Source organism: Panthera pardus, unplaced genomic scaffold (assembly GCF_024362965.1).
Source record: "Panthera pardus isolate Hobbes unplaced genomic scaffold, ASM2436296v1 HiC_scaffold_17, whole genome shotgun sequence".
Lineage (NCBI taxonomy): Eukaryota > Metazoa > Chordata > Mammalia > Carnivora > Felidae > Panthera > Panthera pardus.
Genome location: NW_026526732.1, coordinates 103,301,408 through 103,445,586, shown reverse-complemented (window position 1 = coordinate 103,445,586; position 144,179 = coordinate 103,301,408). Strand labels below are relative to the sequence as shown.

At 36.5% G+C, this 144,179-nt stretch overlaps 1 long non-coding RNA gene across 1 annotated transcript; it reads right to left on the bottom strand.

The window, feature by feature from the left end:
- Positions 1-34,973: 34,973 nt before the first annotated feature.
- LOC128777697 (uncharacterized) lies at positions 34,974-93,414 on the bottom strand. Its single transcript, XR_008422996.1, has 3 exons — positions 93,337-93,414; positions 60,305-60,478; positions 34,974-35,450 (listed from the first exon to the last, which is right to left on the bottom strand). It is a non-coding gene; the product is annotated as an uncharacterized LOC128777697 (long non-coding RNA).
- Positions 93,415-144,179: the final 50,765 nt, after the last annotated feature.

Below are 144,179 nucleotides of genomic sequence, written 5' to 3'. Positions count from 1 at the left end.
GTGCCATTCATATATGGCTTTGGTGACAACTTCTATCACCCCACCACACGTCCCGTCACATTCCATGCGTTGTTCTGGAACTGGCTTATGCTGCCACCTGATCTTAACACTCCAGATTACCATCGGATTCTTCTTCAAGAGCCCCTGGCTTCCTTAATTTCTGAGTTGTGTGGCCTATGTCTGACTAATCATAACATGTATCTTCAAAAGCTTCCAGTCAATTTGGATTACCATCTGCTACACATTTGAAAGTCATTCCTGTAATAGAGTGGCCATACTGACATGAGTTATACCAAAACCTTCATGTCAGAGTGGAGAAGCTAGTTTTGATAAACTTAATTGAAAAGGATTCTTTTAAAGGGACATTACCCTTGGCTACCTATATGCATCGTTTTAATTGTCTTTTCTCTTTGTTCTTTTTATTAGCTTTCATTTCTTCTTGGAACTCGTAAGTCAACCATGTTTTCTTTGTAAAATTTCTAGATTGGGAGGACTCTATAGTGATGAAATAAATGGTTCTCTACTATCACTGGGAAGTTATTGAGACATGGCAATATAGAGAGCTTGAAAGGGAGGGATTCTGAATGTTTGAAGAAAACAGTGAAGATTTCTGATTTACCTCTCTTTTCCTAAGAAGGGAAACAAAATCCCACTAAAATTTAGTTAGTAGTTAATTGACATTGTACTAGATGGGGTGGTGGACATCCATTTTCCATCCAAATTGTTCTCTTCTTAGAGATCATGCTTCTCATAGCTTGAATGGCTAGCACATCTATGGTATATAATGAATTATCTCAGTTATTCATGCAATCTTCAATCTGTCCCAGCCTCTGTCATCCTTGTCATTACCATCCTCATCAGCATGATACTGACAAAGAGAAAGCACTCAAACATTAGCGCTTGTGATCATTGCCTTAGTCCATTCAGGCTGTTCTGACAAGGTACCACAGACTGGGTAGCTTATAAACAACAGAAATTTATTTCTCAGTTTTGGAGGCAAGATGTCCAAGATGAGAACTTGGCCAGAATGGTCAGGTGAAGAGGACTCTCTTTAGATTCACAAATTTCCCATTGTATCCTAGGGAACTCCCTGGGTCTTTTTTATAAGAACATGAATCCCATTCATGAGGCCTGCATCCTCATGACCTAAGCTATTTCCAAGTTCCCACTTCTAATATCATCACATTGGGCATTAGGATTTCAGTGTATTGATTTTGATGGGCACAGACATTCAGACCATAGCCATTCATTTCATGAAAGGAAGTCAGTTCCAACAAATCATTGCTAACAACAAAAGCTCCCTGATGAACATTAAAACAGAAAACATCTGAATGGAACAGGAAACTTCTCTAGCAATCCATTGTAATAGATTTTGAAGATTTCCTTTTTGGGTCTTTCATTTTCTCCATAATTCCAGTATACTTGTTGAATATCTATTATATGTCAGACTCTGCACAGTTCCAGCCCTTCCCACCTTCTGACAATACACTTTCCTGTGAATGGAGTCACTCAGAGCCTTGGGGAGGTTGAGCTCATCTAATGAAGTAAAAATTAACATAGCTTCACATTCTAATGAAAAGGCTGGCTTCGGGATATTTATACAATGAGTGGGGTAGAGAAGTATATACAGGGATTGACAAGGGCTCTCTTTCTCCATAAAGTCCAGAGCCCCAAGAACAGTTACCTGGAATAACAACTTCCTCCTTAATCTTAACAGATACCTCGATTCTGTAAGACTTCAGAATAGAGCAGGTGTAGGCAATGAAAGCAATACATTTTTACAAACCTCTGCAGTTGATGGGATTTCTGGCTTCCTTTGGCATCATTTGGGAGTAGGAAAAACAGCTCCTCCAAGTCTTACAAGCAGGAGTTGTATTCGAGGGCTAAGCCAACTACTCATAACTTCTAATGTCATGCTAATGCAATATTTGCTTACTTCACTCTTACTTGAAATGAAGTAGAGAAATATTGTTGGCCTATGCTTCATCCCCACAGCCTCCTGTATGCAAATAAAAACATGTCACAAACTTTTTAGTTGGCCTTCTCTATAGGATGGAAAATTAAGGTCCAAATCACTTGAAAATTTAGCTTAATTTAGTTGAAAGTAAAAGGAATAGAAAGGAAAGATTCAGCGATGATGCCCTGCATTTTAAACTGTTTAAATTCTCCTGTTTGGGATGAGGAAGGAGATAAATCAAGACGTAGGATTTTCATAATGCATTTAAATATAGAGGTGGCTACTAGCAAAATATTAGAAGCACAGTTCATGTTTTCACTACCCTTGGTTAAAGGAATTACCTACAAATAGCATTCTAAAAAGCCAAATCAAATCCTTTATGGAATAAGGAAGGTTGCATACTAAAAATAAGTAAGCATCTAAATTCTCAGTCAAGTATACATCAGAAGAGCAAAAGAGAACTAGGACTTCTACAGAAATGTTATGCTTTTCCAAAGTCTGTCTAACCTACACCACAAATTGCTATTTTATTTAAAATAAGCCCTAGTATGCAAGGCTTGGCTTCAAAAGTGTTTTGTTTGGAATTTATTATAATTAATCTCATTTTGTCATTTTATGACACATTTTCCCAAAGGATATCAAGATATTTAACAAAACCTAGGAGAAATGGCAAAATAGCATGATAATTGGTATTAAATGGATCATTTGTTAAAGTGTTCTGCTACACTGGTTCATCTCTCTCCAGGTTCATTCTTTTTTTCCCTACTCCCAAATGATGCCAATTATCTAAAAACCGGAATAATAATTTATTAACCTTCACTTGTCGCCTTATTAACTCAGTCCTTCCATTCTTTTTTCCAAACGCTGCATCACACGGTTATCCTGCATTCAGCAATACTTTTAATTATAAAATAATTACAGCCCATAAAAGCATCTATCAGTGCCCATTACTTTAGGTGGAACCTAAATCCAATTTTGGCTTTTGCAGAGCCTTTACACATAATTTTGTTTTCTGTCCTCTTTTTGTCCTTACAGAAGAATCAGACTTTTTCTCCTCTTTGCTTTGCACTAATGTCAGATTACTTTATAGATTCAAGTGAGTTTTCTAGGAGGTCTGGGAGAAGCTTCAGGGTCTACTTTGCATAGGACAGTTCTGGCCTCATTTCTGCCATTTTCCTCACAATTAGGCTTTGCCTACATGAAACAGTATTCTGTGTTTACAGAACATCTTCCTTTCAGAGGTTGTTATAAAAAAGGTGTTTTTTCATTATCCTTACAGACCTATTATAGGCCTATGCTTCAGGTGGACATATTAAAATGATGACTATTAAGGCACATTTTGAAAATAAGTGGTTTGCTAGTTAATGCATTATATAGAAACTGAAAAGTGGAAGAGAGATAAAACACATTGACCAAAGAAGATGTGAACATGACAATTATTCTGCCTTTTCTGCAGCTAGTCTATGGAAACATAACCTCATTAATCACCTTGGAATAAAAGCCTTCCTAGCCTGTACAAAGTGGGCTCTTTCAGTGTTTCGGCACTTACAGGCTATACAGATAACAAATCTGAGTGTCTTCGTGATCCAATGAAGACCAGCTCACAAGTTCGTTTATGCAGTGCCATGCTCTCCAAAAGTACCTACTAGTCCTAATTTTAGGTATTCAATCCCATGGTTTCCCTAGGTTCACTTACAGTTCACAAATATGTCTTTGATTTGCATTTGGAAAACAATTTATTCACACTATAAATGACTCCAAGCTTTCAGTCTTAAAAGGAAAGTTTTCTAGATAGAAAAACTTCATATCTCATTATCTTGGGAAATCATGGGCAAGGTGGAAAAGTGCTCATCACCTTCACTTTGGCCACTGCGACTTTTTGGATACTCATGGGCACACTCTGAAAGGTGCTGGATTCAGTTAAATTCTCACAGTGGCCTTGGCTGCCAGCCTAAGCTAGTTAAGACTTTAGGATGTATGGTAAACATATTAGCATTGTCTATGTGTGGGTAGTATCCTCCCGTGGTAAGTATGAGAATGATTCTTATTGGGAGGAATTCTGATTACGCAGATGAGGAAATAAACCTTATGACAGTACATGATGGGGTTGAGATTTTAATCCAGATTTATGGAGCTTTAAAATTAGGCCTATTATGCCAATACTTTACTGCCTCCTTATTAGTTTCCTAGGGCTGCCATAACAAAGTACTAAAAAAAGTATAGCTTGTAGATTATTATCTTACAGTTCTTGAAGCTAAAAGGCTGAAGTCAAGGTCTTGGTGGGATCATGGTTCCTCTGAAATGCAGAGGGAAGAATCTTTCCTTGCCTCCTCTAGCTTCTGGTTTTTGCCAACAATGCTTAGACCTCCTTCAGTTTTGGTTTTCAGAGACATTGCTTGGTTTTCAGAGGCATTGCTCCCCTTCTTTGCTTCCATTGTTATGTGTCTGCTTTCCCTGTGTCTTATCTTGTAAGGACACCAGTCATATTGGTTTAAGGATCCACTTTACTCCAAGATGACCTTGTCTTAACTATTGTAACGGCAATGACACTAAGTCCAAATAGGTCACATTCTGAGGTACTAGGGATTAGGATTTGAATATATCTTTTTTGAAGGATACAATTCAACTGGTAACTCCTCCCAGGTGCTAATGTGAGGTCTTCAAAACTTATTTCCGGGCACCTGGATGGCTCAGTCCAGTTAAGCATCTGACTCTTCATTTCAGCTCATGTCAGGATCTTACCATTCATGGGATCCAGCCCACATGGGGCCCTGTGCTGATAGCACAGAACCTGCTTAGGATTCTTGTGCTCTCCCCTGCCACCTGCCCCACTTGCACTCTCTCTTTCTCTCTAAAAATAAATTAATAAAACATGAAAAAAATTAACAACAACAACAACAACAAAAATAACCTCAAATCTATTAAAAGGCCTTCTGAGCTCCAGGGAAGTTTGAGTTGGGGAGAAAGATTGAAAGAATTATTTCTCTCCACATCACCTAGCTCATAATTGTATCTAGAGAATCCATGGTATTTCATAAATAGTAAAAACATGCCTATCTAAAGCTAAACAAAATGTTTCCTTACTTGATTTTTAAACACTGTATCATATTATTCCTAGGTTGTTTCAAAAGTGTTTTCATGGTCTCTAAGTAGTCAGCAACAAGGGTTTATGTTTCTTTGAGTCCTCTATGCCACTTAACCTAAAACAAAGAAGAAGCTCTGATCACACTTATGGATTTGAATTGTTTTTCATTATATTGAATTGTCAAAGAGGAACAAGGTAGAATAGCAGGGCATTATCTGGGGATGCTCCCTCCACTTCTGCAGATATATCCCTTTGCTGTAGGTTCTTGATACAACACTTCTTGCAGAGTCTGGCTGAGTCTGTGCTCAAAAGGAAATGATCCTGCACTTTCCAACTGAGCCAGAGAAGGATGCTGGGTGTATAGTCCCTTGAGATTAAGTCAGTCCACTTGGCCCAGCCTGGAGGAATCTTTAGTCATGATTTACTAAGAATAGAAGCTCTTTTATTTTATTTTATTTTTTTTTTGACGTTTATTTATTTTTGGGACAGAGAGAGACACAGCATGAACGGGGGAGGGGCAGAGAGAAAGGGAGACACAGAATCGGAAGCAGGCTCCAGGCTCTGAGCCATCAGCCCAGAGCCCGACGCAGGACTCGAACTCACAGACCGTGAGATCCTGACCTGAGCTGAAGTCGGACGCTCAACTGACTGAGCCACCCAGGCGCCCCTAAGAATAGAAGTTCTGATACTATTGTGTTAGGTTTCTCAAGAGAAGCAGAACCAATAGGAGATTTTATATATGTTTATATATATAAAGAGATTTGCTGTAAGGAATTGACTCATGTGATTATGGAGGCTGAGAAGTACCACAATGTACCATCTGCAAGCTAGACACCAAGGAGAGCTCGTGGTAGAGTTCCAGTCCACATTCAAAGGCCTGAGAACCAGGAAAGCTGATATTGTGAGTTCTAGTCCAAGTGCAGATGACCTATGTCCCAGCTCAAACACAATCAGGCAGAAAAAGAGCAGATTCTCCTTTCCTCCGTTTTGTCCTATTCAGGCCCTTAACAGGTTAGATGAGGCCCACTCATATTGGTGAGGGCAATCTGCTTTACTCAGTCTACTGATTTGAATGTTAATCTCATCCAGAGATACTCTCACAGACACACCAAGACATAATGTTTAAGCGGGTATCTGGACACCTCGCCGTCTAGTGACACTGACATGTAAAATTAACTATCATAGATGCTGTTGTTGAGTTTTTGAGAGAAAACTCACTGTTTTCATATTTACCAGTTATTTAGGAGGCATATTTACCAGTTACATATTTATCACTGTTACATATTTACCAGTTATTTAGGAGCCATATTTCCTCCTCTCTTTTGGTACCCCGTCCCTGATTTCCCAGGCCAGATGGAAAAGGTGATCAATGTAGGTGGAAGTGAAGGCAGAGAACCCTGTGTTGTCAGCCCAGGAAGGAATTCCGCTGGTAAAGAAGCACATTTTCCTCTAAATCATTGATACTTCCACCCCACCGATATCTTTTTTTTTTCCTCTCATTGAGCCCTAAATCCCCAAACATGACCTAGAATGTTTTTCAGAAGTAATTGAGAATTACAGACAATATATCATAATTTAGAAAAGCAGAGAGCTAGGAATTCAACAGACTCATTCCAGATCTGTTTCTCATTACTTGACAACTCTGGGGGCATGACTTGACCTCTTTGAGCTACCAACCCTTACATGCAATATCAGGAGATTGATAAATTCTTAAAGAGTTATTCTGAGGAATAGTTGAGATAATAAAGTGATACAGTGAAAATTTGTTTAGTATCACACCCCTAGGGTACAGAACTGTAATTTGAAATCAGTGTCTATTTAATTACTGAGCCAATGGTCAGCGATCTAGAGCTGCTAGGTCAAATCCAGCCAACTACTTGCCTTTATACATAAAATTTTATTGGAATAGTGCCATGCCCATATTTTAGAGTGTATCACTAACCGCTTTTGAAATAACAAGGTTGAATAGTTTTGATCTAGACAAAAACTTAAAATATTTACTATTTGTTTTATCGCCTCACAAGCTTGCCAATTCCTGGTCTAAGGCATCACATTATATATTGGGGATATATATGCTGATATTTGGATTAAAAAGATATGGAAAAATAATATAATAATATTGTATCAGTGTAGGTTCATCAGCTGTAACAAACACACCACTCTGGTGTGGGATATTGATAGCGGGGGAGGCTTTGGTGTGGACAGAGGGTTCATAAGAACACTCTGTACTTTCTGATCAATTTTTTTATGAACCTAAAACTTCTCTACAAATAAAGTTTATTCATTAAAAATATGCATAGAAAGCTCTGTTAACAAAAAAGTATTAAAACGAAAAAGCAACTTAAGAAGTCTACTAATTTCAGCCAATCAGGTAGTACCTGGGCCATTCTCTGTCTATAGAGTTACTAGAAATCATACTTGGCAGGTAAATAGTGCTTCTAAACACATTCTATTTTTCTAGGATATTGCTATTCTAATAATAAATTATTTTAATATGTCCCTACTGGTGTAAGTGTATACCATATTTCTGTGTTATGACATGCTATCTAATAATAATACAACTAATAATAGTTATGTCATTATTAACAAGTTGTCACTCTTAGTTTGACAAGGATTGCTCTGTCAGGGACAGATGGACACTGTATTCAGCTAACCAACTGCTCTTTTCTGCACCGTGTCTAAGCAATGTAGCATCCTGTGGATGACTGGGTACTTCTAGCACAGCCACATATGATTTAACTGCCTTCTATTAATCTGAGCATTGTGTCTCATCAAAAATATCTTTAAAAATCAGCCACCTGTGGATTTTAAAAAGCATGTCCTTTTAGAAGCCAGTATATTTCATACATAAATATTTCCCAACAAATTTATTAGAATTAAGAAATTCAATCTATTCCTTGTATCCAGATTTGACAAAATCACGTTTTAAAAAAAATAAACTAAAAACAGAAACAACTTCTTGCTGAGTTACTGCAAACGATATTGTTTAACCTGTCAGATTTATTTCCTTTAAGTCAAAGTTTAAAATAATAAAATAACATTTTTAAAATTTCAAGTTAAGAAATTAGTTAATGCACATCTACAAATGTGCAACTGATATTCGTGTTAAAAAATCTGTAAGATTTAATTGATTTTCCACATTTTATACTGAGAAATAGTAGCTGGTACATCCTGAATAATTCACGAGTTTGATTCCCAAGGTATACATGCACACATACAAACTCACATACCCACCCACACCTCCCCATACCCCCATATGTATATAATAGCCTAATTATTCTGGTAGCAAAGGTCAAAAGGACAAGGTGGTCATAAGTTAGTAACGGGTTGGAGAATTTGGATGGAATGTGGACCTAAATTACTGTGTTATATTACCCTGTTGAAATCTTATTGCTAAAATTTTGCACTGCTAGGCAGTAAACTAGAAAAAAAAGAAATTGAGAAAGTGTTAATTTTTAAGCAAGTTTGACAAAGATTGAGTTTCATATGACAAATATTGTCAGCAAGACAGGATTCTGTCAGTGGAAGAAGTTTAAACATTAACAATTTCTGTCAGGCTGTTGACACAATCATGGCAGACATTTCCCAAGATGCCGAGATGACTGCTGGCATTTGTCAACAATCCTGTCATAGTGACAGCAATAAGACCATGTCTGGAAATGTGACAGTTTTGGCTTTGTGCTCCCCTGAGCAATAGCCCAGGTGTTCAGAGAAAGTGTGGGAAAACCCATATTTCTGCATTGTCATTCGAACACAGAAAACACAGGAGGAAAATGAGCTGTCACTCCAATTCCCATGATGCCTTGCTGCTTAGCATAACTCTACAGTGCGGCCCTGGGTCCACTGGTCCATACTCTGACAGATAATTAAGAAAGCAGCAGCTTTTTCTAGACGGCTCTTCCTCATGATTTGCATTTTAGCCAGAGGCGACCAGTTATAAAAAAAACATGATGGAAAGATGGTAAGAAGCCAATTAGATGGATGGATGGCTGACTGACAGCTCTCTGGTATTACGACTCCAGATTTCAGACTACATAGCCTGGCAGTTTTCTACAAGAACCAACTTTTTTGCAGGTTGGTAAAGCTGTTAAATGTGGAACTATATATAACGCTATATAAATTTTGCAAAGTTGTACATTTTCCTTAAATAAGCATGTATTCTTTTCAATCAGGGTTTGCATTAAACAAGTTTTCACAATTTAATCACAACTTGTGTCACTAAATTTAGCAATATTAAAATTCTAGACAACTTGTAGGCACATTAGCTGTGCCAGTAGAGAAGTGATTAAAAAGCTGAGAGCCACGTTGAGCCAGCAGAGATAAAGTGAACTAATAATTAGAATGTCTGTGCAAATATGCCTTTGGAACTTTGAAATGTACATTGTTTGGTTTTAAGCAACTAAAAGCATAAACCCTAAACTTCCTCTCCATCTTTAGCTTCTACACACCTATATTTGCCTATTATCCTTGTTCAAAGTCTAATATATGCTTGTGTGTCTGCTACTTTAGCTATTTGGAGATAAAAAAAATAAAATAAACTGTTAGGCTCAAGCTTCCAGTTTGGCCGGGATATTCTATAGCTTGTAACCAATGGGAATTAACTCTTCATATTACCCAGTTTGGAACCTTAATGAATGTTTCTTGTGCGTTGCACGCTGTGATGTGTATGTTGTATATATACAGACACAGACACACACATTCATACACACAGTTATGCTTTTTTAGAAGCAAACCATTTGCCATTAGAGTGACATGTCTCCATCTGTAGTTTAAAATAAGAGAATTTTCTTTCAAATCATAATGATACCTCAGATTCATTCGGCATTTTGAAATAGTAAGGGAAGGCAATTATTTCACTATAAACTGAATTTTAGTAAGGAGCATTAACCCAAAGCAAAATTGCAAAGTGTATTTTCTTACTGTGGGGAATAGATGTATAAACTGAAAGTGGATAGGAAACCAATCGTGGGTCCAAATTCCTTTAGTCACTTGAAACCAAATAGGGTGCAAAGTTTCATGTTTATCACTCCTCCTCCATTTGATGTCAAAAATCCATACAGGAAACATGATTAAGGATGTCTTATCATGTGTATTAATCTTTCCTTATTTTTTTCTTTTTTGCCTGGGCTGGCATTATCTCTGCTTTTGTTTTATGTAGTCTTGTTACAATAAGATAAGCTTCTGATACTTATAAGCATTCTAAAAAGTATTCTACTTACACATACTTAGAAAGTTTAAATAGAAGTTCAGGGCAGGAGTGACAGTGCCATCACGTACATCCCAAATCAGAGAGGAATAAATGCATGTTGGTTTTTATTTAGAAGCTTAAAGATTTTACCTGTAGACACCAAGTACCAAGAGAAACAGAAATCTTCTTGAAGAGATTTTATAATTTTTTTAAAGAAACATTTCCCCTCAACAGTGGAAGCCCTTATCGAATCAAAATTCACGTTCATGATTCAACATTTGTGCTCCTTCTAATTTGCTATTGTAAAGAGGGAAATGCTAAAATATAAAGTGCCCCAATAAAATAGGTATTCAAATAAGAAAAACTTTGAAACATTTGCTTATTTGGTTGGACACTCATGCTCAGAGTTTGGCTGGGGATTTTCTCCCATGTCCTCAGCTTACCTCAGCCATTCATACTTTCTACTGATATTTATTTCACTTTTTGATTCTCTTACTTATGACACAATATTAATGCACCATATTTTCTCAAGCTCTAGGAGAAGTTCTGTCTCTTTTGAAAAATAATTAGAATTGAAAATTGAGTAACAATGTATTATAGACAGATTTCAAAATAACAAGTCCCCTCACTGTGGAAAACTTCTTTTGTTTCTAAACTCTGTATTGAGAGAATTTCTGTTTAAGGAGAAATCTGAAGAGAAATATTTATTAAAGTGAAGTGAGTACTGAAAATCCTAGGAGACCTATTGTATCACTGTAGGAGAAAGAGATATATTTGTAAATAAAAGATAAAGTGTGTTGTCATCAAAACAAAAAGATGCCTCCATAAGACTTGTAGGGTTGTGCCTCGAAAATGTAGGAAAACTCCGTGGAGCTCATTGTTAACATTGTGCTTATATGAAACTCCTTTGCAATTTGAGTGGCTGGAATTTGAACATAAATAGCAAAGAGAAGAATATAGACAAGTTTCTTAAAAAATGTTTTTCTTCAGTGTATCTGTATTTGTAATTGAATATTTGATTATAGATAAACTTTGGCAGATTTAAAACAAAACATTTTGATAGCACATAACTATTGTAGGTCTGCCTCTCAGGTAGAGGTATGCAAATAATGATTTGAGACACAGTTTGAAAATAATCAATTTTCTCTTCAGTGCATTTTATACTAAGTAAAAAGCAAAGGAAAGAAAAACTTAGGTAAAAATAACTGAAGATGTGAATGTTAAAGTTATTTTCCTGGGGTTTTTTTCCAGATGGTTTATAGAAATACACCTTCAATGATTTCTGTGGAATACATCTTTCTAATCTTATAGAAAACTGGATTTTTTGCTCCATGTTTATAAGCAATTTTTACAAGTAAAATAACAATTGACCTTGAACATCTTTTAAACTATGTTATCAAGAAATAATGTTGTGTAGGGTTAAACACTAAATGTTAAAAACCATGTCATTAAGGAATAATGTTATTTATGTGGAATTGCTTTTCAGCACCTCATACACTTTTCTAATTCCGTAAACATCCAAATGACCTTGCAAACCACCAGTCACAACACAGTGGTTAAATATTTGGCCTCCTTTACTTACTGGGTTTGGAGTACTTTCCAGAAGCCAACATGTTACTTAAGATCTGCCCATCTTACCTGATTTGGAATGTAGTATGGCAGTTTATTCATATATGTGAATATATGAATATTCATATTCATATATGTGAATATACTGTATACTAATTGCATATATAGTATATATTATTACTGAGCGAGAAAGGAGAGAAAAGTAAGCACTGAAGGGGCAGAGATCCTGTGGGAAGAAGAAATCAGCAATGATTCTTTGTTATGCCATGCTCATAAACTGTTCAGAATTCCATTAAAATGAATGGTTTGAATTTAAAAAATGGTGTGAATTTAAAAATCCACAATATTAAGACATATACAGAAAAAAACATAGCTTTCCAAAAGACTAAATTGGTATGTAGATCCCAACAGTAAAAAACAAACAAACAAACAAAGTAAAAAAACAAATCTTCCCCTTTCTCCCTGCATTCTGATGGTCTTTCTCTTAAATCTCTTTTCAAGCATATCACTGTCTATGCACTGTAACAGCTAACTGTAAGCATTTTAAAGGCAGGAACTGTATCTCACTTATCTTTTTATTCCTGCACCAAAAATACCAGCTCACAGTAGAGGCTCAATAATAGTGACTGAATTTCATGCTTTGCAGCCTTAGTTCTCATACCTATCCAGTTAACTGCTCAATTGGTTACTTGCGTGTGCTCAAGTTGTGACTGGGCCAGGTAGTTTTATTGTATTTCTTGTGCAAACCTAAGCCAAGTTAAAGTATGTGCCTTGATTATAACAAGACTGGATGAGAAATGATGGGCAGAGCAATGCTTGTCCTAGGCATCATATCACATCATAAGCATTGTAATATTATGATAACTACATCATAATACATCATCTAGCTAAGTCTGACCATTGACTGGTCTTCTATCCCACAGAGAACCGTATATACTGTTTTCCACAGCAAAACTACTCTGTGTCTGTACATAAAGACAGTAAAATATTGGAAATTTCTTATCGTTCAACTGAATTTTATCTATCCAATTGTTCAAAACATCCTTGAAAGGTAAATATTTGTTTACTATATTTTTTAGTTTATTTATGTATTCATTGAGGGAGGGAGAGAGTAGGGAAGGGGAAGAGAGAGAGGTAGAGAAGGAATCCCATGCAGGCTCTGCACTGTCACTGCAGAACCCATTGTGGGGCTCGAGCTCACAGTCTGTGAGATCAAGACCTGAGGAGAAATCAAGAGTCGGTTGCTTAACTGACTGAGCCACCCAGGTGCCCTGAAAGTAAATATTTTATTTCTCATTTGCATATGTGACTTTGAAGAAGTTAAGTAACTTTCCTTTGGTGTAGTATCTAGTACATGGCAAAATAAAATTTGAACTGAGACCTTTCTGATTTCAAAGCTTGTACTCTTTCTACTGTGCCTGACTTCCTAATATTAAAAATCATAATTCAATTATTAGCATAACAATAGTTTCTAAATTTAATGTGAGCCTTTCTAGAGAAAACCTATGATTAAAGAAGGAGTAGTGTTGTATACCTTTGTGTATGGACATCGGCATTATTTAACTGTGTTAACCATCATGTCATCAATACACAATAAATAATATATCTTACTATTTACAAGAAAAATAATCTGTATAGGTACAAGCTAATAGATAGGGGGAAAATGGACACCAATCCTGTTCATAAACCGAATTAAGGGAGAGAAATAAGAGAATACAATACAGTCTTTCCCTCTTAGGATCTCAAAATCTATTGAAAAAAGACAGAAACAACCTTAATACAATACTTGATACAGTATAATATTCTAAGAAATAAAGTTCATTCATTTCCCTGAGAAATTAAGAAGAGGCTTCATCTGCGTTAGGCCTTGTCAAGTGACTACACATTTACACTGACTGAGATAGGAAAGAGATCACTTAAGGTAAGAGGAACAGCATGAGCCTGGATAGGTAAGAATGATGGTGGCAAATTATCACATGTACCTAGAGCATAGAGTGAAGGCTGCAAGTGCAAGATCGGGTGGGAGGCTTGTAGAAGGATGAGTATGTTGGGAAATAATCTTGGAAAATCAGGCTAGGACACAAGAAAGGAGACACTTTCCGGTGAGGCTAGTAAGTATCCACTTTCTTCTGTAGGTAATGGGAAGTCATATGAGCCTCACTATGACGTGATTGGATTTGCGAAGTAGGATAACTCTTAAGAGCAACATGTAGCAAGGCTAGAAAGTTAAAAAAAAAAAAAAAAAAAAGGCAGAAGATAGACCAGTATGGGGACTGGTTCAATTACAGTGATGGTGACTAACCTAAACTGTGACCAAGGATTTATACAGATGAAGGTTTAATTACAGCCAGCTCTGCTTGGTTAGGATCAAAACACCTTTTTTTTTTTTTTAACAATGATAATGTTTTTACTTTTATTAGATTTAGGTTCTAAATTTGCTAGTAATTGACCAGTTTGACTGTTAAGCATAGTACTCCATCACCAAGGAAGCGTCGGAGCAGGAATGCAAAATGTTTCAGTATTTTGTTTTCCTTGGGAAAAAAAATTATTATATTAATATTAATTTTTCTATTTTTATTTTTTCAACAGAAGGTCATACATATGCTATTTCAGAGTTCACAGCTAGCCCCTCACTACCCAAGTTGTGGGTGTTATTGCCAGACTGCAGAGATGCACAAGAATTGACTTGAGAAGGAAGGAGATTATTCATGCGCCCTCACACACTGTTATCTCTGGGAACTCTTAATCAATGCAGGGTGAAAGCCAGTCAGCACAACTGAGGGTAGGGCACCCAGGCTGTTTAGTGGAAGATGAGGAATTAAAATGTGATTATTACTCAAATTGGAATAAAAAATAAAGAGTACATTCCAGGAAAGAAGAGGAAGAGGATAATAGAACTAAATAAAGATTTACCTACTGAATCACTTGCTTTATTGTGCCTTGTCCTTGAAATGCCAAAGACATTACAATAAGCTTTGATGGGAGGGAATGGTTTGGGGGATTTATACTCCATCTGTGTTTTGCTTTTGCAGATATGCTGAAATAGAAATTCTTAAATGCTGGGAATGTCTACTAAGTATACCTGGGAATATAGATTAAATCCTCTTATGGAAAATTGCACTAAAATTTAAAAATCTGTGTATGAGCCAAAAAATAAATTCTAAATGGCAATAAATGGTACAGCGATCATGAAGAAAAATGATGGATCAAAATTCTAGTTATGCATACTAGAACTTAGATTGCAATTTTGGAACTCACTGGGGACTTGATAATGTGTTACGCAAACATCTAGAAAATTCTTTAATATTTAAAACCATAATATCTATTTAATAATGATCTATTTGATGGCTAATTTAAAGAAGCTTCAGTTGTAAATATATGCTTGCTCTGACTTCTTGATGATATTGCAGCTCATGTCAAAAAAACAATGATTTCCATTCACATACAATCTAGTTATCTAAATCATTTTACTTTATTTCTCTTAGATTGTACCTATGAATTCATATTTCTTCATGTCCCTCAATTTTTTGTGTGTATGTTCCTATTTGTGTTTTATTCCATATTTTTTATCATATAGTTTAACTCTTTCTAGTTTGTTTCTAGTTTTCCTTTTTTCCCTCTCAAAATCTAGTTAGTTTCTGGATAGTTTTTTCGCTACTAAGATTTCAACTGTCATCCACGCATGGCCTCAATGTTCAATAACTTAACTATCAGCAATTACTGGAAAGGATAATAACATACCATGAAAATTCAAATTAACCTTGGGGAATTCTTTCTAAAATAACTTGACATTCGCTCCCCAGATACATGCATCCTCACACATTGCTTTGGCTTCTTTTCACTACCAGAGTTCTGGGTCAGAGCAGATAAATGCCGCTGTATTTCTGGACAGATCCTCTAAACTGCCTTATTCAGAGCAGCATGGTAGCCATTGTTTGGGCTCAACACCCATTGACTCTTAACCACTCTTCCATAAGAGATTAAAGTTTCCCAGAGATTGTAGGGAAAGTTAGACCATTAAATAAATACTTCAACTTCAGGAATAGTGAAAGCTGGGAGGTACTGTTAGTATCACAAAGTCTTCTTTCTGTTCTGTTCAAGCTCCCTCATTTTTTTTTGTCCCTCCCTTTTTCTCATCTGCCTTCAAATTGGAGTCTGAAAGATAGGAACATTAAGGAATACTTACATTGATAGAAGTCTATCAAAAAGTTTTCTATTTTTCTTCTTTACTACTAAGAACCAAATTGTAATTTTGAACCTTTAAAAAATAAAATTATTAAATATGCTTAACTTTTCTAAGTGAGTAAACAACCTATTAAAAGCATGGACTACAAGAAACATAGAATAGTTTATTCACTTTCCACAATGCTTTAATTTGAAAGTATGAGCATTCGCCCCAAATATGTGATGTCGCAGAGTGACAATTTGCCTCATCATTGTTGGTGTTGTTTGAAATTACTTTCAGGTGACTCTGCAGTGTTAACTTCTATAACAACATGGGAGACTGAATTTATTTTCAGAAAGTGTCACTTTTGTTCAGAATGTCTAAAATACCTTTATATCTCCTTCTCTCTTTTTTTTTTTGCTACAAATCACTTCATTTCCACATAATGAGTATATCACACTATGCAGTATTTATCAAACTTGAATAAAACCTTACCCACTTTTAAAATAACTAATTCTCAGAGCTTTCCAATTTTAATACAAACCATTTTATCCATTAAATACTATAAGCCTAAAACTGGAATTAATTCATTGTGGTAGGACTCTAAAAGTCAAAGAAATTTATATGTTAAAAGCAAATGAATTTAAAAATAAAAGACATGTCTGAAGAAGTCATTGCCTGTAAATAAATTATTGTCTGCTCAGCTATTGTGAAAGATCATACCCCAAACTCTGTAGGATGATGTAATTCTGTCACCACTTTTTCTATTTTAATTACTTAACAAAAATGGTTCTTATTTTGTACATCATTGCACCCTCAACTTGTCATAAATGTATTGCTTGTTTATTAAGCTCATTCTATCCTGTCCTTTTCTCATTAGCTAGAGGTCATTGAAAAAGTATTCTTTTCCCTTTTATGATAATAAACACAAATGTACATATAGACACTGAAATTACTTGGCAGTAGCAAATTATGAAGGTGCAATTGACCGCCCAAAATATGCTTACACAAAAGTTTTTGAGATGATCATTCAGAAAACACCACAAAATATGGAAATTTAAATAAATTACCTGTACTTCCTAGGACCTATCCATTGGACCTCAGAGATATGTTGACTCTTATTTGAGACCTACTGAAGTAGATTGAGTAGGCTGGTGGTAGAATGATATTTATATAACATAATCCTTTTTAATATTCATACTTTTCTTCAAAATGCTTATGAGGCAAGACAATAAATTGGTAAATAGTAAAATACAAAACCAGAAACTCAACCAAAATTTTAACTTAGGAATCAAAGTACTTAATGCTCAAACCCATGATTTTCCCTAGATCTTTGTAATTCTGCTAACGTGTGGACTCTCTTTCAAAATTGGCTTTAATGAAAAGTCAAGGAGCTCTAAATAATGAAGCAAGACATTTTATAAACTATATTATTGTACTTTATGACAAAAAATTGCACCCAATAACAAAAGAGGCATGTATTGATAAATACAAACTTTCAGAATGCCCAGAAGAAATATGAGTTCATATGAAAAATGTGAGTGCATCTTCTAAATAAGCACCAGAGTACAACCATCTCCAGCCTAAAGGGAGTTTTCTTTGAGAGCATGTTGTGATGCAGTTGCTAAAAGAGCTAACATGAGCTCATGATGCTTTGCTGGTATAGCATAGCTCCATTCTGACCATGCAGGTCTTCTTGCTGTTCTTGTTTCAAGGTCTTTGTACTAGCCTTTCTTTTGGCCTGGAATACTTTTTCTCCAAATATGCTCCTAGCTCACCTCCTGCAGTGTTTTGTTTTTTTTTTTTTTCCTTTACGTATCCACTCCCAGAGATGCCTTCTCTGAATTCACGATGTAAAATAACACTGCCTCTATTTCTCGTTCTCTTCACTCACTCTTAGAGTTTGAAGCTCCAACGAGAAAAACGTCCACGGAGAGTCTATTGTGAAAAACAACTTTTTAAATACGTAAAATCGAAATAACAGCAGTACTGGATGTTGATAAGATAGGATCATTGGGATGCGTGGGTGGCTCAGTTGTTTAAGCTGCTGACTCTTGATTTCAGCTCAGGACATGATATCATGACTGTGGGATCAAGCCCAAGCTGAAGGTGGATCCTGCCTAGGATTCTCTCTCTCTCTCTCTCTCTCTCTCTCTCTCTTTGCTCCTCCCCCGCTCCTCCCCCACTGGCACGTGCTCTCCTCTCAGTCTCTCTCTCTCTCTCCCTCTCAAACTAAATAAATAAACATTAAAAATTAAAAAAAAAAAAAGATAGGGGCATCTTTAAGGTACTTTAAGAACTCAGAGCGAGAGCCATTTATGAAGGTTTGGGACAGATTTTGTGAGAGAGATGATGTTTGGTCTCATGAAGAATGACTCAGACTTAGTCAAAGGACTAAAGTAAGTTTATAGAGTTTATAGTCAGAGTAAATATCATAAGTGAAGAAACAAATTTATGACACAGCCTGAGGAAACTATATAGAGTGGTAAAGCCCAAACTTAGAAGGTAGGAAAAGTTGGGAAATGACACTTGTAGATAGGTTTTAATGTATATGTGTGGATATGTTTTCTGTCTATGATGATTGTCTACATCTACAGTCCTTACAAAAGGGGCATCCTTCAGGAGTCATTTTTATATAGCCATATCACCTTCATTTCCCCAGAAGTAGCTAGAAACAGGTGACTAAATCAGGGAACAGATGACACTATCAAACCATTCCACTGAATTTTCATTGACCAATCAGATTCTCATTCTCAGCAATTCAAACGGGAAGACCTGAAAAAGATGAAAAGTGATTTAATGGAAGGATTTGAGTAGAGGTGATGTTAAGAAAATGCCACATTCAAGCTGAAATCATGGAGGGCATAAATTAAGAATTAAATATGGGAATAAGAAGTAGTCATAAGAAGACAAGAAGAAATATGACACAATACAGAGAGAGTAAAAGGGATCGAGATATATCAGTTCCCAAATTCCAATTTCTCACTTCCAGTCTCTTTAGTTCTAGCTAAACTTTGCTTGCTCTTTGATCATAGATATTAGTTATATTACAAATTATCCTTTGCAAATTATATATAAATGGGATTGCTTTTGGTAGTTTTTATGGGACCTATGGACAATAGGTGCAAATCAGTTCCACAATCCAGAGCTAAGGGAAAAACACTGGACTTTTAGAGAAGGATTCAAAACCTTTTTTTTTTTTCCCCCAGTCCTTAGCACCTCACACACCTTGGGTGTGTTAAAGTTGAAGAGAACATATTTTGAGACAATTATCAGTGTAATGAAATTTCTCTCTCTAAATGGAGTGAGGATAGGATGTGCCTCCTCCTTAGCTCAAGTCTAGTGAAATGAGCTTTTAAGGACCTTACCAGAAAAGCTGGATCTGTGTCCTACTGGAGTCTGATAAACACAGCCAATTGGTGTCAGAGTTACATCTAAAAATGCTAAAGATGAAAGGCAGCAAGTGGAGCTGCCTTCTGGTTGGTCAATAAAGAAGGCTCAAATGGCAGATAGCTGGTTTCCTACTCAAGGCTGCTAGCGCCCAGTGTGTAAACTGTGCTGAGGTATAATACTTAGGTTTAGGTGTAGAGTCATTTGAAGAGAGATCCATCCCAAGAATCTGCCTGATGTGGTGTTGGAATCCCAAGAGAAAGAGGCTGAGTGGTGTCAATGTCCAGGGCTTAAAGGAGGAATTATAAGCAGGTAGCTGAGGGAATCCTTACCAGTTGTCAAAAAGTTCTTAAGGATGCAAAAGGATACAAAAGATAGATACTGAAATCAATTCTAAACACCCACAATAGTCCAAAAGAAGCAATGAGAAATGAAATCTTAATCAGCTAAGACTTTTCCTGTCCCTATCTCTTCTCTCTACCAGGCTTTAAGCCTGGAGGCATCAGAAGGCCTAACTAGGGTCAACAGCTACCCGGCAGGGACCGAGAAGCACAAGCACACCGAGTAAAGGAGAGAAGGCAGAAAACCCATCCACCCCCAAAGTGGCCTCCAGGCCCAAGATGGATGAAAGGAGAAGTTCAAAGTTTTGGCTTTTAGTCAGGACTAAACTTTTTAGTTACTGAAATGAAACTATTCTTAGGAAGAGTAGTTAACCGAGCATCTCTTTTTCTACAAGGGAACAAATAAGCTATGGGCTCTGCACAAAATTTTATCTGGAATGTCTTTGGTCAGGTTCCCTAGAAGCAGATTCTAAAGTGGCATTCTTGTCTAAGTGATATTTTGGAATGAGTTCTCTCAGGATTGAAGTCAGCAGGGTAGGAGAGAAAGAGAAAGGTAAGCAAGAGAGTGAACTCAGCTGGAGATTAATTTCGGTATTAATTTTGTCCTACAGAGAAGATGTGAAGTACAAACTGCCTCATGGGGTCAGCCTCACCTTCACTCATTGGTGGTGACCTGCCAGGGGAAGGTGACAGGTTAGGAAATCTGGGTAAGGCACTGATAGAACATATTATACACTGATAGAGAAGGGGAAGACTTCAACTCACAGAATGGATTTGAATAGGGGAAAAGGTAAGGCTGTATTCCAATTGCATCCAATGAGTTCCATTTATTCAATAACCATTTCAGTTATAGAAACTCATCCTAGTTAATTGAACTAATAGACCTAATGTTTTAGTTTTCTATTCTTTAAAACCAAAGAACATTGCCTAGAATATAATTGGGGAGTTACATAATGATCTTCCTATCTTTACCAGCTAATAGTGGGGAAAAACAACATTATATGGATATTGGTAAATTGTAACAAGTAAATAGACGAGTATAGCATTTCATTGATTAAAATCACTTGCTATTGTCAATCTCAATGCTATTGTAGTCACAGTAATGAACTTGATATCTCTGCACATAGGGCTCACACAGAACTAAATATCTGTAGGCAGATAGGTAGAGCACAAATGTGGTAAATTTAAATAAGACCTGAAAAAAAATTGTAATTAAAGGAAGGATTAATCTCAGTTTTGTTTATTTGCCTTTGTGTATTTCAGAGTGTAATAAAAAATCTGTAAACAATGAGAGAAGCAAAGTATTTCCGAGTATGATGCCATATATATTGGCATTAAAGACTAGGGCATATTTAATTTTCTCCCCCAATTGCAAGTCTCTATGAACCGTGAATTATAGCATTTGGTGATAGAATTTCTTGAGTAAGGCTGCTTGTAAAATTCTCTCAAAAGAAGGCCATACACTGCAAAACAGGTGGTATTTGCTGTTCTCCTTTATTTCAAAGTGTTTTATCCACTCCAGGACACAAATTAGGCACTGGCCTCCCCTGATAAAAACTATCATGGTATCTGTCTTATTCATTCCACAGCTGTTTTATTCATTCTACCATGAGGGGTTAGGCTAATCACAACTCTTAAGACACAATAATGCTTTATAAGAACTGAGAGTAATAAGAAGCCTTGTATCTTTTCCTGGTTGCTAGCATGATTGCAGGTGCTTCGTTGGGGAAAACAACAAAAACAAAAAACCTCCAAGGACAAAGCTATGGCACCAATGGCAAGCCAAGAAGTAACACAGATGGCAGGAAGTGGTTTGAACTCAGGAGGCCAGAGTGATACTTTGGGGCAGGAAGGATCTTGCTACAATTTCTTTTCACACTTTTAGACAAACAGGAGTGAGGGTACCAGAGCTTAGTCAGACAGTTTGGGTATGAGATAAAAGTCATTCTGATAAGAATATTTGGGTTACAGCCTGGATCACAGAGAGTCCTCAGAGTGGCAAAAGAGGATCACACATGAATCCTAATTGGATGACCTGACTGAACAAGGAGAAATCCAGAGTTCTAAGAGCTCAGAAAAATAAGAAGGAAAAAGACCAAGAAGGCATTGAAATATGAAGATAAAATCAATACAGAATTGCCTAGGAAATCAATAAGAGGGATAAAGGACGTGCAGGGGATGTGAAATATGTGTTCTGTCTCCTGTACAAGTAAGAAATCTGGCAGCATGTTTTGAACATGCTGCAATGCTGTAATTAAAGCTCAAGGGAGAACGGCAAAAAGGAATCTTAATAATCAAGTGAAAAGATGCCACGGCAATAAGTGACTCCTTGTCAGGAAAACAGTTTCATAGGCAAATCTTAAGTTAAATATGAACTCATGAAAACAGCCAGAAGAGAGATCGATAATTTTGTCTGTGTATTTGTGGTAGTTGATATTGGGGCTTGTTTTTAACACCATAACCTAATAAAAGTGTCATCTTTCGAGACCAAAGTAATTCACTCTTACAATTACCACAAGCCCAATGATCACAGCATTGTCTGTGAGTATACTTCAAAGTAAGAGATTATTTCCTCTCAGATTCCCAGGGTATCAGCAAAGGGACAGAATCCCCAAGAGTAAGTCTGTCACAGTTAGTTGCATCTATAGAAATCCAAGGATAGGTGTTTGTACTTATTCTCTCACATACTACATATAAATAAAGCAATTTTTTTAAAAGCCATATATATATATATATATATATATATTCTCAAAATAGTATTATTAACAATCAAGTTTGATCATGTAGGCAAAATATTGGGAGTTCTCTGCTTAAAAAATTGCTATAGTCTTTTTATTGTTCTTTCTTCATTTAAGCAGAGTTGAAGTAGTTTACAAGTCCAGGGGAAAACATACATATCATAATCTATGTGAAAGTCACAATTCTTCAAATTGTCTCCAAGGGTTTCATTCACAGAGACTACGGTATAAACAATGGCTCCATCTCAGGATTTGTTTAATATACAACACTAATTATAACCAACATGGTCGGCATAAGACTATTAAAATGGGAGCGCCTGGATGGCTCAGGCAGTTGAGCATCCACTTTTGATTTTGGCTCAGGTCATGATCTCATAGTTATGGGTTTGAGCGCTGACAGCACAGAACCTGCTTGGGATTCTCAATCTCTCTCTCTCTCTCTCTCTCTCTCTCTCTCTGCCTCTCCCCTGACATTCTCCCTCTCTCAAAATAAATAAACAAATAAAATTAAAAAGCTATGGAAAATGAAATATTTCCTCATTATTAAAATATATCCATCAGAACTTGTGGATTCAAATGATGTTTGTCTCCTTCAAAGGTCTTATTTAGGCAATTTATAATAAAAAATGCTACTGATGTGCCAGTTACTTTTCAATATTTTAAGTATGATAACAAGCAAAAAGCATTTACAAAAAAAATTTAAGTATTATAGATTCCAGGAAATGGTAGCAGGTAGCAAAAACAATTGTTTTAACTCCACTGATCACCACATAAAAACAGAGAACTAGTTAGCAAAATCAAAAGCACAAGACAATATTTATAAGGAAACCAAAGGTAGCAAGGATAAAATATAAGAAACCCCAAAATATAAGAACATAGAGAGAAACCACCAACGGCTACAAGATCTATATCAATACCTGTGCTGAAAGAAGCAGAGGGAAGGAATAGGTTTCTGATAATATTAAGTAAACAGACTCTCAAAATGGACAATAGATATTTGCTAAATAGTATGGTGGACCACTATAAGAATAGCATCTGGGGCACCTGGGTGGCTCAGTCGGTGAAGCAACCAACTCTTGGTTACAGTGCAGGTCATGATCTCACAGGTTCCCAAGGCCAAGCCCTGCGTCAGGCTCTGCACTGACAACAGGGAGCCTGTTTGATATTTTTTCTCTCCCTCTCTCTCTCTGTCCCTCCCCGACTTATGCTCACTATCAAAATAAATAAACTTAAAAAAAATAATATTATCTGAAACTGGTAGAGGTTTTGCCTTCTCCAATAGTGGGTGAATGCTTGGAGCCTACGGAAAGAAGATCGAAAGGTGGCTGGAGTGGAATGGCCCCTATGAGTTCTAAAACTGAAACATCCATGTCAGAGTCCTGCATGGAAGAGCAACTACTGAGCGTCATAGAAACTGGCTGGATTAATAAAGCTTAAGGAATGAGAAGATCTGGATAAGAGGTGGAGGGAGGGGTGGGGAGGAAGAAACAGTGTCAGAAAACCTCAAAAAGCCTTTGGCCATATATATATATATTTTTTTAATTACATTAAAACAACAGAAAAGAGAGCTCTGTAAGGTTAGAAAAGTTTTCCTGAAGCCCAGCTTCTTCTAATTAAAAAAAAAAAAAAGAAAAGAAAAGAAAAAGAAAAAAAAGAGTGAGCAACAAAAAAGTATTTGATTAAATTGCTTACTTAACTATTTCAAGATATAAAAAATACTGATAAAAAGCAGGATAGCTTTTCTATAAACAATAAGAGTGCATAAAAATTACATACCCATACATACATAAAATGACAAAATAAATCAGAGTTAGAAACATTCAATAATGAGGTGACCAAACTTAGGAAAAACTATAAATTTAAAAAATCATTTAAAAATACTAAGAAGAATCACAAGAATGACTAAATATAACCAATAAGGACTTAAGAAAATATAAGATAAAAAGAGAAAATTTTCCTAAATCATAAAGAAATGAACAAAGAAAACATTTTTGAAAAAAAGGGGAGGGATCCATATTGAACATAGACAAATAACATCCAACATATGAGTAATGAGAATGTCTTAAGAAGAACACCAAAGCAAATAACAAAGCCAGTATTAGGACATACAATCTAAGAAATGTTTCAGAAGAGAAAGAAAGAAAGAAAGAAAGAAAGAAAGAAAGAAAGAAAGAAAAGAAAAGAAGGAAGGAGAACACTACATTCCCCAAAATATCATGCCAGGATGATCAAAACCAAGACCCATTCTGATAAAATTATTGAATTTTAAAGAAAGCAAAAAATTCTTTGGCTACTCGATAAAATGTAAAACAACTAATAAAGAAAGAAAACCTAGATTATCAAAGTTTTGGACACCCGTGCTTTATGTCAGAAGAAAACAGAGTAATACATTTTAGCTACTAAAGGAAAGAAAATGCACAAAGAAATTTATATCTAACAAATCTGACTTTGAAGCATAAAAGTCACAAACTATTAATATGTAAGGACTCAGACAATTATATCCATGTTCCTAAGGCTGTATTAGAGAACAAGCTTTAGAAAACCAACAGAAATAGATACTGATATAAGGACTAGGGGTGAACATCCAATACGTATCTTACAAAACTGAGACTCAATGAGGATTTAAAAATGAAGGAAAATATTATGTAGTAGCCATATTCTCTGATAATAAAGACATGGTGTAAGTATAAACATGGGAAAAATGAGGAGGGCATATACAATAACACACACATGACTATTCTCAGTAGTTGTATTAGATGATAATATTACTATTGTTATTAATATGTTGCAGCATATATAATGTGAAATAAAGGAAATAGATAATTATGTGATATTCTTATCCTATGTCCTTGAAAACCAGGATTTTTTTTTTTTAACTTTGTTTGTTTGTTTATTTTGAGAAAGGGAGAGAGCACATGTACATGTGCAAGTGGGGGAGGGACAAAAAGAGAAGGAGAGAGAATCCCAAACAGGTTGCACAACATCAGCATAGAGCTCTACATGAGGCTTGATCTTATGGACCATGGGATCATGACCCAAGTCAAAATCAAGAGTTGGGCAATTAACTGACTGAGCCACCCAGATGCTCCCAAAAACCAGGATTTTTTGGTACAAAATAAAATAAATTTTGAATTTGAATTGAAAGTATCAATATGAACATATGATATATTTTATCTTTAAACATGTCCAGTTTCTTTCTATTGAAAAGGTCTAGAAATAATAGTCAACCCAACTGCAGAGAGCTTTGAGCATCAAGGTACCATTTCCCGCTAAAAGAAACATGGGCTCATGGTTATATAGCTGATTCCAGATTTGATGTGAGAAATATATGAGTAGCACCTAGAAAAAACTATCATACTAGATAGCAAAGAATCTTCAAAGAGTGTAAGGTCACATCAAAAGAACTCAACATCCAATTTGAAGAGGCTTCTACTGGCCAAATATGGGAAAATTTGAACTTCAATGAGAACAATCACTGCAATGGATTGCAATCTATACAATATGTTTAAGTCCATAAATTCATAATGATACTATTTTTAAAAATGGTCACTTGCAAAAAAATTTAAAAAAAAATGGGGCGCCTGGGTGGCTCAGTCGGTTAAGCGTCCGACTTCGGCTTAGGTCATGATCTCACGGTCCGTGGGTTCGAGCCCCACGTCGGGCTCTGTGCTGACAGCTCAGAGCCTGGAGCCTGTTTCAGATTCTGTGTCTCCCTCTCTCTGTGACCCTCCCCCGTTCATGCTCTGTCTCTCTCTGTCTCAAAAATAAATAAAAGTTAAAAAAAATTTTTTTTAAAAATGGTCACTTGCAGGAGTTCATACGGAAACAAATTCATTTTCCGGAGAATTGGTAAATCCAGTTAAGGAATCAAGTATTTATCCTCTCTTTTCAATAGGAATTATACCATTGGGTAATCAATTAATAAATCAAGGGTAGTATTTCTTTATTAATGAGGTTAAACTAATACATGAAAACAACAGGAAAAGAAATGGCAGAATCAAAATAACAACATTTCACAACCTCAGTGATTAATAGATGTAGGTCATGAACATCAATATTTGCAAACATCACAAAGAGAGAAAATCAGGTAATGTATCCTTTCTGATAAAAGAACACACTACATGAATGGTCTTGCCAAAGGGATTGAGCCTGAATCTGATCAAAACTCTGGAATCCAATCTGCAGAAAATACAGAGGACAGAAGGATATACTGTTTGCACCTCAAGTATAGGCAATTGGCAAAATGCAGATTATGGGAAACTCTACAGATCAAATATCCTAGGTTCTACAACAGATAAATTATAAACAAAATGAAGGGAAGGAGGGATAATCAGTAGCTTCAAGAATACTAAAAAATATATCAAATTTCAAAAATGGGCAAAAATAAATCATAGTGTCCAGAGAAAGTATCAAAATATGCATATTTTGAATAATAAATATATAAGGAGGCAAAGAAAGTGAAATTTTAAAAGTTAAGAAGTAGCTTATTAAAAAAAATTTTTTTTAACATCTTAATTTATTTTTGAGAGACAGAGACAGAGTGTGAGCAGGGAAGGGGCAGAGAGAGACAGAATCTGAAGCAGGCTCCAGGCTCTGAGCTGTCAGCACAGAGCCCAACACAGGGCTCGAACCCACCAACTATGAGATCATGACCTAAGCTATAGTTGGATGCCTAGTCTAACCAACTGAGCCACCCGGGTGCCCCAAGAAGTAGTTTAATTTAGGGAGAAAGTCATAGATTGTAATTATGATTGGGGGCAGAGAGGGTCTTATGGGTGGCTGGAAAATTATTATTGCTCAATCCAAATGCTGGTTATAAGAGCGTTCATCTTTAAATAGATGATATATATATATATTATATATATATGTTATTTTTATACTATATTTTTATAATATGTAATATTTACAGATTAGCTGTATATTTGATAATAAAAAGACTTTTAAAAAGTGTTATGTATTAAAGGGGTTTAAATAAAGGTTTGTTAAACATTTTGAGGCTAAAAAGTAGGGTGTAATAAAGTAACAACTCTAATTTTTTGTGTAGTTCACTATATAATTGGAAACAATTTCAAAGGAGTTTTGAAAATATTTTAATGGTACCATTGTTCAGGTATCACTGTTAGAGTAAAAATATATTATGCCTCGGTAATTACTTTTATAGGAAAATATCTTATTTAAATAAATAATTTCCAGTATTTTTTTTTACAAAAACGTGCGTCTGCTAGAAATTTACCTAAGGGATACAGGAGTGCTGATGTATAGGGGCACTTGTACCCCAATGTTTATAGCAGCACTTTCAACAATAGCCAAATTATGGAAAGAGCCCAAATGTCCATGAACTGATGAATGGATAAAGAAGTTATGGTTTATATATACAGTGGAATACTACTTGACAATGAGAAAGAATGAAGTATGGCCTTTTGTAGCAACGTGGATGGAACTGGAGAGTGTTATGCTAAGTGAAATAAGTCATACAAAGGCAGATACCATATGTTTTCACTCTTAATGTGGATCTTGAGAAAGTTAACAGAAGACCATGGGGGAGGGGAAAGGGAAAAAAAAAAGTTACAGACAGGTAAGGAGGCAAATGATAAGAGACTCTTAAAAACTGAGAATAAACTGAGGGTTGATGGGGGGGGAAGGGGGGAAAGTGGGTGATGGGCATTGAGGAGGGCACCTGTTGGCATGAGCACTGGGAGTTGTATGGAAACCAATTTGACAATCAATTTCATATTAAATAAATAAATAAAAATAAATGTAAAAAACAACATTGTGCTTAAATTCTAAATATATTCATTTATCAATGTGAGAATATGGTACTGTAGGAAGATTATGAAATACCACTTACCTATCTCTTTAGGACAGATGTACACAGAAATTATCTCAAAACAATGTCTTTTCTTCTTCCTTCATCTCCCTTCTTTTCTTTCACTCATCTCTTCTTCCTTTCTACTCCTGCAAAATATCAGGAAGCTAATTAAGTTTAAGCTTTAGGGGATCCACTTGTATAAGCCCCTCCGAAGTCTCTAAGAGGGTCCCTAGAAATGTACCTACAAGTGTTTGTAAAGTTTGCAAAACTAAGACATTTTGACCACATGGAGTCTATATTTGTCTCTTTCCTGTTGGTCATATGTCCTCTCATATCCGATGGCACTGTGTAGAGCCATTTTTGCAATTCAGCCACACTGAAACTAAGCTGAGAATATAGTAGGTTGTTAGAGGGGATATTTACTGGCTTGTATTCTCTTCAATTTCTAGGTAAGTTATTGCTTACTGTTCTGGTGGAGGAATGGTTCCAAGAATAGTCTGCTCTCCTGATTCATCATGCTGATACGAAGGGGTAAGGCCCAGGTCAGATCACTATATGAAGATGTCTTATAGCAATGAGTACTGGAAGTATACAGGTACTGAAGTAGGTGCACATTCTAGAGACATTGGTTCTCACTGGAGCCTGGTCAAAACAACAGGAATATTCTCAGAAATGTAAAACATGCAATTAATTATAAACACATACATTTTTTGATGAAAATCATACAAATTGAATTTGTCAGTATTTTTGTATTTGTTGTAATAGTCAGCTTCCCCCCCACACCCCGCCCCATGCAAAAATATATTTTTATTAAAGCATGGGGACAGGACCTATGGGTAGAGCTGCACTGTGAATGGAAGGAGCGATTGATATGAATAATTTGTTGCCTTTTTTTCTTATTCTACATAGTTTTGATATTTAATATTGTATTTCTAATTTTATATTCTTCCTCCTAAAACAGGCTCCAAAATTGTTATTGAAGATTCAGCTCCTAAAAAACCTGCTTCTGCCCTTCTCACTAGACATCAGTGGGGAAATGGAAGGGACATTAATTTCTTGTTCTTACTTCTTCCTCTCTTGTTAATGGACTGAAGTTAAAAGGATAAAAAGGAGCCTTAAGTTTGGAATGAAGTCTGTTAATGGATTTCTTACATCTCAACAAGAGTGTACAGTAAGAGTATGTTCATGCTCAGGACAATCTGGGCTAATTTTTGCAATGAAAACTTGATTCCTTGATTAAAAAGAATGCCATCTTTGAGTCAAAAGAGGTCACTGCCCAGAGGACAGGAGTTTCTGTTCTACAAGAAAAAGAGGCAATGTTGCATCATAAAAACATAATCTGAATTTGACAGAGGGACTCTATTAAGTATCTAGTGAAATCACTATTTTTAGAGGTTTTTCATAACCAATGGTATTCAATTCTCTGAAAAACTCTGGGAGGTAAATACCATTGTGAAGACTTTTTAGATGAAAAAAGCAGCTCAGGATGTTAGCTTAAATTAGTAGCATAAGCCCATTTTTGAACCAGGACATCCTGACTACAAAGTTCACGTGTTATTCCACTCTTTGGTAGTTAATTACCCAGCTATTTAAACTGTCTGACCTCAGTTTCTTTATCTGGACAAATAGGACACTTGACTAGAAGATTTTGCAATCTTCAAAGTCTTCAATTCTATGAAACCAAGTCAAGTAACCTTTATAATCTCCCTTGTTAGCTCATTCTCATTTCATATAAATAGGAAATTCATCCTGATTTCCTTCCACCTCATCTAAATTTAGTTATAATTAAAATCTATCTCCTTTTCATCTGTCCTTTGCAAAGGTATAAAACAGCCGGTTTATCACAATCTTGCGTAATAACTTTCTGTTACGATGAGAGAAGCAAAAGCGGGCAGGGAGGCATGAAGGAAACCCTTGAAGGGGATGTCTAGTAAGAAAGCTGGACATAGGCTTCAGCTCATCTGAAATACTTCTATGTGAGTCTTGACCTCAGCAAGCAATAGACGAAGAAAAAAACTGCTTTCTTTTTGTATACGGAGGCTTCTGCTCATCTGAAATACTTAAATGTGAGTTTCAACCTCAGCAAGCAATAGAAGAAGAAAATAATGCTTATGCTTTATTCTTCTCATCTCTCAGGTGGTAATAAGGAGGAACGTCTAATGACATCTGGAAAGATTTAAATAATATATAAGCAATAACGTCATGACTGGTACATTTAAAAGGTATGCGGAAAGTGACTGTGAAAATGCCTGGCTCTCTGTGGAAAATCAGAAAATGTTTTCACTAATCTGGAAACAAGTATCTGGACCAGAGAGCCAGTGGGGGTTTGGGGGAGGAAGGATTTCCCCTCCCCTCCCCATCGCTATCTGGAGTTCTGATTCTATGATGTCTTGGTGGGCAGTGCGGGCTTTCAGGCTGCAGCTTTACCTCTGCTGTTGTCATTATCACATCTATTTCCGACCGTGTCTTCTGCCTTGTGGTGGGCTTTGCAGTTGCTCTCGCTGGAGTTCCTTTGTTAGATATTTGCCCTCTTGACACATCCAAATGAAGAAGTTGCAGCAGGAAAAGTAGACTGGTGACAGACCCTGGGATTCCGTTCCCTGTAGTAGGTCCTGAAATCTTATCTACATGTCATCTAGCTAATCAGAGGTCCATGGTGAGATCTGTCAGAGATTTCTGTTTTAAAAAAGAAATTCAGACACAGTTGACAGGAGAATTGGAATGTTTTTCCCCAGGTCCTGTGGCGGCTACCAGCACTGTCTATTATTATGCGAGAGCCAGCCTGAGGCTGTGGGGAAGGGAAACTCAGAGTGGCCTCCTAAGGACACCAGCACAGGGGAGAGGCCCCTCCCTGCCCTCAACAACAGAAAACAAACAAAGAGGAGCCCACCACCAATAGCAGAAAGCAGAGACTAGGTAAAAATAGAGCTGCAGAACATCAGTCAAACTGGTTTATAAGAAAATACAATGAAACTCAGGAATTACACAGTGAGAAAGATAGTGTCAAATGGGGTAACTACATCTTTCAAAGGGGTTGGAGAATCACATGGGTAACCAAACTTGTAAAATCTTCAGGTAGAAAATGCCCTTTCTAATTTATGGAATTCACAAAACTATGGAAATTTAAATTGACATCTATAATTCTTGGCTTTGAAAAAGCAATTCATTTCCCTAGAAGCTCTTGGCTCTTTTCCTCTTAATAAAGTACAAAGTGCACTGGCCTTGAAGTCAAATATTACCAGAAATGGGAATACGGACATTTATTAAGCTCTTCGTCAAACCATGCTATTATTCTAAGTAAATCATCTCCGGAAGTTGCACAAGAGGATATAAAGCTCAGTGGTTCAGAGCACAGATTCCAGAACTGAAATATCTGAGTTCAAATCCTAGCTCTGCCACCTATAAATTTTCATCAAGTTACTTAGTTTCTGTCTGTATCTGTTTCCTCACCTATAAAAGAAAAATGATGACGGTCTGCCTAGGTGACTCAGTCGGTTAAGTGACAGACTTCGGCTCAGGTCATGATCTCATAGTTTGTGGATTCAAGCCCAGTGTTGGGCTCTATGCTGACAACTCAAAGCCTGGAGCCTGCTTCCTTTTCACGTGTCTCCCTCTTTCTCTGCCCCTCCCTTGCTCGTGCTTTGTCTCTCTCTTAAAAATAAATAAACCTTTAAAAAAATTTTTTTAAGTGGAATGATGACAATAAGCAACAAACATCATAGGATTATTGAGGGGATTAGAAGCATCAATAAAAAGTGCCTGACACCTAAGAAACATTCCATAAATGTTATTATTGTTATAATTTCATCAGTTGGGATAGGCTATATTAAACTATGTAACCATCTTCCCCAATATTTTAAGCATTGTAATAAAACAGGTTATTTCTCACTCATGCTATAGTTCTACTGGCAGAGAAACTCTACTCATCAGAGTTGTTCATGGACCCTGGCTACCATCTTGAATAGAGCAGCCACCATCTTGAAAATTGGTGGTTGATGCACCAGAAGGAAGAGAGCTTTGAAGGGTCTTAAGTTAACATTTATATACCTCATCCCAGAAAAAAACCAAATCACCCTTGTTCACAACTCACTGGCCAGAAACAAGACACTCGGTCCCATTAAACCACAAGAGTAGCAAAAAATGCAAACTTTTTATGCACCTAGAAGGTGAAAGAACTATAACTGGTAAATAATATACTTATCATTATTTCATTGTAACATTAGTAACTGTAGTAGTTGTATTAACTTTTCAAGATATGAACGATCCATTTATTAGAGTGATATATTCCTATATGAGAGAAAGATGGGAACTAATAATGGTTTTATTATGTCTACTTCATCCGCATCAATATAATACTTAGTTGCAGACTAAATAACAGCACTTGAATATGTGATAGATATCAGATAATATGCTCGTTACTTTTACATGTCTTTATACATAATTCTAACAACTCTAAAAGGCAAGTACTTTTAGCTCAATTTCACAGATGAAGAAACAATACTTAGAGAAATTACATAATTTATCCAGTAACATAGCGAATAAGTATGGAGCCAAATTTGGATTCAAAGAACCTGCTAGGTTCTTTGTACATCATCTTTATATCATGCCACATATGGATTCTAGCACAAATGAGCCATATATTGGTCTCTCATGCTCATGTAGGAAGTACACTATGAACTAGCTGAGAAAAATTAAGTTTCACTTAGAAATTTTATAAAATCTTAACTCTGTTTTGATTTACTAATGGTAGAAGGGCTACTTGCCATTATAAGAGACTAAGTAGTCTTCTTTGGGATGTGTTCAATTTTAAGTTCAGGAAAATACGTTTCATTTCATTATCCTTGTTTTCATTCCCAAGGCAAAACTAGAACTTCAGTCCTCAGTCATAAAAGGAGAGTAAGGCTTATTAAAAATGTTAGTGTAGTTCTGCTAGTTCTACTGAATCCCAGAATCCTCATCTGCCCCTCCAGATGGACCCTCTACTTTAGAAAAGCACATTGACTGGAAGGAATAATGGGATGGACTGGCAGGGCAGTGAATGCAGCAATGACAATCGGCACACCATTTGGGAACACTTCCTTTAACAAAATTGGTCTAATGTGAAAGAGTTGGGAAGAATGCGTCATTTTAGATTGGGCTAAAACGGAATAAGAAGAGACCATGATAATTCTCCAAACATGTGTTTCCCTTGGATTATCCGGTTCTCAGCTCACGTCAGGAAGCAACACTTGAGGCAGAATTATTAGGCTTTACGGAAATAGCAAACACACAACGTGAACTTTGTATTCCTGCGTAGAAACTATTTTCAACTAGAAAGATACCCTTTTATCTCCTAAATTATGTGTGTAGCCCTTGAAATATAGCATGACAACACAGGATGTCAGCGAACCAGTGTTTTCTTTAAATAATGGCGTCTCTCCTGGAAATAAGTCATGGAGCTTTCCGAGGGAAAAAATTGCATATTTTTGGCCTGTAATACCTTTTTTCATTTGATCAATTTTATAAAGATTTATTGGAAGAAAAAAGGTAAAACTCTAAAATAACAAAAAAATGCAAATCTCTGACTTTTCATTTCTTTCTAGATTGGATTAATTCCAGCCAACCTCACAATACACTCCTCCAGGTCATACACAGATGTTTACAGTAATCTGAATGCACCCAATGGATCACTCACACTCATATCACACAAGTAAATAATCATATGGTGCTTAATACATGCTAGGCACTGCTCTAAATCCTTTACACATAGTATTTTATTCTCACAATAACCATTTACAGTAGGTATCATTATTATCCCTATTTTATGGTTGAAAAAAAAATGGGTCCAGAATGGTATAGAACTTACCCAAAGTCACACAGCTAACAAATAAAAAATTCAAACTGAGGGAGTCTAGTTCCAGAATCCATCCTCCTTACCTTAAATTATGCTTTTAAATTTGATGTTATCTTTATTTGGAAGACTTTTTTACCCTCAAATGCCTGGCTAAATCCTTCATCATTTAAAACTTAGCTCTGACCTTCACTACCTAGGGAAGTTGTTCTTAATTCTTTCTTACCCTCAGCTTTCCATTCTTCACAAGACTAGGCAAGACTAGGTGTCAATCCTCTGTGCCCCAGGCAGCCTGAGATTGACCTTGGTTGTTGGCCTTCTCCACTAGACTTTGAAATGCTGTACACTGGTAGTACTTAACTCATTTCCATATCCATGTGTATATGTATGTATGTCATCTATGAATAGCTCACAGCAGGTGTTAAGTAAATATTTGTTGCATTAGTACAATAAATAGAAGGAGAATGTGTATGTGCAGAGATGAGAGTTACATTTTATTCACTAGTTGGTGAGTGATCTTTGAAATTTGGTTAAAATCATTTTCAGTATTTTTGAATGGGTGTAGCTCCGAACTTTACCACATACAAAAACCAAATGAAGAATTCTGTTGACATGCAGGTGTTTCTCAGAGAAAAAAGAGACTATTTTTAAGCTATTTTACAATGTTTTCAACCTTAATCCACAAAGTGTCAAATTTCTATGTCTTTTTCTCTAAAAGGACAACTATTCCTGAGATCTAAAGAATATTTTCTTTAGTTTTTACAGAGAGAAAGAAAATCAAAAAAACAAAAGCAGATGTTTGTGACTATATTATATTTAAGGAAAGGCTCTAGGAGACAAGTTTTTCAAATACTGAGCGATTCAAATCTAAACAACCTTAAAAGAATTCTGGTTCCAAGCATGAACTAAGAAATATCCTTTATGTGGGCTCTGATGACAGAAGTCAAGGCAATGATTTTAGACAACATGACATTAAGTCAATAGCTTGTTTTGAAAACCATGTTGATGTGAATGACTTCTTTATAGCAAGTGGGGGATCCAGAGTGAGTTGCTATAAAAGAGGTTGCTCTATGCGTGGCTGCCCCTTCAGAGTCCTTTTCAGAAGTTTCTTCCCCTTAGCCCCCTACTGAAAGTGAGAAACTCACAGCATTGTCCAGCAGTCCCAAGCTAGAGGATTCTTCCTGTTTTCATTATGCATGTACCTCTACAAAGAGCAGAGGCTTCAGAGCTAAAGCTGTTAAAACCTGAGTTGGAATCCCAGCTGGGTGGTCTCCAGGAAGTCACTTCTTCCTGACTTCTTTCTCTTCTGCTCCTCTTCTTCTTCCTCTTCCATCTCTTCCTCATTCTTCAACAATCTGTTAAGCCTTAATTAATTTTTCTGTAAAGTGAGAATCATAACAGGCATCTCCTAAGGTTGTTAAAAGGATAAGAAACAATAAAAGTCTATAAAGTGCCTGGCATGGTACAAAATGCACACAGAAGCAAATAGTCCCTGTTGCAATTATTATCCACCACGCATTATCTGGGGTAATAAAGGCAAGGTAGTCAATATAGTAAGAATTGTTAGTTTTGTTCTATGATGGATGAATGTGGTCTGGACTATTATTCCTGTAGGAGCCAGTGAGATGGATCTGAAAGAAAACCCACTTGTAAAGCATCAGGTAACAGTGGGGCAAGCTTCACGTGATAAAAAACAAACAAACAAACAAACAAACAAACAAAAACAGGGAAACCCAAACCTACACACAATTGCATTAAGAGAACATCCTTTTCTACTGCAGGTTAGTCTCAAGAGTTTTATATCCACTGCAATGGAGTACTTTTTCCTCTTTACTGGATTTAAAATATTTACACCTTACCTAGGCATGATAAAACTTTGTCAAATGATAAGCAGTGTGTAGAAGAGCTGGATGACAAGGAAGGAAGGAGGTCATCTGATTTTCATTTTAATCATTTAAATTCCATCATCCAATTTCTGGTCAGAACGAAATAGGTCTATCTACCCCTTTCCTTTTTTCTCCATCCCTTTTCCAGATTTCTCTTTACCATGATTGAGCTTGAAAAATCACCGTAGCAACTCTGAACGTGAGGAAAGTTTTTGAATGGATTAGGTAACCTGATAAATACTATCATTTCATAGCATAGACAGAAGTCATTAGCCTATCATGCTTGATCCTATGCCTCCTATCCCTTTTTTCCCTGTGATGGGTAACTATCCTTTCTTAGGCCTCAGCTCACTACCTGTGCTTTGGGTCCCATGCCCTTGAACCTCTTCAAGATTCAATACAATTTCCCCAATCAACTGTACCCTTCTCTTGACATAAAACATGATTCAATAACTTCCATATTAAGGAGGAAAGGAAGAAAGAGAGGGAGGGAAGCTGGCAGGGATGGAGGGAAGGAAGGTTTAGGAACAATTTTAGGAAGAGTATTCTTGTAAAGCTGGATAAAAATAACACTTCTGAAAGACCTAAAAAGTGTACATTGCAGATATCTGATGGAAGAATGTTTCAGGTAGTGAGAATAGCAGCATTAGCCAAGGCACTGAGATACAAGTACGGCTGAAATTTCACATTGCTCACTGGAGATAGAACAGAATAAGAGAGGGAGAGTAAATGATAAGAGGTAGGGAGAGCTTTGAAGGCTAATGTGAACTTTTGCTTTTACTGAGTTAAACAGGGAGCCAGTAGAGGATACTGATAGAAGAATGGCTTGATTTCACTCACCATTTAAGGGATCATTCTAGCGACAGTGCTGGGAATGGGCTAAAGGGAGTAAAGACAACAACAGAAAGACAAAATAGTAACTTAGCGACTTAGGTAAGAAATGGATAGTATAGTAACATAGGTAAGAAATGTTGGTGGCTTGACTGAGGTAAACATGATAGTGAGTGATTAAATCCTAATAAGTGAATGAATGCATATATGTTGGAGGTAGAGATGGCAGGATTTAATGATGGATTAAAATATGAGATTTAATGGAAAGAAAAGAGAAAAAATAGGCTTCAATGTGTTTGGCTTGAACAACTTGAAAAAAAAATTCCATTTGCTGAAGGGAAAACTGGGAGAGAATTTGTTGGCGATGAAGAGAAGATCAGTAATTCATTCCTAACTTGTTAGTTTGAGATGCATATTAGGCCATGAGGAAGAACTATCTAGAGACAGTTACACCCATGAAACTGTTCTTCAGGAATGAGTTCTAGGGTGAAGATATAAACTGAGTCATAAACATATTGATAGTATTTAAAGTCATGAAACTGGATGAAATAACCAACAGATTAGTACAGATAGAGAACAGAAGGCCAGAGAGTAAGCCAAATGCAATTGAATACTTAAAAGGTGGTACGATAAAGAACTAAGATGAGAAGCAGTGTTCCATGAGTTTGAAGAAAAATTAGGAGAAGAAAGTGCCCACTGAAAAGAGTATTTCAGGGATGAGGAATGATTATTTTTGTCAAGTGCTGTTGCTGCATCTGGTAAGATAAGTCTTAAAATTGGTCATTGAATTTCACTACATGGAGGTCATTGGTGACCTTGATAAGACCAATGTCAGCAGAGTTTGGGGGGGAACAAAGTCTGGCTGGAGGGAATTGAAGAGAGAAATCGAAGATAAATTTTTTGCAGATGTTTCCCTGTAAAGGGTAAGAGGAGAAATAAACAGGTGGTAGAGAATATGAGATCAAAAGAGTCATGTGTCTTTTTAAGAAAGGAAAAATTACTGCTGGAAATAATAAAGTAAAGAGAAATTCACGATGCAAGAAAAGGAGAAAAGAGGATTTTATCTGTATCACTGGGTAGACAAGAATGAGTTAGGGTAAGCCACACCTCTAAACATTTGAGGGATCAGTTCTGAATACCATACTTCTTTGGAGACCTGAACAAACTTAAAAGATAGCAGGGGGACCTAGATCTTTCCTCCCTCCATTAGGAGTGCATAAAAGCAGTTTAGGAGGAGTAGATAAAGAGAGACCACCAAGAGATGGAAGAAAGAGTTCTGAATTAAAATACACAAATGGTCTTGAGATAAACTAAAATAACCGCTTCATGTTTATGTTTTTAGGATTTTTTAAGTTTAAAATATTTCTCAGTGCTCTCCTTTTTCTTTAAAGCCCACACCCTTTTTGGTAGTGCAATAACAATCCAGGGAGGAATTAAAGAATTTTAAATGTGTTTGTTCTTCTAAAGTCACATGTAGCTCTCTACATTATTTTGTTTAGTCTTCTCAGCACCTTTTTGAGGCAGCTATTTTGAGTCTTGTTTTTTGCCACACAGTGGTTCAATAACCTCCTCAACTATATAATGTAGTAAGTATTAAAACCTTGGTCTGCAGCAGTCTTTGTCCTGTGTTTTGACTGTATGCTACACCAAGAACCCTAAGTTGAAAATAATGGAATGTGGGCCCCACCTAAATAAGGGAAACAACTATTGATGAAACAAAATCCTTTAAGAGTGCAATAGGGGCACCTGGGTGGCTCAGTCGGTTGAGTGTCCAACTTCGGCTCAGGTCATGATCTCACAGTTTGTGAATTCAAGCCCCGTGTCGGGCTCTGTGTTGACAGCTCAGAGCCTGAATCTTGCTTTGGATTCTGTGTCTCCCTCTCTCTCTCTGCTCCTCCCTTACTCACAGTCTGTCTGTATCTCCCTCTCTCAAAAATAAATAAACATTTTAAAAATTAAAAAAAAAGAGTGTGATAGTTCAAGAGCAGTACTGTTTAGACAACCTAAGAGTTGCCATATTGAAAGTATGTGCTTGCTAGCCAAAAACAAAACACAAAACACAAAACAACAACAACAACAACAACTTGGCCTTAATTCAGCATTCTGGGCACAACCCTAGCCATGTTCCTGACCCTATTCCAATTTCAGACCTTCAATATCTACTGATCTTTCTGCACTCTTCCCACTCCAGACTCTATACAGGCTTGGTCTCTGGTTACTAAATCACAGCTCCCTGCCTGCTATGTTGAGGACTCTTTGGCTAATCAAAGAGCTCTGGTTCCTTTATGCTTGCATAAGTTTAAGCTTATCCTACTGAATACTAATAGATATATTGCTAGGGGACCTACTACGTGTTGGGCATAATAATAAGTTATTTTAATTTATACTGAAACCTTTACAGTCATCTAGCCAGATAAGCATCACCACCCTCAAATTATAGATGAGAAATTGAGTAATTTGCCCAAAATGTAGAACAGTAAGGAATCACAATTAGTTTTGACATTAATTTTTTTTATTTATTTGTTTTGAGAGAGACAGAGACAGTGCACGTGGGGGAGGGGTAAAGAGAGGGAGAGAGAGAGAATCCCAAGCAGGCTGTGCACTACCAGCACAGAGCCCGATGTGGGGCTCGAACCCATGAAGCATGAGATCATGACCTGAACCAAAACCAAGAATCGGATGCTTAACCAACTGAGCCATCAAGGTGCGCCTGACATTAAAGTTTTAACCACACTAACCTGACTTTCTGCATAATTAGTTTATATACAACCTACTTATAAGCTTTACTCTTAATGATTTAAAACTAATGCATGCCTAGCTGACTTAAGTTAGTTGCAGCCCGACTGGGGAGGCTCCCTGTGAATCTGAGTCATGTCCCGATGTTGCACCTGCCAGTTCTGTCTTTTGTGGGATTTACGCTATGGAAAAGGAATATAATAGTCCTCCAAGAACTTCAGGGCAATGACTTAACTGTTTGGATGGAGCAAAGGAAGAGGGGATTAAGTCCTTCAAATGAGAAGAATGTGGGTTTATGGAGCAGCTTCATAGCTTAAAGGTAAAGTACTCTGGCTGCAGAAGCAGCATATTTGCCTAAATCCACCTTCAACACCTATAACTCACTGTGCCTCAGTTTCCTCATCTACACGAAAAGGATGATATTAATGTGTGGCACCTAAAAATGTATAAGGATTAAATAAGTTAATATTATATAAAGTATTTAAAACTCTACTTGGTGCATACATAGGGCTGTATTATTATTATTTATTGCTATTAAATATTTTCACGCTTTTAGCTTCCAGTTTGTGCTGCACACTACTACCCATCTCCCCAAAATTTTGATGATCTCAGAACTAATAATGGTCTTTTTTTTTCTGGCACTGTGGCAAGAGATGGCTTCCTGGTCAGGATAATCCTCAGTTGAATCAAATGCCACACGTTCCATTTCTCTGGAGAGACAATTGCATAGTAGCACCGCCACTTGGAAGAAAAAGAAATTGATCTTCTAATATTGTCCCATTTCCAATAAAAATCTTTCTTCAGCTGTTTCTGCATTTGTAGCAGTTACACACGTACTGTGCTGTTGCTTAGTCAGATTTTTACATTCAGGCTTAATTGCTTAACTATTCCAGGATCCCTGCTCATCAGTCTTTTAATCATGGTATTATATCTCTCCTGACTGCTTCCCAATTTGTCTCCGCTGTTTTGAAAATGAGATGTCTATGCGCAAACGGGATTCTGAAAGTGGAATTTCTCCATCATTACAGGGGGAAGCTACCATCTTCCTGCTCCATAGCCTGATGGCTCTATATCTGCATTTCCAAATAACACTGGCCTTTTCAGACTCAATACCACATGTCTAACTGATTGCAATGTCATTTCATAAACTGTCCACCGTCCTGTTACAAAGTTCTTTGACAATATCACTTTCTGCATTCGATTTTTCTTCTCAACTGTCTACATGGCAAATGTGCAAGTTTGCTTTTTCTCCACGTGGAATTTCATTTTGTCATTTTCTGCTCCTACTTGAAATGACATGTGATAGAGAAAGTAATAAGTTGTTCTTAATACTTTAGTAGGTTACCTCCCTGCATCAGGGTAAGCTTTCCAGAGGTCAGAAGAAATAGTTTTTGAGAATATTTTTTTCTTTTTTTTTTCCTATGTGTGGAAAAAAAATTGGTGCCATGTTTTATAAAGTGACCTGGCTTTTTAAAATGCGTGCAGCAAATCTGGTCCAATTATACAAGTTGGGGGCTTGTGCCATTTACTCACCAGTTTGTTTTACCAGGTACACAGTTTGATAAGTATCCACAGGGTGACTGGTGGATTTTGTACGAGAGAAAGAACTTGCCTTGGATAACTATGGACATCTTGTTACATCCCATTCCCAAATCTGTCAACCATTTAATGACAGCCAGAACACAAAACAATATTTTACTTGTTCATAAGCAACAAGATCCATGAGCGAAAATAACTATTTTTCTAAGTGTCTACGTGGCAAGGAGGCAAGCTAGAGCATATAGCTCATGCTCTTGGGAAATCATCATAAAATGGTGTACTGTGTTCATTTTCCTAATCAGCCTAATAAGTAAGATGCTCTGTGCATGGTTGTTATACTGCAGCATTCTTCTGAAAAACAAAAACAAAACTTAGTAAAAGTCAAACCCTGATTGATTTGCCTCTCTTAATATAATCCAAATGTTTCAAGAGAACACTTTCGATGTGAATCAGATTTAATTCCCATGATCTGAAAACCAATATCCTGTCAACTGGAGATTTTTTTTTAATGATTTTGGTTCATCACAGGTTAAAATCATTTTTTTTTTGGCCAAGTTGCAGCAACTATTCTACTATTTCTTTCATTGAACAGAACAAAAACATTATCAGGCTGGAAATTGACTATGGGACACAGTTTCACTTGCCATAAAATGTGATTTTTTTGTCAAATAAACAATGTGGTTGTCCTTCTGCCTTGGCCAGACTGGTAGTATGGAGCAGGCTTAGCCTTTTCTAGGAGCCCTACATGCCTTTGTTAGTCCTTCCTATGTCCCTGATCTCTTAACTGTGGAGTGTGGCGGGGCACAGTCCTTGGCCCTTTTCTCTATCCTCACTTACTAACCTTGGTGATTTCTTGTTGTCTAGTGACTTTAGATATTATTTATATATTCTTAAATTTATAAAAACACCTTTAATCTCTCCCTGCACTCTGACTTCTATGTACAGGGTGGTACTTGACATCTCCATTGAGACTGATAACAGGCATTTTTTTTTTAAGTTCATTTATTTATTTTTGAGAGAGAGAAAATGTGAGTGAGGGAGGGACAGAGAGAGGGAGAGAGAGAGAATCCCAAGCAGGCTCCATACTATCAGTGTGGAGCCTATTGTGGGGCATGAACCCACGAACTGTGAGATCATGACCTGAGCCGAAGTTGGACACTTAACCAACTGAGCCACGCAGGCACCTCACTGATAATAAGCATCTTAAATGTAATATGCCCACAGTGAGCTCCGGATCCCCTTCCTTAAACTCATTCTATGCAGTCTTCCACATCTCAGTTAATGGCAGTGGGAACTCCATCCTTCCAGTTGCTTATACCAAATGCTTAGAATCATTTCTCTCACATCTTACATAAACCAGTCCATTAGTATATGCTACTGGCTGTGTATCCCACTGGCTGTCTGTTCTCAATGTATCTAGAAGCCTACCACCTATCACCACCTTCTCTCCTGTGACCATGCTCCAAGACACCATCATCTCTCTCCAGGAATATTGTAAGAACCTTCTCACTGGTCTCCCTGCATCTTCCCTTGCCCTGCTTCAGTCTGTTTTCAAATCAGCATCCAGAATACCACTTTTATCAGATTTCTCCTCTGCTTCAGACTCTTCAATGTCCCATGTGATTTTGACATCAAGGGAGCTCTCTTCTTAGGTGTCTGCTCTCCGGGTGTTTTCCGGGTATTTCCTCAAATATACCTGTTAAGTGAGGCCTACACCAACTACTCCTGAAAATTGCAAACCCTTGTACACTCCCTACCCACTTCCAGGATTAATTTTTCTCCATAACATTTGCCAGTATATAAAATACCATCGACCTTAATTATTTGCTTTGTTTATCATCTCTCTTACTCCAAAGAGTTGAGTCAGTTGAGCATCTGACTTTGGCTCAGGTCATGATCTCACAGTTTGTGGGTTTGAGTCCCAGGTCGGGCTCTGTGCTGACAGCTCAGAGCCTGGAGCCTGCTTCAGATTCTGTGTCTCCCTCTCTCTCTGCCCCTCCCCCGTTTGCATTCTCTCTCTTTCTCTCAAAAAAATAAAAATAAAAAACATTGAAAATAAAATCTCATGTGTATAAGAATTATAATTAATGGGACCTTTATGTACATAAGAAAATATGAGGAGAAATGATTTTTTTTACCCCTTTCTGGGGTAACTTAAGTTATGGACTACAAATTGCAGGAAGTGTTTCTCTCTGCCTTTTGCAAGCATTAAAATAACTTCCTTAGCTAATGATGTACGATACACTTCTGATTATGCATTGCATCGTAAACATTAGTGTATCTAAAACATTATTTATAATCCAGCAGTTCTGTGTATATCAGTGTCAAATAGTAAAGGAAGAATAGAAGCTTCTGGTATTCCCACTGCCTCTACTGCTCCTGGCACAGAATAATCACTCGATAAATATTGGTTGAAAAAATAAAAGAATGAATAAATACAGAAATTCAAATACTTAGCAGTTTAAACAAAAATCTCCAAACATCAGGGTTAATCCAAATGTTGCTGAGCTGAAGTGCATGTTCATCTATTCACTCACAGACAGACCTGGACAACATGGCGCCCTCTACAATCAGTGTTTCACTTACGAGTGCTTGATTGTCCTAGTCGTCCATGCCCAATGATTGCTGTTTGGCCAGAGTGAGGATTTCAGCTTATGGAATCAATTACACAATTTCATACCTGCCTTCAAATTAGTATTGACTTTTTTTTTTGAAATCCCTCTTTTATGGAGGCATAATTGACATGTAACATTATATTTGTTATTTCAAATGTACACCACCATGATTTGATACTGTTATATATTATGAAATGTTTCCCACCATAAGTCTAGGCTCCGTGCTTAGGTATAATTTTTTCCTTGTGGTGAGAATTTTTAATATCTACTCTCCTGGCAACTTTCAAATAGACAATGCAGTATTGTTGACTACAGTCACCATGCTGTATATTACACCCCCAAGACTTATTTATTTTAGAACCAGAAGTTTGTACCTTTTGACCCACTTCACCCATTTCCCCAATCCTTCAACCACCTGCCTCTGGCAACTACCATTCTGTCCTCTGAATCTATGAGTTTGGTTTTATTTTCTGAAGTCTTCAGTCTTGAAGAATTTCTTGTGTTTTGACCCAAAGGGTTTAGTCGCCCTTTGCCCAATTTACCAATGTCATCTTTTCCTCTAATGATTCATTTCACTCTTTCTATTGCCCATCATCTCCCTCAATAAAAGGAATCAAATCACTTGCCTAGAACCACGTGAGCGTAAGACTGACAGCCTGAGGCTTTTGCATGAGCCTAGCCCCATGATAACTCCTTGACAACCAGTACAAACCACACCTTGTAGGGTCAGCTTCTGGTCTTTCTCACATACTTTCTCCTCCACCTAGAATGCGATTTCTCAATCTAGTTTCTACACAGCTAGTAATGTCCATATTTACAAGCATGTCTCTAATTGTTCATCTATTTGACACACTGCAGATGTTTTATGATGTTAGTCATTTATTTTTTCATATGATTTGGGGTTCTTTTATTTAGGGGCTCTATCCTATATCAGTTGTGCCTTATAGTATTAATCATGGTCCACTATGAAACAGTCATTCAAATGTTGATTAACTGATCAATTCTTGGCAATCTTGTGTCTTTCTTGATGTCAGTTCTTTACAACATTGACCAGTCAGTGATTTCATTCCTGGCACTTATGCAGGGCACTGTGCTTATAGGCTCAATTACTGTAATCTGCACTTCTATTTCTAGACCATTCAAGATGGCTTTTGGCTACAAGTATTAGAAAATGCAGAGAATAGTCGTTTACATATTTTTTTGCTCCATTTAAGAAAAAGTCTGAAAATGGTGGAAGTTGGAGTTAACTCACTAACTCAGCGATAACAAGGCCAGCATTAAAAAAAAAATCTTGATCTTTCTGTAACAGATATAAAATGGCTACTAAAGCTATGGGCATCAAGTGCACGTTCAAGGGAAGAAGAAAGACAAAAAGGGAAGGGTGAAGCCAGTAATTCGGTCCTTTTTAAAAAGAAGCCAAAGCTTCCCTTTTTTATTATTTATTTTCGACAGAGACAGAGCATGAGTGGGGGAGGGGCAGAGAGAGAGAGGGAGACACACAATCAGAAGCAGGCTTCAGGCTCTGAGCTGTCAGCACAGAACCCGACCTCAAAGACCATGAGATCATGACCTGAGCCAAAGTCAGAAGCCCAACCGACTGAGCCACCCAAGCACCCCTTAAAGGCAAAGCTTTCTAAAAGGCATTCCTGACACCTGGTATGTTTCTCCACACTTTTCATTGGCCCCTGGAAGGGTGTGATCGTTAACGAGGTTGTTAATATATTGGGTTAATTAATTAACAGAATCTGCCACAAACTCCCTCGTGAATATGCTCTACGTACCAGTTTCTCTGGTCCTAAACCAAGCAGAAAACTGACATCAAATTATGTAAAAAAGAAACAAGGTTGTGAAGTGTTTGGGGTCAAGATGATGATATCCAATTCATTGCCCAGAAAACTTGGAAGATGAAATCTCTGCTAAATAAGGTTACATTTAGTTAATCAAGGAATGGGATGCAAGCAAACATTGTTGAACATGGACTATGTGCAAAGAAAAGGAAAAAGAGCCTAGAATTTGTCACGACCTTCTTTTCCTCCCATCTCAGGGAAATTCATCCTCAAGGAAGTAGGGAACTAACAAAGAAGGGCAGACAGATAATGCCCTGCTCTTGCTCATGGGAAGGTATAGAGCTGGCTCTATAAATAATGAGGAAGGGAGAACTTAGTATTAACAGATCATTAGGAGTGTTCAGAAACCAAAATCCTAAATCATTTGAATGTGAGTTTCAGATCCTTTCCAAAGTGAAGTAGCCAAACCTATGTAACAACTGTATTAATGAACTTTAAATGTATGCATAAGTACCTAATTGGGACCACTTAAATATGTTTTTATAACAGTCTATTTTAAAATTATTTTAGAAATATCAAAAAAAACAAGCATAGGATAGATTTACAGGTTTATTTAATCAAATAATAGAATTTATTTCAATCCTGTTACTCTAGACTTTTGACAATTTGAATGATGGTTAGCCTGATGTTTATATTTGTACTACTCTGACTTTTTAGTAAGAATAAGAACTTTGGTGAGTTTAACCCACTAAAGGAAAAAAATAATTCTAGTTATCTTAAATGCCTGAACCAGCACCCAGAAAAGTTACTATAAATAATTACCTGCCATTATTGGGTATTTATTAACATCTCTTCTGTGAAAATGCATCTTGATAACCATACAAAAAAGCATTTTAAAAATAAAATACAAAATTACTAAGAGATATCATGTTTCACTAAGAGATATCATCCCTTACATTGCTATTAATAATGATATAATTTTACTACAGATAAATTGACTTAAATTTTACTTTTAATAAATATTCATAATAGAGATGCAGTTTTGAGGTTCTATTTGGAATAAATAAACCTGTTGTTCTTTGTTATGGTAAGTAGAAAACTACTATTTTTTCCATACTGCAATGATTAGAAGAATTAGAATGATGTATTTTTCATATTTAAACAAAAAATTAATTTATTCGACTTTACTCACATTTAAATTGTCAAATTTTTATCTTGTGTATGAACAGAGAGTTAGGATTCAGGGCCAACATTTAAATTCAATTTTTAGTTTATTTTAGGGCCTTAGATCAAACATTAGGTGGCACTATTGTCACAATGAAAAACTGCTACATTCACTCCCTTTTCTTCACTATCTAGAAGAATCTTCTTTTAAAATTCTCATTTTAGACCCCGCTATGGATTATTTTCACTTTTCCAGTGTGATTAAATGTATCTGCAATAAACATAAAAAAGATTAAAATTCATTGTCAACATCTGCTATTCACTAAGATGTGTGAACCATGAACACTTTTTAATGAAGTGTTCTCTGAATTCTAGAATTTAAAAGATATTTCCATACAGAAGAAATAGCTATTATGAATAAATACTATATTTTCTTTGTTTAAACATCTCTATTGCTTTAATGTAGAAATACCAAAATAGTATTTAAAATTCCTTTTCAGAAAATATTGCCTAAAGTTTTCCTGGATACCTAAATATCACAGATCAATTTGTTTTGTTTTGTTTTTAGTAATAGAAGAGAAAATTCTAGAACCTAATTTTAAATATGCAGTGAAAATAAAAAGGAATAAACAACCGGATAGCAAAAACATCAGTTCATATGTTGTCTGTGTGTACACAAGAACATGGGGATAGATGGAAAAGGAGAAAAGCTATCAGTGGAAGGAAAGTTACTTAATTCTAAAAGGAGATTCCAAATTTTCAAGTAAAGTTACAAGAAAGAGAATGGGAGATAGAACACACTTCTTCTAGGCCAGCAGGACACTGCAGTAGGCTTACCAAATACCAAAGTGAGGATGAGCTTCTCTCTGCTTATTCTGAGTTCAGTTTTGTGAGTGGGGAAACCCAGCTGTTATTTGGAGACAATAGTTTTCAACTGTCTGTTGAAGGCTGCAGTTTAGTTCAGTGAATGAGAACACAGGTCCTGAGCAAATGTTCCTGCATCTGAACCCTGGTACATGGGCCCGTTATTGAACCTCTAACACTGGATTTTTCTCTTCTAAAAATGAGGGTAATGATATTGAGTTGATGTGAAAATCAAATTAGAAAATTTAGGGCACCTGGGTGGGTAGCCGGTTGAGTTCAACTCTTGATTTTGGCTCAGGTCGTGATCTCATGGTTTGTGAGTTTGAGCCCCTGTCAGGCTTTGAGGTGACACTGTTGAGCCAGCTTGGGATTCTCTCTCTCCCTTTCTCTCTCTGCCTCTCCCTCCCTTCCTCCCTCTCTCCCTCTCTTCCTCAAAAATAAATAAATATACTGTAAAAAAAAAAAAAAAAGAAAAAGAAAAATCAGGGGCGCCTGGGTGGCTCAGTCAGTTGAGCATCTGACTTCAGCTCAGGTCATGATCTCGCAGTTGATGAGTTTGAGCCCCAGATCGGGCTCTGTGCTGACAGCTCAGAGCCTGGAGCCTGCTTCTGATTCTGTGTCTCCTTCTCTCTCTGCCTCTCCCCTGCTCATGCTTTGTCTCTCTCTGTCTCAAAAAATAAAGATAAACATTAAAAAAAATTAAAAAAGAAGAAAATTCATGTAATACATAAACCCTGACACATTGTTAAATCTTAGTTGGAGGAGAGGCACTGATGGGGGTCTTGCATTTTTGTTGTTATTAACAGTCCTGGTGCTACAAAAGTGGTCCAACTTCCCTGCTGACTGAAGCTGTCTGATCCACACTGGGAGGGTAAGAGTTTACCTCATGCCAGGGGAGAGGCCCTGTGGATCCTCATTGTGAGGCAAAGTCAGGGATTCAAGAGCTTTAAGTCTATAGTCTGATGGCCGCCTCCACCAACCACAGGGCTGTGGAAAAATTACCTAATCTCTCTAAACATCAATCACTCCACTAGCAAAGTAGAAACGAAATTAGTAAGCCTGAACTCATAGGAGAATTAAGAGGACATCCATTTACACATATCGCTGTAATCAATGGAATAGAAAGAGCTCTGTAAACATTAGTTATTGCAACGACTATTATTACCACCACCGCTACAAATGGTCCACTCAGGATTTCTCAGTGTGTAAAAGCTTTTCCACCTTTCATTTTCTCCCACTTGGAAAATCATTTAAAAATCTCCAATGTACTTCTGCGTGGACTTCTCCACTGATCCTGGGAGAAAACAATTCATCAATATGAAAGGAATTTAGAAAATTCATTACCATCTCAGAAAAAAACATAAAAGAGCAGAGTTGTAAACATAGGTATATTGTGAATTGCAAATCCAAGTCACAATATGTCACTCTAATTGGCTGACTGCTCTATACAAAGAGCAAAGGCTACATTTTGACCACATTAAAATCCTCTCCCCTGTAAAACATATGCGCCAAATTAAAGAGAATATGACATGTATTTATTAACCTAATGCACCCATCGTATCTTATTAAACAATCTTGATTATAAATCTCCTTTCTGACTCATTATGCTATAAACTGCATGATGGTAATGTTTTCATTTTATTCCCAGCATTGATTTTGACATCTTCATGTGTAAGGTGCCAAGTAATCTTTGTTAAGGATGAACAAATAATTGAGATTGAAAACAAAACCAAAACAAAACCAATAAAAACCAAATCTCTGTCAATCAAATCATAGTGGAACAACGTTTTAAAATTTCTTTCCAGCATTTGCAACAGGAATCGCTTCTCTTCAAGTCTTGTCTGGCATCGCTATAATTTGTGGCCTTCAATGGCTGATATCCTGAGACTGTGTGAAGGGGCCAAGGAGAAGCCAGACAGATTGGTATCTATTGGGGCTGCTTACACTGTTCCTCTAAAGTCCCAAAGCTTCTTAATCTATCAATCTTCAGGACTTGCTAAATAATCCTAAACTGCCCCCCCAGAGAATTAGGAGAAGCATTAAGGAGACTTCAACCTTGCATTTTATATTGTAACCCTGACTGTTAACGTCTGTTCTTCTGATTTGTGTACTTACACTGAATGTTTCATCCTGTAGTTCAGCCTAGCAGGGATTTATTTTCATACACTTTCAATGTAAATAAAAGAGAGTCATTATAAAAGTTTTAATACTTTTCCCCAGATAAGCAGATTTACACTACCATGTGCCATGTGAATTTTAGGAACAATAATAGTTGCCTTTGAGTGAGGCCTCCTATGCTTCCGGCACTACGCTGCCTCCTAGAACTTATGCCATGCTTAATATATTCTGAAAGCCAGTTCTTACTACAAAGCAGGGAACTGAGCTTTAGAGGGGTTAAATAACTTCCCCGTGGTCACACAGCTAAGTAATCTGCAAGCTGCAATTTAAGTCCGAATACTTCTCTCTTTGAAACCTACACTTTGCTCTCATTTCACTCCTTTCCAGAAGTGTTTGCTGAAAGTAACAATTTCTCCAAAAGAGATCAGTTAACTAAGGTTAAGCAGGTTATAGATATGTGGCATCCTGGCTTTGGAGAAGGCCTGGCTAATAGAGTAAACAAAGGACAGTTTCTGGAAGACAATAAGATATTCCACTGACCTGCTTAAGTGAGACAGTAACTTGTATTTACAAAGGTCGTACATGAGGAGTCACTCTAGTAGGTGGCATTGGTTCACAGTTGGTGAACGTTATGAATACATGTGGTATTGGTTCACTTAACATCTATTCATTAAACACTCACATGTGTCAGGCACTGCGTGACGGACTTGCAGGCAGCAAGCCAAGTGAGACAGATTCTGGTGAGATGGGGCTTGCAGATGGGTGAGAAACTATGGACCTAAAGACTTGTGAAAACCAGGCTTGCAGGTGCTTTGCTCACAGTGAGAAGGAACATGTGGGTCTTGGTACTTCACATCGACAAGGATGGAAAATAACTAAACCTAGTGGAATAAAGTCTTGAACAATGCGATGAGACTCAAATAATGGCACCAGAGGAAAAAATTAATCAAAGTGAATGAAGTAGGTTATATTATTTTGACACCAACTCTCACAGCATGGGTCCTAGCAGGCTGAATGTTTTCCCCTCATTTATCCTCTGTTCTGCTCCTTCTTATATCAGCTTCATCGGTCAGGAAAGTAAGTGGTTGTTGTATCAATATATTTCGTATATTAAGGCCATCTGCCAGCTCAATTACTCCAATACATTCTCACAGTATGGGATTTCTCGGAGGAGTAATTCTATTGTAATGCTGCAGAAATTATATAAATGTCCTATGTCACCGAGAGGAAAGAAACATTCAGGATGACATTCGCTTGTAACGTAAAGAGAGCCAAGTATTTCATTGTTGTGCACTGTTGCTACGACTTTTGAAACTTATTTTGATTTTGACATCTTAGAGCTAAATATTGAGGTTTGTTTAATTTAATTTAATTTTGATGAGATAATAAATACACATTGTTAAAATTAAAAAGGCACAATGATGCATGGAGCATTTAAAGGCAGTGCTACTTCGTGAGATAAACAGTGGTGGAATTCAGAAATAAATCTTCTGTTTGTGTCTCCATGGTTAATGTCATGCATGACCTTTACCTCCATAAACCTTAGTTTCCTCATCTCCAACAGGACAAAGATTAATCGGGAGTCTTGTGGTCAAGGTGCTAGTACCAAAAGAAGATTTATTTTGAATTACGGACCCACCTGATACTCTTCTTTGACATACCAGAAAAGTTTTCATTTCAAACATAGATTGTTAAAAACTACAAATGCAATTGAGAATAATTCTGTGACTTGATAGATAAAAAATTAAACTGTAAGAAGTTATAATTTTATAGCATAAAAGAGGATAGCATAAAAGAGGATATAGTAGAAATTCTCATGGAAAAGAATAAATGATGTAGAAAATGATCACTCCACATGAAGGAAAGAAAATGTGTTCAAAATGGATCAGGAGAATTTAATTAAAACATACAGAATTATTATTGCACATATGAAACCCTGGTAACTGTTACTGTTGGAGGCTATGAAAATCTTTTATATCAAAGATGATAAGTGTTCTTGAAACAAACAAATACTGGGTCTACTCAGAAAGCATATTTCTATTTTGTTCATGTTCAAGAAAATAAAATCTCCATGTTTAAATGTAGTCAATTGGTCTTATCTTTTTCTGTTATTAATTTGAGGTTTTAGCACAAGAATAAAAATGAGTTTAACAGGAATCTGGGTGTAGCAATTCTGTAGTGCTCATTCCACATTTTTGGCTGAGAATTTAGCATCTATCCTGGCTTTTAGGAATAAGTTTCAGTACAGTCCTGCAGGGAAGCGGGGATAAAAACAGATGACCTCTGATGCTCTCTCCCATAGCTGAGAATCTATTAGTTTTACATTCATTAAGCTGTTGGTATGTTCAAAGCACTTGGTCTGATTATTCCTTTTTCCTCCTGGGATGATGTTCTCTCTGGGAAGAGGTGAAAAAAATTAAATCCAAGTCAAGACCCTATTATTTTCCTCCTGAATTCTCTCCCTGCTCCAGTTTGCACCAGGCAGCAGAGAACATCTTGCACAAAATCCACTGAGCAAATTCTCTTTATTCCATGAACAAGAAAGTTGCTAAGAAGAAAGGACACACTTTTGCTTTCTTATCTTATTGAAGTACCCAACGTGAATTTATTCAGTTAATATTTATTTTTCGAGGGCCAACTCTGTGACTTCATAGGTTGAGTGATCATATTGCTTTGCATTGGGAAAAGGTCCAAATATGATTGGTGTGATCTGACTCCATGATTGTAGAAAACAACACATTCTTCCAAGCCATAGAATCTGTCTTCCCTGGCCATGCTTTAAATGCAGTTCCCTGTTTTATTAGACAATATAATGCATGACAAATTTTCTGAGAGGATTTCAGGAAAGTCTCCTTGGAAGTACTTAAATGAGTAAATACATGATTTTTTTTGTAAACTGTGATAAAATCTATAAAAAAGTAAATAAATAAAATATAAAATAACAAATTGCTATTATTTTTTAAATAGGTAAAAATCTAAAATTCTAAAATGTTTGCCATGTTTGAGTATGGTTTTAAGGGTAGAGGATCAACTCTGTGCACAAGTACCTGGGAGTGGGGAAAGAATATTCCAGGATGCCTAGAGAAGACTACTTCTGTGCAGAGCCAGTTTGAATGAACTTAAGATTCCAAGAGTCCTAGATTTCTTCACCAAACACTGTGCCTTTGAAATCACCATCATTAGGGTTACTAAGGTGTTAGTCCAAGAAAAGCTTCCCAACTTTCCTTAAGTGATAGCACATAGAGAGTATAATATTGTTTTGTGAGCAGGGCTTTATGAACAGGGCAGCTCAAGGACGGGACAACTTCTCCAGGAACTCTGGCCATTCCAGGCCCCTCCAAAGATGCAGACAAGCATTCATCAAACTTCCAACTCACTAGGAATACATTAGTGTCAGCCAGCAAAGTAAATAGAAAATATAGAAAACAAATTCTTTCTTTCCATCATCATAGTTCTGTTGCCATGTTAGGCTCTAAGATTAAAGAAGGGTGAGCTGGAAAACACAAAACTTCCAGTAATAGATGAAAATCACCTTCAATAGTGCTGGTACAGGCATCCCTCGTGGATATGGTAGCTAAAAAGCTCTGTGTATGTGAATGTGTGTTTGGTGTGCATGGGTGTATACATCTGTGTAGATTTCAGGTGTGTGCTTGAGTGCCTGCACGTACACACACACACACACGTACTGGAGCTATGAAATAGTGGAGAAGAATCCCAGTAAATGAAACCTTTGGTTCTTTGTGTCTCTGGCCAGTCCTGTTTTCTGTATCTATCTCTAGCACCACTACACTGAAGTTTCTCCAGAATCATACAAAGACATGAGAGCCATCCCTGAAGCTGAATCTGAGCAGGGTTTTGAAGGAGAGTATTAAAGTATAAACCATTTTATGAAAAGTTAAATGATATGGCAGACATATTCTAGAGGTAGAAACTTCTAGAGGTGAGCATGAAGGAAGGCAGCACTGACAGTAACTTACCCATGGCAGAAGTCAGTTTCAGTATTCATCAGTGAGGGCACTAGAGTTATTGAAGGTCCTGAATTACTACCTGAGATCCACCCAAGTATTAATCACTTCTTTGAAAATCCTAAAGTAACAACAGGCCCATGCAGGACTCTGAAGAAAATATACAGCATCTTCACATTTCAAGATGCCTTTTACAACAGAAGTTTTCAAGATCTTGGTGGAAGACAGATTTTTTTTTTCCCTAGGCAGGCTGTGCTGCAAATTTTCTCAGCCTATTGGAATTTACTGCTCTTTTCACCTAAAATCACTGTAAATGTTGTGACATGTCTAAAAATGTGTCTGCCTCTCCCCTGTTTTATCTAGCCCCAAACTATTTATAATTTGACCATGCACTTTCAAAGAGTGCATTACTGTCTTCTATGCTAGGGTCCGTTCTTTATTTTTTATATGTGAAATAGCTTTTTTTTTTGTTTTAACATGAGTGCAGTGCCATAGAAGGAGGTTCACTAATCTGTAGGTTAAATTCTTTTGGACATGGGCTGAGCACAGAAAAAAAAACAGAACTAGCTAACTAAATAAACTTCATTGGATCAAACAAATTTGGTTTCAAAAAAAGTATGGGCAAAGTAGATTTGTAATTGAAATTGTTATGCCAAATTAAAATACAATTGTGTTGAAACTGGCTCAATTTTGAGAGTGGAAAGGGAGAGTATTAATAATTATTCAAGGACAATAATTTAAATTGAGATTTGCCCAAAATGTAAAATATCGTCACCCTACTGATAGTCTTTATCTTTCTCTGCCCTTAGCTGTACAATCTGCGTGAATCACTTAACGCTGATGGGAATTAACCAGTGACAAAGAATATGAGCTCTGATTCCAGACTTAAAACTTAGTTGTACTACTGACTAGCTGTGTGAACAGAGGTTCCCAGGCAGAGTTGGGTGCACAGTCAATAACACAGAGTAGAGCAAAGGGAACTGGTACTAATAAGGAAGCACTTTTCTACATGGGTCTCATTATCATTACACACTGAATAAAAAGTTATGGAAAATGTCGCTAGAGTTGTATTCCAGCAGACAACAGGCAACTGACTTTTCTCCTAAAATTTCCTCACTCTCAGAAATTAAAAAAAGGGCTGATTGATGAACTGGCAAATTTCATGTCATTCTTCCCAACTTTGTACCTACCCACCCGTGTCAGCTGTATCCTAATTTCATCCAGTCCAGCTCAGGGAGAAAACCAACTATGATATACACATGTAACTCAAAGACATGTCTATATAATTTCCTTTTAATATAATGATAAGAATATAATATTTATAAATTTGTAAAACTTAGCATAGTGTTGAAAACCAGACAGATTTCTATCACTTTGTCCTAAGATTAATCTCATTTCTAAAGAGCAATAGTAATGTTTTTTATTTCTTTCTGATGGAATCATTTCATTGTTTTAAGTTGTGTGTTGGAAGAAAAACAAAGTTTGAAAGTTCTCCCCCCTCAAAATGGAGTTACATAACAGAGACATTAGGAGAAAGGAAATATGAATGACTTTCATTTTTAGGTCAAATTTTCCAATTAGGAAGTTACCATCCATTTCCAAGTTCTCCCTACTTTCATTAATGTGACAAGAAGTCTTAGGCCTTATCTGTGCATATCAGAAAAATAAGTTCTTGGATTCTATGCAGGCTAGGCTTAAAGTAGCCATTCAATCAAAAGGAAATGTGGCCTTTAGGTTTTAGTGCCTTGTAATGTTCTGTAAGAAGCCATAATCCACTTCACTAGATGAAAGAAGACAAATGGAGGCATTGTGTGTGTGTGTATGTGTGTGTGTGTGTACATAAACGTGTGTGTACAAATGTGTGTGTATCCCAAAGCAGCTTCCTTATACTTCTAGGTCATTGGTAGGAGAACCAAGTAACTGATACAGGCTACTTATGCAAAAATTTATCAGTCATGCAAAAAGCCACTGGGTCAAGAGCCCATGTTGGAAAATTACACAGAAAAATGAGAAAATAAAAATACCAAAGGTAATTAAATAAGAAAAAATCATGTTCTAATGCTTCTCTTTCCCCAAACAGTCACATAAAGTCTTAGCTTAAAAGGCTGATTGCTAAAAAAAAAAAAAAAAAAAAAAAAAAAAAGAAAGAAAAAAAAGCCTGATTGCTTTATTTAAAGTCCAGATTCCAGACACGAAATTCAACAGCTGATGTATAATACTTTTAAGCTTTGGAAGGAAAACTCAACTGGGCTTTACAGAGGGTTGGTAAAATGAATCATTCTCCAATATTGGTGAGTTCATGCCTTAACAAATTATCTAAAGAGTTATTCAACAAGCCATTTTTAAAGATAGCAAGAGAAATATAGATAGATAGATAGAACACTAAAAAAATAAATCCTTGACTATGTGTACATGTAAAATATAAGGGGCACCTAGCTGGCTCAGTCAGAAGAGCATGTGATTGCTTAAGTAAATAAATAAATAAACTTATGTAAATACTTAAAAATAAAAAATAAAAAGCAGTGTACAATATAAGGAACAATAACTGAAAATCATTTCTGTTAACTTGAATGATGACATGAGAGTCATGCCTGAAGCTGAATCTGAGCAGAGTTTTGAAGCAGAGGAGTAAAGCATAGACCATTGTATGAAAGGCTAAATAAATGGAAGCCATATTAAGTTTCTAGAGGTAGAAACTTATAGAGAAAAGCATGAAGGAAGGCGGTACTGACAGTAACTCACCCATGGCAGAAGTCTGTTTCAGTATTCGTCAGTGAGGGCACTAGGGTCATGGGAGGCACCATTATAAACCTACACTACTATCTGGGATCCACCAGACATGCATCCTGTTTGTTTTTCAAGTGTTCCTGATAAGCAAGTGGTAAAATAAATTTATAAGTTGTGGAATCCTCTCAGCTTGTCAAGCCAGGCCCACAAAATGTGGCTAGTGTTACACAAAAATTTTTGTACAGTCAACAATACGTTCATTCAAATATGAAAAGAAAAATCAAGCTTAAGTCACAAATCAGTTAAACGGGCTATCTCTGTGACCAAACACCTGGTGTGAATCCCAGTTGTGCTATTTTCTAAGTATATTACCCTGGGAAAGTTATCTAACTGTGTGGAGGCTTAGATTTCCTCTACATAAGTTATTTTCAACTTGTTCTAAGATTAAATGATACTTACGCATAGAATCATTGACATAGAAAAGCATTTTGAGATCATCTAGTCCAACTCTTTATTTTAGGTCTAAGGTCCAGAGAACTAACTGTTGCTATCAAGACCATCATCGCCCAATTGGCAGAGCTGATTACTTACACTCCAGCCTTCTGCCTTCTGATACCTTAGCAAGTAGAACTCTTGGTTTAATTTCTGAAAGATTTATGTTAATACCTACCCAATACTTGGTTTTCCTATATGCTTTCCTGCAAAACATTTCCACGATATGGACTGTCAGGCAACCTAAGTGGAGGAGCTCAAATATCAACACAACTTTAGTGAAAGTTAGTTGTATCTTTTGGTTATTTTGATCTGATAAAATCTCTCAGAAATAATATCAGTGGTTTCTGTTTTCCTAAACTGTAACTAGTGCTTCTGTGTAGTGGAGACTTTAGTAAGTACAATTACATGGTGTCTTCACATAAAAATCAATATAAGTAAATTCAAATAAATTTAAAGTTATTATAATGCAATATTCCATGAGTTATGTTTCTAAATTTTAAGATATTGAGCTTCAAAAGCCAATGATAGGACAAATCACATTGAAACAAAAGACATGTGACTGCAGAGTTCACTTATCTTGATGAGCACTGAGAAATGTATAGAATTATTGGGGGAAAGAAAGGCATGGCTGTTTTAAATTATCCACTCTCTCAAGTGATGTTTTTCAAATTAGCTACTATCGAAGCTGTTGTGAGAAAAAGATAATATAAACAAACTCATACAAAATTATAAATTATTGTCAGCTTAATCTATTATTCTTTCCAAAGATGACTGAATTTTTCCAGGCAAAAGCAAGCCTTTAGCAGAGCAAAAAGAACTAAAATGAGTGAGTTCTAAAAAGGAAGGCGTCAAAACCAGCAGATAGATCTTTCAACTCATGCTACAGAGTGACTGCCTCTTAATCCATAACCTCAACCAATTAAAATCCAGTTGTAGGGTGTATCAGAATCACCTGGAGATCCTATTAAAATACAGGTTGCTGTGTCCCACCCCAAGTTTCTGATTCAACTTTCTTAGGGGATGCTAACGCTGCTGGTCAGTCAATGGATCACACCTTGAGAAGCTTTGGCTTAGACTGGCCACCAATTCAAATGATAATATGATGGATTAGATAATACTAGTATTGATTTCTTAGGCAACTATGTATCACAGACACAATATGGGAATATAGGATCAGGAAGTTTCAGGATCAGCTGCGTAAGACTATGTGTAGGAAGCCTTCACTATGAGGAAGACTCATAGTCTTCCTATGAGTAGGAAGGTGGCTGGAGGCCATGGAAACTATAACATTTCCCAAAAAGAATGGAATGTAGGAGCAAAGCATCATGTCAGACAGTAGATCTGAAATGAAAGTGTACCTAAGGAGTGGAAAGAAAACAGTTGTTCCAGCGCTGGGTAAAGCATCCAAAACTGAGCAAACAGAGGTACCAATGAGACATGATCCTATAACCTGAGCTATTAAACTACAGAATGTGAAGTGGCGACATGTCCACTGGGTGAGGACATAAAACCCTATTGCAACAGAAGCCACTTCTTCTCAAGCCCCATATCTAAAATCACTATCTCTTTTCTTACTTTCTTGACCTAATAACCCCCTACCTCACCAACAAGCTCCAAGTTTGCTCTTTCCATATGAATTATATTCCTTTTTTTAATCATCTCAATACCTTAATTATTAACGTGTCCAAACCTCAGCACATTAATCTCTAGATAAAGCATAAGAGAGTGCAAGATCTTGACAAGAGCATGCCCCTTCCTCTGCCTGAAAGGGAAGTCAAGCAATGATTCTTGTTACAAGCCCCAAGGTGGCAAGCAGTGATACTGAGGATATCCGCTCAGGAGACTGAATCATCTGTGAGAACTGATCACCTCTTACTCTCTCTCTCTCTCTCTCTCTCTCTCACACACACACACACACACACGCATACTCACACCTTCTCCCTTTATCCAGAGCTCCAGAGAAAGCCATTATGAACTTTCTGGGAGAGCAAGAATAGAATGCAGAATAAAGGACTAGTAATGGATCTGGGAGATGGAATTAAGAAACTTTTCCAGAGAGACCCAAGATTAACTAGCCTATGTGCTGGGAGGGTCTTCTTAAGTGCTTTGTGCTTATTAGAATATTAGATGTTTCCCATACTTTATCTTTACTTTCACAATATTCTTTAAAGTTAATCTCTTTCAGGTGTGTCTAGGCGGCTCAGTTGGTTAAACACCTGACTCTTGATTTTGGCTGAGGTCATGATCTCACAGTTTCATGGGTTCAAGCCCCATGTCAGGCTCTGCGCATTGACCACATGGAACCTGCTTGGGATTCTCCCTCTCTCTCTCTGTATTCTCTCTGTCTCTCTCAAAATAAATAAATAAACTTAAAAAATCTTTTTTAAAGATAATCTCTTTTATCACTATTTTATAGACAAAGAAACTAAGACTCGGAGAGAACTTGCTCTAGATCAGTAAATAATGGCAAATGTGGAATTAAACAGTATCTAATCTTGTTTCCTTAAAGAATTATCATGAATATTTAAAGTTGAAATCAATTATATGATTGAAATTTATAATAATTATTATAATTATTATTTTTCTGAAAGTAGAAGAATTAGAATGCCCCATAAACTCTATTTTCTAATGCCTTTCTGAAAAGTAATAAGTACTTCACAAGCATTACTTTAAATATTTTTATAAATCCTCACAAAAACCTTATGAAAGGCTGTGTTTTGCAATTTTAAGGATGAGAAAACTGAGTTATTAAGCACTTAGGAAAATCACCCATCCTAGTAGCAGGTAAAGTAGTCAAATCTAGGTCTATAGGACCCCAAACAGCAAGGTTTAACTGTTCCACATTTCAAATTCTCATATCTACTGAAAAATTATTTTATCTACTGATATCCCTAGAGATAAGATTCTGGCAAAAATAATTTTCTCCATGAGGACTTTATGCCAGGACTTGCTCTGTAGTGAGTATTCCTAAGATATCATTGTGATATGCTGACATGATAAAGGGTTCAGTGTCTCATTTCCACCAAAGAATTAATATGAAGATTCTTTTCATGGCTGATAAAACCCTTCATAGTTTTTCATGTGCTAGTCAACCCATACCCCATTTTGAAGGAATCTGCCCACCCATAAGCCCTTCCCCTTGCTACAGTTGACTGGATGAGAGATGTGTATTTGACCCAAAGACACCCAGTCTGTAGGCTTTCCAGGGTCCCTTACCTTGACTTCTGACAACCTGGACCAATCACATCCTTTTTTTTTTCCTTCTTAAATTTAAGAACAGAGAGACCATGTAAAACAGCAATGGGACAGACACAGAATACCTTATGAAGTAGTGGCATGGCTTGTGGCAAAGGCCAAAGCCCTAGAGACAAACTCAAAGGTAAAACTCTCCACAGGAAACACTGCATGATGAAATATTGTACATTTTGTGTTCTCCAGTGCATACTTTTGAAGCACTCAGTGATATTTTCCCCATATTTATTAAGAAAATGAGTTTTAGGGATACCTGGGTGGCTCAGTTGGTTGGGTGTGTGACTCTTGATTTCAGCGCAGGTCATGATCCTGGGGCTGTGGGATAAAGCCCCACATTGGGCTCTGCACTGAGTGTGGAGCTGGCTTGGGATTCTCTCTCTTTCTTCTTCTGCCCCTCTCCTGCATTTGCATGTGCCCATTGCTTTCTCTGAAAGAAAGAAAGAAAGAAAGGGAAAAGAAAAGAAAAGAAGAAAACATAAAATGAGTTTTAGAGATCTTATAGAAGTTTTTAAACAGCTTTGGCATGTTTTCTTGGTTAGCAGCATTTAAGAATCTCTGTTAAATTAAAAAATAAATAAATGGTAACAAATACATATCACTGATAATATATACAGTTGTGATGGAAAATTCCTAAAAGTAAGTAAAGGAAAGATTTTGTTCCCAATATCCTATAATTAATATGAGTAATTTAATAATATATAATAGATTTTAAGTTATATATGTAATACATGCATTTGCCAGTCTCTGATTCTTTACATGGATTCAAGGTCAAAACTCCTTATGCTGACTTTCTCTCCAATGTGGTACAGAGGTAAGCCAAAGGATTCTTGAGTTAGTCCTGGGTTCAAATTATCTGCTGATACTTACCAACCAGGTATATGACTGCACATGAGAAACACTCACTCTAGGCAATATTTTGCTCTTTTGAAAAAGATAAGCCATATTGATTCATACTCAACCTTGTTGTCATTGTGTGAGTTAAAGCAGTACTATGAATTGTAGAATGTTCTTCTTTTAGAAGCCTTGTGTTTTATCATATAAAATATTGCTCCAATATATATCACTAAGGCTTAAGAGTCATTTGTATTATATACAGAGTGTGGCTTTAATAGTTTGTGAAAAAGTAGGTCTGATGTATACTTAGGACATCAGCTGTCATACCTGATTTATAAAGCCAATGTATACTTAGAGTGGACATTATCTAATGAACTTAGAGTATTCCTAGTGATACAGCAAGGGCTTTCAGAAATCACTTTTTACAAATTCAGTACATCTCCAGAAATCTGGTCAAAACCTACCAAATTTAAATTTTCTACTTGTCATGCTGATTTGGGTCTCATAAAATCTGTTGTTTTTTGGCTTTCCTAAGATCCCTGATCTGACTTCCAGACCTGTACACTTTCATACTTTTCTCATGAGTTCCTCATTCTTATAAAAAGAACATGAGGTAAATGATATTTACACTCTACTTGAAAACTTCAAGCATGAGTGTCCAGTCTCATGTTCCCCAAATGCAGCCAGGGGAAGCTGCTTTCACAACACTCTCAATGCTTCATTACCGAGCCAGATGTGGGTGACAGCAGCGTGCTCGTTGACAGTTCAAATGGCACATTTCTGAGGAGGGTTTAATTCAGGACTACAAGTGGACCGAGCTATGCAGACCTCTTCAGCACCCTTATTACGGGTTTCAATTTTGTTGCTGGTATTTTCCCCCTTTTTTAATAGGTGAGGCAGCTGACAACTGAATTAGTACACTCTCCTTAGTATGCCAGTGGCTCATGACAATAGCCTAAGGGGGAAGATATAGATAACTGAGAAGTTTTCTCACTGTTGTGATATATTTTTTCATATGGTTAATAAGGCAATTGAAATGACATTCTGTCACAGTAGTAGAATACCATGAGTGTGTGATTTCCCTTGTGCTGCCACTAGGAGGAGATGCATTTTGTTTAATACTCTTTTAAAAAAGAAATGGAAGAAGACAAGGAATATGCTTCAAGATGTGACAGTCTGCAAACTTGAATGTCCGCAACGTAATTAGACAGCAGGAGCACCTACTACTGATGGGATGGGGTTCTGTGCCAGGCTGGGCTTGCTCTGGTGATGAAAAGGTAAAGTCGAATCAATAAACAAAACTTTAAAATTTAAAATAGTTCTTTACTGAACAGCATTAGAAGGTAGAAAAGCTAAACAAATGTGACCTCTTCTCATTAAACAAAATCTTCTCCCCTCAATAAATGAGATTTTATAGATAGGAACATTCTAAGATCTTCCTTTGCCCTAAACCCTCTTACTAATAGAGGTCCACATCAGATATTAAAATGTACTTACTTTCCACAATGGATAAACACATGTGTATGTATGTATAATGGTATGAGTTGAGTTGTAGTTGACTAGTTGGTATAATACTACATTTGGAAACCACTTAATATAATTAATTATAATTTTGCAATTTCTATTTATATTTGGGAAACAGAGCTATATTCCTATGTCTTTGATACTTTCATTAGCCCTTGAAAAACTCACAGGCCCTTTTACATCTCCTAGATAAAACATCTTGAGAGAGATACTTTTTTTAAACCTTTTTTTAAAGTTTATTTATTTATTTTGAGACAGAGACAGCATGAGTGGGGGAGGGGCACAGAGAAAGAGAGAATCCCAAGCAGGCTCCATGCTGTCAGTGCAGAGCCCGATGTGATGCTCATTCTCTTGAACCATGAGATCATGGCCTGAGCCGAAATCAAGAGTCATACGCTCACCAAATGAGCCACCCAGGTGCCCAGAGAGATGTACTTTTCAGGATGGGTCTGTCCAAATGACAGATGAAAATTCTCAACTGTGGTGAACAAAATGGTTTCATGACAGTGTCTCATGAAACAATTTTAATATTTAGGCTGTGAGGACTATATTACCAAATATTGGTATCAACTATATACTATTTGGTAACAAGTTTTTATATAGGAAAGATTAATATATTATTAAATTAGCTATCAGTTAAAATCGCTGTTGGAATAGGGATGGACTAGTTACATAAGCAATAATCTAAAAAGAACCAAACTTATAAGAGTCAACTAAGAAAAGGATGGCTTGAGCAGGTTTGTTATCCACATGTGTGTTCAACTTTAGCTCTTCAATCTACTCGCCTCCACCAAGTATTCTGCCTAACGAGCCACTTGCAGACCTATGACAATAGACATGCATCACCTGCTGCTAACATAGCTCATGTACTTCACTTTTGAAATTTAATATTCTATAAAACAGATATGATTCTTCTCCAAAAAGTTGGATTTATTTTTTCATCCTGGTAAGGACCTCAGACTTCAGGAACCAGAGATCTAGTTCAAAAGCACATGCAACTTTTGTAAAAATTTCACAATTTTCAGCTTGTAATTAAATGTAGACTTCTGCCATCCTCACTCCAAAGGAGAAAACTAGGCACCATGAAATAGTGTGGTTTAACTGGAGTAACAGAACCGATTAAATGGTAGAGTTACAACTAACACACATTGACATTCAGACTCTACTTTCCATTGGCTCATGTCCCCAGTAGGTAGAGAAAGAAGGAATGCCCCCTATATTTAAACAATATGACCCCTTTTTTTCTACTTCCCATTCTTTAATTGGATTGATTTGTCCTCCAGATAAAATGGAATAAACTTCCTAACTCCTTAAAGAGAAAAGGTTAGAGATTCTTTCTGATTTCTGTGAGTTGTATATCAGTGTGATCTAAAGTAGCTGGCCCTGGGTTAAACTATTAATAGACCAGTTTTGTGGGCTGTGTAGATGATTAAGTTCAAATAATTCTTGGAGTACCTAGGTTGCTCAGTTAGTTAAGCATCCAGCTCTTGATTTCTACTCAGGTCATGATCTAACAGTTGGTAGGATTGAGTCCCAGGTGAGGCTCTGCACTGACAGAATGAAGCCTGCTTGGGATTCTCTCTCTCTCCCTCTCTCTCTGCCCACCCCCCACCCCAGGCAGACAGGCATTCTCTGTCTCTCTCTCTCTCTCTCTCTCTCTGTCAAAATAAATAAATAAACTTTAAAAATAAAAACAAGTCGTTCCTTATGGAAGTCAACATTTTGTGGAAACCTCATATAACAATTACTATAGGAAATAGTTAAGAAACTATGAAATTTTAAAGTAATGAATAGTTCACTGATTATATAACCTCAAATATCTATTACTGTTCAATAGAAATCTTTGTCATGTACCCTAGCTCCTTGGAATCCTGATGATTAACACATAGACTTGCTAGAATAAGAGATCAAGAAACTTATAACAGCTGGGACCTAAGAAAGGGTGTCTAGGCAAGGCAGCAATGCCTTGGGGGAAAAAAAAAGTCCTAAATATTCAATTCAAGGAGCCCAGCAAGAACAGATGCTAAAGGGAAGTCTCAGCAATCTTCAATAGTTCCGTCCTTATCATTGGTCAGGAGGAAAAGCTTGCACTGGTGCTTCAAGGTCCCATATGTGACTATCAAACACTTTTTTTTTCACAGTCTAGCCAACTGGGAAATAGTTCCCGAGGGCTTCAGCTGATGGTGACTCAAGTCACACATTACCTCAGTGACATAGTACAGGAAAGAGGGTATATGGCAGGAGTTACACACATGATTATGGAGGGCCTTTCTCACACCTCTCAAATGGCTTCTGCTGCACTTTTGCATAAGCCAATTTGAAGAGGAGTTTGTATGTACAGGAGTGTCCCTGCTTACATTACAGGGCAGATCTGGAAAACACAAAGATATACTTAGGCATGGAATCATCTGCCTCAGATGACTCAGGCAGAGCTGGTTGCTGGTTACATGATACCTATCATGGTAAAATAGGTTTTAGAACAACTCATATCTCCTTAGTACAATAAATTCAGATTGATGATTTACAAAATACAAAAAACAAAATATGTCCTTCAAATAATATTGGACTATATTGTCCCAGTAAAAAATAGTATTCACTCTGTCGAGGTGCGCCAGCTTATGGGCAGCTTAGGAGGAAACTGGCTATAATCTTCACATTTGGTCAATTGAACTAGAATAATTCTTGCTGTCATTCTTAGGACAAGAATCTCTTACCCACATTTCAAGGCCAGAAAAACATGAATAAAGGAGAACTACCATTAGCTTTCCAAGGCACGAAGTTTTACAACACTGGAGGACAGGCCAAGGGCCAGGACTGCTTTCTCATATTAGGATGTCTGGAGTTCTATAAGGGGAGAGGATTGGAGGCATCAGATACTGGAAATTTTAAGATAGGCTAACAGAGGTAGAATGTAGAGAATGAACAAAAAGAGAAAAGTGGAAATCAGGTAGCATCCACTTACAAAAGAACTGTTTCAACCTCCACCAGAGTTCAGTGTGCATTTTTGAGAGGGTGAGAAATCCCTCATAGAGTGGAAATGAAGGAATCTTAGTTATTGTTATTATTATTATTTTTTTAGTACTTGATAAGGTTCACCTGTTTTTCTCAAACTCTATCTGAACCCCCAATCATCTACCCTACCCTGGCCCTTACCTGTACTGAGCCAATACTAGGTATTGGAATAGCTATTATGAATGCACATTTGATTATAGTATATCCACCACTGTCCATCGTAAACACTCTACTGTTACTCGTGAGCAATGTCTTTAATCTACCTATTCTATACCTATACCTACGCGTGAAATAAGCCTGGGTACTAAAGTAGTGGACCCAAATCTAAAAGGAGGAGACATGGAAAGAGAAGGAGTTCTCAGGAAATTAAGCGAGAGGAAGTTTGTCCTGGATAAGAGAATTTAGCAAGGGACTTGCCTCCCTTCCTCTCCAGACACACATCTCTATGAGACTTGTCCATTTTCCATTTTCTTGAGAAACTCTGAACTAAATGTCACAGAACTTTCTAATGGTCTTAAGATCCTACAGACCTGATTTCTGGAAATTGCCAATCCATTTTCTCCTTCTGAGAAGGATGCCTCGGGAAGTTATTTTCAACTCTTAAATTTTTCTTGGAACAAAAAGAATTAGCTTGCTGTTAAGAACAAAATCATTAAGTGTTCCACTCTCCCCTGTGCAGTACATAACCTAAGGATAGAACAAATTCTTGCCCTCAAGGATCTTACAATCTCTCAAAACACTGTGCATTAGCATTTTAATAGTACGATAATTCTGTGATGCTGTTGGAAATGCTTTACTTAAATGGGCACAACAGCTACATTTTATTCTAATGAAGATTCATTGGCAATATGGATTAGCATTTGACAGTGGAAAGTGGCTATTAACCTTGATATATGTGAATTCACCCACATATAGTGGCCAAGTCTCCACACGGAGTACATTTTCTAAGGTATAATAACATGGGGGTGGAGGGAGGGAGTGAGGAGAGACCATCTCCATGCTCTATTTATTATAGTTGGTCTGTTTGAAACTACAGCACAGTGGAAGGGTGGTTCCAGACCTCAGGCATAGGTGGAAGATTAAACTTGTCTGACCAGTGACTATGCTTCTTAAAACTCTTGCCTTTCAATATGAGAAAAAAGAAAATGGTTCTGCCCCTTACTATCTGGTAATTTTCTTTTTCATCATCCAGATATATGGCAATAAAAGCATCAACCTTATGTTGTTCTTCAATAATGATGATAATGCTAGTACTATTAATAATGGCTATGATTTATAGGGCTGTTAAAAATGCAGTTGAACTCTATTTGAGAGTCTGTTTAATTTTCATAACAACCCTAAAGTAAGTATTAATATTTCCCAAGTTTTTACAACATATAGCTATGGGTCCAGGATTCTTTCTTAGCTTTGAGTGAAACTCAACATTTCTGCTCTTTTCACATCATTGTGAAGTTAACATCAGTCCTAAATGCCTATCTCTCAGATAGGCAGTCTCTCATCTGCACAAACAGAGCCACACCTATACGCATACATATATAAGAACTTTACAAACAAAAATGCCAGTAAATCACAGAAAGCTCTCACTGCTTCAACCTCCCTAAAAACATTTGTATTACACAAAAGCATTTGAAAATCAAGATTACCAAGACTGTACATATATATCAAATGCCAAGGAATACAAGATTCCCCTTTCGGAGATGCTGACTCTGAGACATTGTGCCTCCCTGATTTATCCCAAATTTAGAAACAATGACAGCACTGGAGCAAAGCTCTTCCATTCTGGATTGCTGTATCTCCAGCCAAACCTTCCAACCCTCTCGACACTGTCTTCAAGTTTCAATGATGGAGTTCTTTTTGTTTGTTGTTTCTCTGCTTGTCTTTTTTTATTTTTACTTACTTTGATGTCTGTAATCCTACTGATCCACGCAGGTGACCAAACTTTCATCCGTAATCTGTAGCATTCAAATTAAAGGAATGGTTTATAGATTCTAGGATTTTCTGAGCACCTCACATAAATCCTTCCTAGGCCCCTCATGAACGGATAAAGCCAGGAGCAGAGGATGAAGTAAATTGATCCCAATCAATGTACCACAAAGCATCAAACTGCATTCACTGCCAGTCAACAAACAAACAAAGATCTATTCCTCCCCATTTTTAAAATGTATCTTGTTTTTTTATTATGTTTTACTTTTTTTTCCTAGTGCCACTTGATCACAAGTTAGTGTTTCCTAGCAGGGATAGATTCATGAGAGTAATTTGTCCTTCATTAGTTGGAAAACAGCTTTACATTTCCACAGAATTAAGTTTCTTGCTCCCTTCAACCGAACACTTCTGAAATGCTTACGCTCTGTTACATTAAGAACAAATATAATCTTTTTATATAGCAAAATTCTATATCCCTTTAAAGAAAACAGATAGAATGAAAATAAGTGTACTTTTTCCCAGTCACATTAAACAGAAAGGTTAAGCTCCTACTGACAGGAAAGATGTATTTGCAAGTGATTAGTTATATTTCTATCATAGTGCTTGTCTGTGTTCTTCCTTTGATGTTTAAACAAAGCTCTTGAACACGCTGGGTTGTATGCTCTGATGTTGATTTATAGGTAGAACTGAATTCCAAATACTAAGCCAGTAGGTAGGCTTTAATAAAAGGCACAGACTTTCCCCCTGCTGGTTAGTGTGTGACTAAGCGATATTGTTCCAGGGCCCCAATCTGTCAAGACAGGTGTAGAGTCGGGGAGTCCTTCAGGCATAAAAACCTGAGCTATCCACAGAGGGCCACATTCTGCTCCACAGGATTGCTGAGTTTTAAACCCTCAGAAGAAAAATAAACTGTGTGGTTTAGAAAAAAAACCCAAAACAAAACAAAAACTCTTTTCTGTTTAACAGCGATGTTGAACACCTTCATTTCGAAGTAAGCTATACTTAACAGGAAGAAGCTGAAGGTAATCAGGCTGTCAGATGGCAGATGAAATTCAGGCCAATCACTGCCAGTCCTAAAGCAAGGACATCAGAAAGAATGGTAGAGCATCTTCCACAGGCTTATCCATGCCTAACTGGCTGACATCTCTCAGTGTGCTGGAGGATGGGGATCCAGGCTGCATCACGGGTAGCTCAATGAAGCTATCTGCTTGAGCCACAAAAGGAGGAAGAATTAATTTAATAGAGATATTTGGTTAAATTAACAAAGGCATCCCCATCTGCCCAGGCCCAGGGAGGTATGAATTACTGTAGTCATAAAACGAGGGCCTGTTTAACACCTCACTCTGCCAACTTCATGATCTCAACACACATGAAATGCACAGGGCCACACCATCATCTGAAGAATGAAAGAGCAACTCACTACTCAGTATTGCTGGAAATGCTTCATTTCACCTGGATATTTTGCAATACAGTTTTCAAATAATGGATTGCAATTTCTTCTTTACATCCAGTCTATTTTGGGGACCCTCTGGATGCAAAATATAATGCACGTAGGCTTTTTGAGAGAATAGATCTTAAAAACAAGCAATCTAAAAGCACTAGCATGTACTGCTTTTATAAAAGGAATAAGTATATATGTTGTATAAAATATGTGAAAAATAGACAATTTATTAAAAAAATGATACCACAAGCTAAAGTTAACCACCTTTGCATTTCCTTTCAAATCTTTTCATATAATTGGCATAGGAATACATCAACTACATACATATGTATATATATAGTTGATATATATATTTATACATACACGTATGTGTATAAATACATATCTACAACATAGGGTATAAAACCTTTTCTATAATTTTTTTCTACTTATCTTTTACCATATATACATTTCATGTAAAAAATAATTTACAGCTTAATTTTAGTGGTGAAAGTCTCTAATAATTGGAAGTTTAGATTTTTCTACAAACTTTATTATTATAAATATATCACAAAATTTAAATATAGTACATTTAAAAACTTGCTTTGTGAATTAATGAATGCATAAAAATGGGCATCCTTTAGTACACATTCAGTTTTCTCAGCGCTCAATTGTGCCTTTATTTTTTTATTTATTTTTTTTTTTATGTAGGCTCCATGCCCAGTGTGGAGCCCAATGCAGGGTTTGAACTCATAATCCTGAGATCAAGACCTGAGCTGAATCAAGAGTTGGACACTTACCTGACTGAGATACCCAGACACCCCTCAGTTTTCCCTTTAAACATAATTAATATTTTTTTTTTTCTTAAATGCTGTTCCACTCACAATTAGGAATTATGAATTTGGACTTAGAAAGAAAAACTTTCTTTGTTCCTAATTTGCTCTAAGAAGTTATACCAAATTGCATATTAACTCATAATTTCCTTATATATTAACCATAAGAATGGGAAGAACTTGTATATACCTTTGTCTCCACTTAAAGAGGAGAGAAAATACTATAAAGGGCTTAAGAATTATAGGACATACAAATAAAGTCTTCTTAAAAATTTATGTTAAATTAAGATACCTCTAATCAACATACTTTTCATAATTTTTAGCTCAGTGTATATCTACACTTAGTTATTAATCCCACAATGATGAAATAAAAGCATTTGGTGTTTATGCCTACTATTCCATGCGTCAATATTTATGACCATTGGGTTAAGATTCCATTTGTCACCTGCTCACATGTGTTTTGATTCTTTATTAACTGAACTACTTAGTCATCTTTTAGAAAAATTTGTATCCTCTAATTCACGGGTCAGCAAACAATGGCTCACGGGCCAAACATGATTAGTTTCCTTCTTTTGTATGATCTTCAAGCCTAAAATATATTTTACTTTTTTAAAGTATTATAAAAAGATAAAGAAGAATATGCAACACTGACCATGCATGGTTGACAAATCCTAAAATATTTACTCTCTGGCCCTTCAAAGAGAAAGAATGCTGACCCCCACTCTAATTTCACCTCCAATCAAGTCTAACACTAGGTTTTTCCAAAGAGATTTTTAGAAATATCAATTTGCTGGTATTAATTGTGATGATGAGGTTGCTGTTGGTAGTAAAGGAAGATGGGTATGGTATTCTGTACTCAGCTAAGTTTAGGAAACCCTGAATTAAATGAAATTAATCCATTTTTCTTTTTATGGAATGACTTAGTTTTTAAATATGCTAATACGCATTCTGAATCTCCAAAAGTGAGAAGACTCTGTGACAAAATGCATTGTTTCTCAATCTTACTAGTGGGGATTTTTTATTTAATAGAGATAGTGCAAGGTAAAAATTTGCTTGGGCACATTCTGTGAAATAAGGAGGGAAAGAGATCAAAAGTAAAAGGAGTGCATGATAAATTTATTTTTAGCATAGTAATAAATTCTTATTATATTCATCCTATTCTTTTCTCAGGATAATTACACTAATACATTTTCAGGGTAATTGCCATATCTACACAGGAAAAATAAAAACATCCAATTCAAACTCATTCAGATTTTCCAGGGTCATTTTCTAACCTCAACTTTCTAATATTGATGATCAGAATTTAAGATGGGAAGCAGAAATATTTTTATGTTGAATTAGTGCTTGCTTGTTGAAAATAAGTGCTTGTTCTTGTCATTAGAAGACAGTTTCAACATACTGTTAGATGTAACATTTGATCTGTCTAGTTCAATTTTTCATTAGCAGCTCTGGAAGGGGAAGGACTAATTTAACAACACAGAAAATTTAATTACAAAAAAAGAAGGTAGCTGATGAAGTATTTACCTTTTCTAGTTCTCAGCTGTCTGCTATGTGGCTGCATCGTGGATGAATGTTTTCTATTTATCAACTTTGTCTACATGTTATTGACTTTCAAAGCCCACACATACTATTGGACAGTTTTGCCGTAATTACCATGTTATGTTTGTCCATCTAGGCATAAATACTGATGTGTTCATGTTCACATTTGGTTCTACCCCTGACACACACACCATCAGAACATTTTAGACAACCTGTAAAAATTTACAGTCAAAGCACACGCAAGACAACATGAAAACATTGTTCAATAATTTCCCGTACAGATTTTTAAAAACAGACTCTGTGCCTATTAACTCTTCATTTGTTAGTATCTGACATTACTCACGTCAGGGAGTAGGACTGAAGGATCTCTAGAATTTATTCTAGAACTATGATTATAGTATGCTTTTGGCTCCTGTTGTATATTATCAAACACTTTACATGGAACCTAGATTTCCATATATTCCTTTCCTTTCACAAACCTTCACATGCTCTGAAATCTCCTCCAATCCAAGTCTTCAAAAGAAAAACAAAAGAAGAAGCCAATTCCTATTTTATAGGGTAAGGAGATGGCATTTAACATCTCTTCTATTGCCCAACTATTTTAACCAGCCTTTTCACCTCACTATTTTGATGTGGTCTCTATGATCTTTGATCATAAGGCACAAAAATTATTTTGCACAACTCCCAATATAGCTTCAAAGATGAAAAAGAAAGGTGGAAAAGAAAACTGAGTAACCAAAATTATCATTGAGTATATCTAGCAATTTAACAAATACATCATTGAAAAATGAAACTGTATTATTCAAACATCCTTTGTAACACCCCACTCAATGCTACACAACCACACTGAGTCAAGGCTCTTGTGATCTTGTAATTTATAATAAGAAATATATATGGGGCGCCTGGGTGGCTCAGTCAGTTAAGCGTCCGACTTCAGGTCATGATCTCACGGTCCGTGAGTTTGAGCTCCGCGTCGGGCTCTGTGCTGACGGCTCAGAGCCTGGAGCCTGTTTCAGATTCTCTGTCTCCCTCTCTCTGACCCTCCCCCGTTCATGCTCTCTCTCTGTCTCAAAAATAAATAAAGATTAAAAAAATTAAAAAAAAAAGAAATATATATTTGGTCTTTGTTCCCATTTCTGGCACAGAGCTCCTGAAATTCTTGGAATTTCCGGAGTGATGAGAGAAACAAAGGTATCTTTTGTTAGGCCAATGAGGTAATACTTGTAAAGGCACCTAAGGATGGGAGCCAAGCCAGTATGTTATTGGAGGGTTGGGGATTTCAATCCCACTCCATCTCTGGGGAGGGAGTTGAGGGTAAAGATTGAATTCAATTGCCACTGGCCAGTAACTTAATCAATCATGCCTGTGTAATAAAGCCTTCACAGGGTTTGGAGAGTTTCTGGGTTGAAGAACACGTAGAGGTGCTGGGAGAGTGGCAGACTTGGGGAGGAGGATGGAAGCTCCACTCCCTTCCCCATATCTTGCCCTGTGTATCTTTTCCATTTGGCTGTTCCCTACTTATATTCTTTTATAATAAACCAGTAATCCAGTAAGTAAACAGACTTCGTGAGTTCTGCGAGCCTCTGTAGCAACTTTATCAAAGCCAAAGAGGGGGGTCTTTGGAAACTCTGATTTAGAACTAGTCAGTCAGAAGCACAGACCCAGCCTGCAACTGGCTTCTGGAATGGAGGGTGGTCTTGAGGAACCAAGCCTTTACCCATGGACTCTGATGCTATGTTAGGGTAGACAGTGTTAGAATTGGGTTGAATTGTAGGGCATCTAACTGGTGTCCTGAACATTGATTGGTGGTATGGAGAGACAGCTCTCTCTCATGGTGAAATGGAGTACTCAGAACCCAAATGATACTGTAAAAAAAGATTAATAGATAAAACTATATAAACCCTGGACTTAATGTGCTCCTTAAATCATAACATTGTATTTTTGAAGTTCCACAAAGACCTAAACCATCTCTGGTTCTAATATTTTCAGTTTTAAAAGGGCTCACCAATTAAAAAGTGACTTGGTCATTGGTAATAATTTAGATCCTTCATCTCATTAACTAGCATAGCTTCAACTACAAGAGGCTACACTTATGTCCCTATTGATGAACGTTTCTTCTAGATTTATCTATCCAACTTAGTCACCTCAAATTCACATCCTAGCTCCTAGTTACCAGCTGTGTGATCTCTTACAAAGTATCTTATCCTTTGAAATCTCAGTTGAAATTCTCCATATCTGTAAAGTAGGAGAGCCAATATTTCTTATTTCATAGATTACTTGGAAGACTGTGCCTGACATTCCTTTACTGCTTAATCTATGCTTTTTGGTGCTTTAGTTATCATCCACCATTTTCCCTTAGAACCCGCTCCTTCCCTTAAGATCCTTCTTCTGGTAAATACCCACATGATGTGTCCAATTACTCTATTCAGAAATTTAAGATTTGATTCTTTTGCTTCTTCATCTACCATTTCAATCTGTCAGCAAGCCTGATCCATCCCACATCTTACATGTAACTAGATTGCTTCCTCTCCTCTCCACTTCTATTACTACTGCAGACCCTTGTGATTTTCCCCAGGATTTCTCAACGGTACTCAAATTATTTTCCCAACTTCTGTCTCAGCTTTCTCCAGGACAACCTGTTTTTTTTCAGTCAGATGTTTAAAGTTTTAACTGATCACCAGCTCCAAGCTTTTCACAGCTCCTTGTTGACTACAAAATAAAAACACAAACTCCAGCCTATCAAACAAGGCTTTGACAATCCAGCTATCTAGCTACAAATCTTCTTTGCCACCATATTACAGTAATGCCAATTCTGTATAATTTCTGTAACATACTATACTGTTCATTCATTAAGCATTGTAACTATTCCTTTTGTTAAAGAATACATTCAGTCCTCTCCACTTTTTATATTTCATGTCCCAGCTTAATTTTCTCCTTTTTACCAAACTATCAATGACATCTTCAGTCTTGTGCTCTTTCTTATCACTCATAGAAAGTTAATTAATCTGCCCCTTTTGCAAAACTAAATTTCATTAATACACTTAGTATAGTGGCTATCACACCATTTAAAAATGATATATTTTATGTCTATTTTTTCTGAATTCCTTGAAAACAGATATGTCCACAGAGTCTAGTTCACTACCTAATACACAGAAAGGAAACACAGTGCTATGTAGATGTGTTTAGTTTAAAAAGTTCTTAATAGTTCCACCTGTATGTATAGAGGATTTTTGTTCTTCTAGTTTTTTTCTAATAAAAATGCATTCTGGTATTAGACTTCTGATAAAATCATCTTTGTATGATACTCACTTACAATTTTAACTTCTTCTATTTAAATTTGGGTTATTCTTATACCTTTATTTTCTAATCCTGAACCAGATTCATTCCTTCCTCATGCTGTTTTATGACATCAGTCAAAACAGAGAGTATATGCTGTACTAGATAAGATCCATGAGCTCCATTTTTACAAGTGTATCAGCCAGGGTTCCACCAGCAAACAGAACCAGTATTATATATCTGTATATGTACAGAGATTTTTTTTTTTTTGCAAGAAATTGGCCTACATTATTGTGGGACAAGTTAGGCAAGTCCAAAATTCATAGGGCATGCTGTCAAGAAGGGGGAGCTGGAGCCTCTTGTTTATGGGCAGACACTGTAGTCCACAGGCAGAATTTCTTTTCCTTAGGGAAATCTCAGTTCTGTTCTTAAAGCCTTTTAACTGATTCGGTCAGGCCCACTCAAATTATCAAGGATAATCTCTATATAAAGTCAACTCATTATAAAAGTTAATCACATTTACAATACCGTTACTGCAACACTGTTTGAATAACTGGATGCTATAGCTTATTCAAGCTCACACATAAAACTGACCATCGCAATGGGGAATCCCTTTTTCAGAATGACATACATCAGAATTTCATTCCAAGACTTTTTAATAAAAGGAGAAATCCAAGTATAACTTGGATACTACCTAATAACTCCTAAAAACTCCTTAAAATCAATAACACTTATAGTTTAAAATCATAGAATAACACTATTCATTTCTATCTACCTTATAATTCCAAAGTTGATAACCAAATTTGCATTTTCATCAGATGTTCTTTTTTTTTTAGTGTTCTTAGAAACATCATTGATTTTATTTATCATCAGGTCCTCTGTATAAGTTAGTGCACGACTACTTTCTTCTTCTGGATTAATAAAGTATGAAGCAAGTTTCTTGGGCCATTAACACCACAAAGTCAACATTGGTAGAAAGAAGGGGGATAAGCAGAAGATTTTGTAATTCTTAATTAAAGATACTACTAATTAAATGATGACTCCCTGCTTGGTCTCAACAAGTCACAACAATGAAGGCACTGAATGCAAAAGAGACTGTCTGCCCCAAATAATAAAATATATTTAGAGAAAAGGAAGGTGTTACTTTTTCTCTCTTACTTTTTGCTTGGATTATATACTTATGTCATTTATACCAAATAATTCTGCTTAATATTATTGACACGTGTGTTGCAAACCCTTTTCTAAAAAATAGAGAGAAAATTTTTTTTTACGATTCTATAATTTTATTTGTGTTTCTACTTTTCATATTTGTGTTTCTACCATGTAGATGGTTCCACTCCAGTAATATTATTATTCAAAATTCTTTAGCTTAATGGGTGACATTGACTTTTTAATTTGTATTAGCTTACTATATAATTTTTACAAACTTCACTTAAATAATAAAACATACCTATTGCTCTATTAGTAAACCAAAGGCTTCTTATTCATTCCTAAATCCCAAATCAATCTTTTTTCTTATAATTTTAAAATTCAAAATTCAGAACTAGTATTTTCTGATTTCACTCTACTACCAGGGCAGTATTTTCCCTTGTCAATTCTGAAATATGAAATGAGAAATCTGCTTTTATTAATCTAGTTAGAGGAATAAACTTCAGACTTCTAAAACGCAGCACAGAAATTGAGTCAGGCAGGAAAAAAAAAAATAATGAGAAAGTTAGGATGCCTTAGTGAGCAGGCAGAGTCATTTTATGTAGAGGTTTCCCTCAAGCAACTAAATCGAGGCCAAACAAGCCTATTTCTCTGAAACTTGCTTTACCCGCCATTCCGTCGCAAAATACATTGTAATAATATCATAAAACAGCTTGAGACGAAGAAGGATTCTGATTGACTGTTCAACATTCCAAAAGGGTAGATTAATATCTGTGAATCTCACAGCTGAAGCATTTTAATGCAAACTTGCAGTTTGTGGGAATTGAATCTGTCCGCCAAAATCATTTATTTATATATAGAAAATGGGGGGGAAATAGACATTTCATAATAGCAATGAGTCCAGGGGATGCTGTTATCATGAGCTAATCACATCCCATGGGCATGATAGCAGTCAGCTGTGTCCCCTGTCTTGTATTGCGCCAGAGGAATGATTATCTCATGATAATAACCCTTATCGTGGCTTAGTGGGTAATAAAAAAAATAACTTTCTTCCCAAGTTCTGGGTATTTATTTATCAGCTCACTTTTTCCCCGTTGAGTTCTGGTCATATGTTACTTCCTGCTTAGGAAACAAAAAGAAATTCGGTGTTCTGATATTTTCTGTTGGTGAAGTGCAAAAAAAAAAAAAAAAAAAAAAAAGAATAAATAAATAAATAAATAAATAAGAAAAAGAAAAAAAAAAATGTGACTGTATTGATCTGACTGTGAAAGAACAGCATTGCAGACAAGCTCTCATCTCCTGAGACCAGTGTGCGAAAGATCCATACTTGCATTGACATTTTATAGGATGTCTAGACTGGCTAATCCACTTTGGAGAAACAAATGTATTTTGTAGCATGGGAACAATAAGAGAAACAGATGCTTACACAACACCACACTTGTTTTTGTGCTGTAGAGCAACTATCCAATATCTACATTCAATTGGGACCCACACACCATGCAACTCAAAATATGATTGTTCCATTTAGACAAAAACCTCCTACCAATGACCCTCACACTGCCAAACTTCCAGGTATGCGACAGAGATTCAAGGTGGTGTCAGTCACAACAGCAGGGACACCGGAACTCTCCATCAGTATTTGCAGATGAGGGTATAAACGGAAATGGGGATGGGAATGCAAAGGCAAAGTCATGGAGACACAGAAGAACAAAAAGGAACTGGAGTCAAAGACAATAGGGAAGATGTGAAGTGGGAGAGAGATTTCACAACGCATTTCTACTTGTTTATTTGTTGCCTACATGATATTCTTCCAATTCCCTAATCTGCCATATTTGCTAATAAAAATATGTACCTCGTTTTTCATTTCAAAAAAATGTATCCTTAACACAGTGTTTTCTATGAAAAGCACACTATATATAAGATGTACCTTTTTTCAGATACTAAGACCAATATATATAGCATAGGCAATGTTTAACATTAAAAAAAATTAAAGATAAACCCAGTGAAATAATATGAGCCCTGTTAAACACAGCATGAAAAAAATCAGATAAATAATAAATTTTGTGGAAAAATGTAAAATGCTATGTTAAAATTATTTGCTACACTTTAAAAACTTCTCAATTATTACTTCAGTAAAATATCAGCATATTATTACTCATGTTTTGCATGTATGACTGAAAATATGTTTACATAATACAAAAAACAAACCAGTGGCTTTCAATGCAAGATGGCATGATGGTGGTTTGTGCAGTCACATTTATTGTCTCTGTATACCTTCCAAACATCCCATAAAACTGATGAGGAGGAAAAGAACACTGAATTGAAAGAAACAAATAATTATGTTTATTTGGTTGGTCTAAAATGTGTTGGGTTAGTGAATTTAGAAGACACAGTGGGTGAAATTGGCGAGATCAGAGAGTGTTTACCTTGGGACCAAAAAAGAACTTTAAGCTGGAGTCCTTGGAAATGTAGGAAATCTGCATGAATTTCAGTTGTACTAACTGTATCAATATCTTCCTGGTCACCCAGTATGCAGACATTCCTCACATTGATGATTTTATAATGAGGTAAGCAATGTGTAAAAGCATAATGCTAATCAGGCATGAAAGACACACAATGTAACTAGCTCCATCCTACAGCGTATCAGAGGAAGATTTTTCAGCGGCCTGAAAATAGAAGAGGGATAAAATCAGAGGGGATAGAACTTATTTTTTAAAGAGATTCAGGAAGATAGTAGTGTGGCAGCATAGTCTTTCATTCTCACCAAATACACACAGAAACCTGACATAGCAGATATAAAAGGCCAAAACACAAAAGGACAATATTTAAAATAAAATTAAAATGGTGACGTTAAACTACCATCAGCCACATAATATAGCATCTCTGTACGTGAAGAAGGAAGTAATGGGGCAACAATTCACGACCTGAAGATAAGAGAACCACAAAATAGTCCGCAGGTATTGATTGAAAGGTCGCTTAGCCAACTAGAGAACAGCCGGAACTAAGTAGGATTTGCTCTCTCCTACAGAGGGTGAGTGCAAACTGTCCTTTGTGAGAACAAAAGGGACTGGAAAGGTCTAACCCTCTGAGCTCTTCAAGCTCACTAACCAGGGTTCTTCTAGAACAGAGTCTTACAGTGAGGAGGAACTTTTGGAAGTGGAATCAAAATGAATGAGAGAGAAGGAAGGGGATGGCCAAGATCAAAGTGGTGGAAGGGAACAGAGCCAGAAAATAAACAATGGAGATGGAGTCCTGTGAAGTTGGAAAAGTTTTCCTCCCCAGGCCTCATTTTAAAAACTAATATTTAAAAAATGTTTAAAATTAATGTTATCTAAAAATAAACAACAGAAACTGATTAAGATCAAATTCCATGCATATTTATTTTTAAATAAAAGAAGAAATAGAAGCAGAACAGTCCCATAGGAAACAAAATCACACCAGAAATACTTGCTTACAAGAGGACAAATGCTATTTCAAAACAACCTAAAAGAGACGAAGCAAATAATAATAATTATTAAAAAATGGCATGAATTGGATTAGAAAATTTTAAAAATGAGAGCATGGAACTAATGTAAGAATAAGAGACAAAGAGAGTTATCTCAGTAATTAAGAATAAACCATAAAGAACACATGAGCTAATAAATGCAACAGCTAATAAATGTAACACATAAAGGGAAATAGAAGGTGAAAAAAATTAAATTCAAAATTAATGAAAAAAAAGATACATGATAAACAGAATTTAAGAGAAAGTGACAGGGACACCTGGCTTCGTTGGTGAAGCATGCAGCTTTGGCTCAGATCATGATCAACTGAGATTCAGGTAGATTTCCTACATTTCCAAGAACTCCAGCTTAAAACATGAGTAATAATATGCTGATATATATAGTATAGGCAATATTTAACATCTAAAAAAAAATTAAAGATAAATCCAATGAAATAATATGAGCCCTGTTAAACATAGCATGAAAAAAATCAGATAAATAATAAATTTTGTGGAAAAATGTCGAATGCCATGTTAAAATTATTTCCTACACTTTAAAAACTTCTGAATTATTATTTCAGTAAAATATCATTTCAGCAAAATATCTTTGAGAACCAAGAGTTTAGAGTGGAAGAAAGAAAATGCAGTAGGGGAAAAAAAGGAGGGGGGATGCAGTAGGGAAGAAGTTGGAAAAAAAAACGGATTGGAAGTATCAACATGAACTAAAAAGAGCTTCTTGGAGAAAAGGTTGATTTCTGGGGTGAGAAACAAATGTATATATTAAGCTTGGAACATTTTATTCTACCAGATGGTAAGGACACTTTGGGTGACTCTTAGAGAACTCAGGGATCAACTTAAAAAGGCTCCCACCAAATATGGGGAATTTTGAGCTTATTGGCAATATGATAAAAATTACAATGGATTAGGATCCATTATATCCATGGTCATATTAATATTTTAAAAATCAGTCACTTCTGGAGGATAATAAGGAACCAGTTTGTTCTCTTGATGTCTAGAAAATGAGAAATAATCAAGTGTCAATTTTCCCTTTCCTATCTTAACTATAACATAGGATAATCACATAGTAGCTGAGGATAAGTCTTTGTAAAATATTCCCACTAATGAAGGAAAAATAAATAACAGAATTAGAATATCATCATTTCTAATCCTTAATGAATAGATAGAGGCATTAGGTATCAATGGTTGCTAACATCATAAAAAGATGGAAAACCAGACCCCATGTCACTCCTACATTTTTTGCCAAATACCATCAATAGTTGTGCCAAAAACCATGAAGCTGAGTATGATCCAGTTTCTAGAACCCATAGCCAATTTATTTAAAATGCAAAAGCAAGCAAACAAGTTAAACTGTACAATGGGTGCATAATCAGCAAAATCCAGATTGTGGGAAAACACTAAAGGACAAATAGCAAATTAAATAAAGGGCTGGATAGGAAACCTAGAATGAAAAGAGAATTAAAAGACATCAAATTTAAAAAGAAATAAGCAAGATTATAGTGAATGGGGAGGCATATTTGGATGATAGGCTTCTTTTAAAATTTCACAGTAAATACTATGGGGCATAGGAACTGGTCTTCTGGGGTAGATTATAAGGTTCTATTACTTTATCTGATGATTTTATAGGGTGTTTACCTTAGAATAATTCATCAGATCATGTTTTTATCTGATGTATCTTCCTTAATCTGTGGTTTATTTTCCAATGAAAAATGTATTAAATAATTAAATACAAGACTGTATTCATCAATGTCAATAAAATGGAAATATTTCTTGAAAGACACATGTAACAAAAACCAACACAAGGAGAAAACGCATAGCTATTAAAGAATATATGCGATATATGCAACCATCCTTAGTATTAGCAAATCTAATCCAGCAATATAGACAAAAAGTTGTACACATAACCGTGACTCTTCATCACAGGAGTGCAAGGTCATATTAAAATTACAAAAAAATAATTAATATGTTAACTAAAATATCAAAACCCTATAATGATCTCAATAGATACAGAATAATAATTTGACAAGATTTAACATCAACTGTTGAAACTCTCAGCATACTAGTATTGTGAAGGGACCTCCTTAATCTGTTAAACAATATTTACAAAAGACTTAAAGATTGGCCAAAGGGTGAAAATCAATAGGATATCCCACACCAAGATTGGAAAACAAGGGCAAAGATATCCCTTCTTGCCACTCATATTAAATATTTTATTGGAGTCCCTAGACAGCACAATAAGAAATGAAAATAAATAAAAGGCATATATATCGGAAAGTAGGATAAAAATGTCATTTTTTTTGCAGTTTGTATAAAATTCTAAGGACTCTCCAAAAATCTACTTGGTTTAATGAGTGCATTTAGCAACAAGCACATGATGCAAGGCCAATATATAAAAATCAATTATACTTGTATTATATTAGAAATACATAATTGTAAAATTAAATAAAAATACTTCCAATAATGTCAAAAGCTTAAAATACTTAGGAATGAATTTACAAAAACAAAGTCCGCAAAACTTCTAGACTAACAATTAGAAAAGATTGTTGAAAGAAAAAATTAAGACGTAAATATATAGAAAATACATGTTCATAGTCTAGAAATGTTATTAAGAATGCAATTCTTCAAATTGATCTAGAGTTTCAATACAATCCCTATCAAAACACCAGTAGTATACTGTCATAGAAATTGTTAAAGGGATTATAAAATTACTTATAAAAATACAAAGGACTTAGAATATCCAAAACCATTTTGAAAAACAAGAACAAAATTGCAGAATTTTCACTGTCAAATTTCAATCCTTACTTGAAGCCTTACTTGATTGCCGTCTTGATAGACATATATATATCAATAGTGCAGAAAAGACAGTAGAGTCCAGAAATAAACTCATACATAAAAGTCAATTGTTTACAATACACATGCCAATGTATATAATGAAGAGAAAATCTTTTCTAACAAATGAAGCTAGAAAATCAGACTGGGAAAAAATAATAATCTTGATTTTATCTCACACCATACACAAAAACTAATTCAAAATCAATCCTAGAGCTACAGGTTAAAGCTAAAAATACAAGACTTTTAGAATAAAATTCAGGGAGAAATATTCATAAAATTGTATTGAGTGGAGTTATCTTACATACGACACATCGTACAAAGCACAAACCATAAGGTAAAAAATAACATATTTCACTTCATTAGAATTAAAATCTTCTGTACTTCAAAGACGCCATTAAGAAAATGAACAAACCAGAGAATGGGAGAAATATTGTCAATATGTGCATCAGTCAAAATACTGGTATTCAGAATAAAGAATTCCTATATTCAAAAATAAGATGAATAACCCAATTTATTTTAAATGGTCGAAATATTTGAACAAACAGGTATTTCACAGAAATGATGTAGAAATGACAAATAAGTATGTGAATTGATGGTCAACATCACTAGTAATCAGGCATAAGCAAATTAAACCACAGTGAAATATCATGACACAGCCAAGGCGGCGGGGGGGGGGGGGGGGGGGGGCGATGGGAAAAATGGGTGATGGGCATTGAGGAGGGTAATTATTGGGATGAGCACTGTAAGTGCATTTTAAGTGATGAATCATGGGAATCTACTCCCAAAGCTAAGAGCACTCTGTGCACTCTGTATGTTAGCCAACTTGACAATATATTATATTAAATTTTTTTTAAAAAAATAAAGAGATAGGGCACCTGGGTGGCTCGGTCAGTTAAACATCAGACTTCAGCTCAGATTATGATCTCATGGTCCGTGAGCTCGAGCCCTGTGTCAGGCTCTGTGCTGACAGCTCAGAGCCCGGAGCCTGCTTCAGATTCTGTGTGTGTGTGTCTCTCTCTGCCCCTCCCCTGCACATGTTTTGTCTCTCTCTCTCAAAAAAATAAACATAACAAAAATTTTTTAAAAAACTAAAGAGAATGGACATTATCAAGTATTTATGAAGATGTGTAGCAACAGGATGTCTCATCAAAATAGGGAATGGTATAACAGCTTTTGAAAGTTTCTTACAAAGGTAAACATACAGTGACCATATAATCTAACAATTTCACTTATATATGTTCACCCTGAAATAAAAATATGTCTTGGCACAAAGACTTGCTCACAAACGTGTATAACGTCTTTATTCATAATAGCCCTAGACTGGACATATGTAAAATATTCATCAGTAAGGAAATGGATTAACAAATTATGATACATCCTTATAATGGAATCCTGCTCAGCAATAAAAAGCAATGAACTGCTGATGTACTCAACCACTTGGATGAATTTCAAAAACATTACGCTGAGGAAAAGAAGTCAGACAAAAAAATCTATGTACTGTATAATTCCATTTATATTGAACTTTTAAATAGGAAAAAATGAATCACTGGTGACAGAAAGCAGAACTCTGATGACCTGGGACCAGAAGTCAGGGACTAACTGCAAGTAGGTGTGAGGGAACTTTTGATAGTGATGGAAATATCTTATTCATTGTACAATCAAATATTGATTGTGGTGGTACTTACATAGGTGTATACATTGGTCAAAACTAAAAAGTATGCATTTTAAATGGGTACATTTCATTATGTATACGTCTATCTCAATAATTCTTAATTTAAAAAAATCAAGAGGCCAATCAACTAACAAGAACAACAACTACTACAATGTACCTGCACACCTGGTAACGCCTTTGGTATACAGTTATAGCTCTCAATATGGTCGTCATAATATAATAAGTGAGAATATGCCACCTCACCTCTTTTACCTGAAAGTCATTACTGGAAACTAAAGGATAGGGATAAGATCAAACTTATAGCTATTTAGGATTGTGATAGCGTTTAAGATTGTTTTGAGCTCTAAGGTATGTGGAAATATTCTGACTTTATTTCTTGCTTTGGTCTTTCTTGCCATGCCAAGAAAATTCTACCCAACTTAATAGGGGTCTTGAATAGAGGAAATAATGGGTGAACAATTAAATGAACAATTAAGAGTTATCAGATATTCAAGAAAAATTGTCACATTTTGAAGAAAAACAAGTAATTAAAAAAAAAGAAAAACTGATTCTGAACAAAAATAATCCCAATTGTAATGTTAAAATAATCTCAATTATCATCCTAAAACATGATTAGAAATATATTTCATTAATAAATGTACAACACTGTGCCATGTTAAATTCACAATCAGCTCACAAAGAAAAGCCAGTAGATATTTTAAAAAACAAATTTAAAAAATTTCTAATTGAAGGTTGAAATACAGTTAAAGGAATCACCCATATTTCATTCATTTATACATTCATCTATTTATTCAATATTTACTGGGTACATACTTTGTGCTGGTGTGGATAATGCAGAGAACTACACAAACCATAACAATGTCCACACAGACCTTAAACTTCAATTTGCAAACAGAGAAACAGATGATTCATGTATAATATGATGTCAAGAAGTAATAAGTTCTGTGAAGGAAACCAAAGCACATAGGTAAAGGGCAGAGAACAACTGGAAAGTTTAGTCAAAGAAGGTCTTTCTGTGAACTAATATATATATATATATATATATATATATATATATATATATAAAGCAGAATGAAGGAAAGTAATAAGGCATGCGAAGTCTGGGGAAAATGGTTTTCAATCCGTAATCACATCCAAAATCCCAAGAAGAGAGTAAGTGTGATGTACGGCTAACCCAACAAGAAAGTCTAGAACACAGCGAACTAAGGAGAAAATGATAGGAGAGGATGACAGAGAGGAAGGAAAGGGCCCTTTAAACTACTGGAAGGGCTTTGTACTTTCTTACCAGTGTGATGGGAAACCAATGGAGCATCCTGAACATAGAAGACCCACGGCTTGGTTTATATTTAAAGATAAGGTTCCCCGGTGGCTCAGTTGGTTGGGTGTCAGACCCTTGGTTCAGGTCATGATCTCACAGTTCATGAGATCAAGTCCCAAGTCAGGCTCTGTGCTGACAGCGAGGAGCCTGCCTGGGATTCTGTCTCTCTCATTCTCTCCGCCTCTCCCCAACTTGTGCTCACTCCCTCTCTCTCTCTCTCTCTCTCAAGATAAATGAGTAAACATTAAAAAAAAAAAAGGATGCCTGTGTATATAGAGTTGACAGTAGATATGCAATAGCTGAAGCATTAAAACCAATTAGGTGGCTATTACAGTAATCTTGATGAAAATGATGGTAACTAGTACTAGGGGGTTAGTAAGGAGATCAGTATGATGTAATTGGATAAATGATAAAGGCATTTTAAATATAGAGATTACTTGGATCAGATGTGGGATGTCAAGAAAAGGGAGACAATAACAATGAGTAATCCTTATTTTGCAAATTAAGTAATGAAGTAAAATTGATACCAATGATGTTAAGAGAAATTTTTGCTGGTGGAAATCATAGTTTTGTTTTGGATATGTAAAATAACTATTAGACGTTCAGGAGCCCAGTAAGAAGTTTATTTATAAGTGTAGAACTTACACAAATATATAAACAGAGAGAGAAATACATAGAGACAGAGACTCAATCCAAAAAGCCTACTACTTAACTCATAGAAATAGCGAAAGAAAATGAACCAAATTATGGTGAAAGCCATTAATGCCAATCAAGAGATATTTCAGACTTTCCACTTTCTATGGACATATTAGAATTTCACTTTCTGTCTTCCCTTTAGTGAGGTGGAGGATGTAACCAGCTCAGGCCAGTGTGTCATTGACAGAAAAGAAAGGAGTTAGAACCACACACTTAATTTCTCATGAAGACACCCAATGACCTCCTTTTTTTTCCTATGGGTTTAGCAACTGGCCAAGCTTATGATGGTGAGAACTCCAGCAGTCTTGTCCTGAGTGACAACAGCAAACACAGCCATGACAGACATGTAGCATCAGTAAGAATAAATCAGCAAGAACATGTTGTTTTAGAACACTGATTAGTGTTGCATGTTATGACAGAATGAGTTAATCTGTCCCAACTGATACAACTATTTCTCAAGGGAGAAGTAAGGAAAAAAGACATTTGTGGACCCAGACAGCCTCAGCTATTTTGCCTCCTTATGCATCTGTTCTTAAGACATTACTTGAGGGGCACCTGGGTGGCTCAGTCAGTTAAGCATATGACTCTTGATTCTGTTCAGGTCATGATCTAATAATGGTCGTGGGATAGAGCTCCACATGGGATTCATGCTGAGCATGGAGCCTGCTTAAAATTCTCTCTCTCTCCAACTCATGCAAGCTCTCTCTGTCTCTCAAAACAAACAAACAAACAACAGACATTACTGGAAAACATATTCCAGGAAAATAAGAGGGTAAAAGAAGAAAGAAGATGAGATGGAGTCTGGGAACATGTGACTCCACCCCCTCAAAATAAAGAAAGAAAGTCTCAGGATGGGCAGGAGAACAGAAGCCAAAAGAAACAAAAACTCTGACAAAAAAAGGATATTATAATAACAACTATTATTATATTTAAATGTATATATGAAGAGCTTGAAAATATAACAAAAAATGTGCTAAAAAATGAGGGGAGGGCTATATACACACTCTCTACTCATCAACACCCCCTCCCCACAAAAACTGAGCAAGTCAGAATTCAAGGATAACTCAAGGTGCTACACACTTTAAGAAGTCAGGCAATTTCAGAGACAAGGATTCACAAAATCTATCAGTAGGTAGAATGTGCAGGAAGTTGGAAGATACGGGTAGTAAGATAAAAATACAAATTTTAGAAAAGCTAAAATGTAGTCATCAAAATTTTTCATGTCCCGTTATAAATTATTTATAATTATTTACTCATTTTCTCACCACATCAAATCTATGAAACACGTTTTATTCCAATTCAACTTAAACAATGAGAAAACAGTTTTCTTGAGGAAGGTGTTCAAAGTCACACAGCTAGCAGCAAGTGTCAATGTTATTATGAGAACCCTAAAAGTCTAGTTAAATTTCAAATATTGTTCACCATGGAGTTAGAAAGACAACTAGACACTCCAGTAAAGGGGCAATTCCATGGCACAAAAACAGACACATAGACCAATGGAATAGAATAGAAATGCCAGAACTAGACCCACAAACGTATGGCCAACTAATCTTTGACAAAGCAGGAAAGAATATCCAATGGAAAAAAGACAGTCTCTTTAACAAATGGTGCTGGGAGAACCGGACAGCAACATGCAGAAGATTGAAACTAGACCACTTTCTCACACCATTCACAAAAATAAACTCAAAATGGATAAAGGACCTGAATGTGAGACAGAAACCATCAAAACCCTAGAGGAGAAAGCAGGAAAAGACCTCTCTGACCTCAGCCATAGCAATTTCTTACTTGACACATCCCCAAAGGCAAGGGAATTAAAAGCAAAAGTGAACTACTGGGACCTTATGAAGATAAAAAGCTTCTGCACAACAAAGGAAACAACCAACAAAACTAAAAGGCAACCAACGGAATGGGAAAAGTTATTTGCAAATGACACATCGGACAAAGGGCTAGTATCCAAAATCTATAAAGAGCTCATCAAACTCCACACCCGAAAAACAAATAACCCAGTGAAGAAATGGGCAGAAAACATGAATAGACACTTCTCTAAAGAAGACATCCGGATGGCCAACAGGCACATGAAAAGATGCTAAATGTCGCTCCTCATCAGGGAAATACAAATCAAAACCACACTCAGCTATCACCTCATGCCAGTCAGAGTGGCCAAAATGAACAAATCAGGAGACTATAGATGCTGGAGAGGATGTGGAGAAATGGGAACCCTCTTGCACTGTTGGTGGGAATGCAAATTGGTGCAGCCGCTCTGGAAAACAGTGTAGAGGTTCCTCAAAAAATTAAAAATAGACCTACCCTATGATCCAGCAATAGCACTGCTAAGAATTTACCCAAGGGATACAGGAGTACTGATGCATAGGGGCATTTGTACCCTAATGTTTATAGCAGCACTCTCAACAATAGCCAAATTATGGAAAGAGCCTCAATGTCCATCAACTGATGAATGGATAAAGAAATTGTGGTTTATATACACAATGGAATACTACGTGGCAATGAGAAAAAATGAAATATGGCCTTTTGTAGCAACGTGGATGGAACTGGAGAGTATGATGCTAAGTGAAATAAGCCATACAGAGAAAGACAGATACCATATGGTTTCACTCTTATGTGGATCCTGAGAAACGTAACAGAAACCCATGGGGGAGGGGAAGGAAAAAAAAAAGAGGTTAGAGTGGAAGAGAGCCAAAGCATAAGAGACTCTTAAAAAGTGAGAACAAACTGAGGGTTGATGGGGGGTGGGAGGGAGGGGAGGGTGGGTGATGGGTATTGAGGAGGGCACCTTTTGGGAGGAGCACTGGGTGTTGTATGGAAACCAATTTGACAATAAACTTTATATATTGGGAAAAAAAAGAAAAAAAAGAATAAGAATATAAATAAACATTAAGAAAGATAATATGATTGACCAAAATTAAATGGTGGAAATGGTGGAAGACAGAGAAAGAAAGAGAAGGAAAAGCTACCACGTGATATTCTATTTGTTCATAAAAGGCCCCATATATTCCTAAGGAAAATGGAGGCAGAGATATTCACATAAAGGTAAACATTAGAACCAAAATAACAAGTTTTTCTAATAATGAAAGACAAAAATTTAAAAATGTGGATGACATAGTGAATGTCTAATTGCTAAATGTTTATAGGCTTAACTCACCTACCTAAAAATACAATTTCAGATACACTGACAGCAAAATTAAACTTTATATCATATGCAAAAGTACCACCTGAAAACATGTTTTCTGACACAAAAATCAAAGAATGGAAACAAGAATAACAGGAAAAACAAAAAAGAAAACAGGGATAGCAACTTGATATCTGACCGAGTATAATTCAGCCTAAAAAGTATTAAATGAGGAAAAGAGCTCTATGTTACAGTTATATCATCACACTAAAGATAAAAGCGTTATGAATCTCTACATGGTATATCACATACCAACAACTTTCATAAAGTTCTACAGAAGATGTATTAAAAACGCACTAAAAAAGATTTTAATACGGTAAAACTATCTTAGTCCAAGATAGGTTGAGAAAAAAGTATTATGTGAGGATCTATAGTTCATATTTATTTGTATATAATTTGTTATATACCCTAATAATAAAGAATATAATTTCTCATCAAAAAAAAAGGGGGCAATTCCAACAACAACAACAACAAACACTAAAGCAATTTTAAGCAATTTGGAGGGTATTGTAAAAAAGGGAAAAAAATCTATTTTGTACAAAAGGAAAATGTTATAGTTAGAAATGTAGATAAGAAATAAGTACTCAATGGATATTACTGTGCTCTATGGTAAACACTTCACATACTTCTTGTAATATAACTTCTGGTTATTTGAGTTCAATTACAAAATTAAACCATAGATAAGCACCAAAATCTAAGTTGTCATTATGGAACAGAATTTAAATGGTAGCAGCCTACAGCCCTGAAGTTATGTGAACTGTTGTATGATACGGGTTGTATGGCAAATCAATAGGCAACGTGTACTATTCAAAGAATGTTACTAGGAAAATTGGTTGTGTACATGGAATAACAATAAGTCCAAATAAAACTGGATTCCCCAGAGATAAAGATCACAGGAATTAAACACTTAAGTATAAACAATCAAAACTTCAAAATATTTAGAACAAATGGAAAAGAACGTTATGACCCCATGTTAGAAAATTATTTCTTAGCCAAGGCACCAAAGCACAAACCATGAAGAAAAAAGGGCTAAATTTGATTACGTTATAATCAGAAACATTCACACACTAAACGATACTCTAAACAAAATTTTAAAAAGCCAGACAAAACAAAACCATCACAGAAACAAAGAGATTTTTCAAAGAGTCAGTATACAGAGTATATAAACAATTCCAACAAATCAATAAACATGCAGAATCCTGGACAAAGAATACAAACAAGAAAAAAGCATAAATTGCAATGAAAAAGGAAAAGAGTATTTTGGTTGCATTTGGCTTACATATTACATATAATAATGGCTGTCTGTATATGTATATTATAATAATGTCTGTGTTATCTATATAGGCCTGTATGCATCTATATATGTTTATATGTAAGTATGTATATGTAAATGCATATGTACCTATATACATTTTATTTTAGAATGCTAAACAAAATTCCATTTCATCTTTCCTAAAGAAGTAAACAGCGAAAATGATTAAAATTCGGGGAAAGCATAACTTATGTTTTTATCTACAGGTCAGATACTTCAGACATGCTAAGTTTCACAACAGATATATTCTCCTCCTGGAGACAAATTCTTCAAAAGTGAAGTGTGGTGGGCTCACCACTTCTGCTTTAACTTCTAATAATCATCTGAAAATAAAAACTGAAATTTAAATTAAAAAAATTGAAAAAAGTCTCTTTTTCGAAGTGCATAGGACACTATTTTGTTTGAGGTGTACATACACAATATGCCAAAGTTACATATTCAATATAACAACATGTAAATTGGGTGGGCTGGAGCAATTTCTCACTCTTCAAACATTTGTAGGTCAATTTTGAAGAAAAGTATCTCAGTTTTCCTGATCTACACTATTATAGAAAATAATTATGGAGCCAGACCAACACTAAACCATCCTACACACTGATTGGAGGATTAACACAACAATCTGCACAACCTGAACCACAGAATTCAGCAGGTATGCGGCACAGAGAGGTGAATTTGGGTAGCGAGATGGTGCTGAGGATAGGGAACTGCTTTTGCAGGCAGAGAGAGGATGGGGACTGGGGAGGGGGTAGAATATGGGGAAATCACCCCTCCCCAAAAGCAGCTGGAGAGAAAGTGGAAAATAGGAAACAGCCACAGGGACTAAACTAAAAAGGGAGAAAGGAGAAAAAGAAAGGAGAGGATTTAAATTCCATTAAGACTGTAAACAAGGGGAGCACAAAGACTGCAACTTCGCAGCTGGATACCTGGTGGTGCTCTGGTGGGAAGGGTGAATCCCCAGGAGTAGAGTGGGGTCTGGAAGGTTCTCAGACCACATGGGGAAGAGTGGTTCCACTGCTGGAAGGACATTTGGTAGAGACTGTTGAAGCCACCTGGTCCCAGCAGACCCTGGAAGGCGGCCACATTCGCTGGTGCTGGAACAAGGTCATTAAGGGTGAAGGCTGGTAACAGATGTGTGTTGTGATTTTCCATAATCCCTGAAACGCTGCTGCTACACTGTCTCACAAACTTTTTCTGGGGCAGGCTGGCAACTGGCCACAGTCTCGGGGTTCTGGCAGCAGCAGGGTCCAGCAAGCGTTCCTGGGTGCAGCTGGCATTTGGCCATTGCTCATTTGTCCATAGCTTGGTGAGACCCTCCCATAGAGGTGTGGAACAGGTCAAAGCCGCAGTCCTTCAGAGGTAAGGGACCGGGGAAAATGGCCGCATCTGAGATAAAACTTGGGAGAGAAGTACTGCTTGGGGCCTGATCATGAAGAGTGAAAAAGCGGGGACTGGACGAAAGCTGAAGACAGAGGATGGGTGCGTGATTGCTGATCCGGAAGAACAGACTGGGTAGCTGGGTGGCACCATTTTCACCGCTCCTGCACATGCACGTTCACACCTATGAGCACCACAACAATCCACCCCAGTAGGATAGCAGCGCCATCTAGTGGAAAGTGGAGCTGTTACACTGAGGCCAGCCCAACTGGGCTAACTCCACTCTGATAGAACAAGTCTCACCGCCGGCTTAGTTTATGGCCTATAAAGCGCTACACAGACTGACTTCTAGGGGAAAACGAAACAATTTCAGTCCTACTTCAATCTCTTAGCAGGTTCATCTATTTAATTTTCTTTCTTTTTTTTCTTTTTCACTTTTACAATTATTTTCTTTTTCTTGAATACAGAAAGAGAAAAAATTCTTTTTTATTTTCAATTTTTATTAAAAATATTTTTCTTTTATTTTTTATTACTATATTTTTTACTTTTGTGTAAATTTTCAAATTCTATTTTACTTCCATCATTTTATTTTAGTCTACTTCAGTGGATTCACCTTTTAAAATTTTCAAACAATTTCCTTTTTATTTTTCTTTCTTTCTTTTTCTGTTTTTCTCTTTTTCGTTCCTTTCCTTTTTCTTGAATGCAGAAAAAGAGAAAACTTCATTTTTACTTTCAATTTCTATCAAAAATGTTTTCATTTAATTTTTTACTGTATTTTTTGCTTTTATGTAAATTTTTTCAAATTCTATTTTACTTCCATCATTTTAGTTTGGTCTACTACAATATATTCACTTTTTCAAATTTTCAAATGATTTCCTTTTTTTCTTTCTTTTTATCTTTTTTCTCTTTTTTGTTTTTCTTTTTTTTGAATGCAGAAAAAGAAAAAAATCATATTTATTTTTAATTTTTATTAAAATATTTTTAATTTTTTTCTACTGTATTCTTTACTTTTTGTATATTTTTTCAAATTATATTTTAAACCCATCATCTCATTTTAGTCTACTCAGTGTATTCATTTTTTTCAAAATCTCAAACTATTTCTTTTTTCTTTCCCCCCCATTTTTTTCTCTAATCTGTCAAACCACTTTCAACACCCAGACCAGAGCACACCTAAGATCTAGCATCATCTATCCGATTTGTGTGTGTGTGTGTGTGTGTTTATTTTTTAATTTTAATATTTTTTCAAGTTCCTTAATTTCAATTATTCTACCTCATTAATTCCTTTACTCCATTCAAAATGGCGAAACAAAGGATAAAACCCCAAAAGAAAGAGCACGAAGAAACGACAGCCAGGGATTTAACCAACACAGATACAAGCAAGATGTCTGAAACAGAATTTAGAATCACGATAATAATAATACTAGCTGGAGTCGAAAATAGATTAGAATCCCTTTCTGCAGGGATAAAAGAAGTAAAAAATAGCCAGAATGAAATTAAAAATGCTATAGCTGAGCTGCAATCATGGATGGATGCAGCAGCGGCAAGGATGGATGAGGCAGACAGAGAATCAGCAATATAGAGGACAAACTTACAGAGAATAATGAAGCAGAAAAAAAGAGAGAGATTAAGGCAAAAGAGCACTATTTAAGAATTAGAGAAATCAGTGACTCATTAAAAATGAACATCAGAATCATAGGGGTCCCAGAAGAGGAAGAGAGAGAAATAGGGGTAGAAGGGTTATGTGAGCAAATCATACCAGAAAACTTTCCTAACCTGGGGAAAGACACAGACATCAAAATCCAGGAAGCACAGAGGACCCCGATTAGATTCAACAAAAGCCGGCCATCAACAAGGCATATTGTAGTCAAATTCACAAAATACTCACACAAGGAGAGAATCATGAAAGCAGCAAGGGAAAAAAGTCCTTAACCTACAAAGGAAGCCAGATCAGGTTTGCAGCAGAACTATCCACAGAAACTTGGCAGGCCAGAAAGGAGTGGCAGAATATATTCAGTGTGCTGAATCAGAAAAATATGCAGCCAAGAATTCTTTATCCAGCAAGGCTGTCCTTCAAAATAGAAGGAGAAATAAAAAGTTTCCCAGACAAACAAAAATTAAAGGAGTTTGTGACCACTAAACCAGCCCTGCAAGAAATTTTAAGGGGGAATCTCTGAGGGGAGAAAAGATGAAAAAAAAAAAAATATATATATATATAATTACATAACATATATACATATACATGTGTGTGTGTGTATAAATACCAAAAGCAAAATCTAAAGATGAGAAAGGACCAGAGAACACCACCAAAAACTCCAACTCTACAAGCATGATAATGGCAATAAATTCATATCTTTCAGTACTCACTCTAAATGTCAATGGACTCAGTGCTCCAATCAAAAGACATAGGGTAACAGAATGGATAAGAAAACAAGATTCAACTATATGCTGTTTACAAGAGACTCACTTTAGACCTAAAGGCATCTTCAGATTGAAAATAAGGGGATGGAGAACCATCTATCATGCTAATGGTTAACTTATATCAGACAATCTAGACTTTAAAATAAAGACTGTATCAAGAGATGCAGAAAGAAATAATATTATAATCAAGGGGTCTCCAAGAAGACCTAACAATTGTAAACATTTATGTGCCAAATGTGGCAGCACCCAAATATATAAATTGATTAATCACAAACATAAAGAAATTCATCGATAGTAATACCACAATAGTAGATTTCAACCCCACTCACAGCAATGGACAGATCATCTAATCAAAAAACCAACAAGGAAACAATGGCTTTGAATGACACACTGGACCAGATGGACTTAACAGATATATTCAGAACATTTCATCCTAAAGCAGCAGAGTATACATTCTTCTCCAGTGCACATGGAACGTTCTCCAGAATGGACCATATTCTGGGACACAAATTAGCCCTTAACAAGTAGAAAAATACCGAGATCTTACCATGCACATTTTCAGACCACAACACTATGAAACTCTAGATGAACCACAATAAAAAAATTTGGAAAGGTAACAAATACTTGGAGACTGAAAAACACCCTACTAAAGAATGAATGGGTTAACCAAGCAGTTAAAGAGGAAATTAAAAAGTATATGGAAGTCAATGAAAATGATAACACCACAACCCAAAACCTCTAGGACGCAGAAAAGGTGGTCATAAGAGGAAACTATATAGCAATCCAGGCCTTCCTAAAGAAGGAAGAAAGATCTCAGGTACACGACCTAACCTTATGCCTTAAGGAGCTGGAAAAAGAACAGCAAATAAAACCCCAAACCAGCAAAAGACCAGAAATAATAAAGATTAGATCATAAATCTATGCTATCAAAACCAAAAAAAAAAAAAAAGAAAAATTAAAACAGATCAATGAAACCATAAGCTGGTTCTTTGAAAAAATTAACAAAATTGATAAACCAGTAGCCAGTTTGATGAAAAAGAAAAAGGAAGAGACCCAAATAAATAAAATCAAGAATGAAAGAGAAGAGATCACAACCAACACAGCAGAAATAAAAACAATAATAAGAGAATATTATGAGCAATTATAGGCCAATAAAAAGGGCAATCTGGAAGAAATGGACAAATTCCTAGAAACATATAGACTACCAAAAGTGAAACAGGAAGAAATAGAAAATTTGAACAGACCCATAACCAGTAAGGAAATTGAATTAGTAATCCAAAATTTGCCAAAAAACAAGAGTCCAGGGCCAGATGGCTTTCCAGGGGGAATTCTACCAAACATTTAAGGAAGAGTTAACACCTATTCTCTTGAAACTGTTCCAAAACTAGAAATGGAAGGAAAACTTCCAAACTCTTTCTATGAAGCCGGTATTACCTTGATTCCAAAACCAGACATAGACCCCACTAAAAAGGAGAACTATAGACCAATTTCCCTGATGAACATGGATGCAAAAATCCTCAACAAGATATTAGCCAACCGGATCCAACAATACATTAAAAAAATTATTCACCATGACCAAGCAGGATTTATACCTGGGATGCAGGTATACCTGGGATGGTTCAGTATCTGCAATGTGAATCACAATCAATGTGATTCATCACATCAATAAAAGAAAGGACAAGAACCATATGATCCTCTCAATAGTTGCAGAGAAAGCATTTGACAAAATACAGCATCCTTTCTTCATAAAAACCCTCAAGAAAGTAGGGATAGAAGGAGCATACCTCGAGATCACAAAAACCATATATGAAAGACCAAACACTAATATCATCCTCAATGGGGAAAAACTGAGAGTTTCCCCCTAAGGTCAGGAACAAGACAGGGATGTCCACTCTAGCCTCTGTTATTCAACATAGTATTGGAAGTCTTAGCCTCGACAATCAAACACAAAGAAATGAAAGGTATCCAAATTGGCCAGGAAGAGGTCAAACTTTCACTCTTCACAGATGACATGATACTCTATATGGAAAACCCAAAAGATTCCACCGAAAAACTGCTACAACTGATACGTGAATTCAGCAAGTTGAAGGATACAAAATCAATTCACAGAAATCGGTTGCATTCCTATAAAGCAACAATGAAGCAACAGAAAGAGAAATCAAGGAATCAACCCCATTTACAATTGCACCAAAAACCATAAAATACCTAGGAATAAATCTAATCAAAGAGGTGAAAAATCTATACACTGAAAACTATAGAAAGCTTATGAAAGAAATTGAAGAAGACACAAAAAAAATGGAATAAGAAGATTCCATGCTCCTGGATAGGAAGAACAAATGTTGTTAAAATGTCAATACTACCCAAAGCAATCCACATATTCAATGCAATCCCTATCAAAGTAACACCAGCATTCTTCACAGAGCTAGAACAAATAATCCTAAAATTTTTATGGAACCAGAAAAGACCCTGAATAGCCAAAGCAATCTTGAAAAAGAAAACCAAAGCAGGAGGCATCACAATCCCAGACTTTAAGCTATACTATGAAGCTGTAATCATCAAGACAGTATGGTACTGGCACAATAACAGACACTCAGATCGATGGAACAGAATAGAGAACCCAGAAATGGACCCACAAATGTATGGCCAACTCATCTTTGACAAAGCAGGAAAGAATATCCACTTTAATAAATACAGTCTCTTCAGCAAGTGGTGCTGGGAAAACTGGACAGCGACATGCAGAAGAATGAACCTGGACCACTCTCTTACACCATACACAAAAATAAAATCAAAATGGATGAAAGACCTAAATGTAAGACAGGAAGCCATCAAAATCCTTGAGGAGAAAGCAAGCAAAAACCTCTCTGATCTTGGCCGCAGCAACTTCTTACTCAACACATCTCTGGAGGCAAGGGAAACAAAAGCAGAAATGAACTACTGGCACCTCATCAAAAGAAAAAGCTTCTGCACAGCGAAGGAAACAATCAGCAAAACTAAAAGGCAACTGACAGAATGGGAGAAGATATTTGCAAACGACATATCAGATAAAGGGTTAGTATCCAAAATCTATAAAGAACTTCTCAAACTCAACACCCAGAACCAAATAATCCAGTGAAGAAATGGGCAAAAGACATCAATAGACACTTCTCCAAAGTAGACATCCAGATGGCGAACCGACACATGAAAAAATGTTCATCACTCATCATCAGGCAAATACAAATCAAAACCACAATGAGATACCACCTCACACCTGTCAGAATGGCTAACATTAACAACTCAGGCAATAACAGATGTTGGTGAGAATGCAGAGAAAGAGGACCTATTTGCACTGTTGGTGGGCATGGAAACTGGTGCAATCACTCTGGAAAACAGTATGGAGGTTCCTCAAAAAACTAAGAATAGAACTACCCTATGACCCAGCAATTGCACTACTAGGCATTTATCCACAAGATACAGGTATGCTGTTTTGAAGGGACACATGCACCCCCATGTTTATAGCAGCACTGTCAACAATAGCAAAAGTATGGAAAGAGCCCAAATGTCCAGCGATGGATGTACACACACACACACACACACACACAATGGAGTATTACTCGGCAATGCAAGAATGGAATCTTGTCATTTGCAACTACGTGGATGGAACTGGAGAGTATTATGCTAAGTGAAATTAGTCAGTCAAAGAAAGACAAAAATCATATGACTTCACTCATATGAGGACCTTAAAAGACAAAAAAAAAGATGAACATAAGGGAAGGGAAACAAAAATAATATAAAAACAGGCAAGGGGACAAAACAGAAGAGACTCATAAATATGGAGAACAAATTGAGGGTTACTGCAGGGGTTGTGGGAGGGGGATGGGCTAAATGCGTAAGGGGCACTAAGGAATCCACTCCTGAAATCATTTTTGCACTATATGCTAAGTTATTTGGGTGTAAATTTTAAAAAATAAAAAAATTTTAAAAAATTATCAGTGGTAGGAGGCACCTGGGTGACTCACCTGTTAAACGACTAACTCTTGATTTTGGCTCAGGTCATGATCTCGTGGTTCATGAGATCAAGCCCCGATAACATCACAGAGCCTGTTTGGGATTGTCTCTCTCCCTCTCTCCCCCTCCCCTACTCTCTTTCTCTCTCTTTCCAAATAAATAAATAAACTAACAAACTAACTAACTAACTAGAACAAATAAAATGACTATCAGTGGCGACAGGTTGTACTAGGGCAGTCAAAGTAGAGGAGCAAAGACATTTCAGCCAAGCTCTGTAAAAGTTCCATTGACTCCCAAAATTATGAAAAAGAGAAAAATCCTTCCTTCCAAAATATACCAGAAAGCATCTTCTACATAGGAATACTAAATGGATTCCCATTCTAATTGTTTTTATGCGTAGCAACCAATCACTAGACTTATCAGGTTTCAGAAGTAATCCAAGTGACATGATCTAAAAAGGAGAACATTTATTTTGGTAACATTTTGCAATATTGTCCTTGGCCCCATAATTTTGTTGTTTTTTAATTGTTTAATTCTTTTTTAAAATAAACCCATGTGTTATTCATCTTTCCTATTTTGCATTCATCTTACAAAGACTCCAGGGAATAGAATGTTTTAGGAAAGAATTTTTGGCCAAAGCTTCATCATATAATATGTCCATTTAAAAGACCTCACATCTTTCTAGGGCCACAGGGCCATTTTGTAAAGCATCTCCAAAATGAACATTAAATGGCAGGAGATGATTACCCTTTCAAGATTCTGGAAGTTGTTGTTGTTGTTGCTGTTTTTCAAAACTGACTCAAATGGAAAAAGAAGAGAAGATGTAGAGAGAAAAGCAGGAGGTAGGGGAATAGAAAACAGCTGCTATTATACTATTTCCCAGGCACCATGCTAAATAACACAAAAATATATCTATATACAATCCTCACACATATCCAGTGGCATAATTACAATTACACTGTATTTTACTATTCAGTAAACTGAGACAGAAAGTATAAATTGGTTGACAAAAATCAAATGTATAAACCTTAGAGGGAAGACCAAGACTTGGACACAGAAGTGCCTGAAAATCCTGGGCACTTTTGTAAGGCTACAGACATGTGGAAAATGATGTTCACTTGGATACACACATTTGTAGGGAATATAAGGTTTCCACAGAGAAAAAAAATCAGCTCTAAGCCATGCTTAATTCTTAGTTTACTGATTATAATTTCAACATCACCCATTAACAAAGATGTATTTAAATACAAGATAACACAAATGATGTTATTATAAGGATTACTTTAAATCATCTTTAACTCAAGTGGGATAATTCCCAAACTTTCGTATTTATGTCAATTTTTAGTCAAAAACTTGCTATACATTCATGTAGGAAAAAGAACTTGTGTGGCTTTGTATTTTCTGTGGTTCCTTATCTGCATGAAAGGACTAGAAGTATAAATTTTATCCCAACTTACCAGTTTTCTGTGCTTGGATCTTCGGTTACACCCCAGGCAGTCACGTACAGATTCTGGTGGTGAACCAGCGCCTATGGTGGCTATGGGCACAAGGTCAGAAGTCACACTACCAGCCCTGCTATTTACTAGGTTTGTGATTACAGGCAAAGAGCTTACCTTCTCTGTATTTCTCTTTCCTCATCTCCAAACTTGGAATAATAAAAGCACCTATATATCACAGATTGCTTCCCTGGGAAACAGACTGAGAGAAGGATTTTTACCATGGAGGACATGTATATAAGGAATGAGTCTGGAATCCACACCTGTGAAAGGGTGCAGAGGGAGCACAACAGGCAGAGAAAGAAATGTGAAATATAAGTACAGATTTTGACATCCCCACGGAGAGCTCTGGACCTAGATTGGTCATTCAGTAGAGTCCAGACTTGGGCTCAAAATGACCAGGGCTTTTCATGAGGGTATGAATCAGTCATTAGATGTGAGCTTTCTTGGAAAGTGCATGACCCTGTACAAGGCAGCTATCTATAGCTGAGGCAATCACTGTAGGAGCTGACTGCTAAAGACTCTGCCTAGTGCTCTCCTCTAAGCCTGGGTAACAAGTCCTCCCTTGAAAGGAGATCTGGGCTGCATATAACAGCACCTACCACACTACCTCACAGCATTGCTGTGGTTTAGATGAGAGAGTTACAGGGGGAGGGGGAGAGAAAGGGATCAAAATTCTTGGCTTAGAGTCAAGACTATGTAAACTGTTGGTTATTATTATTATTATTGAGCAAATAAGCAACCTTATGCAAAATATAGTGTTCATATGGAAGAAAAAGAGGATCCTAGGGAAAATTGGGGTGAATAGCAGTTACAGTGAATGTTTATTATCATGAAATCCTTGGAAAACATTATACTTATTTGGGGGAATTAACACTCTCCCATTCCATCCACATAGTTCCAGAGGGTCTGTGAACCACTACGCCTCATACCTTCCTCCAGCCCCAGTAGACAGTAGGCATATGACTTCAGGGCCAGTAATGAAATTGCCTTCTAACCAGTCTGGTCTGGAATGGGGATGTGATATAAGCTGAGCCATTCAAGTCCTAGTTTCAGAATATTCAATGTGGGAAGAAAAGGAAAATTCATTTCTCTCTAGCAATCAAAAAGCTTACAGATTTATGGACTCCATAATCTCACTGTAGTTAAACTCATACCCTGGGTCTTTGGAAGACATAACCATAATCACTCACCTGGCTGAGAACTGGTTAAAGTGAACATATAATCCAGGATGATGAAGACCAACATTCAAAGACTGAGAAGCTCTGGATGATTTGAACTGAACCTGCTGTGGTTGATTTTTCTTTGTGAAAGCTAGGATCAGAGCCTTCCACAAAGGATATTGCTCATAGGACCAGAAACCACACTGACAAGTTACCTGGAACATGAGCCTTCTCACATCTAAGATACAAATCCTTAAAACTCCCTAATATCTCCGTACCCTTCCCATCCCTCTGAGGGATCCTGCTTCTTTGCAGTTGCACTTGTAATGTGAGGTATTAACACTAGAGGTCTCTCCCTACTCATGAGCCCTTCTCTCTGCACATAGGGCTTTTCCTCCTACTCCTGCCTGCTGGGCTCACGTTCACCCTTGCCTGCAGCACCTGCACCAAATGTTAATTGTGCTAAGATTGGAAATACAAAATCTTGAAACTCCAAATTCTAGATCTGCTTCCTAGAACCATGCCACAGTGCATGAAAGGCATGCAAAAAGTACACTTCTCAAGAAGAAGCAGAAGCAGCAGAAGCAAGCAAGCAAGCAAGCAAGAAAGAAAGAAAGAAAGAAAGAAGAAAAAAGAAAAAAGAAAGAAAGAAAAATCTCTATTAATATAGTGCTACCCTCCCTTACCCACAACTGAAAATGAGCCAGTGAGACTGGCTAGATCCAGTGAGTCACCAAGGTCCTTTTACCTGCAGTCTACAAATCTAGAGTAACAACACCATGCTGAGTGACCACTTCAGAGCCTTATGCCTTAGATTTAGATGTCAACAGCACCGCCTTGTGGTGTGCTGAGAACAACCCATACGGTGGTGCACTAAGGCTTGGGCTCACCCAAATCACCACCACTTTGTAGGTATCATATTCTGACAGAGTGGAAGTCAAACCCAAGGAAAATAAAGATAAGGAGAGATTTTACCCATGGCCTAGACCAGAACATTTGGCCTCATCCCTCTACTTCAAGTGGTCTTCATTTGCCACTATAAGGAGGGAGGTGCCCCAAACCAAAAGAAATGCCAGGGTGTGTTGAGAGAAGGAAGGATAATTCCTGAGTTACACAAGCCAAATAACTCCCATACAGTTAACATCAACTCCTTGCCCTTTAAATTCCCTTGGACTTGATCCATCTTATTAGGTATTCCTCCTTCTTAGAGGGAGGGGTACTGGGAGGTCTTGAGCAGGATTGGGATGGAAAGCAGCCTGGACTTTCACATGGAAACCAACAGTCTTGTGTATCTGCACCTTTGTTTTACGCTTGCTTATGACTTGCTCAAAGATGGAATACGGAGTGGGTGCTGGGCATTGAAGAGGGCATCTTTTAGGATGAGCACTGGGTGTTGTATGGAAACCAATTTGACAATAAATTTCATATATTAAAATAAATAAATAAATAAATAAATAAATAAATAAATAAATAAATATAAAAATTTTTTAAAAAGATGGAATACGAAGCTCAATAAATCAGAAAAATTTAAATTTAACTTAAGCTTAGCCTGCCTTTTCAAAACTTCTGCCACTATTACCACTTTTCCTCCCTAATGAATTAAGATTTGTTGAGCATGGTGCCCCAACGTGGAAGGCTAGTTTTGTGAAGATAAAGTAGAAATAGGTTTTTTTTAAGTTTATTTATTTATTTTGAGAGAGAGAGAGCATGAGTGGGGTAGGGACAGAAAGAGAGAGAGAGGAAGAGAGAATATTCCAAGCAGGTTCTACACTGACATGGTGCAGAGCCCAACGTGGGGCTTGAACTCATGAACTGTGAGATATGACCTGAGCCAAAATCTAGAGTCAGATGCTTAACTGACTGAGCTACCCAGGCACTCTTAAAGTACAAATATGTTTAACTTAACAAAGGACCTCCCAGAAATGTGGTAAGTAAAACGTTCACCAAAATAAGCAAAAAAAGCACTGTGCATTATTGACCTTACTGAAGATTCATTTCAAAGTAGCTGTTATTTAAATGCCAAGACTCCACATGCTTCAAATGTGATTCAATTTATAACTTAAGTTCACACAACTTTTCAGCACCACATAGACTACACTTAGTGAAATAAACCCACACTTAACTAAAAAGCAGAACTATAAATGTTGTAAACTTAATGCTTTCATGCTCATTATTTAGGAGAACATTACTTTTATTCACTAAATAGGTCCCATTACATGACTTAAAATTTTTCTACTCAGGTTAGTTTTTAGCACTCATCAACAAAATATGCTCATTCTTATTGGAAATGGTCTGTGGCTGTAATATGAGAAATATTTGCTAGATGTGACAACGAACTTTCCGACAGAAAGGCCTCTAAACCCTGGAACGGTTAATAGGATACCACAGTCTCTGTCTTGAAAGCTATAAAGAGTTGAATTCACTCCCATCAACAAATCTGCTACAAATACAGATCTTTGAGGGTTTACCACATAAACCCCAAAAACATTTTCTAGATGATTATTCTGAAACCTGTTTTGCATGCACTGTATGTGTGAGTAGGAGGAAGATAGATGTGCACATACATGTTCTTCCCTCTCACTGCAAAATCAGTGGCATGCTTTGCCACACTTTTTCAAGTGCAATCCTTCTGCTATTCACCAATGTTTCGCGCATGGTTCTACTCATAAAACAGTATTGCTTGCAAGGGATGTGCCATCACCCCTCTGGCCTAGAAGCCAGCCAGGCAACACACCTCTTGGATGCCCCATCCTCATTGTAATTCTGCCTGAGCTCTGCCTGCTCCCTCGCCTCTCCAAAGGTCAGCCTGAGGTCTGCACTCCACCGCTAATGGGTGCACGCAACCTGCTCCTGTTCCTGCTGTGGCAGAGAAACTCAGTCCCTTTACATCTCTCTCTCCCTTGCTCTCTCCCTTCCTCCCTCCTTTCCCCTCTCCTGTGCTTGCTCTCTTTCTCTGCCTTGCAAATGACTCTGAGGAGCTAGGCTGGTGGATGATTTATATTAAGGAAAAAAAAAAAAGCACTCAATTTTTTTTTTTTTTTTTTTGAACTGGGCTCCCTGAGAGCACTCAGGGCTGCCTCGTACTGTTCAACGCCTACCTGCTCAACTGCAGGGAAACAAGCTTCTGAAGGCTTTAATGGGATTTCGCCTGAGGCTGTTTTATTAAGATGTCGGCTTTTTCTGCTGCCTCTGCAGCTGACACCATTCACTGTCAGCTGTCCCCTCCCCTTCCCACCCCCACTGCCACCCCCCCCAACAATGCACCAAATTATTCGCTTCATTTAGTGCTCATGGCTCAGTGTGGGCAAATTGGGAGACGGAGCCTTACTGGGCCAGATGAACCAAGCAGAGAGGTGAAAAGCCACTGTGCTACTTAACTGGGGGTTTAAGGGGAGCGGGAAGGCAAAAAAAAAAAAAAAGACTAAATCAATGCCACTGGGGCACACTTCCATTCTATTAGGAAGAATCATATTCAGTACCAACATACCTATTTTAGAAGTGCATTCATGTTACTCATTTATATGGAGCCTTCGTTTGGGAAAGTCTGTATACAAATTACCTACAATTACCTACAATAGATAATGTGCATTGTATACATATTAGAAGGCAGTTTGGAAATTATGCCATTCATTTAACACACTGATTACAACAGAAAAATCAGAATAAACACTAATTCATTAATGAATATGCTGAATATATATGTGTATATAGATACATATATGTACGTATATACATATGTATATATGTATATGTATGTATATGTATATACATATGTATATACGTACATATATATATTGTTCAACCTTCTGGAGAGGACTTCACTACAAAATGGAAATTAACATTGGTAGTGGTAGTGGTGATAAAGATAGTGGGTTTGTGCATCTATGTGTGTGTTTAAGTATGCATGTGGGGAAAGTGTGTGTATGTGTGACTTATATTTGCAAGATGGAGAGAGTGTTTATAACCAAACAGTCTATTAATTACCTGCTACGTTTACAGCAGAAGTAAATTAAACACAGCTCAGTAGTAGTAGTGGTCAGGCTGTGGTATCAATGGTGACATCTAATTCATAGTAAGAAAAATTATGTTTCTATAGAACAGATCTATTAAGTGCTCAGGATGTTTTATGAGTAATTTATAATGAGGGATAACACAGGGAAAACTGCCATGACCCCATTTTATGGATGGAAAACCCAGTGGCATATTAGGAAGAGGCAACTGAGTCAAGACAAGACAGTAGTTCGGTATCAGATGCTGAGAAAACCATTGCATTCCATTTCCTTCGACTGACTTCCCCAATAACTTGGTGTAACAGGAATGCTTTCAGTTAGAAGTGATTCACTCACTCAACAAATATTTACTGAGTCCTGATTTTGCACCTTACGTGTACTATCCCGTGTTTGGCTTAAAGTGAAAAAAGGAAAGCAAAAATTACCATTATGTCTGCTCTCATGGAACTTCCAATTTGGTGGAGGAGACAGACATTGGTGAAGCAATCAAAAATCTGTTGGAAGGAAGAGATACAATTTAATGATAACCTTTTTCAGGAGGATTTGAGGCAGTTTGGAGAATCAGATTAGGCTTCACTGAGGAGGTGGTGGTGAATCTGATTTCAGAAGGATTAATAGGAGTCAACTAGGTGAAGCCATGTGTGTATGTGTGTGGCGGGGGTGGGCGGGGGATATACATGTACAGAGGCCCTCTGGCAGGAGTGAGATGATGCTTTTAAGGACATAATATGTGACAAAAGCACAAATATCAAGTAGGCTGGTAATTCAAAGTGTTCCTGGAGAGGTCAGGTTCAGAGTTCAAAGAGCTCAGGGGGCCTTTACACTGAAAGCATTGAAAAGTCTTATGCCATTGAAGGGTTTCTAAACTGTAGTGATTTTGTGTCTAAGTGGTGGGGGGCGGGGAGGTATAGTATAACCTGATTCTCATTAGTAAGAGGTCCCTCTCTCAGCATGGAGAAAAAACTGAAAGGGTGGGAGAGTGGTAGCACAAAGATATCTAAGGGAGTTTTGCAAAGGGCCAGAGAGACATAATGGCAGGTCGAACTTGGGTGATGACAGACAAGTTGAAGAGAGATGGAAAGATATGTGGCAGGTAAACCAGCAAACGCTAGTAACATGAGGGAGAGGGACAGAGATGTCAAGGATATTTTCCAGATTTCTGGTTTGCAAAATGAATGAATGGCATCCCCATTTACTAAGACAGAGGAACACTGGAGGGAGGACAGTTGTAGAGGAAGTAGTCCTTGAGTTTGGTTCTGGACATACTATATGAGCTACTGTTGAAATTTTAAGTTGCAAAGTACCATGTATGAAGGTGTCAATTAGCTGTTGTTATAGTTCACTGCTCAGAGGAGGGGTATAGCCTGGAGAAATGTGTGGCTTATCTGTGCATTGGTGAGAGTTGATACCAAGGGGAATTGGTAGCACTGATTACAAGGAATAGAAGAAAAACTAGGAATACCAGTATTTATTGGGTGGCTAAATGATATTAAACCTCAAAGAAGGGGAAACAGCCTGAGAAAGAAAGAAAGCTTTGAGAATGAGTGATGTCAAGAAATAAAATTTTTCAAAAACAAAGTGCTCAGCTGTTTCAGATAGATGTCAGGTGCAAGAAAGCCTAACATCCAACCACTAAATTGTGCAACATGGAGACCATTGTTGAGGGAACACTTCTAGATGCACAGGAACTGAAAGTCCAGCCTAAGAACAGTGACCACTCTCTCAGTATGCTCAGGATCATCCCAATTCATACCTATTGTCCCAATACAGGTACTAATATAACCTCGGTTACTTTCAAAACTTAGATGATACAATTTATGCGTACAAATTTTGTGTCTGAGTCCGTTCACATGTTTTTTTTACATTTTTCTATCTTTGAATTTCCCTTCTCTTAACCATAAGCAATCTCTATCAATTCTGCCTTACAGATCTAAAGCATGACCACTCTTCCATTTCTCCTGCCAATGCCCACGTCCAAATCACACCCATCTCCTGCCTGGATTTCAATAAACAGCCTTTCCTGGCTCCCTTCCAATCTATTCTTTATGTAACAGCCACAGTTACTAATTTCATCATAAATCAGATCATTTCACTGTGAAAGAAAATGAAAGAAATGAATGATAACCTTCAAAAGCTTTCCAGTGACCTTAACATAAAAATTGAACTCCTTAATACTGCCTATAATGTTTGCCATGATACTGTATTGCATTGATTGTATATCATGCTATATTGTATATCAATCTTGATTGTATATCAAGCTTCATATTATTTCATCTATCTAGTCTTCCTAAACAATAGCACATATAAGATATTCTAAGTGATGCACGCTTTCCCGATGTGTGTGTTGTTTCCTTGCCTAAAAATACTTAGTCCCCTCCTTACTTGGTGAGCTCCTTTTCATCTTTAAGGTGTAAGTCTGAAAGCCAAGATGGGTCCTATACATCCACAGTCTAAATTAATTCTCCCTGTTATTCTCTTATACAATGTTCTGTTCTTTTCTTTCACAGCAGCTTTCATAATGACAATGATAAGTTTATTTTTGTGTTCACATATTTTATATCTATCTTGCCAGTACATTCCAATCTCAGTGAAGAGAGGAATAATGCCTGTGTTTTCAATACTGTGCATCCTGATCACACTACTTATCCCACCTTTGGGTTCACAAAGTATGCGTCAGCAAATATTAATGGTGTCAAATGTGTGCTAAGCACTGTATTATTGTCCAAGTAAGGGTTTTCTGGGCTAATGACAATTCTAGAGTTAAAACTTCTCAAGTAAACACAGTTTTTCTATAAGTCATTCTTTGATTACCTAATAATGAGTTAAAGCTTATGGATCTCAGATAGAAAGGTAACTGATACATCCCATTTATGATGCTATAATTTGAACTTGGATGTCAAGGTTGTTTGTAAGGGAAGTGTGTGATTGTGTTTTAGGCACACATTTTTAAAAGATTGATGAGTGGTTTTTGCATACACACCCTTAATTTTCTTGGATACTGCTACTCCTGAATACCTTGCCCCCAAAATAACTCCTTGATTGTTCTCTACTTTCTCAGTCACTCCTAGTAAAGATCAGGAGCATAAATGACCATCTCTCTAGAATAATCTGAAGCAACTAGACACAGCCATGATACTGCTATAACAACTCTAATATCTACTGATGGAAGGCCCATCTTCCTCTGGCATGAGAAAGTATGGCTATCAGGAATATGTTTATATAATCCTTCATCAATATTGGGGGGAAGCACCAATATTGATTTCCTGATTTCCAACTGTTACCTCACCTCTAGATTAGGATCTTGTCTTTCTCTTTTTACTAGGTCAGGGAGGTTGGAAGGCTAAAATAAACTTACTTGGGCTTTATCCATTCTTTTACTTTGTGCCCCTTGAAAGCTATACTCCTCTAGAAGGAAAGAACCTGCTCTAACTTTACCTGTGCAGTTAGAATATTCATTTGTAATCTGTCAAATATAAGTATTATAGACCAGGTACTGAAAATTCAAAAACAACAGATGAAAAAGGCCAAAGTTCAAAAGAAGAAAATAAGTAGAATATTCATGAACCACTTATAGGTAAATGATTCTCTAGATACTCACGAAAGCATACAATTAATGTGTATGCTTGTGTGCGTGTGTGTACACAAACACATAAAGCCTGGAGTCTCACAGGCTGATGTCCAAAACTAACCTATATGAATTGGAAATCCTCATCAATGGCCCATTTTTCTTTGTCCTATATTTTCCATCTCTGTGAATAATAGCTCTAACCACCCAGTTAGAAATATGGGTCAGAAATGTGGGTCAAATCCTTGATTTCTCCATCTGTCCCCTTCTTTCTATTTGTTAGTCCAGTTTCTTCAAGAAACAGATATCAAACAGGATTAAGTATGCAAAATATGAAGGGAAATACCCATGAGAAAATGTGAAAGGGATTGGGAGAATGGAAGACTTATGAGATCTACATGCAGCTATAAATGCAAATGAAGGAGACAAAGAGGGAAGGTGGGAAGGAGGGAAGGAAGGAGAGAAAGAGGGAGAGAGGAAGGCATGGAAAGAAGGAGGGATGAATTAATTAGTTTGGGTGGAAGTTTCGTAGACTGTAGTACAGTTCTGAGTAAACTTTGGCAAGACAAGCAGGGAATCTTTGAGCCAAAGTCGCCCTATCAGAGGAGTCCTATATTTCTCAGGAATTAGCTGACTTATTACACTTAATGCACTTAGTTTGGAGCTGGGGCTCCAAATCCACGGGGCATGTGGTCTCAGTGAAACGCAGAGATGGACTTTAGTGTGTAGCAGCTAGGGCTCTTGTCAATTACACTCTCAGCAGTTGGCCATCTGGTAATCCTATCTCAGGGCTGCCACACAATCCTCACTGGAGTTACTTTAGTAATTTCTTCTCTCAACTAGACTACTGCTATAGTCTCATCTCTAATCTCCAGCCTCTAGTGTTGCCCACCCCCTAAATACACACATTTCTTTTCATAATAATTTATTCTCACTACAGCCAAAGTTTTGCTTTTGTCATTCTTTCTTTTACTGCAAATTTGAGCATATAATTACTCTGTTTACAAACCTCAATGGCTCCCCAGTACCCTCAAGACAAAATCTAAATGTCATATTTGTCTACAAAACATTTCATGACTTGACATTCCTCTTGTAGTCTTATTTTCCAAAGGAATACTTTTTATTTGGCACAGCTACTTCTGAATGACTCGCCATTACCAACACAAGTTATTCTCTCTTGTCTTTAAGCTTTGCAGATACTATTCAAGCTACTTGTAATGGCCTCCTCTATTTATTTAAAACTTTCTTATTTGAGGTTTTGGCTGATATGTCATCTCCTCTAAGAAGTCTTCCCTACATCCCAAGGCAGGGTATCCTTATATGTGTTCTCATTGAACCCAGAGGTTCACCAAGCATGTTTTGCCCTGCATTGTGATTTCCTTTTTGACTGTCACACTCTCTCATCAGTAGCAAACACTGGAATATTTCCTCACCAATCTCAGTTTATGCACTAAATATCTGTTGGACGCATGAATAAATCAATCACATTTAACTGACATTATAATACAGAAAAAGGAGTAATTAAACTTTTGATAATGAAGATCAATATTAAAAGTTTGTGTTCAAATGAGCAGCAGAGAACTAGGACAGACTATTGTTACTCAGTGTTACAATGAAAAAAAAAAAAGAAAAGAAAAGAAAAGAAAGTGTGACAGAGTTCCTAGTCTGAACTAGGAAAAATATGATAGAATATCTATGGCTGGATTTTCATACAAACTAAAACATCCTTCTCATGAAATTTCTCACTATTAGCCTTTTATCTCCTGAATTTGGTGAAAAATGTGTCAACTTACATGTGGTATGAAAATGAAACTCTTCTAGACCTTAAGGCATACATTTGGCTGCAAATGTCATATCGCATTTAAAGACTCCATATTTTTCAGGTTGAAAGAGGGGGTACCTAGGTGACAAGGTGACCTAATATTATGTCTCAGATAAAGGAAGACAAATTTTAAATATGATTACTCTTGGAAATTCAGAGATACCATAATTCCAAGTAGAATCTGTAGACTTTAATTTCTAAGCATGATGGCCATCACAGCAGCTATATTGAGAGCTACTATTATTTTTCTCCTCTCTCAAGTCTTTTTTCTACACTACTTAAAGTAACATTGTGGAAAATTCCATAACTATATCAACACTAAATTTGGCTATATCCAGAATACAATTTAGAGACTAGGCAGCTTTGTGACTCCTGGCCACCATATTTCTTCATGACTTCCTGATAATAATAGCAATAAATATTATTATGATAACAAGACAGCTAACTTTTGGGGTCATTCTAGATTTAAACTACACTCTCAGTTATCTGACATTTAGGCAATATTTTTTTTATTTGACATTTGTTACTTGTACAGTATGATGATGAATACTGTCATAAGAAAGGTCATAAGATTATAAAAGATGATACAGTGTGTATCCTGTTCTTAAAGACAAATTAAGCAAGTTTTAGTTATGACACTTGCCACCTTCACAAAGGATAGAAACTAACTATAAAGGAAAAATAGACATTTTGGAATCAGATGGACTTGGTTGAAACTCAGTTTCATGAATTAAAAGCTTTATGCCCCTGATCATTTATTTAAGCTCTCTGACCCTTAGTTTTCAACAGCCATAACCTGGGTCATCCAGACAGCATAGATCAGGGCAAAGCTGACTTGCTGAGGCTTTCCTAGGTGGTGCAATCTAAGGGGCAAAGAGTGAGCAGAAAAGAAGTAGGAGTCAGGGAAAATGAAAGCAAGTACAAGATGGTACATTATCAATTTGCCCACATCTTCAGGGGAAAAAAAAAGTAACAGGCAGTTGCTTGGTCATTTGGGATGTCTTCCAGACAGGCTTTGTGGAAATATTGCATCTTGGAATGATCCATCAGAAAAAAGAAAGGACAGAGATTTATCTTGTTGTTTTCTATCCCCTAAATCATTGAATTTCACCCAATTGGGCATTAATTTCTCCACTTACAGGTTGGCTTTCCTCCAGGTGGCCCCAAAGCACACTGATTCCTATGATCCCAGAAGTGATAGGAAGGAACCATATTCTCTGTGAGTCCAGTGTGAATGGACGTGGACTCTGTGCAGCAAATGGTATATGTTGTTCTGGTACACAGGTATAGAAAATGACAGGAAATAATACTGACTGTCATAATGATGGTTATGACAGTGATAGCTATGGGCATTTTATCCATTCTTTCTTTCTTTCATCCTGACAAGAATTTATTATTCTAAATGTCAGGACTATTCTTGCTTGGGGGCTAAAATGATAAAGATTCAGATCCTGCTCCCCAAGAGCTTATAGACATGTGTGGGTGTTTGTGTGTGTATTTGTTTGTGTGCATGCATTCAGGTCATTAAGATACACAAAAAAATTACTGAGTAAACATTAACATGAGTGGTTTTATTTGTAAGGATAGAGTTGTCTCTTTTGGAAGTCAAAAACTGCCTATGATTCTTACTGTATCTTAGTTTCCAGTATTTCCCATTTCTTTGGAAAATGGAAGTGTGCCTGAATTTACCTCTTCTAGAGAAGAACCAACAGAAATAACTATAGAAAATACTATGTTTTCCATGTCTTTAGTGGGACTATTTCCTTTAGGATTTTGGTTTCCTTCTCAGTGATGAGTTAGCACTAAGCTCAGGGTCAAGGTGATTCAGAGCCTACACATTTTTTTTGTTTTGTTTTAAAGGTCCTGAAATTCATAATGCATATGAGATGAAGTTTCTGGAGGCTGTGAAAATGCCCAGTCTATAATCCTAAGGGTCTAGTGTTAATCAGGGAAATACAATATCAAGGAAAACTGTCTTACCTTTTCCTTTTTCTAGTCCGTCTTTATGTTTGACTATCATCCTTTGGCATGTGAATGTCATTGGACTTGACAGAGAGTTCAACAAAGATAGTTTCTATCATTAGAGTTAGATTACCCTTTAGAGAACCCAATATTCAAATATTCCCAAGAATAGTTTGGGAACCTTAGTTAAAACCAATCAACCATTGAGGGAAAAAAATTAAAAATTGCCTATGAGTCAACTTTTATCTGAAAAAGAGTAAGCAGAGGGGCAGTCAGCCCATTCTAGGCCAATTTACACCATACTTATGGAAAAATTCTGTAGTTATAATAAAGCAGTGATTGTGCCCCACTGTGTGTGTGTTCTACTTACTTACTTACTTTCTTACTACTTTCTCTTATCTCCCTAACAGCTTGCCAGAGAAAAAGCATCAAGTGTTGAAATAAGGACAAACCTATAAGAAAATAACTTCTTGATATTTTTAGAAAAGTCTGTGCATTACATTTAAAACTCATTACTGGACTGAGACTTGAGAACAGACAGAATTTTCTAACTTTTTTTCACAAGCACTTTGGCTAATTTACAGATAGGAAGTAATGGAGACTGATAGAATTGTCTATTTTGTGTTCTAATTTTGAGGATTTTTCTTTCATTATTACTAGAGCCTGTTCTATCATGTAGTAAACAGATATTACCCCCAAACATTGTCAAGATCATTTCAGATGCGGAATTGGGTTGCAGCTAGATGAGAAAGAGTGGCATGATGGGCAGAGTTTCTCTGAAGCAGAGAGAAAGTGCAATAAATCCATGTGTTGAGAAACAGGATTAAAAAGGAAAGAATATGATTAAATTTAGGCACATTAACTTCAGCATATTTCTTTCTTTGTGGAATGCGGCTGTAAGTTAACAAGTTAGAATCCTCTGACTGCCTGTCATTCCTTGGTCAAGAGTTGATTGTTCATGGAGACATCGTCATCTGTTGGCCACTAAGGTATCAAGGAATGCCTGTAACAATTCTGCCTTAGGCTTTGAGAGAAAAACTACTTCTAATAGTAACTCATTAAAATGTTCTTCAGTTAACTGAAAGAGTTAAGGTCCTTCTTCAGCCCCTGACATTCAGAGAGAGAGTGTGGGGCCTAGGAATAATTGGGCCCTCTGAAAATTAGCCTTTCAATTCTATAGTGAATATATTTTAAATTACTTCAAGAGAAGGAGAACAAATTAGTCCACATAGAGGTTCATGTGAGATTTAAAATAGCTGTGGTTGCATACGGCTCTTACTACATAACTTTATGACTTTGGATAAGCTAATGAAGTTAAACAATATTATCATTAGCTTTAACAGCTGAAACTTGCATAGAAGTGGACATTGCTGGAATAGTCCTACGGCAGGAGTATTTTATTACCATTGTTTGTTTTGTGGTTTTTTTTTTTCATCATGTCCCTTTAATTGATGATGGTTTCTATGCCAGGAGTTCTCCAATTGCAAATGTATTACCTTTATATACTTTCTATGACAGATATGGTTGAGAGAGAGAGAGAGAGAGAAAAGTAATTCTAGGAGAACCTGGTATCCCCGGTAATGATGAAAATTAAAATATAAATATATTCATTAAAAAGGCATACTTAAAATTATAAGGTAGCATTTGTATAACACATTACTAAATGCTAGAGATATACAGAGTTTAGGCTGAATCTTTTGCCTGTATATTTTAATCCACCAAACACATCAAGCCATCACCATCACCTGTATACTGTAAACTCATGCATGCAAAGCCCTGTTCTACAATGGTGGTTCTAAATGACAGAGACTTTGGCAATGGTTGGAAATGTTTCTAACCATGACAACAAGGGGTGGGACATGTTACTGACCTGTATTGGGTAAAAGCCAAGAATACTATTAAATAAACATCATACAATGCACAAGACGGCACACTAGAACGAAGAATTATTCAGTTCAAAACATCAGTAGTTCCTGTGTTGAGAAACTTATGTGCTATACTTAGATAATCAAAGTAATCAAAGTAATCCTTTTTTCCTCTCAAAGAGCAATAACATAGTAGGTGGAAACACAGAAACTGTGTAAATAAATGATTATACAAGGTGATATATAGACAGCGTATTGTTTTATGATAGAAGCAATACATGACAGGGGTGCCTGTGTGGCTCAGTCGGTTGAGCGACTGACTTCGGCTCAGGTCATGATCTAGCGGTCCGTGGGTTCCAGCCCCATATCGGGCTCTGTGCTGACAGCTCGGAGCCTGGAGCCTGCTTCAGATTCTGTGTTTCTCTCTCTCTTCCCCTCCCCCACTCACGCTCTGTCTCTCTGTCAAAAATAAATAAACATTAAAAAAAAATTTTAGAAGCAATACATGACCATGTTGCTGAGGAGGAAGTTGGGAAGGAGGAACACTCAGCCTGGAGAAGCTTACCCTGGTGAGGTCTTAATGAAAATCTAAGACTGATAAGTAAAGAGCAGGGCTTAAGGCCCACAGGACCAAGAAGCAGACATATCCTCAGGTATGAGGGACAGCAAGTCTACCAGGTAGCTACACTAGAGGACTAAATGAGTGGAAGGTGTGATTAAAAATAGAGGTGTCTGGGTGGCTCAGTTGGTTAAGCATCCAACTTTGGCTCAGGTCATGATATCACGCTTCATGGGTTTGAACCCCTCATCAGGTTCTGTGTTTACAGCTCAGGGCCTGGAGCCTGCTTCAGATTCTGTGTCTCCTTCTCTCTCTGCCCCTCCCCTGCTCATGCTCTGTCTCTCTCTCTGTCTCTCAACAATAAATAAATGTTTAAAAAAATAAACAAAATTTGTGGTCTGTGGTCAAATCAAGAACATTCTACATTATCCAAAGAAATTTAATATCAGTCTATAAAACAATAGAGAACCATAGAACGTTTTAAACAGAAAAATAAAATACTACTAACTAGCTTTATGTTTCACAACTTCTTTATTTCTTTATTTTAGCATATCATACTAGTTCCCCAAAGTTGCATCTACTTTATCTTTCTTTAAAACCATTTTGGACACTTTCTATTTGCTCGGAATCATCTCAGCTGTATCAATGCCAAGCCTTTTAAAGGATCTGCAAATTTATTTCTTTCACCCTACATCCAAGCAAGCTATGTATCTTAGTTGTACTTGAAATATTGAAATATGAAATATTAGTCATACCTACTTGCTCTATTTTATCATATTCTACCTTATAACATAGTTATATATTTGTATTTGCTTTTGCATTCATACTAAATTCTTGAAGGGAGGGAGTAGGACTTATCCATCTTGGATATTTAAGAACTCAGTGTAAGTTTATTGACTGAACACCTGTGGGGATCCAGGAGAAAGTACACTTTGGAATTTTGGGAGATATGCAGCAGGAATTGTTCAATTAATTTTTGTATATATTTAATTTCTTTTTTTTGTAAATTCCAGTATTTGTGGTGATACTTAAGCATTAATAGTCAAGTAGTGTTAACTTTACATTACAGTTGATAGTAAGGGAAAGAAGGAAAAGGAAAAGAGGTAGAATTACCTGAAAAGTCACAGGCAAAGATACCACAAAGGTCTCAAGCAGTTGTGTGCAAAAATGAAAAACTGATTTTCCATTAAAAAAATTTAAGTCTTACATGGAAGCCTGATCAATAGAACGGATAGAAACAGAGTTGACTTATAAGAAAGAAGTGGTTCTTCTCTACTTCTTCCCACTATCCACTAAAACTCTAAGAACTTCTACCCATTTGTGTATGATTCAACTGTGAAGAGTTAAAAACCAGCTGACAGAGCTCCCAATAAGAGAACATTTTCATTTCAGTTGCATGCATGTTCCTAAAAAGATGGACACTATATTTTGTTTTCATATTGTTTCCTTACTTTGGTTGAAGACCCAATCTGAGGTCAATTTTACATATTATGAGTTCAGTTTTTCCTCTTAGGTAAAGAGACAGTGACATTCTTTCTTAACTAGAAAATTGAAAAGAGCAAGTAGCTCTGTTCCTCACTAAGAAGGTCAAATGAGTTCTATTGAAATGACCTTTTGTTTTGTTTTGTTTTGTTTTTTGGCCTAAGGAAATACCCAGCTTTCATGTATATTACATGAGTAGAAATTAGAGTTTTTCTGTGGGATTGCAGAGTTGTTGCCTTCACTATTTCTCGAAAAGGAGTGTTGATGGACCTTTGGAAAATCTGAATCAGATCCTCATGGTCACATGTGCTCTCAGACGTGTGCTGACTATTCTCCCGACAACACTACTTCCTCCTATTCAAAGACAGCTGGGATATAAGATGTTTATCTAAATGGATTGTCTTCTACTTCTAAACCCATTAGCATAGCACAGGTGAAAGGCCTGGGATAAAATACATTACTTGGGTAGGGAGATGCAGGACTCCCTAGAAGCCGGTCCTCATTTGTTTGATGTGTTTAAATTTCTAAAATTATGGAAAAGTAGCAGATTTTATTTGGGACTGAGACAGTGGAATCACAACTTTTGTTTTTCAATGTGCACGGTTTGCAGTGTGCTTTTTGCCTTTCCAACAGTTACTATTGTTTTATCCCTTTGGGAAAAGGGGACAGTAAAAAGCACGTTCCCACTGTATTTCTTCTTGAATCCATTGCAATCTACTTTTATGTAGTAATTACCAAAAGTGTGCAGGATCATGTAACAATGGAGGCATTGAGCGAAAATGAACCTTAGATGTCTCTAGCGTTCCCTCCCTCTATCACTATTTAATAGAGCTCTTGTGGGGTGCCTGGCTGGCAGTCCATACAGCACGTGACTCTTGATCTTGGAGTTGTAAATTTGAGCCCCACATTGGGTTTATAGATTACTTTCAAAAAATAAAATATTTAAAAATAGATAAATAAATAAATCAGATAAAGGAGATTCTGGTTCTTTGATTATAAGTGAGACTATGTTATCTCCTATCCCCAACTTCAAGAGATAATGCAATGAAAATAGGGAAAGAGAGGGATCAGGAAAAGTATTAGTGAATTTGACTTAATGCCTTTTGGTAGTCATTCATTTTTTTTCTTAAGTTGATTACCCTATCTGTGATTCATGCCATGCTAGTTTTAGTTATGAAAGATGAGACAGTGAGTGATCTTGTCCTTTTCAAAAACACACACACAGAATGCCTTCTCTTTGATTTCTTTAAAAACTGCATATGATTTTTCATCTGGTTCTTCCTCTCTTTCTTTCCCTTGGATTTTTTAGTAGTTTTATTTGTAATTTTGTGCAGGGACCTAGAAGAGAGGGAAGTAACATCAACCAAACTTCAGCACTATTTAAAGGCCTAGTTTGCTATAATCTTGTAGCAGTGTATATACATATTAAAATTCATTTCATCTCTAATCTCTTTCAATTAAAAAGACAGGGTTGCCTTCAGCTTTATGAAATTTATGATATGAAACACCTTAGATATGCTAAAACTGTTAAACTGAATTTTATTTAGTATTTTGATTATAAATTAGGGAAATGGTACATTAACTCCTTTCTGAGGCTAAGATTAAAAAGGCTCCATTTATTTGCAGTTGTTGTAGTGTTTTGCAACATATGTTATATTTATAATTGCCTTATTAAATCTTATACATTGTAAGTGATAATCATATTGCCCAGAGCTATAAAATCATCAAAATATATAATGGCATTTTAAGTTGTTGTATCTACAAATGGGAATTTTTATTTTTAGCTTTTTAATAATGTTTTCAGCTGAGTGTTGGGAACAATCATCAGCTATTCAGAAGGGAAATATTATTTCCACTAAGTATTTGGTAAGTGATATTAACGGGAAATCATAGTCAAGTCTCAGCCAGATAAGCATGGACATTATAGAACGATTCCATTGTAGAAATAAACTGCGAATGGGCCATGGTTTGATGGAGATGACACAAACAGATAAAATCAAGTTCATAGGGTTAGTTCAAGGACCACCATCTCTACTAGCAAAATCTCTTCTTTTCTTAACTACTTAATTAAGCTCATGAATCTGAATTGTTACACATCGATTGATGTCTCCTCCTTTCCTCTTGCCACTCCTCTCTTACTTCTTGAAGAAAATGTTCTCAAGGTTTTATCTTTGAAACTCATCTCCGTTTTCAGTTTTATCATCAATATAACTTTTCCATAGCACTATTCAAATGCAGAAGTGAATCTTAAATTAATAATTTACTTTTAGCCCAAATATCTCTCCCAAGTTCCAGAGAAGCATCAACAATGGTTGGTTGAACACATTCTCTTGGAATTTTTCCTGATGCCTTTCTTCTCTCTTCAAATTAATATGTCCAGAAACAAATTCATCATCTCCTCCAAATAAACTCCCTATTATAACCTATTAATTATTTCAAAAGTCTTCAGTTAACCAGTGCACAAAAGCAACTCCAGATTCAAAGGCAGGCAGGGATTTTAATTCAGACTCAGTATATAATTTCCTTCACTGAAGTGTACCACTAAGCCAGCCATCTAGCAATCAAAAACATAGACAAAATAAAGAACCTGAATAAAAAAGTCAATAACACAAGTAAGTGGGCACAGCCTCCAGTGCCTCTCTCTCTTTTAAATGGAAGCATGGTTAAATTCCGGTCTTCTGAGGATCCTGGACAAATTCATCAGATGGGGGAAGCATAGGACCAAAGTTTGCATTCCTTCATTTTGGTGGGCTAAAAGAGGTATCTTTTCCACAGTAAAGCTTGCAATTTATTTTTCTTATTTTATCACTGGGTTTCCTGGAATCTCGTCCAAGGCTTTTCCACCACAAGGACCGTCACCTTTCCTGGCTGTTGCTCCAGCTTATAGCTTTGAAATCTCTTTTGCTTCTTCCGTCTCTATTGTCTCCACATCCAATTAATTTCCGAGCCTTACTGATTCTGCTTCCACATTGACCAACCACCTTTCTGTCTTCTACTTTTATATCCCATCTCTCAAATTTAAATAATTAATATCACCAAATGCCAGAAGTAGTAAGCCTCATCAGACATATAAAAACATTACTCCAAAGATCAGCTTGTATGCCTAGAAAGGTATTGTTGTTAAAACTAGGTGTATATAAGCTGGCAGAGCATGGGAAAAGAAGAGCCCCACTGGTCCCTTAGCAACAGGATTTGTGTCTCTATATTTCCTAATACAGAGTAAGTGTTCATAAAATATTATTGAATTAAATTCAGATGTGTTTTGATTTATCTTCTGCAGGAATATTTCACTAATTGAGAATGTACTATAATAAATCCCATGGCTTCCTTAGTGAAAGATCATCACATAAGAAGTGTGGATTAATGGAGAAGAAATGGCATATTAAAATCTTTAAGTGTGAAAAACAGAATAAAACTTCACTTGTCGGATGAAATTTCTCATAATAGATCACAGTATACCTAAAACAGCCCAGACTAAATTGTAAATATTTACTGGAGTCTCAAATGACAAACAATCCTTATTTATAAATGTTCAGCATAGGAAAAATAAATAAAGCCATGAACTATGAATCTATCATTTCTATTCCACCCTCAGGCAGAGTCTAAGACCCAACCTAAGTATATCTCTGGAGTATGCAAAATTTGTCTTCATGATCCTATACAAGTATATTCTTCCCTATTTGATGCAATCAATACCCTGCTGAAGAAAAAGCAACAGAATAACTTCCCAGCATATATTTGTCAAAGAACACATCTGGAAAAGAGACTGGAAAGAGATGATGGATAAGACTGGGAAATGTGCAGTCTTGAAAGCTCAAAAATTTTGCATTTGAATGTGTCAGTATGCATACATTCACAAAGGCATTCAAATTACCAAACAAAAATTAGAACTGTAAAATTTAGCCTTCCCAAAGCTTGTTTTCAAAGATTTTGTCTTTTAAAAACATGATATGGGAAGCTCCCTGCCCCCCAACTAGAAAGAGCCATTATCCCTTATGAATCTTCAGTTTTGCTAGAACATTCTGCAAGGATTCTAGAGGAAAGGTGTGGGCATGTCTGGTTAAACTGGACCTTGGGCAAGCAGGGCTTGGGGAACAGTAGAGGAGAATCAGAAGGCCTGACCTAAAAATGCACTGCTCTTGCTTTCTATTAAATGAAGATGAGCAAAGCCTTCCGAATATTTGGGGAACTGAACTGGGGACAATGAGGTAGGTAATAGGAGAAACCCAAAACAAAATAGCAAAACAAACAAAGAAACAAACAAAAAAACCTAGGGATACTTGGGTGGCTCAGTTGGCTAAGCATCCAACTCTTGACTCGGTTGTGAGCTCAAGCCCCACCCACATTGTGCTCTGTGCTGGACATGAAGCCTACTTAAAAAAATAAATTATTAAAAACCTAAAAATAGGGGTTCCTGGGTGGCTCAGTTGGTTGTGTCCAACTCTTGCTTTCAGCTTAGTCATGATCTCACGGTTTCATGAGTTCAAGCCCCACATTGGCTCCAAGCTGACAGTTCAGAGCCTGCTTGGGATTCTCTGTCTCCCTTTCTCTCTCTGCCCCTCCCCCACTTGCACTATCTCTGTCTCTCTCAAAAAAATAATTAAACTTAAAAAAATAAAAAATAAATTAAAAAATAAAGCCTAGGCATAGCAAAAAAGCCCTGGATTAGAAGTCAGTTATCCTGGGTTTTATCACTGTTTCTACTAGTAATAAAATATCTCTCCAGGAATAACTTTCTTCCCTCTCAGGCCTTCAGTGTACGTATGTGTGAGGGCAAAAAAAAAAAAAAAAATTGGTGGAATTTTACCTTCAAGGTCCCTATGGAACCAACCTTCCAAGATTCCACAGCCTGATTTTTTCAAAAATTTTATTTATTTTGAGAGAGAGCAAGAGGAGAGTCACAGAGGGTGGGGGGGGGGGGCGGTGGATAGAGAGAATCTCAAGCAGGCTCTGAGCTTTCAGTGCACAGCCTGACATGGGGCTCAATCCCACCAACCATGACCTGAGCCAAAATCAAGAGTCAGATGTTTAACCGGCTGAGCCACCCATGCACCCTTAGCCTGATGGTTTTCTAAGCCAGGGATGCTCTGGAATTCTGTCTTCATTCATATTGGGCTCTTTCTCCCAATATAATTGTCCTGGTTTCTTGGAAGACTTGAGGCTGGAGTGGAAACACAGACTGAAAGGAGAAACTTCTATCTACTGAGGAGGTGTTTACGTTCACTGTGAGATTCAAGGACTGTTAAGACAAGTCTTAGACCAGTTAAATAATCTATGTTCCATCCACACAAAGAAGTAAAAAGATAGGAAGAAGATCACTATATGTTGCTACAGCACATGTTCAAGCCTTATTATTAAGTTAAAAAAGCAAGGTACAAGAGAATGTGTAGTATGTTATCATTTTTGTTAGGAGGTAGGTATATGTATACATATTATGTTTTCAGAATGAAACGATGGAAGTAAATGAAAACTAATACAATGAAAGCTAGAGTTCTTTGAATGAATCTCGATTACAATTTTCAACTTGGAACAATTTAAATATTTCACATTTATTTTTAAATGTATTTAATCAAACAAAATTTATCTTGAATTAACAATAAATGGCCCTGACTGTATTTAAAATTAGAGGCAAATCTATACAGAAAATTATTTCAAGTGATTTAAAAAAATAGTAATTTGTCTATCCTAAGGACTATAAAGAGTGCACACCCACACATATGTAGTAATCCTTAATGCAGTCACTGGGTTATCGTAGTGATCTGGGATTTATTCTAATATAATTGAGAACTAAAGTTTTCAGAGTAAGTAAAAAGAAATGCAAACAAAACCAAAGCAATTAATGTATGAACTCATACTAATCGTAAATATATCTTGTGGGTCCTATATTCCAGCCTCAGGGTTATTTCTTTGGTTATATATTAAATTTTTATTTTAAACTCTAAGCAGAAATAATCTTTGTGTACAGATTTTAAGTAAATGTTGATATGGAAAGCAAACAAAGAGTTTAGAGTAAAAACAAACTTTGGTTTCAGACTTCACTGAATTTGAAACTGAGTTTTATTTGTAAACATTTACTTATTCATGTTGCTTCAACACTCCAAAACCTTGATTTCCTCAAAGTCAAGAATAAATTTTTTGATATCTACACAGAATTAACCTGAGAATCTAGGCTGACTTATTTGCCTTCTTTTGGAATAGGTAGTAGTGTGTTATTAGTGTAAAGACATTACAAAAATAACTTTAAGAACAATTTCTATTTAATAGGTTTCTTCCATGAAGACCCTAAAGAAAAATTCCTGCAGTGGCTTTAGGCATCTTTCTTTTTTTTTTTTTTTTTTTTTTAATTTTTTTTTCAACGTTTTTTATTTTTTTATTTTTGGGACAGAGAGAGACAGAGCATGAACGGGGGAGGGGCAGAGAGAGAGGGAGACACAGAATCGGAAACAGGCTCCAGGCTCCGAGCCATCAGCCCAGAGCCTGACGCGGGGCTCGAACTCACGGACCGTGAGTTCGTGACCTGGCTGAAGTCGGACGCTTAACCGACTGCGCCACCCAGGCGCCCCTTTAGGCATCTTTCTATGAGGAAGTGACCAAGTACCCAGGAGATGTAGATCCCAATAAAATGTATGAATTGATAGTTCAAATTGGGACAGGGGACACAAAGTATCTGAAATATATAAAAAAAAAATCGTTTCCTTTCTTCAAAGAGAAATTTTGATTTTACCAAAGGAGTTCTCAGACTATTGAAATTCCTTCCTTCTTCAAAATTCTTTTCTTCCCATGGATTATTTCTCCTCTCAGGTTTGGCTCCTACCATTTCTTTTCTCATGCTTCATCTGTGTCCCTTCTGTACCGAATTATTTCCATTAGTAAAAACAACCATGGTCTATTATCTGTCTATAAAATCTATTTTTATTCCACCTAATTCCATCTGCTGATAGCTACTGGCCCATTTCTCCATGTTTTTCATAACAAAACTAATCAAAACATGTATTTTCTCCATCTCCACATACCCTTTTCTTATGCCCTCCAAACAGACTCCTATGCCCACAGATCTATAAAACTGCTTTCAAAGGTAACCAATAACTAGTAATTAATAACCTAACAACTCCAATGGTCAGGTTTCTTCCCTCTCTGTATTCCATCTTGAATCACTATTTCACACAGTCCTATTATCTCCTCCTTGCCAAACCTTAGGTCCTGTTGGAGGCAGAGTCCATTTTGGAGAAAGTTGATTTTATTTGATTAACACTGAGGTGCCATATAGGCTAGTGGCTTTCTTGCTTTCCCCACTTTTCATCTCTTCTACCACCTAGGTCCATGTGTCAAACATACAGACTTTCCATTTATCTAAGACCTATGCTTCCATCGAGTATTACTTTGATCCTATCCTCCTTTATGTGATTACCTTTGTCCTAGAATTGTGTTATTATTCATACTACTATCTACATGGCATTTATTATATGCTATCATGCATTGAGTTGTTTTTAAAACACATGTACTCTACCTATTATCTATATATCAATCAATCTATCTATAATCTATCTCTCTTCTATCTCTCCATCCATCCATCCTAAAGTTTCTTTGTACAGAAGTTTTATTCTTAACTTTTTGATTTTGTCCCATATGAATATGCACTTAACCCAAAACCATTTGTCAGAAAAAGTAATTTTCCCTGATTGTACTATAGTGTCATATATGTCATAAATTAAGTGACTGAATTTATTGGGTCTGTTACTACACTGTTGAATTTGTTCCACTATTATAAATAATGCTGCAATAAAAACAGGAGTACATGTATCTTTTTGAATTAGTGTTTTCATTTCCTTCCTATAAATACCCAGTAGTAGAATTACTGGATCATACAGTATTTCTAATTTTAATTTTTTGAGGAACCTCCATGTTGTTTTCCACAGTGGCTGCACCAATTTACATGAGGATTCCTCTTTTTCTATATCCTCTCCAACACTTGTTATTTCTTCTCTTTTTTTGATACTAGCCATTCTGAGTGGTGTGAGGTGATATCTGACTATGGTTTTGATTTGTACTTCCCTGATGATTAGTGATGTTGAGCAACTTTTCATGTGCCTGTTGACCATTTGTTTTTGAAAAAAAATTTCTATTCAGGTCCTCAGCTCATTTTTTTAGTAGAATTATTTGGGGTGTTTTGTTTTTGTTTTTTGGTGTTGAGTTGCATGAGTCCTTCATACATTTTGGATATTGGTCTCTTATCAGATATATCATTTGCAAATATCTTCCCTCATTCAGTATGTTGCCTTTTAATATTGTTGATGGTTTCCTTTGCTGGGCAAAAGCTTTTAATTTCGGTGTAGTCCCAATAGTTTATTTTTGCTTTTGTTTCCTTGGCCCAAGAAGATATATCCATAAATATGTTGCTAAGACAGATGTCTAAGTGACTACTGCTTATGTTTTCTTTTAGGAGTTATATGGTTTCGGGTTTAACATTGCAGCATTATTTACAACATCCAAGATATGGATGCAACCTAAGTGTCCATTGATAGACGACTTGATAAAAAATGTGTATATATACATACACATATATGTTATCCACATATATACATATGTATTATATATAATATATATTATATAAAGTGGAATATTAGTCAGCAATATAAAGGAAATGTGATTTGCCATTTGTGACAACACAGATGGACTTAGAGGGTATTACACTAAGTGGATTGTCAGACAGAGAAGGGCAAATACCACATGATTTAATTTATATGTTGAATATAAAACAAAACAAAGCAAATGAACAAGCAAACAGAAAACAAAAACAGAGTCATAAATAGATAGACCAAAGTGGTTCTAGGGGAAGTATTTAGAGGAAAAAAGATTGGGGGATGCGTGTAATAGGTGAAGGCAATTAAGAAATACAAACTTACAATTATAAAACAAGTCACAAGGATGAAAAGTACAGCACAGGGGATATGGTCAGTAATATTGTAATAACACTGTATGATGACATGTGGTTACTACACTTGTGGTAAGCATTATGTAATGTATAGAATCATCAAATCACTGTGTTGTGCCCTGAAACTAATATAACAGGGTATGTCAATTATACTTCAATAATAATCATTTTAAAAATAAATAAAAAGTAAAAGAATGGAAAAGATATATTATGTAAACATTAATAAAAAAGCAAAAAATACTATGTTAATATCATACAAAGCAGACTATAGAGAAGAGAAAATTACTAGACACAGATTTCATAATTATGAAAATACCAAGTCATGAGGAAAACATAGCCTTCCTGAATGTGTATGCACCAAGCAACAGAGTTTCAAAATGCATGGAACAAAATCTCACAAGCTAAAAGCAGTAGGCAAATTTACAATTATAGTTAGGGATTTTAATACCCCAGTCTCAGCGACTGATAGAACTACTAGAGAGAAAATAACCATTGATACAGAACTAATAGCACTATCAACCCAGAGAATCTAAATGAGTCTGAGAAAGCCTTATGGTAAATGATATATCTCTGTATCTTAATCGTGGTGATAGTCATACAAATTACACCTGTGATAAAACTGCATAAAGCAACACACACACACACACACACACAAACACACATACACAACAAATGAGTCCATAAGTAATTGACTAAAGAAATCTGAATAAGCCCTATAAATTGTACCAATGCCAATTTCTAGGCACTGATACTGTATTATAATCATGCAAGATTTTAGCATTGGAGAAAGTTAAGTGAAGGGCTCATGGACTCTTCCTATACATTTCCTTGAAACTTAGTGTAAATATACAATCATTTCAACATAAAAGGGTTTTTTTTTAAGACAGAAAAAAGTTAGTTGAGGAATATGTGCAGAATGGTACCAGAATCCAAATCCAGCTGGTGTCTCTCTAGGTTATACTACCTACTCAAATTCACTCAGAGAAAAGTGGGGTTCATGGAAAGTTCATTAGTCTTTCCAAAATCTTCCACCAATGGAAAATGGAATAATTATTCAAATATCCACACAACACAAAGAGGGAAAAATACTAATAGTAAATTTTTATTATTTATCCAAATATCTTTCACAAAGACATCTCAATTCTTCACCTGTGTCTGCTAGTGAAGATATTCATGAAATACTGATCCATTGACAATTAAACTTTTTAAAGCAAATAATAAAAATTCAAAATACTAGAAATCCAATAAGGCTGCCTTATAGATAATATGTCCTGAAAATCAACAAAGTCAGTTGATCTTTTGTCTTCAGATAGGATTGGCAGAAAGGTGTAACTTTTGTATAGCATGAAAGAAACAGAGCTTGCTTTAATCCTGCCAGGGTCATGTCCAGCTCTAGCCACATGCTCGGTTGAAAACATGTTCACAACCCTTATTTTAAAAATAAATAAATAAGATGATATCACAATGTTCCATAGTCCTCCTTTCTGTTTAGAAATCTTTCATACCTAAAATGTGGCTTTAACATTTTTTTGATGATAAACTTTATTCAATATTTTTAACAGCTATTTGGTGACAATATGTTCAGCCTTCCCTATTTAATATTTTTAATTTTATAAAATAAATCACTTGAGAGGAAATTCAGCTTAAAAATATCTAGACAAAAGTGACTCAAGCCTCAAACACTCCACAAGAATAAAGGCTGCACTAAAATCCCTGTAAATCAATCCATCCAATAATACAAAAATCTACACAGTAAATTGAATGGTGTTGCATAATCTATATAAAAGTTTCATTTGCAGCTACAAAATTTTCCCTTCTCTGTAATCTATAATCATTTTTAAAAGTCAGGCTAAAGATAATTCTACAATTTCATAAATTATCAAGCCATTTTAGGATGCATAATTAATTAGATTGTTCTGTGCCATATTTATGAGGGTTATTCATGCACAGTATGAGATAATCATAAATTATTTTGTTAACAAAATCTCGAGAGACTTTTTAAAGAGCTTTCCCTTGAGTAGCTTCCCTTGGTGTGACTGCTGTCTGATTTTTCCCCCTTTGGTTAAATCAGGAATGAGCTATTTATGACTTTGTAATTATAAAAGTAATCTGAAAAATACTGAGGCAATCCGCAAAGGAGGTGCAAAGCAATCTTAGGATTCAGAATTTTCAAATGTTTAATACAATTTAATGAAGAGAATGAAAGGGTATTTGTAGATGTGATGTCTATATTTATATTTAAGTTTGTCCATGAGTTGCAGCTGTATCTTGATCTGCATTTCTTGGCACAAAATTTATAAAAGCCCTGAGGTTTTTTATGATTTTTCTGAAGCAACTTTTAAAAAGCATAGGTCCAAGCAGAGTTCATGACCATAAATATGAGAAAGGAAAGGGAAGTTTTTTTCCTAAAAAATATAAGGCCAAAACACATCAAATGATATTTAATTGGGACTGGAAATACTCCAAGTTTGACTTTCAAAAAAAAAAGCTTTGATTTACAATAGTTCATGTTGGGCTCATGTTGAGCCTGCCAAAAATCCAAGCTAGATCAGAGCCTTTTTTGAAATAAACACAAGCTTAATCTGCTGTAGGTATTTTCAAACTCCCACTGCTTTAGTTATAACATCATCTGTTACTGAATGATTTATAAATCACCCTCTATAGACAAATTTCTACAAGATGGAGGGTGAGATATTTTAACCTGAGGACATAAGGACACATCTAACTCATACATTAAAGCCACATTTAAAACAACTCTTCTTGGAAAGGAACAAAGACATTACCTGCCCACACTTTGTCAGGACTGTGATTGTATCTGAAAATGTACAGTACACAAAATGTTCCTTCCTTGTTCCTCAGTGATCAGTGAATAAATGCTCATTGTTATCATTACCCAGTGCCAGTGGAAGACTTACTACTTAGAGCCTGCATTGTGCCAGGCACTCTAACAAGGGCTTTCAGAGAACAATTCAGATTCTGGACTCAAGTCAGACCCGAGGGCTTGAATCCCAGCTCCCCCATTCAGCTGCTGTGGACCTTGGGCAAGTTACCTAACTTCTCTGTGCCTTATTTTCCCTTCTGACAAAATGGAGATCATAATAGTGCCTGCTTCTTAGGACTGTTGTGAAGAAGAAATAAGTTAATACACATAAATCCATTAGAACAGTGCCTGGCATGGAAGCATTTATTAAGTGTTAATTACTATTGCTCCTTTTATCATAATTTTACCCATTTTACAGAGGATAAGCCTGAAGTTAATTTTCCTAAGGTTATATGACATTTGAATACTGGCTTATCTGACACCATGGACTCTGTGCCTAATTACAATCTTGGATGGCCACTTAGAAGCATTGCTCATTCTTCCCCATGAAACAAAAAAATATTTTTTAAAATTAAGAATTTTCCTTTTTGCATTCTCTGATATTCATCCTTTAGTTAGTTTTGAACTTCAGCAGATCTATAAAGCAGTTGTGTCTATGAACTTTAGTGGAAGTTATAACCTACCCAATAATCTGTATAAATTTTCAGGGAATCATTGAAAATGGACACTAGTTTACAAGGTTCAGCTGTATTTATGGGAGCTGATATACCTCCCAACCTTTTGAAAATTTCTGTGTAATGTTAGTGCATCTAGATGAAAAGTGGTTGAATGACTAATAAAAGAGTAGCGACTCAAGGTAAAAACTTTTTGCAAATATCCAATTGTTAATTTTTTTAGGTCCACAAAAAATATCCACTGATTTCATTTGTAGAAATACCACTTTTATAACAATAGTACAGGTCTGAGACAGATGCTCAAGGTTCAAATCATCATTCCACCTGTATGATCTTAGGTAAGTATTTAGCTGAGCCTTTCATTTTACGTACCAGATACATTTCTGTAAAAATTAATTAGTGCTATAATGCTTCTAAAGCATTTATCACAGAACCTGAATATTTGCAAACACTCAGTCAATATCAGCTGCTAGTATCAGTGGGAGTGGTGGTATTGTTATTATTTACATCATGCTAACTAGTTTTCAGTCAGATTGTTTCTCTTCCCAAACACACTATGAACACGATACATAAAAAATAAATACAAATTTTTAAAAATTGGGACTTCTACAGTTCTTCAGAAGGCAAATTTATAAATTCTTTATATCAGTACATGGATAGAACTATAAGAGATTCTCTGCTAAAAACTACCATGTATCTGAAACAACAGGAAATGACTATGTTATAAAGCACAGCTAAAGTGCAATTAGTCAGAGAAAGACAAAAATCATATGACTTAACTCATATGAGGAATTTAAGAGACAAAACAGATGAACATAAGGGAAGGGAAACAAAAACAATATAAAAACAGGGAGGGCGACAAAACAGAAGAGACTCATAAATATGGAGAACAAACTGAGGGTTACTGGAGGGGTTGTGGGAAGCGGGATGGGCTAAATGGGTAAGGGGCACTAAGGAATCCACTCCTGAAATCATTGTTGCACTATATGATAACTAATTTGGATGTAAATTAAAAAAAATTAAAATAAAATTAAAAATAAATAAATAAATAAATTTAATAACTACTAAATAAATAAATAAATAAAGCAAGCACAACTATTTTTTCCACTCTACAGTTCAGCCCTGAGACCTTAAGCAGCTGGGTCTAATGTGGTTTCAGATCCAACCTGTAGCATCTGAGAACCTGTTTCGGGGAGGAGGGTCATAAGCAGTTCTGTACCCCTCCAGGGATTTTGTGATAGCAATGCAGTTGGAGACAGCCCTACAGAAACAGGCAAGGTAAGTGTCCCAAGACAAAATATGAAAAGTCCTGAAAAAGGAATGCAGAACAACTAAGTTATTTGCTATCTTGTTGGTGGCAATTGCTCTGTGCAATAATGGACTGAAATCTAATTATTATTATTAAGCAATTATATAGCACTTTATTTTTGCAAAGTGCTTTACAACAATTTTTTATTAGATATTCATCACAATAACCCTGTGAAGGAGGTCAGAATATCTCCAAGGAAGAAGAGATGAAGCTGTTTTTTTCCCCCTGATACATCTTACATTAAACTGCTCTAATTTTCCTAGTGCTAAATATAAAAGTTTTATGTTGTGATTTGTTTTGGTGCTCTAACACATGACCTGGTTTAATAATGTGCAATTTGCAATCACCCTGCTTCTTAACTGCCAGATGCAATAGCTGAGAAAGTCCTGCACCCTCAGGGACAATACAAATAATCCTACAAATTAAAAATTTTGCGGAATAGATAATAAATGGCACAGAAATTCAGAAAAGAAATGGTTAATGGACTCTTGGAAACTGTTTAGTCAGAGCCAATGAAAACAAGGAACATTTGCATTGCTTACAATTCTACAAACACTTTTAGTCAAAGTATATTAATTAACTTCTTGTTTAATTATCATAATTACTCTTAGGAAGTAAAAAAAAATAGATGGCAGAAAATGGAATTTAACGAGATGAATAACCAGCTCAAAGTAACACAACTAGGAGTTATAAAGTTGGTGGTTAACAGTCTTCTTAATCTAGACTAAGCTAGCCCCATTTAACCTATTGGTTTATTATAGGTGGTGTAATCAATTTACCTATTAATGTTGACAGGTTACAGAGAAGAGTAGAATTTCCCCCTTTGCAAAACTGTCCATGTAAACCAGCTTCCTGCATAAATCATCTCCCCCAAAGTGTGTTACTCCAGTTTATAGGAGTATGATTCACATTATACTTGGATATAGGTCCTAGGAGAATGAGAAATGATGGCCTTCTGGAATCCTGACGTTGTCACTGGTAGTTCAAGTAGCTGTCTATGTGCCACCAGTGCCACTGTATGTTTACCTGGACAATGTTTGGAATGATACAGAAAGCATCAGTTACCCTCTGAATAGTCAGAGTGCGTTGCTCTCCCGAACACCAAAGTGGAGCTGCCAGCAGATAAGGCAGCCTTGGGAAGAGAAGCTTTTTTTCAGTAGCTTAGAACAAAAATGGAGGTGTCTCTGTGAGACCATATATTACTGGCTGCATCAGGTAGGAATTCTTGGCCTCCTTTAATTGCTGTGTTCCCCTTATGAAGCACTGTGCTGCTACAGGATACACACATGGGAGACTTATCTAGACAGCACTGTGGACAGATGGACTCCAGACAGAGGGGAGCAGGTGTGAAGCCAAAAGAGGAAAGAAATAGGGAGTCTTGTTGGTACCCACAGGGACTTTGCCTAGCAGGAGGAAGAAATTCTGTACCCAGCAGCCAAGAGCCAAAGCAGACCCTAAGGGACCAATGCAATGGAAGAAGTTAAAGATCTGGGGCTGGGAGATAGCTGAGACCGAAACGCTGGGCCACTGCTCTTCCTCTTTGCATTATGCACAGAACTATGCGTTTGCACTCTGTTTACTCTCTTCTCTTGCCTTTCAATCTAAGTGCTCTTGCTGTTGTCATTCTGTAAAAGCAAGGTCTCAAGAAAACATCCAGTGGAAGGAGTATCTTAGATTTCTAAGGAAATCTTTTGGAAACAAAAAATTAAAACAATGTGACTCTTCTATTGGATGCAGAAATCTCTAACACAAACGTAAGTTTCTCTGATGTCAAGAAACATGACTCAGACTTTTCCATGCCGGGCATGATGAGGCAGATGCTTAATGTTGATTAACCTGTGGCCTGAACACAGACTTCAGGAAGCAGCAGAGCCAGTATATGTTGCCAGAGGTACTGACTTTGCAAGATTTCCCAGCCTCCTTTTTTTTTTTTTTGGAATTTTTATTTTTTGAAATTTTGTATTATTTTTTTAATATAATTTATTGTCAAATTGGCTAACATACAGTGTGTACAGTGTGCTCTTGGTTTTGGGGGCAGATTCCTGTGGTTCGTCGCCTACATACAACACCTAGTGCTCATCCCAACAAGTGCCCACCTCAATGCTCATCACCTATTTTCCCCTCCCCCCCACCATCAACCCTCAGTTTGTTCTCTGTCTTTAGGAGTCTCTTATGGTTTACCTCCCTCCTCCTCTGTAACTATTTTTCCCCTCCCCTTCCCCCGTGGTCTTCTGTTGAGTTTCTCAAGTTCCACATATGAATGAAAATATATGATGTCTGTTTTTCTCTGACTGACTTATTTCATTTCGCATAATACCTTCCAGTTCCATCCACATTGCTGCAAATGGCATGATTTCATTCTTCCTCATTCCCAGCCTCCTTTTTAAAACATGCATGTTTTAAAGCAGCAGTCCCACAGTATATGCTCCCAAGTTTTTAAAAAGCTTGACTTCCTTCATGTCATACAAATATATTTTTTTGATTTTAATTATATAAGCAACCCAGAAAACAGACATTAGGATGTGGAGCCAGATGATAAAGGAGAAACAAGGGTTTGTTTGCTGGTTTTCCTTTAAGAAAAGTAAAGCAAACCACACATAGCAAAAATTAACTTAGGGAACTTTAGTTATAAACTCTACACATACAAGTGTTTTTTTAAGTGGCTATTAAAAGTACTTTATGGTGCCATTTCTGAAACAAACAAACAATGCTTTTCTATATTACAATGTGTTAATACTAATGATGATTAAAGAGAAATAATCATATAAAATAATTACCATGACTATGTAAAGTCGCTCTGCCCAAGGGCAGATTCACGTTCCGAGAGGACCTCTTTTCCCCAAAGACTGTCAGATTTTCCAATTTCTCTATTAACAGCTTTGTCCATCTTTGTGGGAGAGATTTGGCCCAGCTTGGGGAAGCGAAGGGTATGGGGGATGGTTACACAGCTCTTTATTTTCTTGGTGAGAGGTGGAACACCTTCTGCCTTGTGCATACTCTTTGTGGAGATGGGCGATTAGACCCTTTACTCCCTGGAGCCTTGGGGCAGCTGTCAGAAGCTGAGCCCACCACAGGGCCTCAGAGCTGCATTTTGATTGTGCAGATGAAGGAAATTGCCTCAGTGCCTCACAGGAGTTGGGGACAGTGAGGTGGAGGCTAGATAATATGTAGCTTTTTCCTATAGCCTTTATAATTTGGCAAATCTGTTCTCAACTTTGTTTACCTCGGTCTGATCTCCGAAATGAGGAAAATTCAACTGAATAATAAAAATTCATCCCGCAGAACCTAGAATATGTAGTCAATTATGTGATACTTAGTCAAATGAGTTTCTTGACATTTTGTAGATAATGCATTCAGATATTAAGGAAATGAAGATAGATGCTGATTTATAAATATTCTGTGTATGTATGCATACACAGAGTTTTTAAATTATGTTGTCTCTTTCGTTATTCATCTTGTAAATATTTAAAATATATATGAAATACCAGAAGAATTTACCTAAGCACATAAATATTTTTGACTCTATTTTTCCCAAATTATCTCTTTTATCTGTTATAACAACCAGAATGATTTTTTTGCATTCCAAGCCATGGAAAAATGTGTCACACAATTTAGGATTCAGAGTATTAACATCTGGTATTCTCAGCTAGCCTTTTAGCCCCTTGAAACCCCAGGATGTACTTTAATTTCTTTGTACTTCTAGCCAAATTATAGTCATAAATATGCACTTAAAATGCTTATTAATTTGGCTTCATACAGAAATGTGCCTATGTATACATTAGCAACTGTTGCCAGGTTGAATGAAACAAGATGCCACATTGCCAATCTTATGAATGGACTGTTCTCCTAAAAGCAATCCAAATCTGGATCCACAGGACCACCTGCAGACTCTTACCAGAACTAATCCAGACCATTGCTTCTGTTTCTCACTTTTCTCACTTCTTTTACTAATGTCTTACATTGGGAGAAGTTGGTTAAATAACTAGTTTGTGTTTTGACAAATTGAGACTTACAGAAGATATATTTAGCTAAGGACTCTTACAATATCACATGAGTTAAAGTTTGTCTTTAGGGAAAGTATATTTCCAACAAAGCTAGCCAAAGCAATTAATTTTAGAATTTTAGCTTCTCTCTATGGAGAAAACTAAGAAAAAATTGTGTCAAAGGACTTAATTCCATCAAATTACTCTTCTGTGGTACTTCTATAATGAGTGTGTTTGGTTGAAGAAATAAACACTTAATTGAGACAAAATACCAAAAAAAAAAAAAGCAAAACCATGAGCTTAAATGCACTTATTACACTATTTTAGTGATTTTAGTTTGGGGAATATGACAAAATATATAGCAATTTCTAATTTGCATTCTCTGCCAGATAGCCACACCAGTGCCTGAGGATTCCTTTAACTGCCCCCAAGCTTTTAAAACACAGAGAACTCAATGAGGTCTCAGTAGTTCATTTTTGCTTTTGTTTCCCTTGCCTCCAGAGACGTGTTGAGTAAGAAGTTGCTGTGGCCAAGATCAAAGAGGCTTTTTCCTGCTTTCTCCTCAAAGATTTTGATGGCTTCCTGTCTTACATTTAGGTCTTTCATCCATTTTGAGTTTATTTTTGTGTGTGGTGTAAGAAAGTGGTCCAAGTTCATTCTTCTGCATGTCGCTGCCCAGTTTTCCCAGCACCACTTGCTAAAGACACTGTCTTTATTCCATTGGATATTCTTTCCTACTTTGTCAAAGATTAGTTGGCCATACATTTGTGGGTCCATTTCTGTGTTCTCTATTCTGTTCCATTGATCTGAATGTCTGTTCTTGTGCCAGTTCCATACTGTCTTGATGATTACAGCTTTGTAGTATAGCTTGAAGTCCGGGATTGTGATGCCTCCTGCTTTGGTTTTCTTTTTCAAGATTGCTTTGGCTATTCAGGGTCTTTTCTGGTTCCATAAAAATTTTAGGATTATTTGTTCTAGCTCTGTGAAGAATGCTGGTGTTACTTTGATAGGGACTTCACTGGATATGTAGATTGCTTGGGGTAGTATTGACATTTTAACAATATTTGTTCTTCCTATCCAGGAGCATGGAATCTTTTTCCATTTTTTGGGGGGGTCTTCTTCAATTTCTTTCATAAGCTTTCTATAGTTTTCAGTGTATAGATTTTTCACCTCTTTGGTTAGATTTATTCCTAGGTATTTTATGGATATTTGTGCAACTATAAATGGGATCGATTCCTTGATTTCTCTTTCTTTCACTTCATTGTTGCTGTATAGGAATGCAACCGATTTCTGTGCATTGATTTTATATCCTTCAACTTTGCTAAATTCATGAATCAGTTCTAGCAGTTTTTTGGTGGAATCATTTGGGTTTTCCATATAGAGTATCATGTCATCTGCGAAGAGTCAAAGTTTGATCTCCTCTTGGACGATTTGGATGCCTTTTATTTCTTCGTGTTGTCTGATTGCATAGGCTAAGACTTCCAATACTATGTTGAGTAACAGTGGCAAGAGTAGACAGTCCTGTCTTGTTCCTGACATTAAGGGGAAAGCTTTCAGTTTTTCCCCATTGAGGATGATATTAGTGTTGGGTCATTCATATATGACTTTTATTATCTTGAGGAATGATCCTTCTATCCCTACTTTGTTGAGGGTTTTTATCAAGAAAGGATGCTATATTTTGTCAAATGCTTTCTCTGCATCTATTGAGAGGATCATATGGTTCTTGTCCTTTCTTTTATTGATGTGATGAATCACATTAACTTTTTTGCAGATATTGAACCAGCCCTGAATCCCAGGTATAAATCCCACTTGGTCATGGTGAATAAATCAAAATAAAAAGCTTCTGCACAGTGAAGGAAACCATTGGCAAAACTAAAAGCAACCGACAGAATGGGAGAAGATATTTGCAAACAACATATCAGATAAAGGGTTAGTATCCAAAATCTATAAAGAACTTCTCAAACTCATCACCCAAAAAACAAATAATCCAGTGAATAAATGGGAAAAAGACATGCATAGACACTTCTCCAAAGAAGATATCCAGATGGCCAACGGACACATGAAAAAATGCTCAACATAACTCATCATCAGGGAAATACAAATAAAAACCACAATGAGATACCACCTCACACCTGTCAGAATGGCTAACATTAACAACACAGGCAACAACAGATGTCGGTGAGGATGAGGAAAAAGAGGATCTCTTTTGCATTGCTGGTGAAAATGCAAGCTGGTGCAGTCACTCTGGAAAACAGTATGAAGGTCCCTCAAAAAATTAAAAATAGAACTACCCTACAACCCAGCAATTTCACTACTAGGTATTTTTCCAAGGGATACAGGTATGACGTTTCGAAGGGACATATGCACCCGAATGATTATAGTAGCACTATCAACAATAGCCAACATATGGAAAAGAGGCCAAATGTCCATCAATTAATGAATGGATAAAGAAGATGTGGTATATATATACATATATGTGTGTGTGTGTGTGTGTGTGTGTGTATACACACACACACACACACACACACACACACAATGGAGTATTACTTGGCAATCAAAAAGAATGAAATCTTGCCATTTGCAACTACATGGATGGAACTGGAGGGTATTATGCTAAGCGAAATTAATCAGAGAAAGACAAACATCATATGACTTCACTCATATGAGGACTTTAAAAGACAAAAACATATGAACATAAGGGAAGAGAAACAAAAATAATATAAAAACAGGGAGGGGGACAAAACATAAGAGACTCTTAAATATGGAGAACAAACAGAGGGTTACTGGAGGGGTTGTGGGAGAGTGGATGGGCTAAATGGGTAAGGGGCATTAAGGAATCTACTCCTGAAATCATTGTTGAACTATATGCTAACTAATTTAGATGTAAATTTAGAAAAATAAAATTAAAATAAAAATAAACAATGGGGAAAGTAAAAATCACACACACACACACACACACCCCAGAGAACTCAAAGGAAAAGACCTGAAGCGGAACTCAGAGAGGAGGTGGTGGCCATACTTGCCTCTCTCCTTACAACTCTTCCTTTTCAAATACTGTCAGAATAGAAGGTGCTAAAGCTCTCCTGACTTTCCTTATGCCTTTGTCCTCACATGAACCTGTGACCACATGGTGTCAGAAAGTAGTCAACAGGTTAAATATATTTTTCCTGGGGCACATAGGTGGCTCAGTCAGTTAAGTGTCTGACTTTGGCTCAGGCTGTGATCTTATGGTTCATGAGTTTGAGCCCCACATCGGGCTCTGTGCTGACAGTTTAGAGCCTGGAGCCTGCTTTGGATTCTGTGTCTCCCTCTCTCTCTGCCCCTCCCTCACTCGCACTCTGTCTCTCTCTCTTTCCCTCAAAAATAAATAAACATTTTTAAAATCTTTAAAAAAATAAATTAAATATATTTTTCGTTAAACAGTCTTTTTTCATGAAAGGGGCACATTATTGACTCATTTACTGCTGTCTACTGTTTCAATAAGCAAAACACACTCTGTAAGTGAAATGCAATGATTATAATATTTGTTTATACTATACTTTTTCAAAAAATTAAGGTAGCTGTAGAAATTTAAACTGATGATTAAACATTTACATTTGCACATTACATCTGCTCAAATATTTGCAGTGCATCAAAGCTCCCACTTGGGGCCCTTTATCAAGAAGGTACAGCATCATCATGCTTCCAATACAGATGGCAGGTGGGATAGACCTGGCGTTAGCTCAGTGTTCTTTCCTTCCATGGGACTCTTCCAGTTCCACTTCAATCTTCAGTCTGAAGCCAGTATCTCTAATGCCTTAAAATCCTTTATTATCCCAGTTTGGAGCACATAGTTGAAACTCTAGGTTTTGCCCAGAGATAAATCTGGAGGAAATTGGGAAGAAGGCCATGTGTCCCTAAGGTAATATCCCTCTTCTTCCACTGCCCTCTCTTCACCACTGATGATCACATGATCCCTTGGAACCTGCCACCTGCAACCCCCAACTCTTGCCCCACCTTAGGCATCCTGGGACCTGGTCTGCCCTCCTGCCCCAAGGCACTCTCACAATAATGACCAGTTAATAAATGGTAGCTGTGTGTCAGTCCCTGTGCTAGTGCATCACATAGTAGGGGCTATCTCATTTCCACAACAAACTGATGGGGCTGGCATTACTACCCGGGCATCTCAGATAAAGCAATGGGAATTCACAGAAGCTCAGTGGCTTCCAAACGATCACAGAGCTCAAGGGCGGTAATAAACCAATGTAAGCCCACAATTCCAGTTGGTAATGGAGTAATGAGACACTACCCCTCCACACTTTACAATGGAAAACTAAAACCACTAAGGGCAGGCAGTGTCATGGCAATGCAAGGGGCTCTTTTGCCATGCATTAAATTCTTCCTTGGACAATCCTAAACATATCAGAGACCCACTATATAAACCTGCCCTTTTATTTTTCTTCATTTTTGTAGGCCTGGGAGTGGAGGAGTGTGAGTCTGTCTTGGATGCATAGAAATACCGCAGACTGGCAGGATGGTGTTTGGGCAGTAGAAGGCTGCTTAGTTTAGGAATTAGACTACCCGGTTCAAAGATACTTGAGTTAGGGGTGCTGGTGGCTCAGTAGGTTAAGTGTTGAATTCTTGATTTCAGCTCAGGTCATGATCTCAAGGTTCGTGAGATGGAGGTTCATGAGATCGAGGTCCATGTCTGGCTCTGCACTGACAGTGTAGAGCTTGCTGGGGATTCTCTGTCTCTCCCCCTCTCTCTCTACCCCTCCCCAGCTTGCTTGCTCTCTCTCAAAATAACTAAATAAAAAAAGATACCAGAGACATTTAAATTAAAATGAGGTTGCTGGTGGCAAGCTGGGAGAAGGGATATTCCTCTTTCATCCTGTAGCCTTATGTCTGCTCAGAAACAAGGCAGGAAATGATTATATCCTGTTACAGTGTGTTCAGTCTAGAATCATGAACCGAGTAAATCAACAGTTCTGTAATTCGACTGTACAATGCTCATTAAGTAATTTAGTCCAGGTTCCTAAATCACTTCATCCATGGGCAAAAAGACTCACTCTCCAAGGATTTTGTAATGCTTTAAATGGAGTAACAAATATAAGGGCAACTAGTATAGTTACTAACTCAGAGCAACACTCAGCGCATGTTAGTGTTTTCCTTTCTTTCCTTTTCTCGTTCTTTCATCCCTCCCATTTGCTTTAAGGTGGATGAATGTGGGAGCATCCTAGGACAGAGGTTTTTGGTGCACCCCATTGCTTACAGGGTACAACCCCATCTAACTACCAGGCTGTCCAGAATTCCTAAGCAGTTAGAACCCCTTGTTCTCAGCTCATTCCAGTTCTGAGTAAAGTCATGAACAGGTGAACTTAGAGGGCAGAGCCTGCTCACTGGAAAGTGATTGAAGGGGCGTTCCAGCCATGACTAATTTATTTAGTATTCAAAAATCAGTAAAGATTCTTCAGTCACATCATTCTCCCAAATAAAAAGGAATAAAAATAAAGTAGAAACCTGTTTGATGCCTCAGGCATGTTCAGTGTGTTGTTCAGGTCAGTTCATTTCAATACTTAATCTGTGGCACTTCATTTAATGGAATCATTTAACACCCAAAAAGTAATTATAAAAATGAACAAATTTGGTTTCCTGGGGTTGGTATTTGACTTCGCAGAGCACTGAAGTCCCTACCGCTGGCTCAAGCTATGTTTGTCATGCAGTAAGCAATTAAACTAAATGAATCTGAAGATGGGTTATGAATGAGCTCTTACATCCCTCAGTCTTAACTTATTTATATTGTAACGGAACTTGATAATAAATAAAGGAATGATTCCAACAACATGGTCACTCACAATTAAGTAACATACCAGAATATTACCTTACAGATTATCAGAGCTCAAGGTAAAGTTACCAGAAGCTGGAACTAGAAGAAAACCAGGGGTCATCTAGTCTAGTCCATACTTGACATGTAAGAAAACTGTGGCTCAGAGAAGCTGAAGGGTTTGAATTAAGTCACACAGTCACTTAGCAGCACAGCTCGTGTTTCAAATCACTTCTCTTCCAAACAAGTACGTTTTCTATTAAATTGTATCATTACTGGTTGATGTAGCTTATGATAATATGTATTTATTTTTGAAATGTGTTAATAGAGAATTTGTCGATTAGTTATTTTAAGTATACTAAGTACAAGATATCTGTCCAGATAATACACTCTCAGCCCCTATATAGATGACATAGATATAGATATAGTACATAGATATAGTACATATATCTATGTGCATATAGATATATAGATATATATCTAGGACCAGGGAGGTTGAAGTCAGGAAAGAACAAATAGTATATTAGCCCACATCCCTCTGTACCCTGTAGCTGTGGTTACTATCTTGGTTTAAATTTGTAAACTTTTCTGGATAATAAACTCAGAGAAAAAGACCTTTGGAGGCTGAACAGCAAATTAAACAAAGAGGAGATGTATTTGGAACGGTAAGCAAAGCCTATAATGAGCACTTATTCAAACAGGAAAACTCTACAAGTCATTCCAGTTTTGTCTTCATTTACATCCCCAAAGTGATTGATCAAGAAATATGGAGGACAAGTCCATTCTATGCAAAGCACTATGGTTACAAGTTTCAGAAATAAGGACAAGTCACATTTTCTATCCAGTACATAATAAAGCAAGTTGGGGAGCACAATACATGCAGATAATGAGATAAATCAAAATAAAGACCACATAGAATTTCTAAATGTTTGGAAAGCAAAAAAAAAAAAAAGTATTACAAATTACAAGAATTCATAATTAGATGCACTGTCAGAAAACACTATCTAGAGAAAAGTAGCAGAAATTCACATTGATTATACACATAGTAGGTTGTTTATATAAATCTACTCGATCTGAAACTCCTAAGAGACATTATTATATAAGAAATACATGAAGCATGACATTGCACTTAAATATAGGGACATGGGCAGAGCTTAGCTTAGCTCGTGCTTGGTAATTAAGAGAAACTTAATCAGTGTTGCTGTGGTAACTAGATAAACTATATGAATATATAATAGGTAGAATGAGTGTTCTCTTTCTCTTTTTTCTTCTTTCTTTTTTCTGTATATGGGCTTTATTTTTTTCTACATAAATACCAACTTTTTGCTTTTTTGTAGTGCATCTGGAATAAGATGGAAGCTGTATAGCCCAAAGTATAACTCTGTTATGCAAAGAGTTCACAATAATCCATTATCTCAATATCAAATCTGCATTCTCAGAAGAAATAGTACAATTAACCCAGTTTGAGTCATGTGCATAATTCTGGTCCAATCAATTATGAGCATGGCAGGAACAGAACCACATAGTACAAAATATAGCTGCCCCAGACCAACTCTTGACTGAGAAATCAATTGTCAGATAGTAGAAAACCCTATGACTCAGCTTTTCTCTGACAACTGCTCTTTGAGCAGAGCAGATAACTCACAAATTATCTAAATTATCAAAGTTATATAGCTTTCAAATGTCAAAGCAAAGAGTCAAGCTTAAGTCTCAATTCCAAGTATCCTTCAATTAACCACTAGACTATATTACCTCTCGCAACAATTTGATTAAAATGTTTTCCTTTGATATACCATTTTAAGAATTAGTTTTTCTCAAAGATCTATTGCTTACAGTTATAAATACCAATATGGTAACTCTAAACTGTGTTAAAAGTTATTAAAGATGGAGAATTCATCGTTTGGGTTTATCCTGGGAACAACTTCAGAGCTCAAGCTGCAGTAGATAACATAAGAATGCTTAAAAGAAAATCTCCAAATGTCTTCACACTATGGAAAAGGCTTAGCTATATTAAACAGCATCTCACTAACTTAAATAACAGAGAGAACACTGGTAATTTAAAAAGTAAGTTTTGAGAACCACCAGCATTATTTAAATTACTACAATTATACTGTTTATTAAATCACTGCAAATGTAAGAGTAGGTATAAACTTATGATAATAGCTTTCCAAAAATCAACTTTATCATTTTTTTTTATTTTGAGATAGAGAGAGAGAGAGAGAGAGAGAGAGGAAAAGAGAAGCAGGGGAAAGGGGCAGAGGGAGACAAGAGAGAATCTTAAGCACATTCCGTGCTTAGTGCAGAGCCCAAAGCGGGGCTCAATTCTGTGACCCTGGGATCATGACCTGAGCCAAAACCAAGAGTTGGACATTCAACTGACTGTGCCACACAGGTTCTCCATAAAATAAATACAAATTATTACAAAAACTACTGCAGAAACATAGTTTAATTTAATAATATAATTTAGTATGACTTAACTAAAGTTAAGTCAATGCTTACTTTGTGAATATGCTTCCTACTACTGTGGCACAGACCATGTATTTACTCATAGCATCTCACATCACTAATAATGCCAACACTATCATGTGCCATGAGAAAAGCTGATTGACCCATACTCTTCTCTGTTTAAATTACTTTGGAACTCTCCCTGGTACCTGATGGCATATTGCTGTTTGGTCTTTACATGAGTAAACATCATTTACAGTTATAGTATACCCCATTTCTTTCCTCATTAGCCCAAACATATGAGTGACTCCGCACTTGGATATGAGTTAGTCATCTAGATGAATCCAAAGTTGCTTATCCTACATTTCTTAAATTAACTCCTGAAAAGAAAATTTTCAAAACATTGTTGATTTTACTTCTGACGACTCATAGAAACATTGAATTTACACATAAATATAATGTAACTAAAAAATATACAATGCAACTAAAGTCATGAAATGAATACTCGCTAAAGACATAGCCAGTCTTACTCCTATATGGTTGGCTACTGATTACATGAGCATTAGTGATTTGAGGTCAGTCTAAGACTGCTCTTTAAAAAAAAAAGCCTCTGCTGTCTCTCTCTGGGGCATCTGGGTGGCTCAGTCGGTTAAACCTCCGACTTCAGCTCAGTTCATGATCTTGAGGTTCGTGGGTTCGAGCCCTGTGTCGGGCTCTGTGTTGACAGCTCAGAGCCTGGAGCCTGCTTCAGATTCTGTGTCTCCCTCTCTCTCTCTCTCTGCCTCTCTCTCTCTCTCTCTCAAAAATGAATAAACCTTTAAAAAAAAAGAAATTCTCTACTCTCACTGGTGTTACAGGGAATAAAATTCTCAAATCAGTTTCACTGTTCAAGGATTAAGTTATTCACTTCTAAAAATGTAGCTGAAGAGTCACTCAATCACTTCAAAGCTCCCAAGACTGCCATTCAGGAGAATGGCCAGCTCACTTTGCAAATAATTTCTATCATACAGGGAAGGGAACACTCTTTGGAAAGCCACACTCTCAGTGCGCAACCTATCCTACCATCTCAGTGCTTAGGAAAATCGAAAAACAGACTCTTCTCGCTCTTTTCCTTTCTCTCTCTCTCTCTCTCTCTCTCTCTCTCACACACACACACACACACACGCACACACACGCATATGCACATGCACACACACACGCACATGTGCACACAAATAATGTGTACTTTACAAGCAAGGACACTATCATTTTATTGTGAAAGGAAAACTACATTAGTAATTGAAGCATAATGTGGAGACTAATTTCACCCATATCAACTACTAGGACTCTGATAAATTGAATACTAGTTAGTTAAGACTGGAGGCATCACTTTAGATGAATCATAGTAGGACAGCAGGTATGGGTAAGATAACAATGCTACTAGTTCATTCTCCTCCATTTCCTGTTTAACTAAACATCATTTTACATGCAGTTACTCAAGCCAGAAAGCCATCCTTTACTTCTCTTTATTTTTTTCCCTACCAGATGCAACATATTATCATTTTTTAAGCATTCCTGTCCCACAACCCAGGTTCATGTGGATTCTTAGCAGTAAATTCCTAATGGTAGCTCAATCACCAACACCCCACTGCACCCACAATCCATTCTCCAAATTGCACCCAGAAAATTATTTCTAAATTCATCATATTCCTGCTCCCAGACCTTTAATATTACAAGTATTACATAGGATAAAGTGTGTATTAGTATGAATACATAGGATAAAGTATTAATAGACCTTGCACAGCACTCTATAAACTGGCACCTGGATATCTCTTCAGTTTCCCTTCTTGCTACTTTTATCTCCCATTCTAACGCTTCTTTCAGGTACATTGCTTCATATCTAAAACTTCACAGTCATCATTCCTCTGCCTGGGACACTCTCTCCAGCCTCTGCCTCTCCCCCAGTTGCATTTCCAAATTTTATCTAGTGTAGAATAATGTGGTTGAGTAGTACAGCACCAGGCTCTAGAGTGACTCTGGTCTGGAACCAAGTCTGTCTGGTCACTAACTCCATGTCCTGGAGCATATTTTCACCCTGCATATATTTTCATTAATATAGATAATAATATCACCTACTCTAGAGGGTTGTTTTACGTATTTGGCATGGAGCCGGACTCATACTAAGAAAGCAGTAATGGCTAGCTGAACACCAATCAAGGCGACAACAGTTCAGGCATTTCCTACTCATTCAGGATTTACATGTCATTTACTTGTAAACCATTCTTGACGCATTTGCCTGATTCCAAGTGTGACTTTGTTAACTGTACTATAAATTCTTTTAATGCCATATATTTTGTCTATCATAGCATTTATTAACCGTATTTCAATGACTAGTTAACTTGTATGTCTCTCCCAACAAACAGTACATCATCAATCAGTCTGTTTCACTGGCTAAA